Source organism: Chlorocebus sabaeus, chromosome 6 (assembly GCF_047675955.1).
Source record: "Chlorocebus sabaeus isolate Y175 chromosome 6, mChlSab1.0.hap1, whole genome shotgun sequence".
NCBI classification, from domain to species: domain Eukaryota; kingdom Metazoa; phylum Chordata; class Mammalia; order Primates; family Cercopithecidae; genus Chlorocebus; species Chlorocebus sabaeus.
This window is the reverse complement of record NC_132909.1, coordinates 57,761,761-57,883,656: the sequence shown is the minus strand read 5'-3', so window position 1 is coordinate 57,883,656 and position 121,896 is coordinate 57,761,761. Positions and strand designations below refer to the sequence as shown.

Sequence of the window (121,896 nt, the reverse complement as noted above, 5' to 3'; positions counted from 1 at the left end):
TACCTTACCACGGTGTTCAGCTTTCAGCCTGTCACCATGAAGGATTCGATGCATAGCCAAGCTCTGCTGCTAACAAGGAATTTCAGTTGTGAGCTGTTGGGAGTCTGCTGCTGAACCCAGGCAGGTGGTGTGTATGTATGTGCGTGCGTGTGTGTGTTCTTTCCAGAAAGGTTTCAGCCCCAAGTTTCCCCCATCCACCACAAATCATCACACTAAAAGGATTAAAAGAAAAAACAAGGCCGGGCGCGGTGGCTGGCCGGGCGCGATGGCTCAAGCCTGTAATCCCAGCACTTTGGGAGGCCGAGACGGGCGGATCAGGAGGTCAGGAGATCGAGACCATCTTGGCTAACATGGTGAAACCCTGTCTCTACTAAAAAATACAAAAAACTAGCTGGGCGAGGTGGCGGGCGCCTGTAGTCCCAGCTACTTGGGAGGCTGAGGCAGGAGAATGGCGTAAACCTGGGAGGCGGAGCTTGCAGTGAGCTGAGATCCGGCCACTGCACTCCAGCCTGGGCGACAGAGCGAGACTCCGTCTCAGAAAAAAAAAAAAAAAAAAAAAAAACGCCGGGCGCGGTGGCTCACGCCTGTAATCCCAGCACTTTGGGAGGCCGAGGCGGGCGGATCACAAGGTCAGGAGATCGAGACCATGGTGAAACCCCGTCTCTACTAAAAATAGAAAAAATTAGCCGGGCGCAGTGGCGGGCGCCTGTAGTCCCAGCTACTCGGGAGGCGGAGGCAGGAGAATGGCGTGAACCCGGGAGGCGGAGCTTGCAGTGAGCCGAGATTGCGCCACAGCACTCCAGCCTGGGCGACAGAGCGAGACTCCGTCTCAAAAAAAAAAAAAAAAAAAAAAAAAACAAAAAACAAGGCTGGCCCCAGTACTTTGGGAGGCAGATCACTTTGAGCTCAGGATTTTAAAAACTGCCTGGTCAAGACGGCAAGACACCGTCCCTATAAAAAATACAAAAACATTAGCTGGGCATGATGGCTTGTGCCTGTAGTCCCACTTACTTGGGAGGCTGAGGCCAGTGGATCACTTGAGCCATGGAAGCAGAGGTTGCAGTGAGCCGAGATCACACCACTGCACTCCAGCCTGGGTGACAGAGTGAAACCCTATGTCAAAAAAAAAAAAAAAAAGAAAAGAAAGAAAGAAAGAAAAAGAAAACAAGGCGGCCGGGCGCGGTGGCTCAAGCCTGTAATCCCAGCACTTTGGGAGGCCGAGACGGGCGGATCACGAGGTCAGGAGATCGAGACCATCCTGGCTAACACGGTGAAACCCCATCTCTACTAAAAAAAATACAAAAAACTAGCCGGGTGAGGTGGCGGGCGCCTGTAGTCCCAGCTACTCGGGAGGCTGAGGCAGGAGAATGGCGTGAACCCGGGAAGCGGAGCTTGCAGTGAGCTGAGATCCGGCCACTGCACTCCAGCCTGGGCGACAGAGCGAGACTCCGTCTCAAAAAAAAAAAAAAAAAAAGAAAACAAGGCTGGGCACAGTGGCTCTTGTAATCTCAACACTTCTCAACACTTTGGGAGGCCAAGGTGGGAGGATCACTTGAGCCCAGGAGGTCGAGGTTGCAGTAAGTTGTGATTATACCACTGCATTCCTGCCTGGGTGACAGAGGAGCAAATAGCAAATTATTCCACAGATCCCACTAATCATGACATGAAATCTGTCACCTAAAGGACAAGATTCGATCACACGAATATCAGATTTTTCTTTTTTTTTTTTTTTTTGAGACATGGTCTTGCTCTGTCGCCCAGGCTGGAATCCACCCACCTTGGCATCCAAAAGTGCTGGGATTACAGGTGTGGGCCACCGCACTCGGCCTTGTATGTTTTTTTAAGCCCACTTTTTTTTTTTAAGTGGAAATTTCCAAAGGATGGAGCAAGTGGATCAAGCAGGGCAGTCCATCCCTGCTGTTAGAAACGGAGCCCAGATGCCCCGCACATTGCCAACAGGGGCTCCCTGGGTGTCTTGGCTGTTGGGACAATGTGAGGAGGTCCTTGGCTTGTCATGGTTCTCAGGATGCAGAGTCTCAGGTAGAAAAGGAGGCGTCAGCCAGGTGAGGATCCAGCATGGAGGATGCTGCAGTTTGGGCCCGGGGGGTCAGACCAGGCCACACACGACAGCCAGAGCTGAGTCCCTGGAGACCGGTAGACCTTCCTAGACCAGCGAGGACAGGACTACCCTCATCAGGTGGCTGGGGCCATCCTCTTTGGGTCAGTCTGATCAGGGCATGGTGCCCAGGCAGCCCCAGCACCCCCGCAGTCCTTGAAGATGGCAGTACCCTTCTGCTGTGTCTTGTCTGTTGCCCCCCGGAAGCCCCTCCCACTCAGGAGCCCCAGGACTTAGAAGGAACCTCAGGCAGGTGACATGTTTCCATCTGGAATCGTTTAATGTGTCTACTTCTTCCACGCATCATTATAAAAGAATAAGAATCGACAAAAATATTTTCTTTCCATAATATGTAGAGGTGGTTTCTGTTTTTTTTTTTTTTTTTTTCTTTTCTTTTTACTTTTTTTTTGCCCGCCCCGGCAGAGCTCTTGGCGGGGAGGGAAAGGGAGGAGGAAATATAACCCTGAGGTGGGGATGGTTCAGCTCCCAACCCCGGAACCCCCGGTGTGTACGGGCCAGGCAGACACATGTGGCCAGGCGGCTGGGCTGGGGAGGGGACAGCCGCCACTGACCAGCAGAGCGTAGAAGTTCGGTGCGTTTCAGTGCCTGCCTGAAAGCTTGGGGACAGGAGGGCTGTTCACAGGTGGTGCCCCCTGTGGGCCCTGGCTGCTCCTCATGTGGGGCCCGCATGACCCTCTGCTCCGGCTTGGGAAGAAATGGAGCCTACCAGGTGCTGGGTTGCAACCCCGCTGCCCGGTGTGGACCCCGAGTCTCGATTTAGGCACCCCTTGCTTTCTGTCTTTTGTTTTTTATTTATTGTGAGATGGAGTTTCGCTTTTGTTGCCCAGGCTGGAGTGCAATGACGCAATCTCGGCTCACCGCAACCTCAGCCTTCTAGGTTCCAGCGATTCTCCTGCCTCAGCCTCCCGAGTAGCTGGGATTACAGGCGTGAGCCACCACGCCCGGCTAATTTTTTGTATTTTTAGTAGAGACAGGGTTTCCCCATGTTGGTCAGGCTGGTCTTGAACTCCCGACCTCAGGTGATCCGCCCGCCTCAGCCTCCCAAAGTGCTGGGATTACAGACGTGAGCCACCGCGCCCGGCCTGTCTTTTAAATAATTATGAAAAATATCCCCTCAAACAAAACACAAACATGAAGTGGGGAAGGCTGGCGGGGGGGACAGGCAATTGCATGCTTGGGTGCTGGGGACGGTGGCTGGCCGGGCCAGGGGACGGAGAGGTCACAGGGAGCCCCGGGCGGAGGGCAGCCCGCTCCTCTGAGTCTCTTCTGGCCTCTCCAGTGCCCATCAGTGTGTGACCTCCTCCTCCCAGAAGTTGGGGAGAGGAGGGGCTGGCCTGAGACCACCATCTCTCTATCTTGGCAACCAAGAAGCAGCGGACATAAAACCCAGGAGCATTTTAAAAAGGATAAAAGGCGTCGGGGCGGTGAAGGCAGCGGCTCCTTGGAGCTGGCCAGCGCGGGGCGGGACAAGGTGCCTCATTGGGGCCCGCGGGCCACTCAGTCCCTTCTGCCTGGTCCCCGCGGAGGCTGCAGCCACTTGTGCTGTGATGTGGCGGCTCCCGGCGGGCAGGCTCAGAGGTATTCCTGTAGAAAGTGCAGCAACGTGACTTCATAGTGCTCGCCCGACTCGGGGCAGCGAATACTGTGTCTCTCGTTGGGGTAGATCTGCGGGAAGACAGGAGGCAGGGCTGGGGGACGTGGCTGGACCCCCCCTCGTCCTAGGCTCCTCCCTTATTCTGGCTCAGGGCATCCAGGAGTGCCCAGGTGCTCTGAGGCCCACGGATCTGGGTTTGAATCCCACCTCGGCTGTTGACCTGCAGTGTAACTCTAGGCCCCTCTCAAAAATGGGGTGAATCCGGACCTCACAGACTCTTTGGGAAGGTTTGGTAAGACAAAGTTTACAAACACCTTGCAGTGTGCGCTTGCACAGAGCAAAGATTTAGGAAGAAACCGTGTGCCTCTTTCCCCCAAACCTGCTGGCGGGCGAGCAACTCATCTCTGTGGAGGTGGCTGAGGCTTCAAGCCTCAGGAACATCTGTGCCCTGGTCTCGCGCCATTTCCACTTTCCAAAAGGCATGTGACTAGCTCTGGGCCTTAGGACAGCTGTCTCTGAGGATTTGTGAAGTGTTTTCTGGGTCCTCTTAGCACCCAAGGGGGGATCAAGCCAAGAGGCAGGCAGGGACACGGAACTCCCCAGGCTCCTGAGACCTGGCCCAGCCAACACCAGACCCGGGGGTGGATCCACACAGGGGGTGCAGGTCCTGCCTCTGGCCACGAAGGAGGGCTCTGGGGGCACTGATGGACAACCCCTATAGCTCCCCACTGCCCCCTAGGGGTTGGTAGGACCAAGGCATGAAAATAACCCCAGGTTCTCCACAAAGAACCTTGGGACTGGTTGGCAGCAGGGGCAGGTGGCCCATCTACACCACCTCCTGCCAGTGAGATGGGTTTCTGAACCATACCCTCCTCTCCAGGCTCCTGGTCCCCACCCGTGCCCATCACCCTGGGAATGCACCAAGCCACCCACTGGTTTCCCCTCCTCTACTCTTGCCTTCTTTAATCCATCCCTGGATGAATCACGAGTTTGATGACACCATCCCCAACCTAGACCTCTGCAAGGACTTGCCAGTCTGACATCAAGACCAGCTTCCAGGTCCTGCTGCCCCAGGCACCTCAAGGGCCCACTCCTTCCCCAGCCCAGGCACTGGCACTCCCTGGGGCAGACTCTACTGCCCTTGCCACCAGCCATATGTGCATGTTGTGCCCAGGCCTTTATGCCACTCTGGGTCCCAGCTGCCTGGTTACTTTTTCCTCTTGGCCTAAGAGGGCAGAGAGAGGGTCTGTCTGGTTCCCCAGTGAGCTTCCAGACCAAGCCCAGCATGTGACAAATGTGATTTGTGCACAAAGAGGGCCTGGGGCCGCCAGCCACCTGGTCCAGATGTTTTGGGGTCTTTGAAACAGAAGGTGAAGTGCACTCTATCTGTCCCACACAATGCCATGTGCCCACCCCACGGCCTGTCTCATCTCACGTTCCACTTCCTGTGGGGAGGCAGCGAGACAGGACCCTGGGCCCACCCTGCGTGCCGAATGCTTTGCTTTTTCTTTTTTTTGGAGATGAAGTCTCGCTCTGCCGCCCAGGCTGGAGTGCAGTGGCGCGATCTCGGCTTGCTGCAACCTCTGCCTCCCAGGTTCAAGCGATTCTCCTGTCTCAGCCTCCAGAGTAGCTGGGACTACAGGCGTGCGCCACCACACTCGACTAATTTTTGTATTTTTAGTAGCGATGGGGTTTTGCCATGTTGGCCAGGCTGGTCTCAAACTCCTGGCCTCAAGTGATCCACCCGCCTTGGCCTCCCAAAGTGCTGGAATTACAGGCGTGAACCACCACGCCCGGCCTGAATGCTTTGCTGACAGACTTTGGCCCGAGCAGCCTCCGAGGAGGCCGAGTTATCATGTCCGTTTCAAAGCCGCAGAAACGAGGTGTAAGAGTAAATGCTATCCCAGCTGCCTGGCCCCTGGGAGGGCAGTGGGCTCCGGTCTCAGGCTGGGAAGAGACATCTGAAGTTCTATTCCAGCCCCGCCTGACATCACCCCCGGGGCTGCTTGGGATGTAGGGTGTTGGTGGAGGGTGCTGCCAAGAGATCAGCTCATCACGCCACAAGGCGGCTCTGCCTCCCTCCTGCTCTGCGGCCCCATTTCCCGACTCTGTTGAAAGGCAACAGGGCGCTCCCCACCGGACAGAGCACGCCGAGGCGCCCAGGAAGCAGAAATTGTCTGCAGTCCACAGGTATAATAAAACCTGGCCCTCTTGCTTCCAAGATACCTCCCGAATCTCCTGCCGGAACAACTATGGACCACGTCCCACTGTCCCCCACAGGCCGTCCACAAAGCAGCCAGAGAAATGTGGGTCAAACGGCAAGCCGCCCCACTCTATACTCTGCTCACAGGGCCGGGACACCTCCCATCACCCTCCGATGGAAATCCAGCCGAAGCCCAACCCCCACCGAGGCCCCGCCCCTCTACAGCAGAAGCCCCACCCTCCTCACTGAGGCCCCCCATCTCTACAGCAGAAGCCCCACCCTCCTTACCACTGAGGCCCTGTTCCCCGACCGAGCCCCACCCTCTTCACTACAGAGGCCCTTCCTCACACCGAGCCCAACCATTTACTGCAGAAGCCCCACCCACCACAACACTGAGGCCCCGTCCCTCTGCAGAAGCCCCACCCTCCTCGCCAGAGGCCCCGCCCATAACCCATGCCCACCCCTTAGCGCAGAAGCCCCGCCCACCTAGACTGAGCTCTACGTTGCCGCCAAGGATCCATCCACTCCCCCTACTCTCCTGCTGCTCGGTCCCCCAAGCCTGGCTGGCTCCACTCACTCTTAACACCCTTCACTGCTGCCTTCTCAAGGAATGCTTGGCCCCAGCCCCTTAGTAAGGAGCCTACTAGGGCCTTCAGCACCCAGCGGTTTCTTCTACGCAATTTTTCAGTTTCAAATAAAGACCGTCTGTGGGGCAATTTCGGTAAGGGTTCCTCCGTCCATTACGCCCGGAGCAGGGGTGGGTGTGGCAGCCCCCGACCCCAAGCTCCCAGCACCGAAGGCAGGCGGAACCGTGAGCTGTCAAGACAGGACTGATCCATCAATGGCCCCGGGAGCTGGGAGGGCGGGGGCATGGGGCAGTGGGGTGGGGGGCTGGGAGCCCCAGATCCCCAAGGGAACCCCTGATCACAGTGGGAAGCCACCCCGCCCCGCCCCCCACTTCCAGGGCTCTGTCGGCTCGGGGAGGGGCCGAAGCCCCCAAGAGCCACCCACCTGGAGCTGGTAAGGTTTCCCTGCTCGGATCAGTTGGGAGACGAGGAAGTTTGTATGGAAAAAGTGCACGTTTTCATCCAGGAAGCCATGGAGGATGAGCAGGCGGTTGGGCCTGGTAAACAGAGGGGTAAGGGTCTGAGGCCAGGGATTGTCTGCGGGGTAGGAAGGGAACTGATCACAAGGTCAGGAGTTTGAGACCAGCCTGGCCAACATGGTGAAACCCCGTCTCTACTAAAAATATATTTAAAAAAAATTAGCCGGGTATGGTGGCAGGTGCCTGAAATCCCAGCTACTTGGGAGGCTCAGGCAGGAGAACTGCTTGAGACTGGGAGGCAGAGGTTGCAGTATGCTGAGATCGCACCACTGCACTCCAGCCTGGCCAACAGATCGAGACTGCGTCTCCAAAAAAAAAAAAAAAAAAAAGAGATTCAGTAGCAATACATGCCTGTAGTCCAGCTACTGGGTTGGCTGAGGTGGGAGGATCTCTTGAGCCCAGGAGGTGGAGGCTACAGTGAGCTATGATCATATCACTTTCACTCCAGCCTGGGTGACAGAACAAGACCCCATCTCTAAATTAAATTAAAAAAACAAAATAAAAATAAAACCCCAGGTCGGGTGCAGTGCCTCATGCCTGTAATCCCAGTACTTTGGGAGGCCAAGCTGGGTAGATTGCTTGAGTCCAGGTGTTTGAGACCAGTTTGGGCAACATGGCAAAACCTTGTCTCTACAAAAATATTTAAAAGTTAGCCAGGCGTGGTGGTGCACACCTGTGGTCCAGCTGCGCCTAAGGCAGGAGGATCACCTGAACCCTGGGAGGGTGCAGTGAGCTATGATTAAAAAAAAAAAAAAAAAATGCTGGGCACGGTGGCTCACACCTGTAATCCCAGCACTTTGGGAGGCCAAGGCAGGTGGATCACTTGAGGCCAGGAGTTCAAGACCAGCCTGGGCAACATGGTGAAACCCCATTTCTACTAAAGATACAAAAATTAGCTGGGTGTGGTGGTGCACGCCTGTAATTCCAGCTACTCAGGAAGCTGAGGCACGAGAATTGCTTGAACCCGGGAGGTGGAGGTTGCAGTGAGCTGAGATTAAGCCATTGCACTCCAGCCCAAACGACAGAGTGAGACTCTCTCAACAAAACAAAACAAAAACCCACCTAGGTCTGCTGCTCTCTGTGGTCTGGAGTGTGGCCTCACCAGAATCGGCTGCCCTAGCCCTTCCTGTCCGATATGGGAGCCAGTGGCCACACGTTGCTGTTGAAATTCCAGTTTACATTCATCCAAATTAACTGAACTTATAAACCCATTGAGACAGAGCGCAGATTGGTGGCTGTCCCAGGACAGGGGGTGACTGCTAAGGAATGGGAGCAGGGTCTGACGCCGGAGTACTGGAAAGGTTCTGGAGCCAGGGAGCGGCCACACAACACTGCAAATGCACCGAGGGTTGCTTTCAGGTGACTTTTAGGTTCCGTGAACTTCACCACAATAAATTATTATTATTTTTTGAGACAGAGTCTCGCTCTGTTGCCCAGGCTGGAGTGCAGTGGTGTGATCTCAGCTCACTGCGACCTTACCCCTTCCAGGTTCAAGTGATTCTCCTGCCTCGGCCTCCTGAGTAGCTGGGATTACACGTGTGTGTCACCAAACCTGGCTAATTTTTATACTTTTAGTAGAGATGGGTTTTCACCGTGTTGGTTAGGCTGGTCTTGAATTCCTGACCTCAAGCGATCCACCCACCTCAGCCTCCCAAAGTGCTGGGATTACAGATGCGAGCCACTGTGCCTGGCCTATTGTTATTATTATTGTTTTTGAGACAGTTTCTCTGTCGCCCAGGCTGGAGTGCAGTGGCGTGATGTTGGCTCACTACACACTCCACCTGCCAGGTTCAAGCAATTCTCCTGCCTCAGCCTTCCAAGTAGCTGGCATTACAGGCATGTGCCACCATGCCTGGCTAATTTTTTTTTTTTTTTTGAGACGGAGTCTCGCTCTGCCGCCCAGGCTGGAGTGCAGTGGCCGGATCTCAGCTCACTGCAAGCTCCGCCTCCCAGGTTTACGCCATTCTCCTGCCTCGGCCTCCCAAGTAGCTGGGACTACAGGCGCCCGCCACCTCGCCCGGCTAGTTTTTTTTTTGTATTTTTTAGTAGAGACGGGGTTTCACCGTGTTACCCAGGATGGTCTCGATCTCCTGACCTCGTGATCCACCCGTCTCGGCCTCCCAAAGTGCTGGGATTACAGGCTTAAGCCACCGCACCCGGCTAATTTTTTATATTTTTTTGTAGAGCTGGGGTTTCACCATGTTGGCCAGGCTGGTCTTGAACTCCTACCTTAAGCGATCCTCCTGCCTTGGCCTTCCAAACTACCTAGGCAGATTTTTTTTTTTTTTTGAGTCGGAGTCTTGCTCTGTTGCCCAGGCTGGAGTGCAGTGGCACTATCTTGGCTCACTGCATGCTCCGCCTCCCGGGTTCATGCCATCCTCCTGCCTCATCCTACTGTATAGCCGGGACTACAGGTGCCCACCACTACACCTAGCTAATTTTTTGTATTTTTAATAGAGATGGGGTTTCATTGTGTTAGCCAGGATGGTCTCGATCTCCTGACCTCGTGATCCACCCGCCTTGGCCTCCCAAAGTGTTGGGATTACAGGTGTGAGCCACCGCGCCTGGCCCATGCCCAGGCAGATTTTTAACCCTCCAGGTGACTGCGCGGGACTCCAGGGAACATGTTCTGGAGACGTGCCAGAAAATGGGAACACTGTTTGCTCTCCATCAGAGAATAAGACCCATGTTAAAAGCACAAAATGGGACATCTGAGCTGGTCCCTGGCCCTGTGGACATCTATGTCCAGAAGCACAAGACAGAGGCTGTGACGGGGCCCCGTGCAGGATGCAGCGCAGGGGAGTGGGGGACGCCTGCCTGTGAAAAGCAGTGACTCGAATTCCCTCATCTTCCCCAGGGCAGGGCTGGGAGCCTCCTTCCCCAGACAAGCATCCCCAGGTGCCCCTTCCTGCAAGGTGCAGTGACAAGAGAGGGTGGGCAGGAGGGGACTGTGAGGCACATGCAGGCAGACGCTACCACAGGAGCACAGGGCAGAGGTGGGAGCATGGCCTGAGGCTCCCGGGCTGGGGCTGGCTGGGGCAGGAGGGCACCCTGATGGAGACAGCAGGTGCCGGGGTGCAGAAGCCCCAGGGAGGACCGCAGGGCGGGGCAGCGGCCTTACTCGTTAGGCAGCTTCTCCACGTGCAGGGCCACGGAACCCGCCTCATAGCCATGCTGGTTGTTCTCGGGGACGTCCATGTAGCGCTCAGTGTACCCTGTGTCGTAGGCCATCCAGACAGTGACTGGGGCGCCCGCGATGGCCACCTGAGGGACACAGCAGACAGATGGGGGCAGAGGGAGAGAGAGAGAAACAGGCGTCGGGTCCTAGAGCCAGCATCAGCCGCTGTCCCGGGGCCGCCCTGGAGCCCGTGAGGAGCGTTCATGCACACAGGACTGGTAATGGAGGGGCCCTCAGACCGCGTGGCCCCTGTGGACGGTGCGTGGCTCGGGGTTGGGCAGGGTGCCACAGGCGGGCAGATGCGGCCCCTCCCCGCCGCCGCAGAGGGCCGGGTCCCACTGCCCGTCTGCCTCCTCCTCCTCCTCATCGCCGCCGCCCCGCAGTGCCCTGACTGCCGCCGGCCTGGGGCCCCCCCGCCGCTCTGCACACCATGCCCCACCTCTGCCCATCCGAGGCCGGGGTCCCGGGCTCAGCCTCCCACAGAGAGCTGCTGGCGGGGTTTTGTGCAGCCGGATGCCATCCTGCGGTCGGCGGTGGCGGGCAATGAGGAGGGGGGCTCGGCCCCGTGGGGCTGCTGCGGGGAGAAACAGCCACGTGGCAAGGCCCCTGCCGAGGCGCCTCCCCGGGGGGTGGGCTCCGGGTGGCGCGGGCGGTGGGCAAACGCGGCGTAGTTGGGGAAGGGGGCGGGGAGGGGCGCGGCTGAGGCCGGCCAGGGGTGGGACTCACCTTGAACACCTGGGGCTTGTGGATTAGCCCCATGAGCGAGAGGAAGCCCCCGTAGGACCAGCCATGGATGGCAACTCGGCTCAGGTCGATGAAGCCATACTTCTCCGCCACGAACTGCAGGCCCTCCACCTGGTCCTCGATCTCCACCTGGCCCTGAGGGATGAAGCCGGGCACCTCTCAGTGGCCTCTTCCCGGTGTGCCCCTCCCCTGCAGTGACACCTCTGCTCCTTTCAGGGCATCTCTCCTTGTTGGATGAAAAGTGGCTCACTGGAAACCCCCTGTCCCTCCAGGCCCTGCCAACCTTGCCCGCTATCTGGGGGTGGCTGGACAGATCCAGCAGCCACCCTGCTCTGCCACCTCCCAGGTGAGTGGCTCTGGGGGCCACGTCCCCTCTCAGGGCCTCAGTTTGCCCATCCCTAATACAGGGACATTAACAGGAAGAGGACCCATTTTCCAGAGGGCATGAGGAAGAAAAAGACAGGGGTGCCCAGGCATGTGCAGGGGCACAAAGAATGGCTGGTGCCGTCACCGTCGTCACTACCAGCCACATCCCCACCACCGCCACTGCCACGGTTTCAATGCTGGTGTCCCCTCTGAAGTCCGTGCTGAGATCCCCACTGCGGCCTTTAAGTGACTGAGTCATGGGGCCCACTCATGTGAATGGGATGAGGGGCCCTTATAAACGGGCCTGATGGAGGGAGGGCACGCCTTTTCCGCCCCTCGCAACCCCTCTGCCGTGTAGGAGGCAGCACAGGGCCCCTCTGGAAGGTGTGCCAACCAAGCGTCCTCCTGGGAACAGAGCAGCCCTCCCAGACACAGCCCTGCCTTGGCCTTGGACTTCCCAGCCTCCAGAACTGAGAGGGACTTTCATTCTTTATAAATCCCCAGGCTGTGGGGGTTTGTTCCAGCAGCGCAAAGCGGCTGAGATGGTCGCCATCACCACCGTCGTCATCACCACTGTCGGCACAACTTCCACGGCCACTGGCCCTGGCCAGCCCCGCCCTGGGGGACTTCCTGCGGACCCGGCCCCGCCTGCAGTGTCTAGCTGCATCTAGGTTGCAGCCTCTTGGGTTCTGTGTGCTCAGGCACCAGGCAGGATGGACGGATGCCACTGTCCCTGCAGGGCACAGCCCAGAGCTGAGCAGCAAAGCATACGTCCCCTTTTGTTGTAAAAGGTCGTCTCATTGAGCCTGTGTCACCCCAGCCATAAGTGCCCTTCTGCAGGGGGCATTCCAGAGCCCCCCCACACCCCACACCCACACGGCCCAGGGCTCCCTTCCCAAGAGCGGAAGGACCCAGAGCAACAGGGAGGAGTTATTACCATTTGGTTTTTCAGGGCCCCTTCGAACCGAAGCCCCCGCTGACAGGAGCCCCTGCCGTCAATCACGACCACGGCGTAGCCCAGGGAGGCCAGCGTGTTGAGCCGCAAGTACTTGATGCCTTTGAAGGAGTTATTCACCAGCTGCACCTGTGGGGAGGTGAGGGGCAGCAGTACAGCAGGAGATGCCGGGCAGGACGGGCTGAGCAGGGGAGATGCCGGCAGGCTGGGGACTGGGCTGGGCCAGGCGGGGGCCTTAGAGCCTAATGAAGGCACCTGTGCCCTGGAGGCTCTGGATGGACACCTGGGAGTGACAAGGCGCGAGGGGCCCACACTCGGGACCCTGCTTGGGAGAAGGGAAGGCCGCTGTCAGGCTCCTTCTCAGCTGGGCCACTGCCCCAGTCCTGCCTGGAACCACCACTCTGGCACGATGGACAGTGGGGTGGCTCACTCTCAGGTGGGGCCACCTGGGCGCTGCGGGGTGCTGAGCAGTCACTCTGGGCCAGGAGAACTCCCAGTGGTGATGAACCACAAAGTCCCCAGACATCACCCCGTATCCTCTGGGGGAACAGAGCTGCTCTGGGTAAGATGTGCGCCTGAGATGGTCCACCTGCCAATCTGCTGCCTGCTCCTGGCCCCTGCTCCAGGTATTGCGCCCAGGGCCCATGGCCACCTCTATACCAACCTGGAGACTAGGGGGCTTCCCAGAGGAACAGGGGAGTCAGCAGGTGGAGGGGTAAGGGGAGGTCATCCGGGCAGGGTGGGGAGCATGCAAACGGGCACAGAGGCAGAAGAGTGAGGGGTTCCGAGGACCCTGTGTAGTCAGGGCAGGCGGGATGGGCTGGAGCACCAGGCAGGTGGCCAGGGAGCCTCCTCCGGTTGACCCTTCTATGGCTGGCGCTTGAGTAGGGATGGGGAGTCCTCAGGTGGATGGTGGGGTGGGGGCCTTGGGGAGCAGGTGTGCACCCACCTGGGGGCCTCCATATACAAAGAGGACGGTGGGGTGCTTCTTCCCTGGCTGCAAGGCGTGGGGCTTGTAGATCATGCCATAGAGCCGCACGTCTGAGCGCGTGTGGAAGTGGAAGATCTCTGGAGGCACGTAATCCGGGGGGCAGCCTGCGGGAGACAGGGTGGCTATCTGGCTGCCCGGGGAAGCCACATCTGGCCGACACGCTTGTTCTCCTGCCCACCCCAAGCCTCGGAGGGTGGACCAAAGCACCTCCTCTTTTCCTGGGCTTCCCGAGAGTTGATAATTGAAAAAAAAAACATTTTTTAAAATTAAAATAAGATTTGTACAGTTTTTGTAGAGATGGGGTCTCATCTCCCTGTTGCCCAAGCTGGTCTCAACTTCCTGGCCTCAAGCGATCCTCCCACCTCGGCTTCCTGAGTAGGGTCACTGCTATTTTTGCAAAGCAACAGTGGTTGTCCAATTAGGATGGTGGGGGTTTTTCGTTTTTTTTTTTTTTTTTTTTTTTTAAATTTTTAAAAATTTTTATGTTTTTTCTCTTTATTTATTTATTTTTTGAGACAGAGTCTGTTGCCAGGCTGGAGTACAGGTGGCGTGATCTCAGCTCACTGTAACCTCTGCCTCCCGGGTTCAAGCGATTCTTCTGCCTCAGCCTCCCGAGTAGCTGGGATTACAGGCACACGCCACCATGCCCGGCTAATTTTTTTGTATTTTTAGTAGAGATGGGGTTTCACCATGTTGGCCAGGATGGTCTCGATCTCTTGACCTCGTGATCCACCCGCCTCAGCCTCCCGAAGTGCTAGGATTACAGGTGTGAGCCACAATGCCTGGCCCTCTTTTTCTTTTTTTTTTCAAGACAAAGTCTTGTGATCTTGGCTCACTGCAACCTCCACCTCCTGGGTTCAAGCGATTCTCCTGCCTCAGCCTCCTGAGTAGGTAGGATTATAGGTGCATGGCACCACACCCGGCTAATTTTTTTGTATTTTTAGTAGAGAGAGGGTTTTACCATGTTGGCCTAACTTGTCTCGAATTGCTTTTTTTTTTTTTTTTTTTTTTGTTGATGTTGTTGTTGAGACGGATTCTCATTCTGTCACCCAGGCTGGAGTGCAGTGGCGTGATCTCAGCTCACTGCAACCTGCACCTTCCGGGTTTGAGCAATTCTCCTGCCTCAGCTTCTCCAATAGCTGGGATTACACATGCTCGCCACCATGCTTGGCTAATTTTTGTATTTTAGTAGAGATGGGTTGGTCTCTACTAAATTGGCCAGGTTGGTCTCGAAATCCTGTCCTTAGGTGATCCACCCACCTTGGTCTCCCAAAGTGCTGGGATTATAGACGTGAGCCACCACAGCCAGCCATCGAACTCCTGACCTCAGGTGACCTGCCCACCTTGGCCTCCCAAAGTGCTGGGATTACAGGCGTGAGGCACTGCACCTGGCCCAGTTTTTTCTTTAAATAAATGTATGTAGATAAATTTTGGTGGGGCAATTTATAGGAAGATGAGTAAAGGGTACTACAGGTCTACGTGTAGCAGAAGTTTACTGTGGAGGGCCAGATAGCAAATATATTGGGCTCTGGGAACTGGGCATGGCAGGGCATACACTCTGTGCTGTGTCTCTGTGTCATCTGTTGCAGTAGCGCTATGTGGCCACAGACCACACAGAGGGACTGCACGTGGCTGGATTTGACAGCAGTCGGCCTGCTCCTAGTGCAAGCAGTCTTCAAACGTAGTACAGATTGGGAGTTTCGGGAAACAGTGCCTCGATCCTCAGGGCACTGGGGTTCTGGTTTCTGCCCCCACTGCTAGGCTGGGTGCCCTGCTGAGCCCCTTCCCCTCCTTGGCCCCCATCTCTTCATCTGAAGCCAGGGCCCCAGCTCCTGGCCGTGTCGGTGTGGACAGGAGGGGGAGGACTGGGCTGTGGAGGGAGGCCTGGGATCTGTTTCTGCTCAGGGGGTGAGGGCATCACAAAATGCTTTCCAGCCCACATAATACCCGGCATATGCTGGAAACTCGTTGTGTCTAGAATGTTCTGGAAGCCCACCAACACAGCAGAGACAGGCCAGGGTGGATTGTCCTTGTACTGAGTGATGCCTGGGAGCCTGGCAGTGTGCTGACCCACTGGTTTTCATCCTGCACTCTGTATATACAGTTTCGTTGATAAAGAAACACTTCATAGTGATACGTTGATGTGTGTGACGGAGCCAGCACTGGAACCCGGAGTCACCAATGCAGGGTCCTGGCCAACCTCCAGGTTCTGGGCAAGGTGTCAGGTTGCCTCATTTCCTGAGGCCCCACTGTGACTGACCCTTTGCTCCTTTTCCTGATAAAGGCTTCAGAGTGTTGACTCTGAGCAGGTGCTGCTGTAAGCGGCAGTCTCTGGGCCCGGGACACCGTAAAGGGCCCTCTGTGTGCTGCTGTGGCCAGGACTCCAGGGTTCTGGAGAAGGTGAAGTGGAAAGCCTGATAACCACGGCGGGTTTCAAAGCAGTGTGGGTGGACTCTGGCATCCCGGCCACCCCTGTATGGAACGCCACTGTTCAAAATGTTTTTTGGTTTTTTTTGAGATGGAGTCTCACTCTGTCGCCCAGGCTGGAGTGTGGTGGAGTGATCTCAGCTCACCGCAACCTCTGCCTCCCGGGTTCATGCCATTCTCCTGCCTCAGCCTCCTGAGTAGTTGAGACTACAGGCGCCCGCCACCACGCCCGGCTAACTTTTTGTATTTCTAATAGAGATGAGGTTTCACCATGTTAGCCAGGATGGTCTCAATCTCCTAACCTCGTGATCCGCCCGCCTCAGCCTCCCAAAGTGCTGGGATTACAGGCGTGAGCCACTGCGCCTGGCCCAAAATGTTTTTAATTTTTAATTTTTCTAAGAGTCAGGGTCTTGCTCTGTTGCCCAGGCTGGAGTGCAGTGGTACAATCACAGCTCACTGCAGCCTCCAACTTCTGGGCTCAAACGATCCCCCCACCTCAATCTCCTGAGTAGCTAGGACTACGGGTGCACACTACTACACCCAGCTAATTTTTAACAGTTTTGTAGACGGGGGTCTTGCTGTGTTGCTCAGGCTGGTCTCAAACTCCTAGGCTCAAGCAATCCTCCTGCCTTGGCCTCAAAAGCACTGGGATTACAGGCAGGAGCCACTGCGCTGGCTGATGAAAATGTTTACTTGTCACCTGCCCACTACCCTGGGAGCTCCCAGTGACAGGGTCTGTGTCTCACTGGTTACTGTTTTGGCAGGGGGCTGGCACGGAGCTGCATCCCTGCCGGGTTCTGTGCAGGGCAGCCCTTTACTGCAGCTCGGACCAGGACTGTCTCAGACGGCAGGGGCTGCTGCTTATGTCCTATGACAAGTTCCCGATGCCTGAGAGGGGCCTGGGTGCTGTGCGAGGCCAAGCAGGCCGGCTCCAGGCCTCTGCCTCTTCCCGCAGCATGGGGCCCTTGTCCCGTTTTACAGCTGGGGGAGCAGAGGCTCCCGTGGGGTGGGGCAGGGGCTACTCACTGGCTGCTTCCATCATGCTGGCCCAGAAGCGGGGCTGCTTGTGCAGGGGGTCGTCGTCGGGGCCGCTCAGCTTGTAGACGTGCACGCAGGGTGGCGTGCTCACACTGCTGTAGTGGCTGACGAACATGTCGAAGTTCTGGGGGTGGAATGCGGCGATGAGCTCCCCGGGACGCTGCCACCCCCTTTCCACTGGGTGCCGACCGCAAATCCCGGGCAGCTTCCCTCCCGCCCGCCCCCATCCTGTCATGAAACCTCAAAGCTCCACCCACTGCTGCAAGGTGGGCACCACTGCTGTCGCCCCATTCTGCAGAGCAGGAAACTGAGGCCAGGAGGAGTCTGTCCCCTGGCCAGGGGCCCGTGGACAGTCACCAACACCCTGGATCTGCTGAGGGCTTTGCCACTGCCCAGGCCTGCACACTTGCTGGTTCCACAGCTGGCAAACTGCAGCCGACTCATGCCCTGGACTAGGGGTGGCCCTCTGCATGGCCACCACCAGACATTCTAGAATGTTCTGAGAGGCTAAGGGCCATATCCCACTGCACACAGAGCGGCAGGGCCCAGGCTCAGTGGACAGGCACTGGGGGGCTCCACCACTTACTAGCCTGGGGGTGGCAGTGGGCAATTCACTCCCTTCCTTGCCTTACCCAGGAGGCAGGGGTAGGCACCACTTGCCCCAAGGCAGCTATGAGAATGCAAAACCATGAGAGTGGCCCTGAGTGCTATGCCCGGCCATCAGGGACTGCTCTGGCTGGGAGCTGTTGGACAGGCACAGGGCAGTGCTGTGAGGCTGGGCGGTACCCACCTGGCTCATGGAGCAGCTGTGGGAGAAGCCGGGCGTGGTGAGGCGCACGATCTCCCCGGCCGCCTCATAGCTGACCACGTAGAGGTGGTGCTCCAGCGGCGTGTCCTTGGTGCCCTGGAAGTACACCAGCTTGGTCTCCTCGTTGACCCAGATCTGCAGGGGGACAGGAGGTCCTCGTGATGCATCCCAGATGCCCCTGGGCCCACGCCCCTCTCCATGCCCCACAGGAGTGGGTCCCATGTTCCTCGGACTGGGTACGCACGCTGTTCTCTCCCAAGTCTGCTTTAGGGCTGGAGATGAACCGTCCCTGAAAGATGCCCTTATCTGGCCCCGAGGGCTGGGAGCAGCCCCTGGTCGAGCTGGGAACTGCGCATCCTCAGGTGGGACCTGGGGCCTGAACTCCACCCCCAGGCGACTCTCTCTGGGCTTGAATTGGGAGGGCCTGCCAAGCCAGGTGGGAAGGCCAGGGAGGGCACCGTGCCCAAGACAGAGGCTCAGGGGAACCCAGCAGTCCCCAGCCTGGTCAGCCATTCCTCTAACCCAGGTGCTTGGGTTCAGAAGTGGCAAGGCCCTGCCTTTCTGTGGGAAGCCCTAGTAGTGGCATCTCCTGGAGGAGCAGGAGGACAGCCTGCACTGCGTGGAGCAGCGGGGCCCCTCCTTCACCTGCGCTGGGACACTAATGGCCTGGAAACAACTGCTGCTGCCCGGGAGCGAGCAGGCTTTGGCTGATGCCTGGGAAGGAGCCAGGAGGCCTCAGAGCCCTGAGGGAGGAGAGGGCATCGCCCCGTGCCCAGGGCCTGAGAGGCCGGTGGAGGCAGCTGGAGCCTGGGGTGACTAGGGACCCCAGGACGTGAAGAAACTGAGGGTAAGTGGTCTCCCGGGACAGCGGGGCACGGGCTTGCAGTGCGGGGAGCATTGTACCCCACAACGGGGCAGCGGGACGCATGGCCCCAGAAGGCCTGCAGAGGACACGCTTCCTCTTTCATGATTTCTAAAAGGCTTCCAATGTTTTCCTTAATTTCAGGGTGAAAGGATAAAGCACATGAATGGCACAACATTCAAGAGGAGACGGGGAGGTGATGAAATGATTGGCTTGTGTGTACGGTAGACACTGCTGAGGCCTGCAAAGTGCTGTCAAGCAGGGTCCTCACAGGTCTGTGTGCCTGTGCACGCACGTGAGTGTGTGTGTGCATGTGTGTGAGAACGAGTATGTGTGTGAGTCTATGTGTGTGCATGTGTGTGAGAATGTGTGTGTGTAAAACACACGTGTGGAGCAGGGGAAAGCTGCAAGAGACCCTGGTACCTTGGAGCCGTGCCTCGCCAAAACCTCCCATTCACCGCTGGTCAGAGCAATCTCTTCCTTAATAGGGCACTTAAATTCATCTGGAAGGAAAGAAAGAAGGGAGGTGAAGGGGCCTGGGAGGTGATGCAGGCACCCAGGCCAAATTCCACCCAAGGAGACTCGCCATGGAGCCACTGAAACCCTGGGTTGCCGTGAACTCAAGACACCAGCACAGGCCACTGCGTCAGACCTGCCAGACAGGAGAGGAGGCCTGCGGGGCCTGTTCCTGACATGTGGATGGCAGGCCCGGTGTTTCCCACGAGAAACCAGGAGGCCCCTGGCTCACTACTGTAATCCCAGCACTTTGGGAGGCCGAGGCAGGAGGATTGCTTGAGGTCAGGAGTTTGAGACCAGCCTGGGCAACATAGTGAGACCCTGTCTCTCCAAAAATAAAAATAAAAATTAGTCAGGCATGGTGACGTGTGTGCTGTGGTCCAAGCTACTTGGGAGATTGAGCTGGGAGGACTGCTTGAGCCCAGGAGGTTGAGGCTGTGGTGAGCTATGATCACACCACTGCCACTCCAGCCTGGGTGACAGAGCAAGAACCCGTCTCAAAAAAAAAAAAAAAAAAAAAAAAAACGAAGAGAAACCAGGAGTCTGGATTTTCATTGGAATTTCCCAATTTTAGAACCCTCCAAAGGCCACATGACATGTGTGTGCGGCACAGGGGTGGGGGGTGGGAGGTGGAGCCAACTGGGCCTATGACCTCTTAGGACACATCAGGACTTTGTAGAACCAGACTTTTCTTTCTTTTTTAAAGACAAAGTCTTGCTCTTGTCGCCCAGGCTGGAGTGCAATGGCGCAATTTCGGCTCACTGCAACCTCCGTCTCCTGGGTTCAAGTGATTCTCCTGCCTCAGCCTCCCAAGTAGCTGGGATTATAGGCGCCTGCCACCATGCCCAGCTAGACTTTGTATTTTTAGTAGAGACGGGGTTTCACCATGTTGGTCAAGCTGGTCTCCAACTCCTGACCTCAGGTGATCTACCTGCCTCAGCCTCCCAAATTGCTGGGATTACAGGCATGAGCCACTGCGCCTGGCCGACTTTTTTAGGGGAGCGAGGGGGTAGAGACAGGGTCTAACTATGTTGCCCAGGCTGGCCTTAAACTCCTGGGCTCAAGCGATCCTCCCACCTCAGCCTCCCAAAGCGCTGGGATTCCAGGTGTGAGCCACGACCCCGGCTGGAACAAGACGCTGGTGAAAGCTAGGGCTAGAGACCAGGGCTCTGCTGGTTTTATTACTGTTTTTTGTGGGGGTAAGAGGGTTGATCTCACGTTTGAATTTTCACCAGGTAAAGAATGACAGTGCGGGGCGTATCATGGCATGCAGCAGAAACACACTGAGACGGTTTGTAACTGAGGGCTCACTGTCCTTTCTTAACCTTTTAGGTCTAAACAAGCTGTTGGAAACGTGTCTGTCAGGAGGGACGAACAGCACGGGAGGATAGACATGGTTTCCCTGACGTAAAGGTCTGGGTACGGTTACTTGTAGCATCGGGACCTGGGGAGGACAGGGGTTCCCACCCAGCCCCAAGACCCAGGCTCCTGCCTGCGTCCTGATGTGTTCCTTCTGATGCAACGTCACTTGGGGTCACCTCCTTGCCATGCACCTGCCGTCTAGGAGATGCATGGTGTGTGCTGGGGGCTGAGCAGGGTGCTGGGAAATCTGGTGTGCCCACCTCACAGGCCAGGGGTCCCTGGTGACACTGCAGCAGCCTGGAGGGTCTGTGCCCCTGGAAAGTGGCAGCTGTGGCTGGCTCTACTTGAGACCACATTTGAAACATGAGTGCTCGGGCCAGCCCATTTTCCCATAGGGGGCAAAACGAGCATGTACATGAAATCCCAATGCCAGGTGGTGGTGGCTAAGCCAGACAGACAGAAAGCAAAACACCAATGAGCCGAAGACAGCTCCCCTTCAAGATGCTCAGCCAGTCTGCACTGGCTGCATCCCACCCAGGAGGACCCTGATGCTGGCCTGAGGCAGTTGTCACTCCTCGGTCCACATTGTACTCAGCTCTGCGGCAGCCTACGGCATCGCCCATCCCTGGCTCATTCGCCCCTCAGCTCCTGCACTCCCGGACGCCTCGCTCCCTGGGGTCTCTGTCCCCTGTGTTGGGGGACGCCTTGGCTGCTGTGTGGGCTCTGCCCTCAGAGGGCACCGGACCACATCTAGGGACATCTGTGGTTGTCACAACTGGAGGTGCTCCTGGCATGGAGTGGGTGGAGGCCAAGGACGCCGCTCGGTGCACAGGAAGGCCCCACCCCAGAGAACCACCCGGCCCTGGTGTCCATGGTGTCCCTGTTCTAACCTGGAAGAGCCCGGGCCCGGCTCCTGGACCACCCCGCCTCTCTATCCAGACGTGACCTTTGGGAGCTCTGTCCTGTCCCAGGACAGAGTCGACAGCATTCGTCAGGCTCTGCTCACCTTCCCTGGGGCTGAAGGGCTCACTCCAGTCGTAGCCCTGGGATTTTAAAACGGCGGTGACTTTGTACAAATGGCAGAAGCCAGTCTTGCACTCATTGGCGCGGAGAAAGCAGAGCTCGTCCTCTCCCTCTGATTGGGGGAAGGGATAGAAGATGTCATGAACCTGTCCGGAAAGGGGAAAGAAGATGCGTCAGAAGATGTGGGTGGCTGGGCATGGTGGCTCACACCAGTAATCCCGGTAGTTTGGGAGGCTGGGGCAAGAGACTTGCTTGAGCCCAGGAGTTTGAGAGATCAGCCTGGACAACATAGTAAGACTCCACCTCTAAAAATAAATAAATAAATTAGCCAGGCATTGTGGTGCAGGCTTGTAGTCCTAGCTACTCAGGAGGCTGAGGCGGGAGGATCACTTAAGCCCAGGAGGTCGAGGCTGCAGCGAGCTATGACCGTACCACTGCACTCCAGTCTGGACAACAGAGCAACCCTGTCTCTAATTAGGAAAAAATAAAATTAAAATAAAAAGCCAGACGCAATGGCTCACACCTGTAATCCCAGCACTTTGGGAGGCTGAGGCAGGTGGATCACAAGGGCAGGAGAGCGAGACCATCCTGGCTAACACGGTGAAACTCCATCTCTACTAAAAATACAAAAAATTAGCTGGGCGTGGTGGCACACGCCTGTAATCCCAGCTACTCGGTAGGCTGAGACAGGATAATTGTGAGACAGGATAATTGCTTGAACCCGGGGGGAGGCGGAGGTTGCAGTGAGCTGAGACTGTGCCACTGCACTCCAGCCTGGGTGACAGAGCGAGACTATCTCAAAAAAAAAAAAAAAAAAAAAGATGAGGGGAGAGGCTCCAATAGCTGCCAGACTCACCACCTCCGCAGACCCTCTTCCCTGCCAGCCAGGGATGGCCAAGGCCTGAGCTCACTTCTCCAAATAAGGGCAAACCCCACCCGTCATTGGCACTCAGCCTTCTGGGACGTAGAGGTGGGGGCAGTGTGACTTCAGGGCCCAGGCAGACCAGACACACAGCTAGCGCTTGTCCCGCTTACATTGATCCAGACGTTGGTGACCTCCTCGTACACCACATACGGCTGGACGTTCCTGGGGATGGCTCTGGCAGAGGCTAGCCGCTGCTCCTCATTCTCTGTGCTTGGGATGAACAGGGCCGGGGGGAGGAGGACGAGCTGGAGCCACTGCTGGGGACGGTCCAGGAACATGGCCCAGGCACTGAGGGGGAAGATGGATGGGAAGATGGGAGGGAAGCCGGGAGCCTCAGTCCTGCAGAGAGAAGCTGGGGACGCAGCGTCCAAACCCGTGTGGAATTAGGGCTGGGCCTCCTGCGCTGGCTTCACCTGCACTTGGCCAAGTAACCCCACAGCACCCACAAGCTTCCTTCCTGGAACATGCTTAGGGGAGGACAGGATGGGTGATGAGACTCCATGATCCAAGTGTTCTGGAAACAATGGCCTCTCCGCTTTTAGAGGTGGAAACGAGGAGAAACTGTAATAGTTTCTCCTCTTCACTGACTCCTCGGCCCACAGTTGCTATCCTTTATTTCATAGCTTGCTTTATTTTATTTATTTGTTTGTTTAATTTTTTGAGACAGAGTTTCACTCTTGTCCAGGCTGAAGTGTAGTGGCACAATCTGGGCTCACTGCAACCTCCACATTCGCGGTTCAAGCGATTCTCCTGCCTCAGCCTCCTGCGTATCTGGGATTATAGGTGCCTGCCACCACACCTGGCTATTTTTTGTATTTTTAGTAGAGACGGGGTTTCACCATGTTGCCCAGGCTGGTCTCGAACTCCTGAACTCAGATGATATGCCAGCCCCAGCCTCCTAAAGTGCTGGGTTTACAGATGTGAGCCACTGCACCTGGCCTAAATGAACAATTTTTAAACTTGAATTTATTTTAAGAGGAGATGTCAGAATTCTACGTGGAAAAGCACCACCTCCACACAAAGAGAGAACAACGAAAACCAAACCAAAGGGAAGCATCACAGGGATGTAAAATACTAACTAGAGCGCGTGCTGGGGCTCAGGCCTGCAATCCAAGCACTTTAAGAGGCTGAGGTGGGTGGATCGCTTGAGCCCAGAAGTCCAAGACTCACATGGGCGACATGCAAGACCTTGTCTCTACAAAAAAAAAAAAAAAAAAAGTCCAGGCACAGTGGCTCACGCCTATAATCCCAGCACTTTGGGAAGCTGAGGTGGGCAGATCACAAGGTCAAGAGTTCGAGACCGTCCTGGTCAACATGGCTGAAACGCCGTCCCTACTAAAAATACAAAAATTAGTTGGGCATGGTGGTACGTGCCTGTAATCCCAGCTACTCGGGAGGCTGAGGCAGGAAAATTGCTTGAACCTGGGAGTCAGAGGTTGCAGTGAGCCAAGATTGCGCCGTTGCACTCCAGCCTGGCGACAAAGCAAGACTCCATCTCCAAAAAAAAAAAAAAAAAAAATTAAAATATTAGCCGGGCGTGGTGACTTACACCCACAGTCCTAGCAAACGTACATATGGAAGCAGCACATAATAGAATTCATTGTTAACATTCCATTGGAAGGCCGGGCGTGGTGGCTCACGCCTGTAATCCCAGCACTTTGGGAGGCCAAGGCAGGCGGATCACAAGGTCAGGAGATCGAGACTATCCTGGCTAACACGGTGAGACCCTGTCTCTACTAAAAATATAAAAATTTAGCCGGGCATGGTGGCGGGCGCCTGTGGTCCCAGCTACTCGGGAGGCTGAGGCAGGAGAATGGCGTGAACCCGGGAAACAGAGCTTGCAGTGAGCCGAGATCGAGCCACTGCACTCCAGCCTCGGTGACAGAGCGAGACTCCATCTCAAAAAAAACACAAAAAACAATAACAACAAAAAAATTATTAGCCAGGCATGGTGGCTCTGGCCTGTGACCCTAAGTTCTCAGGAGGCTGAGGTCGGGGGAATGCTTGAGCCTAGGAGTTCAGGGGTGCAGTGAGCTATGATTGTGCCACTACCCTTCAGCCTGGGCCATAGAGCAAGACCCCATTTTTACACAAAATATAAAAGGAAAGGAGGCCTAGCAAGTGTGTAGGGCAGGGGAAGCAGTTTTTCTGTGAAACAGGCCCGGATACGAAATACTTTCAGCTTGGTGGGTCATAGTTTCTATCACAGCTACTCAATTCTGCCACTGACGGTCTGCAAACAAGTGGGCGTGGCTGTGTGCCAACACAACTTTATGCATGGACGCTGAGATGTGAATTTCACATCACTTCCATGTGTGATAAAATCTGCTGTGGATCCCCTCCCTTCTGCCCCCAATCATTTAAAAGCATAAATGCCACGGCAGAGGTGGGCCAATCACCTAAGGCCAGGGGTTCAAGACCAGCCTGGTCAACATGGTGAAACTCTGTCTCTACTAAAAATACAAAAATCAGCCGGGCGTGGTGGCGGGCGCCTGTAGTCACAGCTACTCGGGAGGCTGAGGCAGGAGAATCTCTTGAATCCAGGAGACGACAGTTGCAGTGAACCGAGATTGCACCACTGCACTCCAGCCTGGGCAATAGAGTGAGACTTCATCTCAAATAATAATAATAATAAATAAATAAATAAAAGCATAACTGCCGGCCAGGCACTGTCTCACACCTGTAATCCCAGCACTTTGGGAGGCCAAGGCGGGTAGATCACGAGGTCAGATCGAGACCATCCTGGCTAACACAGTGAAACCCCCGTCTCTACTAAAAATAAAAAAAATTAGCCGGGCGTGGTGGCAGGCGCCTGTAGTCCCAGCTACTCAGGAGGCTGAGGCAGGAGAATGGCATGAACCTGGGAGGCGGAGCTTGCAGTGACTGAGATTGCGCCACTGCACTCCAGCCTGGGCGACAGAGCAAGACTCCATCTCGGGGCAGCGGGGGAAGCGTAACTGCCATTTTGAGCTCATGGGATGTATAAAAACAGGCAGACAGCCGGGCGCGGTGGCTCTCACCTGTAATCCCAGCACTTTGGGAGGCCGAGATGGGTGGATCACGAGGTCAAGAGTTCAAGACCAGCCTGGCCAAGATGCTGAAACCCCATCTCTACTAAAAATACAAAAATTAGCCAGGCGTGGTGGCAGGCGCCTGTAATCCCAGCTACTTGGGAGGCTGAGGCAGAAGAATTGCTTGAACTCAGGCGGCAGAGGTTGCAGTGAGCCGAGATCACGCCACTGCACTCCAGCCTGGGTGACAGAGCAAGTCTCCGTCTCAAAAAAAAAAAAAAAAAAAACAAAACAGGCAGAGGCTGAATTTTGCCCACTGGGGTTTGGGGCCCCCGTTTAGGGAAGCGGTAGAGTTTTCTCCTCGACAAGGGTGGGAGGCTGGGGAGTGAGTACAGGGGAGCACCTCTACTTTGTGACTGAGTTTTTCTGAGTCTGAGGTCTGGAAACACCTGAAATCCCCTCTGTAGGTCTCCTCCACACTCTGGGTAACTGGATCAGCGTGTCCTAGTGGTACTAACACTGGGACTCATAAGTCCAGTGTGTCATCCTCAGACTGGCTGAGGTCAGGAAGGCCCTTTGGACACTGGGCTGAGGCCTGTCCTGGCAGTGGCACTGCGGAAAGACATGTGAGCAGATGGAAGGAATGGCACGAAAGGCCAGGAGGCAGATTCAGTGGCTGCTCAGGGTCCAGGGCCCCGCAGGTGAATTCCTCAGGTTCCAGCCGGAGACACTCACTATTTGCCATCCCGGGTCCACCCGGCCCTGGCGATGTACTCCACCTTCGGGAACAGCGAGCTGAAGGGTTGCACCAGCTCCTTCTCCTGGGTCGAGACAATCTGAAGGGAAACAGGTGTGGGTCATGCCCTGGCCTGCCTGGCGCTGCTCGGAGGAGGCGGCCACTGCGCAGGGTCCCGTCATGTTCCCCCCAGATTCATATGATGGAGTCTCAGCCTCCAGAACCCCAGAACGCGACCTTCTTTGGAAATGGGGCCACTGGAGATGTGCTGAGTTAAGACAAGGTTGTGCGGACAAGGGTGGGGCCTGATCCAGCATGACTGCTATCCTTACAGGGGGACACGTGGACATAGACACACAGAGGGAGGCCGTTTGGAGAAGAGAATCGGGAAGCAACGGCCACCAAGAAGCCATGGAGAAGGAGCCCCCTGCCAGCACCTTGGTGTTGGACATTGTCAATTTCAACTGAGTTCCCAGTCTGTGGTCCTTTGTCATGGCCTGAACAAACGACTACACCCAACCGGGGCAGGTGGGCTGGGCGAGCCAATGGCGGTACCCCAGTGGGTGCCTGGACCCCAAGGCTCTGGTCTGGGCTATCCCTTAGAGCCAGGTGGCTCTGGGCAAGCACAGTCCCCAGACCCAGGGCTTCCCCATGTTAAACGGGGCTGGCACAGCGTGTCCAGGGTATTGAGAGACAGGAGACCTGGGGCTTCCTCGAACCTAAATGGGGCTGACATGGGATCTCCAGGGGATCTAGAGAAAGGGGACCTAGGGCTTCCTTGTGCCTAAACGGGGCTGGCACGGCATCTCTGGGGGATCGAAGGGAGAAACGGCAGCAGGGCCTCCAGCTCTACCACTTGAGTGGGTCACCAGTCCCACATCTCCAAGCCGCCTTGTTTGATTGGCGTCACCCAAGTCCACCTAAGGACTCTGCACGTCTGAGAGTGCAAGGAGCCACTAAAACAGTCTGGCGGGGCCAGGTGCAGTGGCTCACACCTATAATCCCAGCGGTTTGGGAGGCCGAGGCAGGTGGATCACTTGAGGTCAGGAGTTCGAGACCAGCCTGGGGAACATGGCAAGACCCCATCTCTACAAAACCCACAATTAGTTAGGTGTGGTGGTGCATGCCTGTAGTCCCAGCTACTCAGAGGCTGAGGCGAGAGGATTGCCTTGAGCCTGGGAGGTTGAGGCTGCAGTGGGTCATGATTGCACCAGTCTACTCCAGCCTAGATGACAGTGAGACCCTGTCTCAAAAAACAAGAACAAACAAGCAGAGCAAAAGCCCAGCCTGGAGGGAGGTTTCAGGTGGATCACTGGCAAGGCCACTCAGACTGACCGCCTCAAATCCGCCAGAATGCTCTGTCAAGAATGCAAAAGAGGTTTGGAGAGGGCCTAACCAGGTCAAAAAGCACCCACAACCCTCCAAATTATGAAAACAGGTACGTTTTATCTTACATGCTTCCCCAAAACATTGTATCATTTTTGCAAAAGTGCACAAGGGCCTCCTTGGTTTGTCCTGGCCTCCCATCCTCTGGTGTAGGGGAAAGGAGGGATTCCCTGGACGCCTGTGTCCCCATCGTCATCTCGTCTCCTCTACCCCAGCCTCTTTGGTCCAGGGCTCCGTCTGTGAGTTCTCCAATGTGATGTTACTTAACATCCTGACACCTTTCTGGGTCTTAGGGGATTTGCAACTTCCGAGAGAATGGATCAGTGTAGGGCTATTGGGGGTCCCCAGGGAGGTCAGGGACGTGAGAGAAGGGAGGGATATGCTGGGCTGGAGCGGGTGGCTGGGGAGGCGGGCCGAGGGAGATGTGGTCACTGGTATGATCTGCTGGTGACCGTCTCGCTGAGGGGTGATGACGCCTTTTGCTGCCTGATGGCGCCTCCAGAGTGTGGGGTCCTTTGAGATGACCCCCAGGTGATGAGGACCCTGTGTGCTGGATCTGACGAGGTTGGGGGGATGGGGACCCAGATCACTCTCCTCCCCACAGTAGCTGATGGGTCCAGTGAACTGATCCCTGAGGATCTGCCCAAAATGCTGGAGGAAACACCCCATCTGAAGCTGGGGTCCCCCAGCCATTTGCCCTGCAGAGTTCTCTGTTCTAGAAACTTGGAGAGAGGGCAGCTCTGGATCCACACATCACCCCCTCCTGGGGGAGCCTGGGAGAACCTGCCACGACTGTCCTCGAAGGACCCCTGCCCAGCACTCGTTCCTTACCGCAGGGAGGCCAGCTCGCCACGCCACATTCCCGGCCCTGGCCCAGAGACACGCAGGGAAGGCCCATGGCTAGGCGGGCCAGGCAGCAGGGCTAGGGCCTCGGGTGTGTCCCCGCAAGGGAAGTGAGTGACCTGCCCATCCGCCCAGCTGCCTACCCGGCCTTTCCCTGCGTCATCTGGAAGATTCTCTAGGATGCACCAGGCCCCCTTACCTTGCCCTGGCTGTCGGTCTGGAACTCGGCCAGTTTCAAGGCGATCTTGGGATTCTTGCTGCCTGCAAAAACCGAAGTGAGGTGAACGCCAGGCAGGTGTCATCTGTGCGTGCCGAGAACCGGCGTGGGGGGCCTGGGCTGCAGGGTGACGTCCACAGAGAGGTGTACAATTGGTGTGGGGGAGGCAGGAGAAGTCGGGTGTCCCACGGTCTGTCTGCAGGCACACTGTCCCGCTGGTACAGGCATGATGCCCCTCAGGCGGGGACCTTCTAAGATTTTGGGCCTGGATCACATTCCCGACAGCGAGGTGACATTCGGCTTTCTCATTTAAGAACCCAGGCCACACCCTGTGCTGAGAGCTGGGGCTTGTGGGAGCCGCAGACACCAGGAAGATGCCATCCCTGCCTTGGGAGAGCTCCAGAGCAGACGGCGAGGCCCGAGCATCACAGTGAAACCAGTGACAACGTGACGAGTGGGGTGTGTCCCGTGCAAAACGAGGGAGCCGTGTGACAGCCAGACCTGCGCCCTTGGGAGGCCAATGGCGACAGAATAAGGGACCCAAGAGGCTTCTGAAGAGTGGGACTTAGTTTAGGCTCCAAAAGAGGGTGCAGGCCCTAGCAGAGCGGAGAATGCTTAATTTTTTTGGCCAGACCTACAAGAAACTCAACTCCAGCCCTCGTGGCTCTGGCCCCCAGGGCAGGTGACATCTCTGAGCCTCAGTTTTCTCATCTGTCAAACAAGGGGGAAGAGACTGACTTAGCTCATTTGCAGTGGGAGTTGGAAAGACCCCACAGGAAGCTTCCATCTAGCATGGCACAGAGCAGGCACTTGCGGGGTACGGGCAAGAACGATGATCTTATATAGTCCCACGGGGGTTGCAAACCCAAGGCCTGAATGTGGAATCTGGGCTGCATGTGTGTTCTGTTTGGCTCCAGAGATATTTTTAAATAATTGGAAAGAGGTTTAAGAATTGGGAGTGGCCGGGCATGGTGGCTCACGTCTGCAATCTCAGCACTTTGGGACACTGAGGCGAGAGGACCACTTGAGGCCAGGAGTTCGAAACCAGCCTGGGCAACATAGCAAGACTCTGTCTCTACAAAAAATTTAAATATTGGCTGGGCATGGTGGCACACACCTGTAGTCCCAGCTACCTGGGAGGCAGAGGTGGGAGGATCACTTGAGCCCAGGAATTTGAGGCTGCAGTGAGCTGTGATTGTACCACTGTACTCCTGCCTGAGCCACAAGGTGAAACCTTATCTCAAAAACAAACAAACAAACAAACACCACTACAGTGTGAGGGTCAAATCCAGCCTGCCTTCTGTTTTTGTATGGCTAAAAATCCTTCTTTCGCTCTGAGATGGTTAAGAAAATGAACAAATAAAACAAGAGGGACATTTTGGGCCCGGCGTGGTGGCTCAAGCCTGTAATCCCAGCACTTTGGGAGGCCGAGACGGGTGGATCACGAGGTCAGGAGATCAAGACCATCCTGGCGAACATGGTGAAACCCCGTCTCTACTAAAAAATACAAAAAACTAGCCGGGCGAGGTGGCGGGCGCCTGTAGTCCCAGCTACTCGGGAGGCTGAGGCAGGAGAATGGCGTGAACCCGGGAGGCGGAGCTTGCAGTGAGCTGCGATCCGGCCACTGCACTCCAGCCTGGGCGACAGAGCGAGACTCCGACTCAAAAAAAAAAAAAAAGAGGAACATTTTGGCTAATGTGAAAATCGTATGTATCTCAAGGTGAGTTATTTGCAATCCAAACTTCAGTCAAGTTTTCTTGGCATGCGGCCACACCCATTCCTGCACGTGCCGCTTTTGTGCTCCAGCAGCAGGGTGATACAGTTGCAAGAGAGCCTAGCCTGCCTTGGCCTGGCCCTAGAAGCCTGAGACACCTGTCCCCTTGCCCCTTCCAGAGACGGCTTGCTGACCTCTGAGCAATGTGATCAGGAGGCCATGGTAAGCCAGGAGAAAGGGGCGTCCCCTGCAGGGCAGAAGCCTTCCCCCTACATGGCCACAGATGCCCAGAGCACACTTGTGCAGCTCAGAGGGCCTGGGGGACAGTGCACCTCACCAGTCATGCCCCAGGGGCCTCAGATCCCCGGCCTGGCGGCCTGGCCCCTCACATGTACCGAGCACTCACCTGTCCTGGGGTACCGATACGAATCCGTCTTCCTTTCTTCTAGTGCAGGAGAAGGGACGTGAATGACCTCCACCTCGGACTCATCGACTTCCTCGTATAGGATTCGCAGCGTCTTGAGGCCCTCTGAACCTTGGTAGGGGTGGGCAAACTGAGGATGCCGGCGGCGGAGTCCCTGCCATCAGCCCACCCTCTTCTGCAGCACCAGGGCCTGACGCTGGGCACCGTGGGCTCTGAAACCAGAACCCCGGCTCTGCCATTCGCTAGATCGTATGCCAGTCCCAACTCTCTGGGCTTTGGTTTCCTCCCCTGTGCAGTGGGAAGCAGAGCAAGGCTATTCCCAGCATGAACTGGCATGGGAAGTGGCCACGTGGGGTGTAACGGGCTAAACTGTGTCCCCTTTTAGGGCAACGGCGATGTCTACAGTCATTAAGGAACTCTCTAGGTGTTGGTATTGACAGACCACGGAGGTGGTTTGAAGTAAAAGCAGTAAGGGGCAGGAAGGACACAGACTGTGACTCCAGGAGGAAAAGCACGCCTGGGAGCATGTTGAAAAATGGAAGGTACCTACCTTCCCAGGAGGCTGTGGGGCACCACCAGTACCCAGTGAAGCGGTCAAACTCTTCCTGTATGACGAAGGTGGCCACGCCCGCAGACTTGGGGTCGTCCAGGACGTTGGATAAACCTAGGGGGAGGGACGGAGAGCATCAACAAGGGGTGAGCAGCCTGCTAACATTGGGGATGGCCAGGGGCTCCAGGAGAGCATGAGAGAGAGGGAGAGAGAAGGAAGGAGAAGGAGGGAGGGAGGGAGACGTATGGAGAGGGAGGGAGAGCTCGAGCCGACTGTTTTCAAGCAGGGCTGCTCCACCTCACACTGCGGACACTGGGGTTCTCTTGGTCTCTAGGGTGGGGCCGTCCAGGGCACAGCAGGGTGCTGAGCAGTGTCCTGGCCTCCACTCACTCCATGGCAGGCCAGGGGCACCCCTGCCCAAGTGTGCCATCTAAAAACGTCTCTGGACATCGCTGAGCGCCCAGGTTTGGAAAAGTGGGGCCGGGCTTATGGGACGGAGAGGCAGCGATCAGTGACTTGAAACCAGGACAAGGAAGGATGGGGTCACTTCTGGTGAGCAGGGGAGTGGACAGAACACACAGGAAGCAGGTGAGATGTGGCCTTGCCTTGATGGGGCCGGACAGGCAGAGTGGAGGGGAAGGTGTGCAGGGGCAGAAATGCCCAGGAGCACCTGGCAGAGCACCGTGGCTAGGCCGATGCCTGCTGAAGAAAACCACAGAGCGGCCGGGCGCGGTGGCTCATGCCTGTAATCCCAGGACCTTGGGAGGCCGAGGCGGGTGGATCATTTGAGGTCAGGAGCTCAAGAGCCGCCTGGCCAACATGAGGAAACCCCATCACAACTAAAAAATACAAAAAAAAAAAAAATTAGCCAGGCGTGGTGGCGGGCACCTGTAATCCCAGCTACTTGGGAGGCTGAGGCAGGAGAATCGCTTGAACCCAAGAGGCAGAGGTTGCAGCGAGCCGAGATCACACCACTGCACTCTGCCTGGGCAAGAGCACTCCGCCTGAGACTCTCTCAAAAAAAAAAAAAAAAAGAAAACTACAGACCTCCTGGGAGACGTGGCAGGCCACAGAAGGTATGCACGGGAGGGTGGCTTGTGAGGGGTGCATGCAGGAAGACCCTGGCTGTGGGGACAACGGGGCCTTCTGGAAGCTGGTCAGGTAGCTATGGTGGCCATGCACAGGAGGGGCTGGCCCCACCTTGGTGGCAGAAGGTCAGCCGCCGCTCCTCGCCTGTCTCAATGTTGGCCACCCACAGGTCGCTGTTGTTGATGAAGGAGAAGAAGGCAGGGTCGGCAGGGCAGATTTTGGGGTCCATCCGGGGCCCTGAGCATTGGGTCTTGATTTCCAGCGGTTTCATAGGGGACACCTGAGGACAGAGACACCCAGCTCAGGGGGAGGGACCCGCCACACCGCCCCTGCACGCGGCCAGGGCCAGGGCTCACCATGAAGCCGTTCTTGCCGCCATCTCGGCAGTGGAAGAGGCTGTTGCTGGCCTGGAAGAGGAAGAGGCCGCTCTCGCTGTGGAAGTCGTAGGAGGTGATGCCGAAGACTCCCAGGCGCTTCCGCTCCCTCAGCAGCTCCTCCTCCCGAGAGTAGACCCCGTGGTGGGGTGTGGCCTGGAAACATACAGATGATGGGGGCAGCGTCAGCGGGCAAAGAGGATCCCCCACTGGTCAGGGCAGAGATCCTTGGGCTGGGGCATTCCCAAGGAATCTGGCTTTGGGCCTCGCCAGACAGAACTTCTTGCTGGAGCCCCTGACCCAGTGGGTAGCCAAAGATTGCCAGCAAACCTGGCCCTGCAGGACTGGCTGAGTGTCCTAGGAGGTGGCGGGGGAGACTCTGGGGCCAGAAGCCTCCTCACTTCCTAAGCTCCCTCCCCACAGACCCTCTGCACGGCAGATGGGGGCCCCTGGGATGGGCTGTCCCCTGCCTCACACCACCAGAGTGCTCTCTCTGGGTCCCTAGTGCCAATCTTACGGACTCCCCACCCTCCTACCCTGTTCACAATCCCTTCCCATCAAGAGCTTTCAATTTTGTAATCCCAGCACTTTGGGAAGCCAAGGTGGGCGGATCCAGAGGTCAGGAGTTCGAGACCAGCCTGGCCAATATGGTGAAACCCCATATCTACTAGAAATACAAAAATTAGCCAGGTGTGGGTGGCACGTGCCTGTAGTCTCAGCTACTCAGGAGGCTGAGGCAGAAGAATCGCTTGAACCTGGGAGGCAGAGGCTGCAGTGAGCCGAGATTGCACCACTGCACTACAGCCTGAGTGACAGAGCGAGACTTTGTCTCAAAAAACAAACAAACAAACAAAAAAGCAGAATCTAAAGCAAAATTACCCCCTACACTCTGTGGAAAGTAGTGTAAATATGAGGACATTGGCTTGGGGACGCAGAGACAGGCCAAAGTGAGGGCCAGTGAACCAGTGGTGGAGAAAGTGGGAGTGCCAGGATCTCAGAGAGACCGTTAGATATCATTATTGTTACACTGTTATGTTTATGTTGTTACTATGTTATAATGTTATATTATTTTATTGTTATATTGTTACTATTTTAGAGACTGGGATTCGCTGTCTCCCAGGCTGGAGTGCAATGGTGAGATCATGGCTCACTGTACCCTTGCACTCCCGGGTTCAAGCGATCCTCCCATCTCAGCCTGCCAATTAGCTGGAACTACAAGGCGAGTGCCATCAGGCCTGGCTAATTTTATTTTTTGTAGAGACAGGGTCTTGCTGTGTTTCCCAGTCTGGTCTCAAATTCTTGGGCTCAAGCAATCCTCTTGCCTCGGCCTCCCAATCATCAAACACAAAAACACGCCAATGCAAAAGGCATTTTTCCTCCCTCAACCATCCCCAGAGAGCCAACACTGGATGAGATTCATAATTAACCAGTCTCTCCAAAACGGCCTCAAGCCAGGTTAATTCCCAGTCTATGGTGATGCGGTTAAAAGGAACAGATGCTTTTGGTAAGAGTTTCTCTGTCGCTTGAGTACAGGTGGTCGTGGGAAGGAGGGAAGGCTCACCCGCCACAGTCCACAGGACGGAGGGTTTGCGAAAACCCACAGCTGGTGGGGAAGAGAGGTGACTGAAGGTGTGTATGGCCTGTGGGGCTGGCCTTTTGCCCACCTCCTCGCCCACGGTAGGGCCCACGCCCAACAGCACAGCTCACCTGGAAATGATCCAGCATCTGCTTCCAGGACAGGAGCAGCAGAGCCTCTTTCCGGACCTTCTTGGGAATCTCAGAGTAGAGGAGGGAGTTCTCTCGGCTGCCATATGGCATCCCTAAGGGGAGAAAGGAAACACCCAGAACGGGTACCCTGGCTCAGGATGGGGAGATGCCCTCAGCCACGATGCTGACTCCCTGCGCTGGGCCCAGCTGGTTCCCTCTGCTTCTAGAACATTCTGCCAGGCCGCTGGCAGGAAAGCCCTCCCGGGAAAGCTATGGATCCTGGGTTTGCGTATGTAGGCAGTAGGGTCTTCCACCTGAGATACGTCTGATGAATCTTATGGCCCAAATTACCAAAGAAACAGCACACAAGAGGCTGGGCACAGTAGCTCTCGTCTGTAATCTCAGCACTTTGGGAGGCCGAGGCAAGAGGACTGCCTGAGCCCAGGAGTTTGAGACCAGCCTGGGCAACACAGCAAGACCCCGTTTCCAAAAAAAGAATAAAATAAAATAAAACAGACAGAAGAAAAAAAGAAAAAGAAATTGCACACAAGAGAACAACAAGGGCAGTCAGGAACAAATATCCACCTCTCAACAGGTTGGGTTCAGCTCTCCAAGGCCCTTCTTTATCAAGGCTTTTGCAGACGACAAGAATTAAATTAATGTAGGATTAGAGGGAGGGCAAAACCATCAAAAAGGAATAAGGGCCAGGCAACATGGCTCACGCCTGTAATCCCAGCACTTTGGGAGGCCAAGTCAGGCAGATGACTTGAGGTCAGGAGTTCGAGACCAGCCTGGGCAACATGGTGAAACCTTGTCTCTACTAAAAACACAAAAATGCGCCAGGCATGGTGGCACATGCCTGTAGTCCCAGCTACTCAGGAGGCTGAGGCAGGAGAATCGCTTGAACCCGGGCGGCAGAGGTTACAGTGAGCCGAGATTGCGGCACTACAGTCCAGCCTGGGTGACAGAGCAAGATTGTCACAAAAAAAGGGAATGGGGAAGTGTGCACCTGGTCCAGTATTTCCCAACCTCACCCCTAATCACATTTGGGCCTGGACCATACTCTGGGGTGTGGCCGTCCTGGGCACTGCGGGGCTCTGAGCAGCATCCCCGTCCTCCACCCACTTCATGCCAGGGGCACCCCACAGTCGTGACAACCACACATATCCCCAGGTATCTCCCAGTGTCCCTTGCAAGGGCAGAATCACCCCCGACCTCAAACCACTGATTTAATCAAAGCTTCTGTAGAAAATGACGGTAGTGAGAGCTGCCAAGTGAGGGTTTTGGGTGGATTACATGAGTTAAGCAACGTAAAGCTCTTGGCACAATGCGCGTGACCCTCTGTGAAATCAGCGTATTTCGTCAGTAGGACATGGCTTTCCACGTACGCGTGTCTCTGCGCTTGGGACAGGTCTTACTGGGGAACGCGTGATCAGGTTCTTAGTGGCAAATAAAATAACTGTGTATTTTCCAAATGCTCACATCTTAGATTTGCTGGATGACGGGATCATTGTCATTAGAAAAGGGAATGGCAGAAGCAGGATGGTAATCCCTGGGAAGCTTCGGTTTCTCTCCATACAACGCCACTGAAAAACCAGGACAAGGCTCCTCCAAGCATAAAGCGGTCCAGTGGCCCACAAACATGACATGGCTAATGACGCGTCACAGACAGCATGGAGCCCTGGCCCCTCCTTGCTCTATTTTCAACCCTGAGTTTCTCCAGGAGGAAGCCTTGGATTGGTGCTGTCCTGTCCTCTTTTCAGGACCTCCTCATACTTGTCTTTGTTTTTTTTTTTTTTTTTTTTTTGAGACAGATTCTTGCTCTGTTGCCCAGGCTGGAGTGCAATGGCACGATCTTGGCTCACTGCAGCCTCTACCTCCCAGGTTCAAGCGATTCTCCTGCCTCAGCCTCCTGAGTAGCTGGGATTACAGGCATCCGCCACCACGCTGGCTTATTGTGTTTTTTTTTTTTTTTTTCAAGACAGAGTCTTGCTCTGTCACCCAGGCTGGAGTGCAGCGGCGTGATCTCAGCTCACTGCAACCTCTGCTTCCTGGGTTCACGCCATTCTCCTGCCTCAGCCTCCCGAGTAGCTGGGACTACAGTCGCCCACTGCCACGCCCGGCTAATTTTTTGTATCTTTTTTTTTTTTTTTTTTGAGATGGAGTCTGGCTCTGTCGCCCGGACTGGAGTGCAGTGGCCAGATCTCAGCTCACTGCAAGCTCCGCCTCCTGGGTTTACGCCATTCTCCTGCCTCAGCCTCCCAAGTAGCTGGGACTACAGGCGCCCGCCACCTCGCCCGGCTAGTTTTTTGTATTTTTTAGTAGAGACAGGGTTTCACCGTGTTAGCCAGGGGGGTCTCGATCTCCTGACCTCATGATCCGCCCGTCTCGGCCTCCCAAAGTGCTGGGATTACAGGCTTGAGCCACCGCGCCCGGCCGTATCTTTTTTTTTTAAGAGACGGGGTTTCACTGTGTTAGCCAGAATGGTCTCGATCTCCTGACCTTGTGATCCACCCGCCTCGGCCTCCCAAAGTGCTGGGATTACAGGCTTGAGCCACCCGGCCTATTTTTTGTATTTTTAGTAGAGATGGGGTTTCACCATGTTGGCCAGGCTGGTCTAAACTCCTGACCTCAGGTGATCCGCCTGCCTCGGCTTCCCAAAGTGCTGGGATAACAGGCGTGAGCCACCACACCCGACCCTCGCTTGCTTTTAAGAGAACAGGAAGGCCACAAGCTCACCGCCTCCAGGATTAGTGCTTAATAAATAATATCTGTGCCATTTTTATTTCTTGTTATAGGCAGCCGCAGGGTCCTCCAGTTTCCCCCTGCTTTCTTTCTGTGTCCTGACTGAAAAATCACAGAGTGCCCTGACCTCTGTGGCCCAGCCAGTTGCAGGTTTTTCCCTGCAGGCTTGAACCAGAGCCTAGAACATTCCCAGGCACCGATAAATACCGAAAGGCAGCCCCGGCCCTGAGCCAAAATCGTTAAACCCTCACATAAACTCTATACCCTGAGACCGCTGCCGAGGATACACCTGAATATAGAATGTACCTTTTCTCTGACGCCCACTGCAAGGACACTGAAGCCCACCCTGCACCGAAGGCCCCTAGGAAATGCTTTGGACTCATCCCCCTGGTATTTAGGGTTCCTTTCTTTGGAATCCCAACCAGCCCCATCTGGGGATGGCTCAGGGCACTTCCTTGTGGGAACTCCTCTGCCGCTGCCTTTGGGGTAACTGTAGCTGCGGGTTCAGTGGGATGAAATAGAACCTTCTCACTATTCACAACAGCAAAGACACAGAATCAGCCTAAATCCATCAACGGTAGACTGGATAAAGAAAATGTAGTACATGTGGCTGGGCGCGGTGGCTCACGCCTGTCATCCCAGCACTTTGGGAGGCCAAGGCGGGCCGATCACGAAGTCAGGAGATCGAGACCATCCTGGCTAACACGGTGAAACCCCGTCTCTACTAAAAATACAAAAAAATTAGCCGGGCGTGGTGGCGGATGCCTGTAGTCCCAGCTACTCCAGAGGCTGAGGCAGGAGAATGGTGTGAACCCAGGAGGCGGAGCTTGCAGTGAGCCAAGATCACGCCACTGCACTCCAGCCTGGGCAACAGAGTGAGACTCCATCTCAAAAAAAAAATAAATAAAAAAAAAAGAAAGAAAATGTAGTACATATATACCAGGGAGTATTATGCAGCCATAAAAAAGAATGAGATCATGTCCTTTGCAGGGACATAGATGGAGCAGGAGACAATTATCCTTAGAAAACTAATGCAGGAACAGGAAACCAATGCAGGAACAGAAAACCAAATACCACATGTTCTCACTTTAAAAGTGGGAGTTAAATGATGAGAACACATGGACACATGGAGCAGAACAGACACTGGGGCCTACTGGAGGGTGGAGGGTGGAGGGGGAGAAGCAGACAAAAGAACTATTGGGTACTAGGCTTAGTACCTGGGTGATGAAATAATCTGTACAATAAACCCCTGTGACACAAATTTACCTGTGTAACAAACCTGCACATGTACCCTTGAACCTAAAAGTTTGTTTTTTTGAGACAGAGTCTTGCACTGTCGCCCAGACTGGAGTGCAATGGCGCGATCTCGGCTCACTGCAACCTCCACCTTCTGGGTTCATGCGATTCTCCTGCCTCAGCCTCCCGAGCACCTGGGATTACAGGCACACACCACCATACCCGACTAATTTTTTGTATTTTTAGTAGAGACAGGGTTTCACTGTTAGCCAGACTGGTCTTGAAATCCTGACCTCGTGATCCACCTGCCTCGGCCTCCCAAAGTGCTGGGATTACAGGCGTGAACCACCGTGCCCAGCCAATTTTTATTTTTATTTGGTTTTTTGGGATGGAGTCTCACTGGAGTGCAGTGGCACGATCCCAGCTCACTGCAAGCTTCGCCTCCCGGGTTCACGCCCTTCTCCTGCCTCAGCCTCCCAAGTAGCTGGGACTACAAGCGCCTGCCACCATGCCCAGCTGATTTTTTGTATTTTTTAGTAGAGACGGGGTTTCACCATGTTAGCCAGGATGGGTTTTTTGGTTTTTTGTTTTTTTTAAAGAAAGAAACAGCAACTTCTAGTTGTGGCAAGGAACACAGGTTTCCCACACGTGATGAAGCATGCTTGTGAAGTACAGTAGTGACGGAAGGATATACTTAAAGAAAAAGATTAGATTAACAGGGTTCCTTTTAAAGTGTATTTATGAAAAATGCAAAGTTCAGTGAGATGTGTGTGGGAAGGAGAAAAATCGTGTGGAGAGTCAGAGGTGAGCAAAAGAACCCAAGTGCAGGAAACACGACTCAATCTCTCAGAGCCCTTGAGGCTGCTGGGACCCTGACCGTCCGGCCGCCCATGGGGATGAGAGTCGAGTGATGTGTGATTTCGTTCGTGTGAAATGTCTAGAATAGGCCAATCCACAGAGATAGGAAGTGGGTTCATGGTTGCCCAGGGCTGGGGAAAGATGGTTGACGGGGATGGGGTTGCTTTTTGGGGTGAGGGAATGTTCTGGAAGTAGACAATGGTGATGGCTGCACAACTCTGTGAATGCACAACTAAAAGCCACTGAGTTTCACACCTTCAAAAATGAAACTGTGTAATGTGAATTACATCTAAATTTTCAAAAAGCACCCTGGGCCAACAGGAGGGGTGGGAGGGATGGGAGGGCCTGGGCAACTGGTCCACAGGGACTCTGCGGGAGAGCGAGAGCTTTCCAAACAGGAAGTCAAACCCACAGACTTGCCAAGGACGCCAGGGCCACCTCCCTCCAGGCTGATTAATCAATGATCACCAAATGGCCCCTGCCAGCACATTCCTCGGGCGAGCTGCTGCTGGCCGCACCATGATGGTGACAACCGGCCTTTGAGGCAAGGCCTGGAGGTGACTGCCAAGAGCTGTGGATTTCTGATGCCCCATCCCTCCTCGGACCTCCCTCACCAGCTCTGCCCCTGCAAACACGCCTGCTGCCAACCTGTCACCCACCCACACCCCGGCGACCCAGGCCTGCGCAAACACCGTTTCCCGTCACTGCACGCTGTGGCCTCAGGTGGCTGGCCTGGTGGGGGATTGTGATCCACAAAGGGCTGGGCTGTCCCCTGGGTCTTGGCCTGGGACGCCGGGAGACAGGAATTCTTGCTTTCCCTTCCAAGGGAGTTCCAGAGCTGTCTGGAACCCTGCGGCCTCCTCTAGCCACAGAAGTCACCGTTTGCAGTGGGGAGAGGCCGGTCCGCATGGGGCAGGAGCGGGGTTGGGAGCGTTTCCCAATGCTGCAGCCTGAGGCCTGGAACCTGAGCCAGCCCCAGCCCTTCTTCCCGGCAGCAGGAACTGCATGTCCCCCTGCTGCTCCTGCTAGCCTGACGCTGGGGGCTTCATCATGTGGATCTGAAAGAGGCCTTCCGGAGGGGCCCAGTGATTAGCTCCACATGCCCCACAGCAAACATGGTGCCTGCTGAGGACACGGGTCCCCAGAGGGAGCAGAGGGGACAGGTCCCATGCTTTGAGCAGCAGGCCAGGCCTGGCCTTGGAGTCTGGATGCTGGGCTAGTGCTAAGAAGTGTTATTATTACTCAGAGGCTGTGGGGAGGCCTGCCCCGAGAACCTGGATGTGACGTGAGCTCAGCGCTGCCCATGACAGTGTTAAGTGACAGACTGGAGTAGGTGAAGGGTGAATGTCACCCAGAAACGGGCAGTCTGGTTTCTGAGCTGCTCTACGTACGTTCTGGGGTTTCTGCCAAGTTCATGCCCACTGGGGTGGGCCCCCAGTACCTCCCGGGTATTGTGAGGACCTGCCCGTCCGAGCCCCAGACACGCACAAGCCACAGGCGACCCGACGACCTCATCTATGCCGAGTCAATATGATTCTTTGTCCCGGAAATTTGGAGAAAGTTCCTCCGATTCTGCTGGTGGCTAGAACCTGAGGCACGGAATCCCAGGGGCCGTGGAGGGTTGTAGAAGACAGGTGGGCAGCCAGGTTGGGTGGACCCATGGAGACGCACACACGGGAGGATGCCTGGCTTCTGGAAGGCTCCGGTTCTAAGGTGCTGCTTCCTGAGGTCCAACAAGCTTTCTGCTCTTGGATTCCATGGGATGCCCCTCTACTTTTACTCCAGGGGTACTTCATGGCTTAGACGAGCTTGGAGAGTTTCTGTACCTTTTAGCAGCTCGGTGGAGATTTGAATGACGGCCCTGATAGAGAGGTGTCCGCACCCTGGGGCTTGGGTGTGGAGGCTACGTTACACAGAGAGACAAGCCTGTGCAGCTGGGATTAAGTGAAGGCTCTTGAGCTGAGGAGATGATCCTGGATTACCCAAGTGAGCCAGATGGCATCATGAGTCCTTATCAGAGGGAGGTAGGCCAGGCACGGTGGCTCACTCCTGTAATCTCAGCACTTTGGGAGGCTGAGGCAGGCGGATCACCTGAGGTCAGGAGTTTGAGATCAGCCTGGCCAACATGGAGAAACCCCGCTTCTACTAAAAATACAAAAATTAGCTAGGTGTGGTGGCAGGCACCTGTAATTCCAGCTACTCGTGAGGCTGAGGCAGGAGAATCACTTGAACCCAGGAGAGGTAGAAGTTGCAGTGAGCTGAGATCGCGCCATTGCACTCCAGCCTGGGTGACAGAGCGAGACTCCATCTCAAAAAAAAACAAAAAAAAAAAAAAAAAAAAGGCAGAGGGGAATTTCAGACAGAAGAGGAGTAGGAGAAGGAGGCTGTGTGACCATCAAGGCAAGAGGTTCCAATGTTGTGGCCACAAGCCAAGAGATGCCGGCTGCGACCAGAAGCTGGAAGAGGCCAGGACTGGTACGTTGATCTTGAATTTCTGCCCTCTAGAACTGTGAGAGAATCACTTTCACAATGGCAGCCACAGAAAACTCCTCCAAACACCCTGACCAGGAGAGCAACCCCAACGGGAGCAAGTGGCCATGGATGCCACGGGATAAAAAAGAGGCAATGGCCCATGGCAGCCTTGGTCTGGACACTTGCCGTCATAACAGCCAACCTCTCTCAGGTAACTGAAACTCAAGCCATTTCAGTCCGATTTCTCCCAGACTAGAGTTGGCCAGCATTCTTAAAGGCCCAGACAGCCTGGGTACAGAGGCTCACGCCTGAAACCCTAGCATTTTGGGAGGCTGAGGCAAAAGGATTGCTTGAGCCTAGGGGTTTGAGACCAGCCTGGGCAACATGGCAAAACCTCGTCTCTACAAAAAACTGTCTGGGCATGGTGGCACGTGCCTTTAGTCCCAGCTACCTGGAGGGCTGAGGTTGGGAGGATCATCTGAGCCAGGGAGTTCCAGGCTGCAGTGAGCTGTGATTACACCACTGCACTCCAGCCTAGGCAATGGAGTGAGACCTCATCTCTAAAAAAAATAAAAAATAAAAGACAGTAAATGTTTCTGGCCACGTGGGCCATATGATCTCTGCTGCGGTGACTCTCCCGCTGTAGCTTGAGAACAGCCAAAGTTGTCAGGAAACTAATGGGGACCAGGAAAACCTGACTTCTGAAGAAGGCTGTCGCCTGCCGACCCATTCTGGATGATTCTTCCTTTTAAATTCTTTGTTTGCCAAACCGCCATCTGACGCCCACACCGGCCTGTCTGTGGAGAGGGACTGCGCTGACAGGGGAAAGAGGACAGCCACCTGGTGTCCACCTCGGTCACTGTCGTTAGCACGTGGTCAGCCACAGGCAGAGGATGACAGCCGTTCACTGGTTCCAATGCTGGCTGGGGCCGCAGCACATGCGAGCCTGGGCTCAGAGGCTGAAGGCCCCACCCTGAGTCCCATGGATGAGCGCAGCAGCCTGGACAAGGATCCTAGTGCCACCCCACCCCCAAGGAACACTTGGCGATGTCTGAGGACGTGGCTGCTCCTGGCATGGAGTGGGTGGAGGTCAGGAACACTGCTCAGGACCCTGCAGTGGCCACACGGCCCCACCCCAGAGAACGATCTGGCTCCAGTGTCCGTGGTGCCAAGCGAGAGAGACGCTGCCTGTGGTGCCCAGCCATGTGTCACGCTGCTTTCAAAGACACAGGCCTGGCTGATCTCTCCAAGGTGTCCTTCCTCCCAGCTCTTAAGGCCTCTAGGTGCAGTGGGCACCATCTGGATATCCGCTGCCCAACTCATGGGAGCCGGGCCCACCGTGGCTGCAGAGGCTGCTGGAGAACATGCAGCCTAACCCGCGCCCTGAAGGCGTTTGTGGTGCAGAGGAGCCCAGTCCCATGAGGCACTGCAGACGCTGTAGAACGAGCTGCATGCAGGCACATGCCCAGAGGAGGAAGTGTTGATCCAGGGCCTGCAGCAGGGGCTGCAAGCGTGTGGCAAGTTGCCCCTGTGCTGTCACCAGCAGCAGACCAGCTTCCGCCATCCAGGAGGCTTTCCTGGAGCCTCAGGATCCTTCCTGATGCGCTTCCGTGGTAAGCTCCCACCGGAGTTACTCCCAACTCCCTCTAGGAATGGTTCAGTCCAGTCCTGTTTGTCATGAGCCCCACCCAGCCTGGACCAGGTGGCTGGGAAGTGACTCAGGGGGTGGACCCAGCTGACTAGCACTGGAAACAATCTCCGGGCTCGGAGCCACAGGGCCAGCTTAAGCCACGGCATCCTGGCCACACAGAGGAGCGGGGCTGCCCTGTGCATGGCTCCCTGCACGGCTGATCCTCCGGGGACCTCCCCACCCACCCTGGGCAGCCCTTCCCTGTAGTCAGAGCCGTCTGTGGCTGAGCCTTGAAGAACAGCACGCCCAGGGTCCGGCCATCCGAGCACATCTTCTGACTCCTGCAGACCTCTGGGAACAGAGAGGACCAGGGCACCGTGGTCCCAGATGCTGTCCCCGCCCAGGCGGCCTGCAGGGCCCAGCTTACCCAGATAGTAGAGGCGGTGGGAGTGGGGCCCAGACTCATCCGTCTTCTGCACAAACTGGAAGTCGTGGGGCGCCTTGTTAACAATGAGGCCTGAGTACTTGCGGCTGCCGTGGATGATGCTCCGGAGCCCGTCCCAAGAGTGCTTCTGCACCTGGAAGCGGGCGGCCGGGTCATCCGTGGCGGCTGCATCACCTCGGTCGGCTGTTGGGGTCCCGGTGGTGGCCATCCTCTCAGCTCCCTCGGAATTCAGCGAGAAGCTGTGGGGAGGAAGCAAAGACCCTGAGAAAGGAGAACTGCTTTACCTACGAGCTGCTCCAACACTGCCCCTTGTGAGGCACTCAGGCTCTTCCGGATGAGCCCACCCCTGCCGCTTCCCACTCCCTAAACCCTTCTTGGGTTGGTTCACCTCCACCTCTCTCCATGTCACCAATGCTGCTAAGATTCAAGCCACCATCACCTCTCCAATGAATGATTTTTAAAAACTTTCTTCTTTTTTGGAGATGGGGGTCTCAACTATGTTCCCCAGGCTGGTCTCAAACTCCTGGCCACAAGCAATCCTCCTGCGTCAGCCTCCCAAGTGGCTGGGATGACAGGTGTGAGCCACCATGCTGGGCTTCGGCTGAATGACTGAAACCACCTCCCACCAGGATGTTCCACATCCACTGCCAAGACCCCATGGCTTAAAACCCTTCCTGGTTTTCCACAGTCCCCGGGATAAGAAGCAGTCCTCGCCACACCTCAAGGCCCTCGCTGACCCCTGCCAAGCCCTTGAATCTCATCCTCCTTACTCCCGTGCCCCAGCCAAACCAGCCTTCACTCAGCTCCTCAAACAGGCCGAGTTCCTTTCCACCACAGGGCCTCTGCACATGCTGGCCCTCTTGCTCGGAGTGTATTTTTCCTCACTTTACTTAACTTCACATATATATATATGCTTTGTTTTTTTTTTTTTTTTGAGACAGAGTCTTACTCTGTTGCCTAGGCTGGAGTGCAGTGGCATGATCTCGGATCACTGCAGCCTCTGCCTCTCAGGTTCAAGTGATTCTCCTGCCTCAGCCTCCCAAGTAGCTGAGATTACAGGCGCCTGCCACCACGCCCAGCTGATATTTTTGTATTTTTAGTAGAGACGGGGTTTCACTATGTTGGTCAGGCTGCTCTCGAACTCCTGACCTCAAGTGATCCACCTCCCTCAGCTTCCCAAAGTGTTGGGATTACAGGCGTGAGCCACTGCACCCGGCCTGCTTGACCAACTTCTAATCAGACCTCAGCTTAAGTACTTGGCAGGCCCTCAGAAGCCTCGCACAACCATCCAGGCCGAAGCTGGTCCTCCTGCTCACCTTTCACACGCCACCTGGCTGCCCCCCTCCCTCCACCGTCATCATAGCAGTTATTTGTGGGACCCCTGTCTCCCCCACATCTGTCCCATTCACAGCTGTGCTCCCAGAACCTTAGCTGGTGGCTGGCACACGGCAGGCATCTCGCGGAGCACTGTGGAATGACTCTCTCTCACCGGGCCCGCGGGGAGACACGCTGGGTCTCGGGAGAGGCCCGGGCGTGAAGGAATGAAAAGCCATCCTGGTCACCTGTGCTGTTGGCTTGCTGTCCAGCCAGGGAGACGTCTGGCCTTCACTGGAATTTCCAGAGCCTCGCGATGGGGGAGGTGCAGGTGACAGGGTGAATGGCACACACTTCCCCAAAGAACATCCCACTCGCTCCTCCCACTCAGGACCCTCTGGATCTGCAAAGCAGCCACCACGAGCAGCCGCTGCAGTGTCACAGCTCCCGCCACCCCACTCCCGCCCTCACCTGACTGGACTGGCCAGGCAAATATTTGTTTTACAGAAGTCTAAACATGGCCGCAGTGACCCAGTTCTGCAAGAGCCAGTGGTCTGGAAGGGGTGGCACCGGGGCCGGTCTCACTTCCCTTTGTGGGCTCCGAATGACTGCCGACCGTGCCAGAAGCCCTGTCCTCTGGGACCAACAGCTTGGCTTGGGGAAGTCACTGCTCGCTCGGAGGAAGTGGGAAAACCCAAGGGAGTGGACAGCAGGGACCGGGTGTGAGAGAAGTAAAGGGCAGAGACGAGTGGGCCGCCTTGACTCTGCGGCGTGCCAGTTCCGGAAAGACTCTGCCTCATGCCAAGGGGAGTCCCCACAGGCTGACCAATCCAAGAGAAAGAGCCCCAGCCTGCTCTGAGAGGGAAGAGGAGAAAGAGCTGCAAGGACGTCAATGAGTGCCTTTGGAAGATCAGGACCTGCAATTGTCACCTCACTTGGGCTTGTGACAGCCCATTCTACAGGTGGGGAAACTGAGGCTGGGAGGGCATCGAAGCTTGCTCCCAATCAGAGCCGAGTGAATGAGCAAAGGGGGTTCGAAGGAGGCGGCCCGGCCCCCAGCCTCCCACTGAGATGCTGTGTGACAAGCCCAGCAAATGCAGCAGGAAAAGCCACAGTGCAGCCCCGAGAACTTCCCATGCCGTGCTGTGAGACACCCGTGTCTGTGGGAACCCAGAGAGCTTCCCATGCAGTGCTCTGCGAGACACCCGTGTCCTGTGGGAAGGTCCTGGAAGCCAAGGAGAGTAGAAGCCACCTCAGTATGGGACATATGAAAGGCTCATGGGGCGGGGGGCCCCTTGGGAAGGGGGCTTCTGGGTATCACGGCTGTGGGCTGATTTCTGGAGGCTCCTCTCCAACTCGACCCCAAAGAAATGACAGGGGAAAATGCTTCCCTTGTTTCCTCCTACTCCATCCAGGCAGGGCCAGCGTGTCCTGCCCTCCAGCCAGGAGGAGCACAGTTTGTTAGTTCAGCTCCTCCTGAGATGGAACTAAAGACACGAACCAAAGGATATCAGCACTTACAGGGCTCTCAGGTCACCAGGATGTCCTTGCCCACTGCAGAGCTGCAGTTCCCCTCTAGGGCAGTGGGGAGCCACGAGCGGTGTTAGGCAGGGGCTGGGACCAGGACCGCCTGAGCATTCAAGAACCCACTCTGTCCCGAGCACTGCTGGCAACAAGCCCAGAAAACTGAGCCCGGGGAGCTCCTCTGAGCGGCCTAAGCACCCCTCTAAGCTGCGCTGCCCCAATTCAAGCCTGGCTCATGGCAGCAAAGAAAAGATATGACCTTCAGAGCTCCCAAAGCGGCCACCCGTGAGCAGAAAGTCTGGAAGCACCTACAGAACCGTGTGGCTTATTTCCACGGCAAAGAACAATAAAAATGATCTTGCCTCTGATCACCACAGACAGCCCAAGAAGCAAAAATTCGATCCCGGAGATGAGAAACGAAATGAGACATCGTGAGAAACTTCCAGGAATCTTCTGGATGTGGCTAGACTCTTTAGCTTGAGCTTCCAGACAGGCCGAGGCTTGGTGCTGGAGCCTGGCCCTCTGCTCACCTCTCTTCTACCCGGAGGCACGGCCCGGACTGCAGAGAGGCTGGTGAAAGAGCGAGGCAGCGAGCGCGGGCGAGCCTGTGACTGGCTTTCTCCACCCAGCGCCACCCTGTGCTGCGGTTCAGGGGAGTCAAGAGTTTACACAGCTGCAGAGATGAAAGCGGATTCCAGGCCACTAACTCAAGTCTACCTACTCCTTTCTTCAGCCAATCAGCTGGGTGCCTCTGCGGCCTGTGACGCCACCAGCAAACAGCTCTAGACCTTCTGGCACGGTCTCTGTCAAGGCTGGGTGGCAGATCTGTGATCTGCTTTTTAAATTTTTCATTTTTTTTTTTTTAAGAGACGGGGTCTTGCTATGTTGCTCAGGCTGGTCTCAAACTCCTGGGCTCCAGCGATCCTGCCACCTCAGTCTAGCAAATAGCTGGGATGAGACGGGTGCAAGCCACCGTGCCCAGCTCCAAAGCTCTGTGATCTGTGTGTCTGAGACGGTGCTTTGGTGGCGAGCAGGGGCGCGGGAGTAGTCAGAGATGGGGGAAGTATTCGGACACCCAGAAGGAACTGTAGATTCAGTGCTGACTGCGGTTCTGAGTTCGGGCCGACCACAAGGTGATAAGGCAGAAAGAAAGGCGGGAGCCCCTGGCTGGCGTGGGGCAAGGGGCATATGGGGTGGTGAGGACAGGGTCCTACCCACGCACTAGATGGGGAAATGCCTCAAGGTGGACTTTAGGCAGTTGGCCTGGGCCAGGCAAGTGCTCCTGCAAGTGGGGGCTGCTGGGGAAACAGCATGTCATCCTCTGTTGTACCAAACTGCCCCCAGCACCGCCTGGGCCTTTAGCTTTGATGAGCAACCTTTACAGAGTCACCCAGCAGCCTGTGCCCAGGTGGGACATTAGTGTGTGCAGATAAGGGAAGGGACACAGATCCCCTTCAGTAACTGACCCCTAAGGCATGTGCCCACCAGACACTGGAACCGCCGGGTTTTAGAGCCCACAGCTGGGCCAATCACAGCCCTTCACACCGTCCCCGTCTTTCCCGGTCCATTCTTCAGTTCCCTTCCTGACTGAGCATGCTCCATTAAAGCAAACAAGCCTAAGAGTATTAGAAAATTGAGGCCAGGCACTTTGGGAGGCCGAGGAGGGTGGTCAGGTGATCGAGACCATCCTGGCTAATGTGGTGAAATCCCGTCTCTACTAAAAATACAGAAATTAGCTGGGTGTGGCAGCACACGCCTGTAGTCCCAGCTACTTGGGAGGCTGAGGCAGGAGAATCGCTTGAACCCAGGAGGTGGAGGTTGCAGTGCACCGAGACCACACCACTGCACTCCAGCCTGGGTGACAGAACGAGACTCCATCTCAAATAAATAAATAAATAAATAAATAAATAAATAAATAAATAAAAATGGGCTCAGTCAGGTTGAATGGCCTGTCCAACGTCACCCAGCGAGGAAGGGGAGTGGAACCCCAGTCTCTTGGAGCCCCAAACCCACATCCTTACAGTGAGATCAGTGGTTCTCACTCAGGAGTGAGTCTGCCCCCAGTAAAACTTGGCGATGTCTGGAGACATGTGTGGTTGTCTCAACTGAGGGGAGTGCCTGGCACGAAGTGGGTGGAGGCCAGGGACGCTGCTCAGCATCCTGAAGTGCCTGGGACGGCCCCACCCCAGAGAACATTCCAGCCCCAATGTCCACAGTGCTGAGGGGGAGACCCCACACTAGGCCATGCTGCCTCCTCGCTCGAAATAACCAGAACAGCCTTGGGGACCTGCTGGGAAATCCAGGGGAGAGGGAAAGAAGGGGCCTTCCAGATCTCAGACTGTTGGGGAATTCCGGAAGCTGGGCCACATCTCCACTGATCAGGGCCTCCAAAGCCAGCCTCACCTTCTCCAACTTCCGGTGTTCTCCTTGTCCAGGCGCAGCTTCTTAACCTTCCGCATTAACCGCTCAGCTGACCTCAGGAGGGCAGGGGTGCCTGCGGGCAAGCAGGAGGAGAGACCAAAGGGCTGCAACCCCAGCAGGTGGGGGGTGGGCGCTCCTGCCCCCCTTTGTCCCCTCCCCATTTCCCCAGGCAGTCCTCCAAGCCTCCGGGAGCACCCTGAGGCCAAGGGCATTCTGAAGAGACGATGCTTCAGGCTCTGCCCTGAAATGCAGGAGGTGCTGGGCATTTGCCAGAGACCGGCATCTTTCTCAACAGGAGGTTCCTTTCAAGGTGTGAAGTCCCTGGGAGTTTCAAGTGACTCCAGGGACAGCACACCAGGGCACTTGCTGGAAACAGAAGAATCCCAAATTCCTCACTGTGGCCGCTCCCTGATGGCCCTGGTGACCTTGCCTACTCGCTTCGTCCTTGACCGTGACCTTTGGCCGTACTTGCCTCCTTCCTGTCCCTCAACACATCCGCTTGCTCCTAGCACACGGCTTCTGCACGACGCACCCCTTGGCCTGAGATACCAGTTCCCTGCTTTTGATATGACTTGCTCCTTCTTGCCCTGCGGCTCCTGATACCACCTCTTCAGAGGTCATTCCTGAGCGCCCCATCTGAAGATGCTACCTAACTGTCCCCATCACCACACCCGGATGCTGACGCGATGGCCTGGACCATCATTCCGGTGGTCCCCTCCCCAGGGAGAGTGGCTCTCACCTGGGGGCGATTCGGCCCTCCAGGGGACACTGGACGATGTCTGGAGACATTTGTGGCTGTCACAACTTGGGGGTGCCCCTGGCATGGCGTGGGTGGAGCCCAGAGATGCTGCTTAGCACCCCACAGAGCCCAGGACGACCCACCCCAGAGAAGGATCCCACCTCAAATGTCACCAATACCAAACCGGAGACCCCTGCATCCATTACCTGGGGAGAAATTTGAGTTCAATGCCTACGTTCATATTAATACTGGAATAAACTTTCCATGGAACAAGCATTCTAAACGAGGGGGACCCCCCAGCTCCTGGGATTCACCTCCTCTCTCCTTCCCCACTCAGGGTGAGGATTTCAATGTCTGCAGCCTCCTGGGACCTTCGTAGGGCAGAGGATCATGGGACACAGTCTCTTGAGGATTCACGGAATCCCCTAACCCAGGGAGTCTCAACTGGGGATAACTGGCCCCCGCAGGGGACATTTTTGGTGATGGCGACTGGGACGGTGCGGGGAGGCATGTGGCTGGTGGAGGCCAGCGATGCTGCTCAACCCCTACAGTGCACAGGACAGCCCCCCTCCCACTCCTCTGCCAGGAAGGACCCAACCCTAAATATCAGTGGCAAGGCTGAGAAACCCTTCTGTGGGTGAGGGGCCACTCCTCACGGGAATGTCAGTTCCACAGGGCAGGTCACATCTATCCTGGTCCCAACAGATCGCCTGAGCCCAGACCATGCCTGGTCCCCGACAAACATTTCAGGTTGAATGAACAAGCTACTGTCCTTTCTTGGACGCTGTCTGAAGTCAAAGGGGCCCCTTGTTTGGCTGGTGCCCAACTACCTTCTCAGACAAGCCAGGTCCCATGATGGGCATTTGCCCAAAGGCGTAAAGAAGAGAGGGCCAGCTGGGTACAGGGGCTCACGCCTGGAATCCCAGCACGTTGGGGGGCTGAGGTGGGCAGATCACCTGAGGTCAGGAGTTCTAGGCCAGCCTGGCCAACATAGTGAAACCCCATCTCTACTAAAAATACAAAAATTATCCGGGTGTGGTGGTGCAAGCCTGTAATCCCAGCTACTCAGGAGGCTGACACAGAAGAATTACTTGAACTCAGAAGGTGGAAGTTGCAGTGAGCTGAGATTGCGCTACTGCACTCAAGCCTGGGTGACACAGCGAGGTTCTGTCTCAAAAACAAAAGAAGAGAGGGAAGCACATGGGGACAGGACTGAGATTGTAAGGGAAGAGGTTAAGCATAAAGTTACCATGAAAAATCACTGGCTGCAATCTCACTCCAGTGGTGAAAAGTGTGGGCTCTGGTCTCAGAGAGAAGGGTTCAAATCCCAGCTCTGCCACTTCTGGGGAAGTCCCGAACCTCTCTGAGCTTCCACTTCCCCAGCAAGAACATGGTACCACAGTATCTACGCCTGGGGCCACAGAAGGAATTAAATGAGACTGCACACATACAGCTTTTAAAACAGTGTCTGATGTAGCACAAACTAAATGACAGCTAGCACTGTCAACTAAACAAGCTACTCAAAACCACAGGAAAGGGCAAGACTCAAACTAAAGTCCTTTCAAAGGCAGAATCCACACCATTTACTGACCAGGTCAGGCAGTATAGGGGGATACAGGCACCCCTCCACCAAATCCTGCCGAAATCAGCACTCTCCCCTTCTCTCCTCAAAGCCTTCAGAAAGCTCCTTCCAGGGGCAGCTAGAGGGGGACAGGGGTGGAAAGAAAAGCCTCCAGCAGGCACACAAAAAGCTGCAGCCACTGCCCTGCGGAGGACAACCACCCAGGCCCATAAAAATCCATTTCCTGACAATCTCCACGTTCTAGAGCAGGCAAAGGAATCCCACCAGCCCACACCCCAGCTTTCCTGGCTGCCAAACCCCAGCACAACTGACCTTCTAAAGGGTCCAGAGAGCCTCCATTCCAGCTGCAGGCGTGGGACACAGACCTTTATAGGAGAAATGTGTCATGAAGGTGGCAGGTTAATGGAAGCACCGGTCAGCCATTCAGCCTCCCCCACTCCGGAGCTGCAGACTGCCAGGCCCGATTCTACCTGGCTACATTTTCTGCAGCATCCTCTGCATGCCCTGGACAGAATCTGGGAGAAAAGCCATCCCACGGGCCCCGATTCCCCCGGGACCCAGCAGAGGAATGCAGGGATTGGTGCCTACAGTCCACACCTCCTGGGCTTTAGTCCCAGCTCCTCGAAAGCAGGTTGGTTCTTGCCGGGGAGGCAAGTGACTTCCTCCTGGGGCCCCTGGGGAAGACTAGGTGGGGGCCAAGGGAATAGACCGCTTTTGATGGCTCAGAGGAGGTGTGCACAGGGAAGTGTCAGGGCTGGCCTAAGGCTGTGTGGGAAGAAGGTGGACGGCTGGATAGGCCTGAGAAGGGAGGCTGAGAGAAGGGGAATGGACCCTGTAGGCTGGACCCTTGGAAGACAGCTACGCTAACCACTACACCACCAACGCCTCGGCAGGAAAAAGAGTCTCTGGATGTCCTTAATAAAGGGATCAAGTAGGGTTGAGGATCAGGACTGGGTCGGGGGAGACCAAGCCTTGGGGAGAAGGTTGGGGGAAGGAGTAAAGGGGTGAGGACAGGATGCAGGTCGAGGGGGGTGGCCTCTGTGCACACACAGCATTTGCATGGTGAGAGGGAGGAGATCGGGACCTCCAGAGCCTGCATGGAAGGGGAGAGGGTGTCAAGGTCTGCAGCAGCGAGGTCGTTCTTGGGTGCGGTCACCTCCGGAAGGGGTCAGAGCCTGGAGGCCTGGGCAGCAACGGGATGGGTGGGGAAGCCCGACAGGGAAAGGGAGAAACTGGGAGGTGGCCTGGCCAGCGCAGGAATCGGGAAGGGAAACAAGGTGGAAGGGGGCCTGGGGCGGAGGGGAAACGAGGCAGGGGGCTGGAGGGACCCGCAGACGGGTGCATGGAGGCCCCGGGGTGCGGGGACGCCAGGCGATGGCGAGGGCAGGGTCAGGGCCGAGGCGGGACCGGTCAATGGCGGGTTCAGGGTCGCGGCCGGGACGGGACGAGGTGCGCGAGCGCTACTCACCGGGACGTGGGGCGGCGGCCGGGCTGGGCAGGTCGTCCCGGGGCCAGCGGCGCCTCACGGTCGCGGCTCCATGCCCGGGACTGCGGCCCCGGAAGTGGCGGGCGCGGGGGACGACAGCGGCGGCGGACACCGGGGACCCGCCGGCTCAGGCACCTTTGACCCGGAAGTTGAGCGGCCCAGGCGGCGGCCTGGGATTGGACGCCACCAGGCACGTACCAAGGCGTCCGTGGCGCTTGGGGGGGAACCCCGCGGCCCGGCGCCGTTGGCCTAAGGTGCAGAACGCCCCATGAACGACATCTTCCGGTGGGGTAAAGAGAGACACCCCCGTGTGACTTGGTATCGTTCAGTCAAGCGCATGACCCTACTATTAAGGATATCCGGAGAAGCTGTTTGTTACCGTGGCGTTGGTGGTATAGTGGTTAGCATAGCTGCCTTCCAAGCAGTTGACCCGGGTTCGATTCCCGGCCAACGCAAAGCGTGCTGTTTTGCCACTTTGAAACTTTCATTTCACTTATTTTTGAGACCGAGTCTTGCACTGTCGCCCAGACTGGAGTGCAGTGGCGCGATCTCCGCTCACTGCAACCTCCACCTCCCAGGTTCAAGCGATTTTTCCTGCTGCAGCCTCCCAAGTAGCTGGGATTACAAACGTGCGTTACCACGCCCAGCTAATTTTTGTATTTTTAGTAGAGATGGGGTGGGGGGAGGGGCGGTTCACCATTTTGGCCAGGCTGGTCTCGAACTCCTGACCTCAGATGGTCCGCCCTCTTCGGCCTCCCAAAGCGCTGGAATTACAGGCGTGAGCCATCGCGCACGGAAAATTTTTTTAAATCCCATAAAAATTTCTAAAAGGCAGGAGGAAGGCGGAAGAGAAAGAATGGGATCACAATCCAGAACTTCTGTTTCGGTGTATTTCAAATAATATTACTTATCCGGTTAGGGAAAAGAGCTGATTTGTTTCCGCCCGGGATCGAACCGGGGACCTTTCGCGTGTGAGGCGAACGTGATGACCGCTACACTACAGAAACTGACAAGGGTTATGCTTCTTTGAACTCTCATATAGAGATGATGATGCAGAGCTAGTTACACTGTACCACTCCAAAGAAATACTGGCTGTGGTCAGCTAAAGCAATATCCATTCTTCCTGAATACCTGTTATTCCACTTGATACAGTAGAGATCCAAAGAAGGAAAATACGGAAGACAAAAAGAAATCCAATAAACACCCTTTCCAACACACACACACACACACACACACACACACACACGTTTATTACTTTATCATAAATCCACCTTGCATTAAAACAATGAAAGTCAAATGGCCCACAAAACCATCCGGGGTCAAATGAACCTTTTCTTGATTCATCTCATAGATAAAATCTATACTTCACATCACATTAGTTTCTGCAGATAGTCACCATTTTGCTTTAGATCAAACTACTTTTTCGTTTTGTTTTGTTTTTTAAGAGAGAGTCTCATTCTGTCCCCAGACTGGAGTGCAGTGGTACGTAGGATCATCCCTCCCTGCAGCCTCCACCTCCTGGGCTCAAGCGATCCTCCCACCTCAGCCTCCTGGGTAGCTTGGATCACAGGTGTGGACCACCACGCCTGGGTAAATTTTTTAAAATGCGTTTGGTAGAGACGGTGCCTTATAGCTGGGACTACAGGCATGTGCAATCACGCCCAGCTAAATTTTTTTTTTTTTTTTTTTTTTTTTTTGAGACGGAGTCTTGCTCTGTCGCCCAGGCTGGAGCGCAGTGGCCGGATCTCGGCTCACTGCAAGCTCCGCCTCCCAGGTCTACGCCATTCTCCTGCCTCAGCCTCCCAAGTAGCTGGGACTACAGGCGCCCGCCACCTCGCCCGGCTAGTTTTTTGTATTGTTTTTTGGTAGAGACGGGGTTTCAGCGTGTTAGCCAGGCTGGTCTCGATCTCCTGACCTCGTGATCCGCCCGTCTCGGCCTCCCAAAGTGCTGGGATTACAGGCTTGAGCCACCGCGCCCGGCCAATTTTGTATTTTTTTAATGGAGACTAGAGGGCCTACACTATGTGGCCCAGGCTGGTCTCCAACTCCTGACCTCAACGTGATTCGCCTGCCTGCAGCCTCCCAAAGTGCAGGGATTACAGGCATGAGCCACCGCGCCCGACCCCAGCTACGCTGTAAAAGAGCTTTCTGAAAAAGAAAAACTGCGTGCATGTGTTTACACGCTAAATGCAGGAAATTTAGGAGGGAAAACAAAAAACAAGCCAGATACAGAAGATAATTTAAATGTAATTAAAATGGCTTTTCATCTCACCACCCAGAGCGTATTACACGTTAAAGCAATCGGGTTTCTCTTTCTTGCCTTTCTCTCTCTCTTTTTTTTTTTTTTTCTTTTCTTTTCTTTTCTTTTTTTTTTTTTTTCTGAGACGAAGTCTGGCTCTGTCGCCCAGGCTGGAGTGCAGTGGCGCGATCTCGGCTCACTGCAAGCTCCGCCTCCCGGGTTCACGCCATTCTCCTGCCTCAGCCTCCCGAGTAGCTGGGACTACAGGCGCCTTCCACCATGCCTGGCTAATTTTTTGTATTTTTAGTAGAGACGGGGTTTCACCGTGTTAGCCAGGATGGTCTCGATCTCCCGACCTCGTGATCCGCCTGCCTCGGCCTCCCAAAGTGCTGAGATTACAGGCGTTAGCCACCGTGCCTAGCGTCCTTTCTCTCTTTCTTTCTCTCTTTTTCTTTACTTTTCTTTCTTTCTTTCTCTTTCTTTTTTCTATCTTTTTTTTTTTTTTTTTGAGATAGAGTTTGCTCCTGTTGCCCAGGCTGGAGTGCAGTGGCACAATCTCAGCTCACTACAACCTCCGCCTCCCGGGTTCAAGCGATTCTCCTGCCTCAGCCTACCAAGTACCTGGGATTACAGGCACCCGCCACCACGCCCACCTAATTTTCTATTTTAACTAAAGACGGGGTTTCGCCATGTTGGTGAGGCTGGTCTCGAACTCCTGACCTCAAGAGATCCGCCCGCCTCAGTCTCCCGGACTGCTGGGATTACAAGTGTGAGCCACCGCTCCCGGCCTCTTTATTTTCTTAAAGAGACAGTAGAAGGGGTAGGGAGATGAAGGCAAGAATTTAGGATCAGACTGTTGTAAAATTCCACACACCCCCACTCCTGCGGGACTGGGATTAGGATGAGGAGGTGCAAAAATTAAGGAGGTGCCAAAAAACTCAATAATCAAGATAAATAATATTTCAATACATTTTTTTTTCTTTCTCTCTCTCTGTGTTATCTAGGCTGGAGTACAGTGGCACAGTCTTGACTTACTGCAACCTCCACCTCCCAGGTTCAAGTTATTCTCGTGCCTCAGCCTCCCTAGTAGCTGGGATCACAGACATGAGCCACTTGCCAGGCTAATTTTTGTATTTTTCGTAGAGACGGGATTCCACCATATTGGCCAGGCTGGTCTTGAACTTCCGAGCTCAAGTGATCCGCCCGCCTTGGCCTCCGAAAGTGCTGGGATTACAGGTGTGAGCCACTGCGCCGAGCTCATGTTCCCTTTTAATAAGGACATCCATGATATTAGACTACAGCCCACCCTAATGATCTCATTTTAACTTCGTTGCCTTTGCAAAGACCTTATTTCTAAATAGGGTCATGTTCTTAGGTGTTCCGGGGGTTAGAATTCTGACTTACCTTTTGGGGGAGTGGGACACAAGAGAGGGATTAGCCATTGTTTGATGAATTGCAACTAATTAACCAATCCCCTATTGTCGGACTTTCAATTCTTCCCTCTTAACTAAGCAGCCAGGAAATCCTGGTTGCTACAATTTATCATAATGTTGCCTATTTACGTGTCTGTTTCTCCTTAGAGCAAAACCCACTGAATCTAATGAGATGTCCTCATTCTCCAGTTTCACTTTCTCTTCTCCAATTATTTTTTGTTTTGTTTTGAGACAGTCTCGCTCTGTCACCCAGGCTGGAGTGCAATGGGGCGATCTCGGCTCACTGCAACCTCTGCCTCCTGTGTTCAATGAATTCTGGTGCCTCAGCCTCCCGAGTAGCTGGGATTCCAGGCGTGCCACCATGCCCGGCTAATTTGTGTGTTTTTAGTAGAGATGGGTTTTTGCCATGTTGGCAAGGCAGGTCTCAAATTCATGACCTCAGGTGATCCACTGCCCTGGCCTCCCAAAGTACTGGGATTACAGGCATGAGCCACTGTCCCTGGCCTCCAGTTCTATTTTGAGCTAAGGTGACCATACAGCTGACTTTGGCTAGGATGGTCCCATCGTATGCCCCCACCCCTCAGTGCCCCCTTTCTTGCTCAAAAGTGTCTTGATTGACCAGGCATGGCGGCTCACGCCTGTAATCCCAACACTTTGGGAGGCCAAGGTCAGCGGATCACCTGAGGTCTGGAGTTTGAGACCTGCCTGACCAACAGGGCGAAAACCCATCTCTACAAAAATTGGCCCTGCATGGTGGTGTGTGCCTGTAATCCCAGCTATTTTGGAGGCTGAGGCTGGAGAATCTCTTGAACCCGGGAGGCAGAGGTTGCAGTGAGCCAAGATCACGCCATTGCACTCCAGCCTGGGCGACAGGGCGAGACACCATCTCAAAAAAAAAAAGTGTCCTAATTTTGACTATAAATTATAGGGTCACTCTGTCTTGAGCTTCAACATAGTCAGACTCCCGCATCCACCACTCCCCCAAAACTCTTCTCATTGATGACCCTTCTGCATCCGGTTCCAAGGTCGGTCTCTCCGTCCCAGTCCTCTCCATGGCATCTGATCCGCTTGATCCCTCCTGCCCCGGGGACCTCTGTCCTCAGACCATGCACTTCCCTCCCACCTGCCTGGGACATCCCTCCGTCTTCCCTCCTCTCCATTGCTGGCCAAGGGCTGGGTCCTCCAGCCTCCTCCCTCCTTCACCCACACCCCTCCCCAGCGGGCTCCAAACCTGGTCTACACCCAGCATTGCCCACAGTCCCGTCTCCAGCCCGAGTTTCCCTTGAAGTCCAGACTCTGTGTTCAGCAGCCCCTGATGTCTCCACGTGGGGGTCTCATGGGGTCTCACATTTATTGCAGTCACGTTGGTCCCAACTGGACCCCAAACCGTTCCTCCCATGTCCACCACCTAGGCTGAGGGCAGGTCCATCCTTCCAGGGACTCAGCCAGAACCTGGGAGTCACCCTGGGCCCCTACTCTCCCACCCATATCCAATCACTGAGCAAATTTGATTAACACAGCTTTCAAAATGCACCTAGATAGGCCAGGCGCAGTGGCTCACACCTGTAATCCCAGCACTATGGGAGGCCGAGGTGGGCAGATCACCTGAGGTCAGGAGCTCGAGACCAGCCTGACCAACATGGAGAAACCCCATCTCCACTAAAAATACATAGCTGGCCATGGTGGCACGTGCCTGTAATCCCAGCTACTCGGGAGGCTGACACAGGAGAACTGATTGAACTCAGGAGGCGGAGGTTGCGGTGAGCCAAGATTGCGCCATTGCACTCCAGACTGGGCAACAAGAGTGAAACTCTGTCTCAAAAAAACCCAAAAATGCACCTAGAACCTGATCACTGTTTTCCCACTCAGTGGCTGTTCCCTGGTCCAGCCTCCAGCATCGCTCACCTGGGCCAACAGTCATCCCTACCTGGACCCCAGTTCCCGCTCTCACCCTCCAGAGACTGTCTCCCCACCAGCAGCTACCAGAGGGTGCTTTTGAGCACCTGAGTCACGTCCCATCCCTCCTCTGCCCACAACCCTCCATGGCTCCTACCTCTCTCAGGGTCAAAGCCCAAGTCTTCTCCATGTCTCGCCAGGCCTGGCATGACCTGCCCCATCCCCTCCCTGCCCTCTCCTCTTCCCTTTCTCCCCCTTGCTCACTCTGCTCCTCCTCGCTGTTCCTCCAACACACCAGGTGCAGTCCTGCCACAGGGCCTTTGCACGGGCTATGCCCTCTGGTGGACCCAGGTATTTCCAAGGCTCACTCCATCTCTTCCTTCAAGGTTACCTCCTCAGAGGGCCCTTCCTGCCTGAGCCTGGCTAAGTGGTAGCCTGTCCTATCTGACCTTGGAACCCACAAACTTGGTTACCTATCATTTAAACATGTCCTTCCCGGCTGGTGCAGTGGCTCGCATCTGCAGTCCCAGTACTTTGGGAGACCGAGGGTGGCAGATAGCTTGAGGCCAGGAGTTCAAGACCAGCCTAACCAACACACTGAAACTCTGTCTCTACAAAAAAAAACAAAAAAAAAAAAAAAAAAAAAAAAAAAAATTGGCCGGGCATGGCGGTGCATGCCTGTAACCCCAGCTTCTTGGGAGGCTGAGGCAGAGAATCGCTTGAACCTGGGAGTGGGAGGTTGCAGTGAGCTGAGATCACACCAATACACTCCAGCCTGGGTGACAGAGCAAGACTCTGTCTCAAAAAAATAAAAATAGAGATGTGCTTCCAATGGCTTTTTAGTCTCTGAAATAATCACATTTGTAAATCTGTTTGCTAATTTCTCCTCCATTTCCCTAGCCAGGCTATGAGCTTCACTAACAGCATTTTTTGTTATTTGTTTTAGTCTATTTTGTTTCCTGTTGTGTCAGTAAGTCTCAGTAAACATTTGTTGAAATTATGAACAAATGCACAGCCAGAGGAGAGAAAAGGCCTGGGAGTTGGAGATGGTGATGGTAGGGGGCGAACCTGGGAGAACGCGTTACCTCCCCCAGAAACGCCACCAAGGCCTGAGAACTCACTAACCTGCCAAAAACCAACCAACCAACCAACCAAACCAAACACTCCTTTAAAACTGTCTCTTGGGGCCAGCCGCTGCAGCTCACGCCTATAATCCCAGCACTTTGGGAAGCCAAGGTGGGCGGATCACTTGAGGTGAGGAATTTGAAACCCACCTGGCCAACCTGGTAAAACCCCCTCGTCTATCAAAAATATGCAAATTAGTTACGCGTGGTGGCGCACGCCTGTAGTCCCAGCTACTTGGGAGGCTGAGGCAGGAGAACTGCTTGAACCGGGGAGGCGGAGGTTGCAGTGAGCCTAGATGGCGCCGCCCACACTGCAGCGTGGACTACAGTGTGAGACTCTGTCTCAAAATAAAATAAATCAAATAAAATGGTTTCTTGAGTCCTTCAAGCCCCCTCAGGGCAGCCAGCATGCTAGGTGACTCCTGGCAAGTTGCACCACTCCGAGTGCATATTTGCCTGCCTGAAGTCAGGTAGATGTTACAGGGGTGGCTATAACGTCACAGAGATGGCTTGCTTAAAAGGAGCAACAGGCCGGGCGCGGTGGCTCACGCCTGTAATCCCAGCACTTTGGGAGGCCGAGGCGGGTGGATCACCTGAGGTCGGGAGTTCAAGACCAGCCTGACCAACATGGAGAAACGCCGTCTCTACTAGAAATACAAAATTAGCCAGGGTGGTGGCGCATGCCTGTAATCCCAGCTACTCGGGAGGCTGAGGCAGGAGAATCGCTTGAACCCAGGAGGCGGAGGTTGCGGTGAGCTGAGATGGCGCCATTGCACTCCAGCCTGGGCAAAAAGAGCGAAACTCCGTCTCAAGAAAAAAAAAAGAAAAAAAAAGGAGCAATAGTGCAATAGTTCCATCTTTCCACTAGGTGTCAGCAGAAGCACAGCTGGCCTCACTCGGTGTCTCTCCACCCCTACCCCGCTAGCCGCCCCCACCCCACCACCCCATCCTCTCCATCTCCACTCCTGGCCCCAGACCTCAGCATCTCAAAGTCAGGCACTTCCCTCGCTCAGTACACACGTTTGTATTTGCAGACAAATTCCTGTCCCCAGGCAGGCCGTCGCAGCTGGCACGGTTGGTGGCCTGTCCTGCCTGGTGTCCGACCACACTAGGAAACTTCAGCAAGGACTGCAGAGAAGAGGAAAAAGGAATAAAAAAAAGCAAAGTACCTAGATCCTGGGTGCGGTGGCTCACGCCTGTAATCCTAACACTTTGGGAAGCTGAGGCGGGTGGATCGCTTGAAGTCAAGAGTTCGAGACCAGCCTGGCTAATACGGCGAAACCCTGTCTCCATTAAATTACAAAATTAGCTGGGTGTGGTGGCACGCGCCTATAGTCCCAGCTACTTGGGAGGCTGAGGCAGGAGAATCACTTGAACCTGGGAGGCTGAAGTTACAGTGAGCCAAGATCGTGCCACTGCACTCCAGCCTGGGTGACAAGAGTGAGACTCCATCTCAAAAAAGAAGGAAAGTACGTAGGGATTCAACGTTTCCAGCCAGGAAACGTTTCATACAAATGTTTATGTTCAAGAATAACTTTGCATGGAATAGTGGAAATCTGTGTTGAAAATTGTTCTAAGAAAATGTCACTTTTTGCCTGGGTATAGTGGCTTTGGGAAGCTGAGAAGGGAGGACCGCTTGAGCCCAGGAGTTCAAGACCAGCCTGCATAACATAGTGAGACCCCCGGCCGGGCGCGGTGGCTCAAGCCTGTAATCCCAGCACTTTGGGAGGCCGAGACGGGCGGATCACGAGGTCAGGAGATCGAGACCATCCTGGTTAATACAGTGAAACCTCGTCTCTACTAAAAAATACAAAAAAATAGCCGGGTGAGGTGGCGGGCGCCTGTAGTCCCAGCTATAGGGAGGCTGAGGCAGGAGAATGGCACAAACCCGGGAGACGGAGCTTGCAGTGAGCTGCGATCCGGCCACTGCACTCCAGCCTGGGTGAAAGCGCGAGACTCCCTCTCAAAAAAAAAAAAAAAAAAAAAAAAACATAGTGAGACCCCCATCTCAGCAAAAAAAAAAAAAAAAAAAAAAAAACTTAGCAGGACACGGTGGTGGTAAGTGTCTATAGTTCCCGCTACACAGGAGGCTTAGGCGGGAGGATTGAGTCTGGGAGTTTGAGGCTGAAATGAGCCGTAAGTGTACCACTGCTTTCCAGCCTGGGCAACAGAGTTAGATCCTATAGAAGGAAAGAAAGAAAAAGAGAAGGAGAGAGAGAGAGAGAAAGGGAAAGAAAGGGAGAGAAAGGGAAAGAAAGAGAGAGAGAGAAAGAAAGAGAGAGAAAGAGAAAGAGAGAAAGGGAAAGAAAGGGAGAGAGAAGGCCGGGCGCAATGGCTCACGCCTGTAATCCCAGCACTTTAGGAGGCCAAGACGGGCGGATCACAAGGTCAGGAGATCGAGACCATCCTAACTAACATGGTGAAACCCCGTCTCTACTAAAAATACAAAAAATTAGCCGAGCGTGGTGGCAGGCGCCTGTAGTCCCAGCTACTTGGGAGGCTGAGGCAGGAGAATGGTGTGAACCTGGGAGGCGGAGCTTGCAGTAAGCCAAGATCAGGCCACTGCACTGCAGTCTGGGCAACAGAGCGAGACTCCGTCTCAAAAAAAAAAAAAAAATAGAGAGAAAGGGAAAGAAAGAGAGAGAAAGGGAAAGAGAGGGAGAGGAAGGAAGGAAGGAAGGAAAGAATGGTCACACTTTAAACTCATTTAGTTCCCCCAACAACCCCATTATACAGGGGCTATCCAGAATCATCCTTGCCCTTTGAATGGGTGAGAAGACGGAGGGACAGGGAGGTTTATTTAACCTGCTTAAGGAGTGACAGAGAGGTTAAGTAACTCACCAAAGGTCACCCACATCACCAGTAGCAGAACTGGGATTCAAAGCCAAGTGGTCTGGCTCCAAAGTCCATGGTACGAGATGAGACTGCATTCAATGTAGATGAATTTCAAGGTAATCAAAGTAATTAAAAATAAAATAAGATATAGGCCGGGTGCGGTGGCTCAAGCCTGTAATCCCAGCACTTTGGGAGGCCAAGACAGGCGGATCACGAGGTCAGGAGATTAAGACCATCCTGGTTAACACGGTGAAACCCCGTCTCTACTAAAAAATACAAAAAAAAAAAAAAAAAAAAAAAAAAACTAGCCGGGCAAGGTGGCGGGCGCCTGTAGTCCCAGCTACTCAGGAGGCTGAGGCAGGAGAATGGTGTAAACCCGGAAGGTGGAGCTTGCAGTGAGCTGAGATCCAGCCATTGCACTCCAGCCTGGGTGACAGAGCGAGACTCCATCTCAAAAAATAAAATAAAATAAAAAAGTAAGACATAATAAAAGACCATTGAATTGAACCAGCCAGTAGAAGAACCAGCCTGGACCTTAAAGTGTCATGGGGCTGGGCACGGTGGCTCATACCTGTAATCCTGGTACTTTGGGAGGCTGAGGAGGGAGGATCGCTTGAGGCCAGGAGTTTAAGACCAGCCTGGGCAACAGGGTAAGACCCTGTCACTACCAAAAATACAAAAATTAGCCGGGCATCGGGGTATGTACCTGTAGTCCCAGCTACTCAGGAGGCTGAGGTGGGAGGACCGCTTAAGTCCAGGCGGCCGAGACTGCAGTGAGCTGTGATTGCACACTACTGCACTCCAGCCTGGGTGACAGAGTGAGACCCTATCTCAAAAAAATAAAGTGAGGGACTAGTTGCCCGTCATTGGTGGCTCACACCTGTAATCCCAGCACTTTGGGAGGCTGAGGCAGGCGGATCACCTGAGGCCAAGAGTTCAAGACCAGCCTGGTCAACATGGTGAAACTCCATCTCTAAATACAAAAATTAGGCGGACGTGGTAGCGCACGCCTGTAGTCCCAGCTACTCAGGAGGCTGAGGTAGGAGAATCGCTTGAACCTGGGACGTGGAGGTTGCAGTGAGCCAAGATCACACCACTGCACTCCAGCCTGGGTAACAGAGCGAGATGCTGTCTCAAAAATAAATAAATAAATAAATAAATAAATAAATAAATAAATGAAACAAAGAAAGAGAGAGAGAAACAGAGAGAGAGAGAGAGAAAGAGAACGAAAGGGAGGAGAGAGGGAGAGAAAGAAATAGAGAGAAAGAGAGTGATTCCAGAAACCATCTCACTCACTTCTCCACCTCCCTGACCCCTTCAACAGTAGTGTTTCAACTGAGTGGAATGTTTGCCTTTGGGAAAAAAAAACAACTTTTAAATTAAATTAGCCGGGCAAGGTGGCTCACACCTGTAATCCCAGCACTTTGGGAGGCCAAGGCGGGCGGATCACCTGAGGTTGGGAGTTCAAGACCAGCCTGACCAACATGGAGAAAGCCCGTCTCTACTAAAAACACAAAATTAGCTGGGCCTGGTGGTGCACGCCTGTAATTCCAGCTACTCAGGAGGCTGAGGCAGGAGAATCACTTGAACCCAGGAGGTGGAGGTTGCAGTGAGCCAAGATCGCACCATTGCACTCCAGCCTGGGCAACAAGAGCAAAACTCCGTCTCAAAAAAAAAAAAAAAAATTAAATATTTATATTTCTTCCCTCCGCATTATAGCTACAATAATCTCATTTATTCTCAATGCCACAGTGGCAATTCTTCAATGGATCAGCCAGGGAGGTCTGAAGTACCTGGGAACCCTTTATTGTACGACATCTTTGCAATTTTCATTGATTTCTGAAATGATGCCTTTTGTCTGCAGCCCCTGCCAACACAGTCCCCTAAGATTACTGCCATTTGAGGGTCTTTAAATCTATCATTAATGGCATTATAACAACTACACTTAACAGCAGATGACATTTCTCAAAGCCCCCCAAGCACTAAAGAATTTAATCTGGCCAGGCACGGTGGCTCACGCCTGTAATCCCAGCATTTTGGGAGGCTGAAGCAGGCGGATCATGAGGTCAGGAGATCAAGACCATCCTGGCTAACACGGTGAAACCCCGTCTCTACTGAAAATACAAAAATTAACCGGGTGTGGTGGCGAGCACCTGTAGTCCCAGCTACTCAGGAGGCTGAGGCAGGAGAATGGCGTGAACCCAGGAGGCAGAGCTTGCAGTGAGCTGAGATCGCGCCACTGCACTCCAGCCTAGGTGACAGAGCAAGACTCCGTCTCAAAAAAGAAAAATTGGCGGGTGCAGTGGCCAGTGCCTGTAATCCCAGCTACTCGGGAAGCCAAGGCAGGAGAATCGCTTGAACCCAGGAGGCAGAGGTTGCGGTGATCTGAGATCATGCTACTGCTCTCCAGCCTGGGCGACAGAGCTAGACTCTATCTATGGTGAAGTGGGCTTGTTATTTTTGTCATGGGGATGAAAGCAGCAGAGACTTTAGAAGCTGAAGGGGCATGAAAGGAGGCTGGGATTTTCCTCCCTCCCTCCCTCCTTCTCTCCTTCCTTCTCTCTGTACCTCTCACCAGCCTGCAGTTCAAGCCCACTTCACATCGTTCAGGGATATTCTTAGCTCTGCAAAATCAAACAGCCACCCACCTGAAGGCTACATGGAGGGAGAGATGGGACATGGAAGGTGGAGGTACATGAAGATGCTCTCCTATCCCCCTGTGTCTATCCCCCACCAACACACAGACAGAGAATCTGCTGGAATTTCCCCTGCACTGGATCTCTCTCTTGGGTGGGGTGAACTCACCTGGACAGCGACGTGAGATCCCTCTACAAAAAGTATAAAGATTAGCTGGGTATGGTGGTGTGTGCCTGGCAGGGTTCAATGCTATGCCCATTTCCTAGAAGGCAAAACTGAGACTCAGAGGGCAGGGCTGTTCTATTCTTTCCTTCCTTCCCCTGGCTGGGGGAAGGGAGGGCTCCCCAGAGGAGAGGGGAGCTGGGTGGCAGGGGTGGGAGTGGGAGAGATAGCTGATTAGGGGTCGTTTATTAGCTGTAATTGCTGTCTCCTGGGCTGAATTAAACGAAATTACAGCCCCTGGCCCTTCAGAACGATGAGCTCTCCGCATTGTCTGTGAAAGCAATCCAACGGCAGAGGGGAGTGGAGAGGGGGATGGGGTGGTGCCTCTTGACAATAGAGCCCCCGAATTAGCCAGGCAGGGAGGCGGGGAAGCTGCAGCCTGACCTCCCCCCACCGTAAAGGGCTGTCAGAGTCTCAATGAATTCAGTTCCACAAAGGCTAATTAAAGATAACAGGGGGCCCAGTGGGCTGGGACAGGGGATGAGAGGAGAGGGGGGAGGGGGACCACGTGAACCAGGGTAGGGTGGTGCCAGCTAGGGGTGCCCAGGTCTACAGAGATCTGTGTGGAGAGACATGCTGTGGGGGCATCGTGGACCCCCCAAATATCAAAGGCAGTGGGGTTCTATTCCTCCTCACACCTGCCACCTGCCCCCCATGCCTAAGTAGAAAGATGGGGTTGCTCTGGAAGAGCAAGAGCGCCCCCCAGGAGAAGAAGAGAGTGGGACCCACCCAGCAAGCACTCCTCCTACCCCTCCCGTGGCCTTTGGCTGGTGCTCCTTGGTCAACAAGCATCAGCTGTTCTGTCCCTCTCTTAGCCACTGCTCTCGGGGGCCACTTCCAGCAGCATCCTGAGGGAGGGCCAGCCACGCCTCTTGGAAGTCCTCCAGGATTGCCTAAGGCCTCACCACGGAGATTCTCCAATTCCCAGGCACCCTCCCTTCCCAATCTCCTCTCTAACCCCATCCCCATCTTCCAGGAACTCCCCCTCCTCTTTGAGCCCCACCTCCAGACCTCCTCCCTTTCTTATCCCTCCCTCCCTCCCTCCCTTCCTTCCTTCCTTCCTTCCTTCCTTCCTTCCTTCCTTCCTTCCTTCCTTCCTTCCTTCCTTCCTTCTTCCTTCCTTCCTTCCTTCCTTTCTTTCCTTTCTTTCCTTTCTTTTGAGACGAAGTCCCACTCTGTCTCCGGGCTGATGTGCAGTGGTACGGTTTTGGCTCACTGCAACCTCTGCCTACCGGGTTCAAGTGATTCTCCTACCTCAGCCTCCTGAGTAGCTGCAATTACAGGCACCTGCCACCACCACCACACCTGGCTAATTTTTACATTTTTAGTACAGAAGACGGTTTCACAATGTTGGCCAGGCTGGTCTCAAACTCCTGACCTCAAGTGATCCACCTGCCTCGGCCTCCCAAGGTGCTGGGATTACAGGCATGAGCCACCGTGCCCAGCATGCCCAGATAATTTTTAAACTTTTAGTAGAGACTGGCCGGGCACGGTGGCTCACGCCTGTAATCCCAGCACTTTGGGAGGCCGAGATGGGTGGATCGCGAGGTCAGGAGATCGAGACCATCTGGCTAACACGGTGAAACCCCGTCTCTACTAAAAATACAAAAAATTAGCCAGGCGTGGTGGCGGGCGCCTGTAGTCCCAGCTACTCGGGAGGCTGAGGCAGGAGAATGGCGTGAACCCGGGAGGTAGAGCTTGCACTGAGCCAAGATCGCGCCACTGCACTCCAGCCTGGGCGACAGAGTGAGACTCTGTCTCAAAAATAAATAAATAAATAAATAAATAAATTTTTAGTAGCGACTGGTGTCTCACTTTGTTGCCCAGGCTGAGCTAGAACTCCTGGCCTCAAGCAATCCTCCTGCCTCACCTCTCAAAGCATGGGGATTACAGGCATGAGCCATCTTGCCTGGCCCGTTTAACATTTTTAAAACACATTTTTAACTGTCATCCTTACCATTGACAATCACTAGAAATTAGCAGCCACTCGTAATTCCACTCCCCACTGGAAACTTTTTGTTGGAAATCCTTTTAGATTAGAAAAAGAAAAGAGAAGAAAAGTGTGTTGCATCTCTGTGTGTGGGATGTTCGAGTCCTGATTTGAATGAATGAACCAATTTTATAAAAAATGTCTATGGGCCCTGTCAGGCTATTTGATCCTATTAGAGGATTACTGCAAATGTGGTGATGATATTGGGATTACATATTTGTAGAAGAGTCCTTCTCTGGGCCAGGTGCGGTGGCTCATGCCTGTAATCCCACCACTTTGGGAGGCCGAGGCAGGAGGATCACTTGAGGTCAGAAATTCGAGACCAGGCTGGCCATCATGGTGAAACTCAATAATTTTTTTTTTTTTTTTTTGAGACAGAGATTAACTCTTGTTGCCCAGGCTGGAATGCAATGACTCGATCTCGACTCACTGCAACCTCCGCCTCCTGGGTTCAAGGGATTCTCTTGCCTCAGCCTCCCGAGTAGCTGGGATGACAGGCATGCGCCACCACGCCCGGCTAATTTTGTATTTTTAAGAGAGATGGGCTTTCACCATGTTGGCCAGGCTGGTCTTGAACTCCTGACCTCAAATGATCCACCCATCTCGGCTTCCCAAAGTGCTGGGATTACAGGCGTGAGCCACTGCACCCGGCCATGAAACCCCATTTCTACTAAAAATACAAAAATTAGCTGGGCATGGTGGTACGCGCCTGCAATTCCAGCTACTCAGGAGGCTGAGGCAGGAGAATCACTTGAACCCAGGAGGCAGAGGTTGCAGTGAGCCGAGATTGCGACACTGCACTCCAGCCTGGGTGATAGAGCAAGATCTGCCCCCCCCCCCAAAAAAAATAGCTGGGCATACAGGTGGCCTATGCCTGTAGTCTTAGCTACTCAGGAGGCTGAGGCAGGAGAATCACTTGAACCCAGGAGGCAGAGGTTGCAGTGAGCCGAGGTCACACCACTGCACTCTAGCCTGGGTGACAGAGTGAGACTCCATCACAAACAAACAAACAAACAAACAAAACCTCTGAACCCCAAAGCTTGGTGGAGCTTCCTGATTGGTGAACATACTGATGTTCTTTTAGGAGAAGGGGCACACCCTAATGCCACAAGAAGAGGACATGGGGCCGGGCACGGTGGCTCACACCTATAATCCCAGCACTTTGGGAGGCTGAGGCGGGAGGATCACTTGAGCTCAGGTGTTCAAGACCAGCCTGACCAACATGGCGAAACCCTGTCTCTACTAAAAATACAAAAATTAGCTAGGTGTGATGGCGGGCGCCTGTAGTCCAAGCTACTCTGGAGGCTGAGGCAGGAGAACCCCTTGAACCTGTGAGGCGGAGGCTGCTATGAGTCAAAATCACGCCTCTGCACTCCAGCCTGGGCAACAGAGAGAGACTCCATCTCAAAAAAGTAAAAATAATAATAATAAAAAGGCATAGAAGCTCTTCTGGGGACCCTCTCAGATTTTGTCCTGTGTGTCTCTTTGTTTGGCTTTCTGACTTGTTTTCTCACTTTTTAAAATGATTTTAGAGACATGATCTCACTCTGTTGCCCAGGCTGGAGTGAAGTGGTGAGATCATAACTCACTCTAGTCTTGACCTCCTGGGCTCAAGAGATCCTCCTGCCTCACACTCCTGAGTAGCTGCGGCTACAGGTGCATGCTACCATCGCTGGCTAATGTTTTTATTTTATTTTATTTTTTTGAGATGGAGTCTCGCTCTGTTGCCCAGGCTGGAGTGCAGTGGCTGGATCTCAGCTCACTGCAAGCTCCGCCTCCCGGGTTTACACCATTCTCCTGCCTCAGCCTCCCGAGTAGCTGGGACTACAGGCGCCCGCCACCTCGCCTGGCTAGTTTTTTTGTGTTTTTTAGTAGAGACGGGGTTTCACCGTGTTCGCCAGGATGGCCTCGATCTCCTGACCTCGTGATCCATGCGTCTTGGCCTCCCAAAGTGCTGGGATTACAGGCTTGAGCCACCGCGCCCGGCCAATTTTTTTATTTTTTGCAGAGATGGGGTCTCACTATGTTGCCCAGGGTGGTCTTGAACTCCTGAGCTCAAGGTATCTTCATTTTTCAGCCTCCCAAAGTGCTAGGATTGCAGGCGGGAACCACTGTGCCTGGCCTCTGACTTGAGGAGTTTTTTATTTGTTTTTTGTTTTTGAGACAGAGTCTCACTCTGTCACCCGGGCTGGAGTGCAGTGGTGCGATCTCGGCTCACTGCAACCTCCGCCTCCCAGGTTCAAGTGATTCTCCTGCCTCAGCCTCCTGAGTAGCTGGGATTACAGGCACGTGCCACCACGCCCAGCTAATTTTTTGTATTTTTAGAAGAGACAGGGTTTCACCGTGTTAGCCAGAATGGTCTCAATCTCCTGACCTTGTGATCTGCCCGCATCGGCCTCCCAAAGTGCTGGGGTTACAGGCATGAGCCACCGTGCCCGGCCTGACTTGTGTTTTGAATTAGAAAAATCCTTTCTGAGACAGGGTCTTACTCTGTTGCCCAAGCTGGAGTGCAGTGATGCAATCATGGTTCACTGCAGCCTCAACCTCCCAGGTTCAAGTGATCCTCCTGCCTCAACCTCCCAAGTACCTGGGACTACAGGTGCCCATTACCACAGACAGCTAAGTTTCTTTTTTCTTTTTCTTGTTTTTTGAGACGGAGTCCCACTTTGTCACCCAGGCTGGAGTGCAGTGGTGCAATCTCAGCTCACTGCAAACTCTGCCTCCCGGGTTCACGCCATTCTCCTGCCTCAGCCTCCCGAGTAGCTGGGACTACAGGCACCTGCCACCACGCCCGGCTAATTTTTTGTATTTTTAGTAGAGACTGGGTTTCACCATGTTAGCCAGGATGGTCTCGATCTCCTCACCTTGAGATCCTCCTGCCTCAACCTCCCAAAGTGCTGGGATTACAGGCGTGAGCCACCGCGCCTGGCCAGTTTCATATTTTTTTAAGAGGCGGAGTTTCGCTACATTGCCCAGGCTGGTCTCAAATTCCTGAGTTCAGTCCTCCTGCCTCGGCCTCCCAAAGTCCTGGGATTACAGGCATGACCCATTGCTCCTGGTGACGATGACAGTCTTGTTAGGGACTATGCCCATAACTTGGGTCTGCCATAACCCCAGGAGGTTAATGTCAGAATTGCATTGTAGAGCCTGGGCAATGTGGCAAAATTCTGTCTTTAGAAAACATCAAAAAATTGGCCGGGCACAGGGGCTCATGCCTGTAACACCAACACTCTGAGAGGCCGAGGTGGACAGATCACCTGAGGGCACGAGTTTGAGACCAGCCTGGCCAACATGGTGAAACCCCGTCTCTACTAAATATACAAAAATTAGCCGGGTGTGGTGGTAAGCATCTGTAGTTCCAGCTACTCTGGAGGCTGATTCAGGAGAATCGCTTGAACCTGAGAGGTAGAGGTTGCAGTGAGCCAAGACCATGCCATTGTGCTCCAGCTTGGGCAACAGAGCAAGACTCTGTCTCAAAAATAAATAAATAAGTAAATAAAATAAAAAAGGAAAAGAAAAGAATGTATTTTATCCCCCAGGCTGGAGTGCAGTGGCGTGATCTCAGCTCACTGCAACCTCCCCCTCCGAGTTCAAGTCATTCTCCTGCCTCAGCCTCCAGAGTAGCTGGGATTACAGACACCCACCACCATGCCCGGCTAATTTTTTTTTTTTTTTTTGAGACGGAGTCTTGCTCTGCCGCCCAGGCTGGAGTGCAGTGGCCGGATCTCAGCTCACTGCAAGCTCCGCCTCCCGGGTTCCCGCCATTCTCCTGTCTCAGCCTCCCGAGTAGCTGGGACTACAGGCGCCGCCACCTCGCCCGGCTGGTGTTTTGTATTTTTTAGTAGAGACGGGGTTTCACTGTGTTAGCCAGGATGGTCTCGATCTCCTGACCTCGTGATCCGCCCGTCTCGGCCTCCCAAAGTGCTGGGATTACAGGCTTGAGCCACCGCGCCCGGCCGATGCCCGGCTAATTTTTGTATTGTTAGTAGAGACAGGGTTTCGCCACGTTGGCCAGGCTGATCAAGAATATATTCCATTTGTTATATATTATATATAACATATATACTATGTAGAATATTAGCTATTCTATAATGTATAGTAATATGTATCTAGTGTCTATCATATAATACATATATATCCACACCAAGAGTGTATCTTGGGCTGAGCGCAGTGGCTCGTGCCCTTAATCCCAGCACTTTGGGAGGCCGAGGTGGGCGGATCATGAGGTCAGGAGATCGAGACCATCCTGGCTAACACGGTGAAACCCCGTCTCTACTAAAAAATATATAAAAAATTAGCTGGGTGTGGTGGCGGGCGCCTGTAGTCCCAGCTACTTGGGAGGCTGAGGCAGGAGAATGGCGTGAGCTTGGGAAGCGGAGCTTGCAGTGAGCAGAGATCATGACACTGCACTCCAGCCTGGGCGACAGAGTGAGACTCCGTCTCAAAAAAAAAAAAAAAAAAAAAAAGAGAGTGTATCTTTTATTTTTTATTTTTGTGACAGGGTCTTGCTCTGTTGCCCAGGCTAGATTGCAGTGGCACAATCATAGCTCACTACAACCTTGACCTCCTGAGCTCACACCATCCTCCTGCCTCAGCCTCCTGAGTAACTGGGACCGCAGGTGTAGGCCACCACACCAGGCTAATTTTTATATATTTTGTAGAGACAGAGTCTTGCTGTGTTGCCCAGGCTGGCCTTGAACTCCTGGGCTCAAGCAATCTGCCTCCCTTGGCCTCCCAAAGGGCTGGGATGACAGGCGTGAGCCACCACGCCGGGCCTCTGTGTGCCTCTGTGTTGTGTGTGAAGCCCGGTTTGCTGGAATGTTCTGGAGTTACAACTGTTCCAGCCTGACCGTGTGTGGGAGTGGGAGCTTGTATTATGATCTGCGCCTCTGTGACTGTGTTTCATGGCTACATCAGTGTGCATGTGGAAGCATGTGTGTGGGTGTGTTCGTGGGCATGTGAAGGTCCGTCTGTGTCCCGTGTATGGTTGTACTTGTAACCCTGTGTGTGTGTCTGTGTGTGTGTGGACCCGTGACCATCTGAAAGTGTTCAGCCGAGCTTGTGGCTGGGGTGTGTCGGATCTCTGTGCTCTGAATCCTGTCCTGAGGCTGTTGCACGTGGCCTTGGGAGTCCTCCAGAGAGACAGTCATGCTCCACGGCCACGTGTGTGTGTGTGTGTGTGTGTGTGTGTGTGTGTGTGTGACTCTGGGCACATGCCCGTGTGACCCTGCAGGGCTGTGTCCAGGGGACCTAGGGGGACAGGAGAGAGCTTGGGGGCTGTCTGAGCAGTAGGGGGTGTTTGTGATTTTCAGTGTGTGTGGCCGTAGGGTGACTCCAAGTGGCAGGTGCATGTGCATTTCGAAGAAGCCCCTGGGGTCCAGCCTCCCCCAGCCCCCAGCCAGCCCAGCGCATGTTCCCAGGACACACCCAGGCCTGAAGAGCTCATAAGTGGAGATGAGCCCCCGCCAGCCTTGCAGTCCTCCATTCCCTCTCCTCCTCTCCTTTCCTCCCTCTTTCTCCCCCCCTCTCCTTCCCCTTTCTCCCCTCCTCTCCCCCTTGGTCCCTTCTCCCTGCCGAGTACATGGGGAGAAGCAGCCTCTGCCATCAGCTGGAACAGGCTTAAGTGGCCCATTTCCTGGGAGGCTGGGCGGCCTCACCAGCCATTAGGGTAATGAGCCACATGCTGTCCCCCATCCAGCACCCTGGTAACCAAGGAGGGGGGCATCGCTGCCTCCGCAGGGCTATGTTTTCCTCCTCCTGGCAAGGATAGGGATGGGGAGCGGGCAGGGAGGGCCCTGCAGACACAGACCAAGGCCAGAGGGGAGGGGTACAGCAGAGATTCACATACAGGTCGGTTGGAGGCAGGAAGGGAACAAGGGACAGAGAGGAGAGGGAGAGACAGAGCCAGAGATAGACTGAGAGCTAAAAGGGGGTGGAGACAGAGGTAGACAGACCAATGGCCAGGCAAGCAGGAAGACAGGGAAAAGATGTTTGGAGGGTGAGGGAGAGAAACGGGCAGAGAGACAGACAGGAAAAGAACCAGACAGGTGCAGACTCACTGATCACCAGGGAGATGGCCAGGGACAACCGAGGCAGGGAGAGAGACAGGGAGGTGGCAGGGGCAGGCAGGAGGGAGACAGAGACAGAGAGAGAATCCAAAAGAGAGACAGAGAGAGAGATAAAAAAGAGACAGAGGTATGGTGACTCATGTCTACAATCCCACACTTTGGGAGGCCAAGGAGGATGGACCATTTGAGCCTAGGAGTTTGAGACCAGCCTGGGCAACACAGGGAGACCCTGCTTCTACAAAAAATTTTAAAAAGTAGTCAGGGCCGGGCATGGTGGCTCACACCTGTAGTCCCAGCACCTTGGGAGGCCAAGGCAGGAGGATTACCTGAGATCGGGAGTTTGAGACCAGCCTGGCCAACATGGTGAAACCCTGTCTCTACTAAAAACACAAAAAGTAGCCGGGCATGGTGGTGCGTGCCTGTAATCCCACCTACTTGGGAGGCTGAGGCAGGAGAATTGTTTGAATCTGGGAGGCAGAGGTTGCAGTGAGCCGAGATCACACCACTGCACTCCAGCCTGTGCGACAGAGCGAGACTCCATCTCAAAAAAACAAAGCAGTCAGGCGTGGTGGTGCGCGCCTGTAGTCCCAGCTACTCGGGAGGCTGAGGCTGTAGGATTGCTGGAGTCTGAGAGTTTGAGGCTGCAGTGAGCTGTGATAACACCACTGCACTCCAGTCCTAAACGCAGCCTTCCCTAACGGATACATCTTTGGTTTCTGCGATCTCACTGTTTCTACCACAAACAAGCAGAGATTTTGCATCATCTGATACAATATGCTATATCATGACTGTAGGTATATCTACATCTGGGAGAATTGGGGTAATTTTTGTGCCCCAGCACTCTGTCTAGATCAGCCACTAGGTACCCTCCACCCAGAAATTCAGAGTGTGAGTTAAGGGCTTGACAGAGTCATGATCCGGCTAGGTACAGTGGCTCACACCTGTAATCCCAGCATTTGGGAGGCTGAGGTGGGCAGATCACCTGAGGTCAAGCATTCAAGACCAGCCTGCAGCCAGGTGCGGTGGCTCATGCCTATAATCTCAGCACTTTGGGAGGCCGAGGCAGGTGGATCATGGGGTCAAGAGATCACAACCATCCTGGCCAACATGGTGAAACCCTGTGTCTACTAAAAATACAAAAAAAAAAAAAAAAAATTAGCTGGGCGTGGTGGTGCATGCCTGTAGTCCCAGCTACTCAGGAGGCTGAGGCAGAAGAATCACTTGAACCCAGGAGGCGGAGGTTGTAGTGAGCCGAGATCACACCACTGCACTTCAGCCTGGCGACAGAGCGAGACTCTGTCTCAAAAAAAAAAAAAAGGTCGGGCGTGGTGGCTCACGTCTATAATCCCAGCACTTTGGGAGGCCGAGGCAGGCAGATCACGAGGTCAGGAGATCGAGACCATCCTAACTCGTTGAAACCCCGTCTCTACAAAAAATTAGCCGGGTGTGATGGTGGGTGCCTGAAGTCCCAGCTACTCAGGAGGCTGAGGCAGGAGAATGGCGTGAACCCAGGAGGTGGAGCTTGCAGTGAACCGAGACCGTGTCACTGAACTCCAGCCTGGGCGACAGAGCGAGACTCCGTCTCAAAAAAAAAGAAAAAAAAAGAAAAGAAAAAGAAACCAGCCTGGCCAGCATCGTGAAACCCCATCTCTACTAAAAATACAAAAATCAGCTGGGCGTGGTGGCAGGCGCCTGTAATCTCAGCTACTTGGGAGGCTAAGACAGGACAATTGCTTGAACCCAGGAGGCGGAGGTTGCAGTGAACCAAGGTCGTGCCACTGCTCTCCAGCCTAGGCAACAAAAGCAGGACTCTGAAAGAAAAGAAGAAGAAAAAAAAAAAGAGTCACGGTCCATGTTACAGTGGGTCTGGTATGTTTATACGTCAGCACAGCAAAGCCACACTGTGACCGACATATTTGGATACAAATGCCATCCTCCTTGCAGGGAAGTACAACATTGCACCCCTCCTTTTCTCTCCAACCCTTCTCACAGCTTGGTCTTCCCAGGCCCAGTGACATCTCAAGGCTCTGTCTCTCGACGATCTCGCAGATGACTCATTTTTTTGTTCCTGTTCTAGCAGCAATCCTGCACACAGAGAAATAGCCTCCCATTCCCTCCCACGCCTGTCCCTCCTCTCTGCCCTCACTCCAGCCTCCTGATTTCAGTTTTCTTTGGATATATTCCCAGAAGTGAGACTGCCGGATCATATGGTAATTACAGTTTTAACTTCTTGAGGGAGAAATCTCCTTACCATTTCCCATAATGGCTATCACAATTTCCATTTCACCAACAGAGCAAAAGTGTTCCCTTTTCTCCACATCCTCACCAATGTTTGTGATGTCTTGTCTTTTTGATAATAGCACTCTAACGGGTATAAGGTGGTGTGACCTTGAGACTTTTTTTTTTTTTTGAGATGGAGTCTCACTCTGTCACCGAGGCTGGAGTGCAGTGGCATGATCTCAACTCACTGCAACCTCCACCTCCTGGGTTCAAGCGATTCTCCCGCCTCAGCCTCCCCAGTAGCTGGGACTATAGGCACGAGACACCATGCCCAGCTAATTTTTGTATTTTTAGTAGAGATGGGGTTTCACCATCTTGGCCAGGCTGGTCTTGAACTCCTGACCTTGTTATCCACCCACCTCGGCCTCCCAAAGTGCTGGGATTACAGGTGTGAGACACCGTGCCTGGCCTAATTTTTGTATTTTTAGTAGAAATGGGGTTTCACCATGTTGGCCAGGCTGGTCTCAAACTCCTGACCTCAAGTGATCTGCTGCATCAGCCTCCCAAAGCAGGGAGATTACAAGTGTGAGCCATTGCGTGCCTGCCTCGACCCCCTTTTTTGAGACAGGGTCTCACTCTGACACTCAGGCTGGAGTACAATGGCATGATCTTAGCTCATTGCAACGTCGAACTCCCAGGCTCAGGTGATCCTCCCCACTCAGCGTCCCAGTTTGCTGGGACTGCAGGCACGTGCCACCACGCCTAGCTACTTTTTTTGTTTTTGTTTTTTTTTTTTTTTTTAGAGATGAGGTTTCGCCATGTTGCCCAGGCTGGTCTCAAACTCCTGGGCTCAAGCAATCCTTCTCCCTTGGCCCCCGAGAGTGCCGGGATTACAGGCATGAGCTACTGCACCTGGCCAAATGACCACCCCTTTGAAGTAATTTGTTTCTAAAAATGGTTGCAATTGTTTCCATCCTTTTTTTTTTTTTTTTTTTTTTTTTGGAGACAGAGTCTCGCTGTGTCACCCAGGCTGGAGTGCAGCGGTATGATCTCGGGTCACCGCAACCTCCGCCTCCCAGGGTCAAGTGATTCTTCTGCCTCAGCCTCCCAAGTAGCTGGGACAATTGGCGTCTGCCACTACACCTGGCTAATGTTTGTATTTTTACTAGCCTTAAAGCATAAGCAGGCTTGGATGGCTTCAACCAACTGGATATCGTGGAAGTGGTGCTGTGGGATTTCCAAGGCTAGATCGGAAAAGATCAGCAGCTTCTTGTTTACTGGACACTGGTTTTCAGAGCTCAGAGGCACCCGGCGTGGTGGCTCACGCCTGTAATCCTAACACTTTGGGAGGCTGAGGTGGGTGGATCATGAGGTCAGGAGTTCAAGACCAGCCTGGCCAAATTGGTGACATCCCATCTCTACTAAAAATACAAAAATTAGCTGGGCATTTGGCCGGGCGCAGTGTTTCATGCCTATAATCCCAACACTGTGGGAGTCCGAGGCAGGCAGATCACGAGGTCAGGAGATCGAGACCATCCTGGCTATCACAGTGAAACTCATCTCTACTAAAAATACAAAAAATTAGCCAGGCGTGGTGGTGGGCACCTGTAGTCCCAGCTACCCGGGAGGCTGAGGCAGGAGAATGGAGTGAACCTGGGAGGCGGAGCTTGCAGTGAGCCGAGATTGCACCACTGCACTGCGGTCTGGGCAACAGAGCAAGACTCCGTCTAAAAAAAAAAAAAAATTAGTTGGGCATGGTGGCAGGTGCCTGTAATCCCAGCTACTTGGGAGGGTGAGGCAGAGAATTGCTTGAACCTGGGAAGTGGAGGTTGCAGTGAGCTGAGATGGTGCCACTGCACTCCAGCCTGGGCAACAGAGCAAGACTCCATCTCAAAACAAAAACAACAAAAACAAAACAAACGAACAAAATGCAGAGCTCAGAGGCTCAGACCTCCTCAGACCCTTTTCCCTACAGCCTCTCCACCTCCTGGCCAGCCTGACTACTGTCTCTCCTCTCCTTGTCCTCATGTCTCTGTCTCTGGTGGGATTTTGGACTCGTTTCTCTCTGAGGTGGATTTCCGTGGTTCTTCTGGTGCCTTCTGTCTGGGGGTCAGGCTCAAGCTCTCTCTGGGTCTTTCCCTGTCTCTGTCTCTGCGTTTCTCTGTGTCTCTGGTTGTTTCTGTTTGCTTTGGGGTCTTTTGCTCTGTGTCTCTGACTCTCTCTGTCTCCGTCTCTCTCTGTTTCTTTGTTGTTGTTCTTTTGAGATGGAGTCTCGCTCTGTCGCCCAGGCTGGAGTGCAGTGGTACGATCTTGGTTCACTGCAACCTCTGCCTCCCAGGTTCAAGCGATTCTACTGCCTCAGCCTCCCGAGTAGCTATGATTACAGGCATGCACCACCACATCCAGCTAATTTTTGTGTTTTTAGTAGAGGTGGGGTTTCACCATGTTGGCCAGGCTGTTCTTGAACTCCTGGCCTTAAGTGATCCTCCCATCTCAGCCTTTCAAAGTGCTGGGACTACAGGAGTGAGCCACTACTCCTGGCCTGGGGTCTCTTACTCTGTGTCTCTGACTCTCTGTCTCTGTCTCTCTCTGCATCTTTGTATCTCTGTTCCATCTCTCTCTCTAGATCTCTCCATCTCTGTCCCTGTCTCTCTCCATCTCTCTGTCTCTCTGCATCTCTCTGTTTCTGTCTCCATCTCTCTACATTTTTTGTCTCTGCCTCTGTCCATCTCTGTTTCTGTCTTTCTGAGTGTTTAGTGTTGCCTCTGTCTCTCTCTGTGTTTTCGTTTCTCTTTTTCTCTCTATCTCTCTGTGGGTGTCTCTCTGTGTCTCTCTCTGTATCTCTAACTTTCTGTATGTTCAGTCTTGCCTCTGTCTGCCCTCTGCTCCACCTGGCGCTCTCTCTGCATCTCTGAGCATCTGTCTCCCTCCTCACTCCCACACTCCTTCAAACTCTGGACCCCTGGGCCTTGAGGAGAACCCCCGACGGTGGCAGATATTCAGACAACCAGACACCCATGAGCTACTCTGCCCCTAACTCCCCAGACTGCCCCAAGAGATTCGATGCCACTGACTTTTTTGCTGCACCTCGGTTAAATTTCCTCCCTTCCACCGGTGAAGCCCACACGTTTCCCAATGCAGCCTGAATCCTGGGCTGCACTACACATTCCCAGCCTACTCCTGGGTCACCAGACGCCCAACTGCACAATGCACCCCTGCACCTGCCTGGGTCTGCCGGCCCGAGTCCCGCCCCTCCCCAACACAGCGCTGGGGTGGCCATCTCCACCTGGGACACTTGGGGGCATCGATCCGAGTTCTCAGTGAAAGTCTTATTTTAAAAACCCTCAGTGATTTGTCTAGATTCTTCCGTTTTCTCCTGCTTGTTTTGAGAACACACACACACACACACACAATGTGTGAAATTCGTATTTCTTTTTCTCATCTCCAGATTTTTAAAAACTTTCTATTTTAAAAATAATGATAGGCTCTACAGGAAGTTGCAAAAATAGCATAGCCAGCCCCTGTACCCTTCACCCCGCTTCCCCCCGGAGTAGCGTCTTACGTAACTCAAATAATTCTCAAAGCCAGAAGCGGCTGTGGGCACCACACCTACTCCCTGAATGGCAGAGCTCCGTTTCCAGATTTTTCACATTAAGCTTCCCTCTTGCACACAGCCCTGAGTACGTTAAGCTTCCCTCTTGCACACACCCCTGAGTATGTGTACACACACTTTTGGAGTCACACACCGCACCTGACCCACACTCACAGAGTCACACGCCTACATCCAAGCACACGAGTTGCTCACACACAGTGACACACACCACATGGGTACAGGCAGATTCACATACCTACAGAGGCCAGGTACAGTAGCTCATGCCTGTAATCCCAGCATTTTGGGAGGCCAAGGTAGGAGGATCACTTGAGCCAGGAGTTTGAAACCAGCCTGGGCAACATGGAAAGACCCCATCTCTAAAAAAAAAAAGAAAAGAAAGAAAAAAATAAAAAGAAAGCCGGTAGAGTGATGGTGGCTCACACCTATAATCCCAGCACTTTGGGAGGCTGAGGCTGATATGGGTGGATCACTGGAGGTCAGGAGTTTGAGACCAGCCTGGATAACATAGGGAGACTCCATGTCTACAAAAAAAATTAAAAATTAGCTGGGCATGGTGGTGCATATCTATAGTCCTAGCTCCCCAGGAGGCTGAGGTGAGAGGATCTATTGAACCCAGGAGGTTGAGGCTGCAGTCTGCAGTGAGCCATGATCATGCCACTGTACTCCAGCCTGGGTGACAGAGTGAGACCCTGTCTTTTTTAAAAAAAAAAAAAAAAAAAGGCCGGGCACGGTGGCTCACGCCTGTAATCCCAACACTTTGAGAGGCCGAGGCAGGCGGATTGCCTGAGCTCAGGAGTTCGCGACCAGCCTGGGTAACAAGGTGAAACCCTGTCTCTACTAAAATACAAAAAAAAAAAAAAAAAAAAGAAAAGAAAAACATTAGCCAGGCGTGGCAGCATGTGCCTATAGTCCCAGTTACTTGGGAGGCTGAAGCAGGAGAATCACTTGAATCTGGGAGGCAGAGGTTGCAGTGAGCCGAGATTGCACCGCTGCACTCCAGCCTAGGCAGCGACAGAGTGAGACGCCGTCTCAAGGTTAAAAAAAAAAGAAAAAGGTGGAGTGTCGTGCTTCACACCTGTCATCTCAGCACTTTGGGAGGCTGTGGTGGGTAGATCACTGGAGGAGGCCAGGAGTTCGAGACCAGCCTGGCCAACATAGAGAAACCCTGTCTCTACTAAAAATACAAAAAAATTAGCCAGGCATGGTGGTGCATACATGTGGTCCCAGCTACTCGGGAGGCTGAGGCAGGAGGATCACTTGAATCCGGGAGGCAGAGGCTGCAGTGAGCCGAGATGGCACCACTGCACTCTAGCCCGGTGGCAGAGCTGGACCCTGTCTCAAAAAACCCCACAAAAGCAAAAAAAAAACCAAAAACAAAACAAAACAAAACAAAAAAACTATAGTAAAGGGCAGGACACGGTCACCCCACGGATGCACACACACACAGCTAATCATATGGTGCATGGAAATGAACACTGTCGTGCACACACACGCATCACATCCATGCACAGAAGCACACATGGGGTTGCAATGCAGATTCAAACAGCTACACAAATATGCATGCACACACAGTCACACTCATGCACGCACACACACAAACACATGCGCCCCCCACATCTACACTCACAGTCACTCACACGCGCACGGGCGCGCGCGCACACACACACACACACACACACACTGCCTTGCTAGTACCATAACCTGTGCTGGAAAATCTGCACAGAGAATTACAAATGTCATCTGTGCCCCCGCCCCCAAGCCGTGTTAGTCACCATGGTTTCTGGAGGATGCTGTCTGTATTTGGCAGTCTCTGTCTCTCTCTCTCTCTCTCTCTCTCTCTCTCTCTGTGTGTGTGTGTGTGCGCGTGTGTGTGTAGAAAAAATTTGCTGCCTTGGTATAAGTTTGTCCAGCTTTGGATCTAACAGACATAGAATATACTCAATGTTCTGGAAGGGAAGATTAATGCAGCTGTACCACAGCCTGCAGTGGTCAGTTGTACAATGCCCTCCCCAGCTCTGTCCTTATTCTAGTGTAAGAGAAATAAGATGGGGGAAGATGGGGCTCAGCACTGGTCTCCCAGGCTCCAAAGCTTGTGCTGGGGCCATGAGGCCACCCTGCCCCCTCACCCCTGCCTGTCCCTCTGAAGAACCCTGGACACTGAGTTCTTTCTTGGGTCCAGCCTCTCACCTGTCCCCCCCCCCCTTTTTTTTTTTTTTTTTTTTTGAGACAGGGACTTGCTCTGTCGCCCAGGCTGGAGTGCAATGGCATGATCACAGCTCACTGCAGCCTCCACCTCCCAGCTTCAAGCGATTGTCCTGCCTCAGCCTCCCGAGTAGCTGGGATTACAGGTGTGCGCCACCATGCCTGGCTAATTTTTGTAATTTTAGTAGAGACAGGGTTTTGCTATGTTGGCCAGGCTGGACTCGAACTCCTGACCTCAGGTGATCCACCCACTTTGGCCTCCCAAAGTGCTGGGATTACAGGCATGAACCACTGCATCTGGCCTCAACACATAATTTTACTTCTTGTCTTTTTCGTATTACATGAGTACACATTCCCGGTAAATAATTTATTTTATTTTATTTTATTTTTTGAGACGGAGTCTGGCTCTGTCGCCCAGGGTGGAGTACAGTGGCCAGATCTCGGCTCACTGCAAGCTCCGCCTCCTGGGTTTACGCCATTCTCCTGCCTCAGCCTCCCAGTAGCTGGGACTACAGGCGCCCGCCACCTTGCCCGGCTAGTTTTTTGTATTTTTTAGTAGAGACGGGGTTTCACCGTGTTAGCCAGGATGGTCTCGATCTGCTGACCTTGTGATCCGCCCGTCTCGGCCTCCCAAAGTGCTGGGATTACAGGCTTGAGCCACCATGCCCAGCCCAATAATTTTTTTAAATTTAAATTTATATAGTTTTTTGAGATAAGTCTTGCTCTGTCTCTGGGAGCCACCTTGCCCAGCCTCAAAAAGTGGGTTTAAATTTTTTTTTTTTTTTCCATTTTCAGAAATAAGGCCTCACTCTGTCACCCTGGCTGGACTGCAGTGGCATGATCATAGCTTACTGCAGCCTCGGACTCCTGGGTTTAAGTGATCCTTCTGCCTCAGCCTCCCAAAATGCTGTGATTACCAGGCTCAGCAATAACTATTTGTTGAATGAAAACGAATTAGACTGCTGGGCGAGGCAGCTCACGCCTGTAATCTCAGCATGGTGGGAGGCCAAGGCGGGTGGATCACCTGAGGTCAGGAGTTTGAGACCAGCCTGGCCAACATGGTGAAACCCCTTCTCTACTAAAATCATAAAAATTAGCTGGGCATGATGGTATGTGTCTGTAATTCCAGCTACTCAGGAGTCTGAGGTGGGAGAATTGCTTGAACCCGGAAAGCAGAGGCTGCTGTGAGCTGAGATCATACCACCGTACTCTGCCTGGGCCACAAACCAAGACTCTGAAAAAAAAAGAAAAAAAAAGAAAGGAAAGAAAGAACGGATGGAAGGAAGGAAGGAAGGAGAAGAAAGAAAGAAAGGAAAGAAAGAAAAAGAAAGGAAGGAAGGAAGGAAGGAAGGAAGGAAGGAAGGAAGGAAGGAGGAAAGAAAGAAAGAAAGAAAGGAAGGAAGGGAGGAAATGAGTGAGGCCAGGCACGGTGGCTAATGCCTGTAATCCCAGTACTTTGGGAGGCTGTGGTGGGTGGATCACTTGAGGTTGGGAGTTCAAGACCAGCCTGACCAACGTGGAGAAACCTCGTCTCTACTAAAAATACAAAATTAGCTGGGTGTGGTGGCTCATGTTTGTAATACCAGCTACTCAGGAGGCTGAGGCAGGAGAATCGCTTGAACCCAGGAGGCGGAGCTTGCAGTGAGCCAAGATCGTGTCACTACACTCCAGCCTGGGCGACAGAGCAAGACTCTGTCCAAAAAAAAAAAGAAAAGAAATAAAATGAATTAGACCACTGAACAAACCCAAACCAAAAGATCATCTACAAACCCTGTCTCCTGACAAACGATCCTGGGGAGGGCACAGTCTCTACCCACCCACCAGTTGACTACCCCTGGTGCAGACACCTTGAACCAAACTCCTGTTTTTCAGCCCACGAATTGGCATCACAGGTGAGCTGCCAGACTCGGTAAGGGCCATGAGGGACACAGGGCTTATCAGGCTCCATCCTGATCAACCAGGCCCCGTCCTGATCAACCAGGCCTCGTCCTGATCAACCAGGCCTCATTTCCAGGCCCCACACCTGCTCAGGGCCGGCAGCAGCTGAGCAGAGCTGAAACCTGAGCCCTTGTTCTCACAGCTGGTAACAGAGGTACCCAGAGGCCGGGCGCGGTGGCTCAAGCCTGTAATCCCAGCACTTTGGGAGGCCGAGACGGGTGGATCACGAGGTCAGGAGATCGAGACCATCCTGGCTAATACGGTGAAACCCTGTCTCTACTAAAAATACAAAAAACTAGCCGGGTGAGTTGGCGGGCGCCTGTAATCCCAGCTACTCGGGAGGCTGAGGCAGGAGAATGGCATGAACCCGGGAGGCAGAGCTTGCAGTGAGCTGAGATCCGGCCACTGCACTCCAGCCTGGGCGACAGAGCGAGACTCCGTCTCAAAAAAAAAAAAAAAAAAAAAAAAAACAACAGAGGTACCCAGACCTGTGCAGACACAGCTGATGAACCAGGAACAGTCCCCGGGAAGCCCCAGCAGCCCCAGAGGCTGGTGGCGTGTCTGGCCACAATTTGGGAAATATTACACTTGTGGGACCAGAGACCTTGAGCTCAAAGGGGCTTAGGATTGCAGCTTGAGACGGGGCATGGTGGCTCACACCTGTAATCCACTTTGGGAGGCCGAGGCAGGCAGATCACTTGAGGTCAAGAGTACGAGACCAGCTTGGCCAACATGGTGAAACCCCATCTCTACTAAAAATACAAAAACTAGTCTGGCATGGTGGCATGTGCCTATAATCCCCCTACTTGGGAGGCTGAAGCAGGGGAGTCACTTATACTCAGGAGGTAGAGGTTTCAGTGAGCTGTGATCCCGCCACTGCACTCCAGCCTGGGTGGTAGAGTGAGATTTTGTCTCAAAAAGAAAAAAGGCCAGGCGTGCTGGCTCACGCCTGGAATCCTAGCACTTTGGGAGGTCAAGGCGGGTGGATCACGAGGTCAGGAGATCAAGGCCATTCTGGCTAACGTGGTGAAACTCTGCCTCTACTAAAAATACAAAAAATTTGCCAGGTGTGGTGGCGCGTGCCTGTAGTCCCAGCTACTTGGGAGGCTGAGGCAGAAGAATCACTTGAACTCAGGAGGTGGAGGCTGCGGTGAGCCGACATTGAACCACTGCACTCCAGTCTGGGTGGCAGAGCGAGACACCGTCTCAAAAAAAATGGTTGGGCATGGTGGCTCATGCCTGTGGTCCCAGTACTTTGGGAGGCTGAGGCAGGTGGATCACCTGAGGTCAGGAGTTCGAGACTTAGGGGAGGTTAAGTCCCCAAATTGGGCCTTAGCAGGGGAGGGCTTTTTACTTTGCCCAGGAGAGAATTCAGGGCAAGCTGGTGTTAGCAACCATATATATTTTTTGAAACGGATTCTCATTCTGTCTCCCAGGCTGGAGTGCAGTGGCGTGATCTTGGCTCACTGCAACCTCCGCCTCCCGGGTTCAAGCAATTCTCCTGCCTCAGCCTGTTGAGTAGCTGGGATTACAGGCACACACTGCCATGCCCGGCTACTTTTTTTTGTTTGTTTGAGATGGAGTTTTGCTCTTGTCGCCCAGGCTGGAGTGCAACGGTGAGCTCTCGGCTCACCGCAACCTCCGCCTCCCAGGGTCAAGCGATTATCTTGCCTTAGCCTCCCGAGGAGCTGGGATTACAGACACATGCCACCACGCCCAGCTAATTTTGTATTTTTAGTAGAGACAAGGTTTCTCCATGTTGGTCAGGCAGGTCTTGAACTCCCAACCTCAGGTGAGCCGCCTGCCGCAGCCTCCCAAAGTTCAGGGATTACAGGCATGAGCCACAGTGCCTGGCCTCATTTTTGTATTTCTAGTAGAGATGGGTTTTTGTCATGCTGGTCAGACTGGTCTCGAACTCCTGATTTCAAGTAATCTACTCACCTTGACCTCCCAAAGTGCTGGGATTACAGGCGTGAACCGCCGTACCTGACTGTGGTGTTAGCAATCTTAATTGCAGCGGCAGTATAAGCAGCTGCAGAAGTCCTGCTCCTTGCAGAACAGGGCTACTCCATAGGCAGTAAACTCAGAGCAGCAGCCCAGAGGCAGTTCTGCAGGCATATTGAGATCCACTTTTAATTATATGCAAATTAAGGGGCAGATTATGCAGACATTTCTAGAAGAAGGGCGGTAACTTTTGGGTTGATGGGTTGTTGCAATGGAAAGGGATGATAACGTCTGGGTGTTGCCATGGCAATGGTAAACTGATATTGGTACACAGGTGGGGAAGTACTTTCTGCCTGTGACTGTGTTAAGCACAGACACCAGACCTCAATCAGGTCCAGTGTCTGAGCCCACCTATGGAGTCAAGAGCCTTGCCTCCTATTTCAATAGTCTTTAATGCTTATGGAGGTTGTGAGAATTCAGTGAGTCAACAAATGGTGAGATTGGTGAATACTGAACGCACAATAAATAAAGTTAACTCTTTTTTTTTTTTTTTTTTGAGATGGAGTATCGCTGTCTCCCAGGCTGGAGTGCAGTGAGAGGTGCGATCTCTGCTCACTGCAAGCTCCGCCTCCCAGGTTCACGCCATTCTCCTGCCTCAGTCTCCCGAGCTGGGACTACAGGCACTCGCCACCATGCCCAGGTGCTTTTTTGTACTTTTAGTAGAGACAGGGTTTCACCGTGTTAGCCAGGATGGTCTCAATCTCCTGACCTCATGATCCGCCCTCCTCGGCCTCCCAAAGTGCTGGGATTACAGGCGTGAGCCACCACGCCCAGCCAACTGTGTGTTTTAAAAAATTGCTTAGGCCGGGCATGGTGGCTCACACTTGTAATCCCAGCACCCTGGGAGGTCGAGGTGGGCAGATCACCTAAGGTCAAGAGTTCGAGACCAGCCTGGCCAACATGGTGAGACCCCCCCCCCACTGTCTCTCATAAAAATACAAAAATTAGCCGGGTGTGGTGGTGCGTGCCTGTAGTCCCAGCTACTGGGGAGGCTGAGGCAGGAGAATTGAGTGAACCCAGGAGGTAGAGGTACCCAAACCAGAGTGCAGGGTCATGATCATAGCTCAATGCAGCCCCGAATTCATGGGCTCAAGTGATCCTCCTGAGTAGCTAGGACTACAGGTGAACACCACCACGCCTGGCTCATTTTAAAATGTTTTGTAGAGACAGGGTCTCACTATGTTGCCCAGGTTGGTCTTGAACTCCTGGGCTCAAGGGATCCGCCCTCCTCAGCCTCCCAAAGCACTGAGATCACAGGCCGGAGCCACTGTGCCCAGCCTCAGTATGCAATTCTTTTTTTTTTTTTTTTTTTTTGAGACAGTCTCAATCTGTCTCAATCTGCCCAGGCTGGAGTGCAGTGGCACTATCTTGGCTCAATGCAGCTTCCACCTTCCAGGTTCAAGCTATTCTTCTGCCTCAGCCTCCCAAGTAGCTGGGACTACAGGTGCATGTCACCATATCTGGCTAATTTTTATATTTTTACTAGAGACGGGGTTTCACCATGTTGGCCAGGCTGGTCTCGGACTCCTGACCTCAGGTGATCCACCTGCCTTGGCCTCCCAAAGTACTGGGATTACAGGTGTGAGTCACTGGAATGAGACCTGGCTGAGACTTCCTCCCTCCCTCCCTCCCTCCCTCCCTCCCTTCCTTCCTTCCCTCCCTCCCTCCGTCCCTCCCTCCTTCCTTCCCTCCCTCCCTCCCTCCTTCTTTCCTTCCTTCCTTTCTTCCTTCCTTCCTTCCTTCCCTCCCTCCCTCCCTCCCTCCTTCCTTCCTTCCCTCCTTTGCAGTTTCTCTCTTGTTGCCCAGGCTGGAGTGCAATGGCATGATCTCAGCTCACAACAACCCCCGCCTCCCGGGTTCAAGTGATTCTCCAGCCTCAGCCTCCTGAGGAGCTGGGATTACAGGCATGTGCCACCACACTTGGCTAATTTTGCATCTTTAGTAGAGATGTGGTTTCTTCATGTTGGTTAGGCTGGTCTCGAACTCCTGACCTCAGGTGATCCACCCACCTCGGCCTCCCAAAGTGCTGGGATTACAGGCATGAGCCACCATGCCCAGCCGACCACTGTTTCTTCTTTTTTTTGAGACAGAGTCTTGCTCTGTCGCCCAGGCTGGAGTGCAGTGGCACAATCTCGGCTCACTGCAACCTCCGCCTCCTGGATGCACGCCATTCTACTGCCTCAGCCTCCCAAGTAGCTGGGACTATAGGCGCTCACCACTACGCCCGGCTAATTTTTTGTATTCTTTAGTAGAGATGGTGTTTCACTGTGTTAGCCAGGATGGTCTCAATCTCCTGCCCTCATGATCCACCCGCCTTGGCCTCCCAAAGTGCTGGGATTACAGGTGTGAGCCACTGCACCCGGCCGACCCTGTTTCTTAAAAAGCAAAACAAAACAACAACAACAACAACAAAACTGGGACCATTGGCTCATGCTTGTAATCCCGGCACTTTGGGTAGCTGAGGCAGGCGGATCAGTTGAGGTCAGGAGTTTGAGACCAGGCTGGACAACGTGGTGAAATCCTGTCTCTACTAAAAATACAAAAATTAGCCAGGCGTGGTAGCACACACTTGTAGTCCCAGCTCCTTGGGGGACTGAGGCAGGAGAATTGGTTGAACCCCGTAGGCAGAGGTTGCGGTTAGCCTAGATTGTGCCACTGCACTCCAGCATGGGCAACAGAGTGAGACTCTGTCTCAAAAAAAAAAAAAATAATAATAATAATTTTTTTTTTGTTTTTTTTGTTTTTGTTTTTGTTTTTTTTTTTTTTTGAGACGGAGTCTCGCTTTGTCGCCCAGGCTGGAGTGCAGTGGCGCGATCTCGGCTCACTGCAAGCTCCGCCTCCCGGGTTTACGCCATTCTCCGGCCTCAGCCTCCGAGTAGCTGGGACTACAGGAGCCCGCCACCTCGCCCGGCTAATTTTTTGTATTTCTTAGTAGAGACGGGGTTTCACCATGTTAGCCAGGATGATCTCCATCTCCTGACCTCGTGATCCACCCGTCTCGGCCTCCCAAAGTGCTGGGATTACAGGCTTGAGCCACCGCGCCCGGCAAAAAAAAAAAAAATTTTACAAAAGAATCTCTTCAAATGTCACACAGGCACACTGAAGGCAACACATGTTCCCAGACCACAAAGGAAAAGAGCTGTAAAGAACGTGATGGTGACAGGTGGTGAAGTGTGCATATGGATTATATATTGGATAATAACATCAAGTCAACGTGAAATTTCATGAATTCATTGTATCTTCGTTATTATGTAAGGGAACAGACTTGTTCTGAGAGGTGCCCAGTCCCTTCCGGGCTCATTAACAATAAACAGGTGTACATATTAAAATGTTCACAATGGCTGATGTGAGGAAAGACGGTACCTGAGAGGTCATCGTAGTCTTCTTGCAACTTTTGATATTCTTTCCAAAATAAAAAGTTTTAAAAAAATACATCTGAGTAGGGATGAAAAAATTAGAAAATAGGGCCGGGTGCAGTGGCTCACGCCTGTAATCCCAGCACTTTGGGAGGGTGAGGTAGGCGGATCACTTGAGGTCAGGAGTTCAAGACCAGCCTGACCAACACGGCAAAACCCTGTCTCTACTAAAAATACAAAAATTGGCTAGGCGTTGTGGTTCATGCCTGTAATCCCAGCACTTTGGGAGGTCGAGGCTGGCAGATCGCTTGAGGTCAGGAGTTTGAGACCAGCCTGGCCAATGCAGTGAAACCCTGTGTCTACTAAAAATACAAAAATTAGCGGGGTGTGGTGGTGAGCACTTGAAATCTCAGCTAGTCGGGAAACTGAGGCAGGAGAATCGCTTGAACCGGGGAGGCGAAGTTTGCATTAAGTCAAGATTGCATCACTGCACTCCAGCCTGGGCGACAGAGCAAGACTCCGTTTCAAAAAAAAAAAAGTAAAAAAAAGTGTGGTGGAGGAGAATAAATTCTGATTCACACTACAACATGGATGAACCTTGAGGACATCATGCTAAGAGAAAGAAACCAGTGTTAGGAGACAAATGCATCATTCCAGTTGCATGAGTTCCCTAGAACCGGCAAATTTATAAAGACAGAAAGTAGGTTGGAGGTTAGCAGGGGCTGGGGAAATGGGGAGTTTTTGCATAATGGCTACAGAGTTTCGTTTAGGAGGCTGGAAAGATTCTGGAGATGATGATGGTGATGGTGGCAACGGTGAATGCACTTAATGCCACTGAGCTGTTCACCTAAAAAGGATTAAAGTCAGGTGTGGTGGTATGTGCCTGTAGCCCCAGCTACTCGGGAAGCTGAGGTGGGACCACTGCTTGAACCTGAAAGTTTGAGGCTGCAGGGAGCTGTGATCAAGCCACTGCACTCCAGCATGGGGGACAGAATGAGACCATATCTCAAAGAAACCCAAAAAGTTAAAATGGCAAATTTCATGTGATACAATCATGCATTAATCATTAATGGAAATACATGGGAATCTGAGGCGGGAGAATCGCTTGAACCCGCGAGGTGGAGGTTGCAGTGAGCCAAGATCGCGCCACTGCGCTCTAGCCTGGGTGATGGAGTGACACACTGTTTAAAAAAAAAAAAAAAAAAAGGAAATACATTCAGCGAGATGTGTCATTAGGCAATTTCATCGTTGTGTGAACATCATAGAGTGTGCCCACACACACCTAGATGGCACAGCCTACCGCACACCTAGGCTGTATGATACAGTCTATTGCTCCCAGCTTACAAACCTGCACAGCATGGAGCTGCGCTGAACCCTGCAGGCAACTGTAACCCGATGGTAAGTACTTGTGTATCTAAACATATCTAAGCATAGAAAAGGTGCAGGAAAAATATTGTATAAACGATTAAAAAGTTTATTAAAAAGCATGAGTGGTGGCTCACGCTTGTGATCCCAGCACTTAGGGAGTCTGAAGTGGGTGGATCCCTGAGGTCAGGAGCTCGAGACCAGCCTGGCCAACATGGTGAAACCCCATCTCTACTAAAAATACAAAAATTCACCAGGCGTGGTGGTGGGTGCCTGTAATCCCAGCTACTTGGCAGGCTGAGGCAGGAGAATTGCTTGAACCCGGGAGGTGGCGATCATAGTGAGCCAAGATGGTGCCACTGCACTCCAGCCTGGGCCAGAACAAGACTCCGTCTAAAAAGAAAAAAAAAATGTTATTGAACAACCATCATGATTGCAGTCTGTCATTGACTGAAATGTTGTTATGTAATGCTTAATGGTACATGTTTTATTACAATGAACACACATAGAGTAATGAGATGTCATTTTCATGCTCAGGTTGTAAGACACTGTAACTTCTATCTTGTTAGCAGGATGTATTACCCTCCCAGTTTTCAGACTTTAACAAAGCAATCCATCATGTTGAAGAGACCCCTATGTGAGTCAGCAAGTGACTCTTTTCCCTTTCCAATCTTTTTTTCTTTTCTTTTAGAGATGGGATCTTGCTATGTTGCCCTGGCTGGGCTGAAGTGGCTATTCACAAGCGCAATCACAGTGCACTACAGCCTCAAATTCCTAGCCTCAAGCAATCCTCATGCCTCAGCCTCCAGAGTAGCTGGGCCTACAGGCACTTAACACCTCATCTGGCATCCCCCAGGTCAGATCTTTGGATGAGACCCCAGCCTTGGCTAACACCTTGATGAAAACCTGTGGAAGGTTCTAAGGCAGGTAAGAGACAGAAACAGTGAGATAATGAATATGATTATTTTAAGCCATTAAGAGTTGAGGGGCCAGGTAAGGTGGCTCATGCCTGTAATCTGAGCACTCTGGGAGGCCGAAATGTGTGGATCACTTGAGCCCAAAGGTTCGAGACCAGCCTGGGCAACATAGGAAAACCCCATCTCTACAAAAGTTTTAAAAACTAGCTGGGCATGGTGATGCACACCTTTAGTCCCAGCTAGTCTGGAGGCTGAGGTGGGAGGATCGCTAAGCCCAGGACACAGAGTTTGCAGTGGGCCCTCATCTTGCCACTGCACTCCACGCTGGGTGACAGAGGGAGACCCTGTCTCAACAACAACAACAACAAAAGATTTGGGGCTATTTGTTACACAGCAATAGATAACTAATACACTTGTGTGTGTGTGTATGTGTGTGTGGTTTTTTGTTGTTGTTGTTTGGTTGGTTGGTTTTGAGACCAAGTCTTGCTCTATCACCCAGTCTCTGGAGTACGGTGGCACGATCTAGGCTCACTGAAACCTCCCCCAACCGGGTTCAAGAAACTCTTCTGCCTCAGCCTCCCGAGTAGCTAGGACTACAGGTGCACCCCACCATGCCTGGCTAATTTTTGTTTTGGTTTGTTTGTTTTTTTGAGACAGAGTCTCACTCTATCACCCAGGCGGGAGTGCAGTGGTGCAATCTCAGCTCTCTGCAAGCTCTGCCTCCCAGGTTCATGCCATTCTCCTGCCTCAGCCTCCTGAGTAGCTGGGACTACAGGCGCCCACCACTATGCCCGGATAATTTTTTTTTTTTTTTTTTTTTTTTAGTAGAGATGGGGTTTCACCATGTTAGCCAGGATGGTCTCGATCTCCTGACCTTGTGATCCACCTGCCTCGGCCTCCTAAAGCGCTGGGATTACAGACATGAGCCATCGTGCCCAGCCTAATTTTTGTATTTTTAATAGAGACGGGGTTTCACCATATTGGCCAGGCTGGTCTCAAACTCCTGACCTCGTGATCTGCATGCCTTGGCCTCCCAAACTGTTGGGGTTACAGGCGTGAGCCACTGCACCCCGCCCACTATTGTTTTTTATCATTATTATTAGAGGAAGTTTCATAAAGTGAATGAATATATGGGCTTTTGTAGCCAATCCTAGAGGGTGGGAGTCCCTCCCTACCTCCTAGCTTGTACTGGCCCCATTGGGAGCCTCAGTTTTCTCATCTGTAAAAGGGAAATAACAATGCCTGCTTCTGGGGTATAAAAAGGATGAGATGCAAATAAAACGTTTAGCTCAGGCTCTGCTCGTAGGGAGTGGTCAGGTACAGGGGCCGTGGTGATGATGATAGCTGGGGGGACACGGACTGTCTCCTGTCTTGTCTGGTGACATCCCCTTCCGAACAGAGACTTGGAGCCTGCAGGAGTTTCAGCAACTGTTTGTTGATGCTGCAAGATCTCTGTGCCCCTGTCGTGTTTGTCAGTCTGTCCTTCAGCGTGCCTTGCTCTCTGTGCTCCATGGCCCTGTTCGTGATCATCGGTGTCCTGTCCACCCACGTGGATGTCCTGTCACGTCCGTGGGGGGCTCGGAGCGACTGAGCTGTGGGGGCCGGGGACTGGGAGCGGGAGCTGAGGGAGGGAGGGAAGGAGGGAGGCAGGGAGGCAGCGCTTGCCTGGCCCTCGTGATCCCCCCTCCTCGTCTCTTACCGAGGACCCTCAGAGCAGCCACTTCTCCAGGCACTCGGCAGACAGAACGCGCGTAGGCGTTGCCCTGGCAACGCCGCGATGCCCAGCAACAAGTCCGCGGCGTGTGTCACGTGCTCGGCGCGGACCAATCCGAGGGCCCGCCGGGAAGCAGGTCAGCCTGGGCCAAAGTCCGCCTCCTCCCTCTCGGCGAGAGGCTCCCAGCTAATTACCGTAATTGCAGTGGGAGAGCTGCCGGGTGTGCGGAGGCTGGGGCTGGGGGCTGGGCAGACCCTGAGGAGCTGAGCGGGGAGGGCTGGAAAACAGGACTCTCTCCTCCAACAGCCTTGCCGCTGCCTCCAACGCCACCATCGAAGCGCTCATTAGGCGCCTACTGTGTGCACCTGCTGTTGGAGGGGGTGGGGTTGGAGTGTTTCCAGTGGGGTGGGGAACCCTAGCCTCCAGCCTGGGTAAACCTAGATTTGGGGGCTCGGGGAACAGATTTGACTCTTAAGACTCGGGGTCTCATAGAAACTGTCCAATCGCCGTTGGCTGTATTGAACCAACCCCTCCCTCCCCCATCCCGATGGGTCATGGTTTCCTCCTGCACAAAAATACAAAAAGTTTAACTCTTGAAGGGAGTGTATTAAAATATTTGTCTCTGGGTGGACAGAGTTCACATCCCGTCTCTGCCATTTACTGCTGTGTGACTCCAGGTGAGTCCCTTAACCTCTCTGAGCCCTCCACTCCTCATCAGTTAAAAATAACAAATAGGAACGGGCACGGTGGCTCACGCCTGTAATCTCAGCACTTTGGGAGGCCGAGGTGGGCAGATCACCTGAGGTCGGGAGTTGGAGACCAGCCTGGCCAACATGGTGAAACCCCATCTCTACTAAAAGTACAAAAATTACCCGGGCCCTGTGGCAGGCACCTGTCGTCCCAGCTACTCGGGAGGCTGAGGCAGGAGAATCGCTTGAACCTGGGAGGTGGAGGTTGCAGTGAGCTGTGATTGCATCATTGTGCTCCAGCCTGGGTGACAGAGCCAGACTCCCTCTTGTATTATTGAGAGAATGTGTGTGAAGTGTACAGCAAGTATTTAATAAACAGCAGCTAATGATCAACGTGGTCCCAGCTCTCAGTTAGGAGCTGTGAGGCCTTCCAAGTGTCATTGAATGGCACTGAGCCCCCATCGTTTCCATAGATAAGGTGAAGGAGTGGGAGAAGTGGCCTCGTGTCAGATTCCCTGCCACTATACTTTGTTTCCTACACAATGTTCTCTGGGTTGTTTTTGTTTCTAATTATTAATAGCTCAAGGCCAGGTACAGTGACTCTCACCTGTAATCCCAGCACTTTGGGAGACCTGACGGAGGCAGGAGGATCTCTTGAGGTCAGGAGTTCAACACCACCCTGGGTTTCAGAGTGAGGTTCAAGCGATTCCCCTGACTCAACCTCCTGAGTAGCTTGGATTACAGGCGCGTGCCACCTGTATTTTGTATTTTTAGTAGAGACGGGGTTTCACCATGTTTGCCAGGCTGGTCTCAAACTCCTGACCTCAGGTGATCCTCCCACCTTGGCCTCTCAAAGTGCTGAGATTACAGGCTTGAGCCACCGCACCCGGCCTAGCTGATCTCTTAACCCCTTTCCAGTTCTTTGCTTTGTTTTTTCTTTTGTCAACAAACATTAATTGAGCACCTAGTGTGTACCAGGCTCTACTGTGCGTCTGAGTCCTCAGTCTCGCTGTGCTGAAATCAGGGTCCAGCTGAGCCGGACTGCAGGGCAGCTTCGAGGAATAAATGAGATCCTTCGGTCATTCAATGAATTTCAGGCATTGGGAAATACAGTGCCAATAGTGGTGACTATGGCATTGACCATAGGAAGTGGCCCAGGACCTCAGGGGACAGTAGGGCACATCTGGTCATCGTTCAGTTTCGCCAGTGCTGGTCTCCTCCTCCAGGTCTTTCCTCCTGCTCGCTGTTCCATCTTTCCCAGAAGACTTTCCCCTGAGCAGGCCTTCTCCTCACCTGCTCCAGGAACAGCAGGAGCAAAGATACAAATGAGAGAGCCTCTGAGAGGCTCCCCTGGGTGCACCCCCCTCCACCACCATGGCTGCCAGGTATTGTCTTCCTATCTGCTCCCCTCTTAGGAGGGCAGTCACCAGAAGGCAGTTGCAGAGGAGGACTGTACTTGGAAGTTGTTTTTGTTGTTGTAGTAGTTGTTGTTTTTGAGACAGGGTCTTGCTCTGTTGCCCAGTCTGGGATGCAGTGGCACGATAATAGCTCACTGCAGCCTCGACCTCCTGAGCTTAAGCCATCCTCCTGCCTCAGCCTCCAGGGTAGCTCGGACCACAGGCGCATGCCACTATGCCCAGCTAATTTTTGCATTTTTTTGTAGAGGCAGGGTCTCGCTATGTTGCTTAGGCTGGTCTCAAACTCCTGGCCTCAAATGATCCTCCAGTCTTGGCCTCCCAGATTGCTGAGATTACAGGTGTAATCCACCATGCCTGGCCCAGAATTTTGTTCATATGCATTTTTCAGGAGCCTCTGCAAACTAAGAAGGGAGAATACAGCTTTCATGCGAGGGCCTCCCAGGACTCAGGGCTGGAGAACAAACCAGGTCTGCAGGAACTTGGCTTGACTCTGCAGCCCAAGAGCCACCTTTTTGGAGGCTGGGGGTCTGGTCCCACTTCAGACAGGAACCAACCACAGAATCCAGCTGAAAGTGGGGACTCTGGTCTCAAAAGGCAGCTCTCTGCGTCTCTGCTGTGTGAACTGGGGCAAGTGTCTCAACTCTCCGCTTGCTTCTGCTCCTGGGAAATGGTGCGAATAAGCACCAGGCTTGGAAAGCTAATGTGAGGATGAGATGAAGAGAAGAGCCAGTTTTTAATAAATGGTAGCTGGCACTATCATTTACATAGACTGGGGACTGATTGGAAGGAAGCCGTGACGGCCACGGAACCAACAGAAAGCTAGAAAATCGCTTTTAAGAACAGGCAGATGCCAAGAGAAGAGCCATAGAAGGGAGCAGCAAGACGGCGGAGAAATATCAAACCTAGCCCCAGACAGCCTCCGTCTTTCAGTATGACTACGGGCTAGCAATCCGACCTCTGTCTTCTTCCCTTTTCCCTATCTTTCAAACAGGAACAAAACAACAGGTCCTGGCTCCCTGGAGGATGAGGGTGTGAGTTGGAACAGATACTTTGGAAAGGTTTCAGAAGGTTCCAGAAGGTTCTGGAAGGTCCAGATCTGGAACTCATCATATCATTGACAAATACCTATTGGGAATCAATATTTTCAGGACATTGTGCTTCACGTTAGGGCTGCCAGAAAGTATTAAGCCAAGAAAAGAAACATTAAAGAAGGGGATAGGAAAGCTGGATTCTAGTCCTGCCTGGGCCTCTGACGTGCTGCTTGAGCTCTCTGGGCCTCAAGGAATTGAAAAGTAGAGGGGCTCTATAATAGGAAGGCCACCCTTCAGAGCCCTTCTCTGCCCCCTGCTTGCTGGGTGTCCCTGGGGAAAATGTCTCCACCTCTCTGGGACTCAGTTTCCACATCAGAACACTGAGATTCAGTGACTGTACTGCAGGGCAGCTTTAAGGAGTAACTTAGATCATTCAGTCACTCAATGAATTTCAGGCATTGGGAAATACAGTGCCAATTAAAATGCACGACCTGGCTCTCTATGGTCTATAAAGTGCTTAGTACATAGTGAGTGACAGACAATGAGCACCAACATTGGGCCATCATCATCACCCGTAAAGTGCTCGGCACAAAATAGGTGCTCAATAAACCCTAGTTCATAATACTGCAGTAGTTCCAGGACCGACATTGCAAGATTCTCTCCTCTCCCACTGTGTTCGAAGCATTAACGTGCCAGGAAGCGGGAACTGAGACCTTCATTAGGGATTCCCTGGGTGGCCTCAGGTGGGGAGGGTGACCTGCGTGTGGTCCTGTTTTCGTGCCCTGCCTCTTCTGGGTAAACGCCTCTGCTAATCTCCCCTTGCCCGGGCTGCGGGTCAGGTTTCGGGGCCCCAGGCAGATGTTGTCCAGAGTAGCCCTGTTTCCTTAATCCTCAGGGCTCCAGAAATTGTCCTTAGAAGAAAGAACAACAGACCCGCTGAGGTCACCATCTGTGCAGTCTTGATTTGTAAATGCTCATGAGGGTGGCAGAAAACAGGTCTCTATAGTAACGGCTGAGGAAGGGGCTGCCTGTGCTTGCGTGTGTGCATGTGTCTGTGTGTGCACACGCACACACGGGGAGGAGGAATCGTCCAAGACCCTTATTCCTAGACTTTTCTTTTCTACCCTGATGAGCTATTAATTAATACTCATTGCTGGCTTGTTATTCCAGAGATAATTAGCTACTGTTCCTAACTGGAGTCGTGGGGACATTTTCTAAAGAGATTCGTTTGCCTCTGCCCACCCACACCTGTCTATCTCCTGGGACACAAGGAAATGTTACAGAACACAGAGACCCAGAGAGGAGAAAAACTGAACAAAGGGGTCTCTCCGGGAAGCTCAGATTCTCAGCGAATAGACAAGGGCAGAGCCTGAATGACCAAGGACCCAGTGCACAGAAAGTTATTATAAAAACGTCAGCTATAGCTGGGCACGGTGGCTCATGCCTGTAATCCCAACGCTTTGGGAGGCCAAGGCAGGAGGATCACTTGAGGTCAGGAGTTCGAGACCAGCCTGGCCAATGTGGTGAAACCCCACCTCTACTAAAATACAATCGCTCTGGAAAAGTTTGACGGTTTCTTATAAAGTTAAATATACACTTCCCATATGACCCAGCCGTCGCACTCCTAGGTGTTACCCTAGAGATGTGAAAATTTATCACCCACATGAAAGCCTGCATGAAAATATTTATAGCAGCTTTATTCCTAATAATCTCCAAACACAGATGTTCCAGAACCTAATGTCCTTGGACTGATGAATGGCTAAACAGGCCATAGTTCATCCACATGGTGGAATACTACTTAATAATAAAAAGGAGCTAACTCCAGGTTCACACAGTAGCATGAATGGATCTCCAGTGTGTTCTACTGAGGGAAGGAAGCCAGGCTGGGCACGGTGGCTTACGCCTGTAATCCCAGCAATTTGGGAGGCCAAGGTGGGCAGATTGCTTGAGGTCAGGTTGACCAGCCTGGCCAACATAGTGAAAATCCATCTCTACTAAAAATACAAAATTTAGCCAAGTGTGGTGGCGGGTGCCTGTAATCCCAGCTACTTGGGAGGCTGAGGCAGGAGAATCACTTGAAACCGGAAGACAGAGGTTGCAGTGAGTTGAGATCGTGCCACTGCACTCCAGCGTGGGTGACAGAGTGAGATTCCAACTCAAAAATAAAATAAAATAAAATAAAACAAAATAGTAAGATAAAAAATAAAAATAAAAAGTAGCAAATGTACATGTGGGCAGAGAATGTACACACTTATATATGCGTGTGCTTCTGGAAGGGCACAGGAAATGGAATGAACAATTGATAAGAGATTAAACCTTGGGGTTAACAGACGGGGGTCCCCATCCCAACTCCCACACCCTCTCCCTGTGGTCCTTCCGCAAGCCCCTTCCCCTCTCTAGCCATCTATAAAACGTGCATATCAGCCAGGCATGATAGCTCATGCCTGGAATTTCAGCACTTTGGGAGGCCGAGGTGGGAGGATCACAGAACCCAGGAGTTCAAGACCAACCTGGGCAACATAGGGCAACCCTATCTCTACAAATAACTTTTAAAATTAGCTGGGCATGGTGGTACACACCTGTAGCCCCAGCTATTCAGGAAGCTGAAGTAGGAGGATTGCCTGAGCCAGGAGGCAGAGACTGCAGTGAACCATGATTGCACTACTGCACTCCAGCCTGGGTCACAGAGTGAGACCTTGTCTCAAAAAAAAAAAAAAAAAAAAAAAAAAGAAGTCTTTCTTTCTTTTTTATTTTTTAATTTTTTTTTTGAGATGAAGTCTCGCTCTGTTGCCCAGGCTGGAGTGCAGTGGCGCGATCTCGGCTCACTGCAACCTCCTTCTTCCAGGTTCAGCCATTCTCCTGCCTTAGCCTCCCAAGTAGCTGGGATTACAAGCATCTGCCACCACATCCAGCTAATTTTTTGTATTTTTAGTAGAGACGGGGTTTCACCATGTTGGCCAGGCTGGTCTTGATATCCTGACCTTGTGATTTGCCCACCTCAGCCTCCCAAAGTGCTGGGATTACAGGCATGAGCCACCACACCCAGCCAAAAAGCCTGCCTTCCTCTCTCTCTCTCTCTCTCTCTCTCTCTCTCTCTCTCTCTCTCTCTCTCTCACTCAGTGTGTATTTTGAGATGGAGTTTTGTTCTTGTCGCCCAGGCTGGAGTGCAATGGCACAATCTCGGCTCATTGCAACCTCCAACTCCTGGGTTCAAGTGATTCTCCTGCCTCAGCCTCCTGAGTAGCTGGGACTACAGGCATGCACCACCATGCCCAACTAATTTTTGTATTTTTAGTAGAGATGGGGTTTCAACATGTTGCCCAGTCTGGTCTCAAACTCCTGACCTCAGGTCATCCACTTGCCTGGGCCTCCGAAAGTGCTGGGATTACCGGCACCCTGCTAAAAAGAACTGACTTTCTTTCTTTCCTTCTTTCTTTCCTTCCTTCTTTTTTTTTTCTTTTCTTTTTTTTTTTTTTTTTGAGACAGAGTCTCGCTCTGTCACCCGGGCTGGAGTGCAGTGGCCAGATCTCAGCGCACTGCAAGCTCCGCCTCCCGGGTTCCCGCCATTCTCCTGCCTCAGCCTCCCGAGTAGCTGGGACTACAGGCGCCCACCACCTCGCCCGGCTAGTTTTTGTATTTTTTTTTTAGTAGAGACGGGGTTTCACCGTGTTAGCCAGGATGGTCTCGATCTCCTGACCTCATGATCCACCCGTCTCGGCCTCCCAAAGTGCTGGGATTACAGGCTTGAGCCACCATGCCCGGCCTTTTTTTTCTTTTCTTTCTTTTTTTTTTTTTTTTTTTGGAGACAGAGTCTTGCTCTGTCGCCCAGGCTGGAGTGCAGTGGCATGATCTCCCCTCACTGCAAGCTCCGCTTCCCGGGTTCACGCCATTCTCCTGCCTCAGCCTCCCGTGTAGCTGGGACTACAGGCGCCCGCCACCGCACCCAGCTAATTTTTTTTGTATTTTTAGTAGAGACGGGGTTTCACCATGTTAGCCAGCATGGTCTTGATCTCCTGACCTTGTGATCTGCCCGTCTCGGCCTCCCAAAGTGCTGGGATTAGAGGCTTGAGCCACTGCTCCTGGCCCTCTTCCTTCCTTCCTTCCTTCCTTCCTTCCTTCCTTCCTTCCTTCCTTCCTTCCTTCCTTCCTTTCTTCCTTCCTTCCTTCCTTCCTTCCTCTCCTTCCTCTCCTTCTTCTTCTTCTTCTTCCTCCTCCTCTTCCTCTTCTTCTTCTTCTTTTTTTTTTTTTTTTTTTTACAGAGTTTTGCTCTTGTTGCCTAGGCTGGAGTATAGTGGCACAACCTTGGCTCACCGCAACCCCCGCCTCTGGGGTTCAGGCAATTATCCTGCCTCAGCTTCCCAAATAGCTGGGATTAGAGGCATGTGCCACCACGCCAGCTGATTTTGTATTTTTAGTAGTCGGGGTTTCTCCATGTTGGTCACACTGGTCTCAAACTCCCAACTTCAGGTGATCCACCCGCCTCTACCTCCCAAAGTGCTGGAATTATAGGCAGGAGCCACCATTTCTGGCCCTTTTTAAAAAATTAATTAATTAATTAATTTTTATACAAGATCTCACTCTGTCACCCAGGCTAGAGTGCAGTGGCACGATCTCGGCTTACTGTAACCTCTGCCTCCCGGGTTCAAGCGATTCTCCTGCCTCAGCCTCCATAGTAGCTAGGACCACAGGCGCCCACCACCGCACTCAGCTGATTTATATACATACGTATATATATATATATATATATTTTTTTTTGAAACGGAGTCTTGCTCTGTCGCCTAGGCTGGAGTGCAGTGGCCGGATCTCAGCTCACTGCAAGCTCTGCCTCCTGGATTTATGCCATTCTCCTGCCTCAGCCTCCCGAGTAGCTGGGACTACAGGTGCCCGCCACCTCGCCCGGCTAGTTTTTTGTATTTTTTTTTTTTAAGTAGAGATAGGTTTTCACCGTGTTAGCCAGGATGGTCTCGATCTCCTGACCTCGTGATCCGCCCGTCTCGGCCTCCCAAAGTGCTGGGATTACAGGCTTGAGCCACTGTGCCCGGCCAATATTTTTAATAGAGACAGGGTTTCACCATTTGGCCAGGCTGGTCTCAAACTCCTGACCTCAGGTCATCCACCTGCTTCGGCCTCCCAAAGTGCTGGAATTACAGGGGTGAGCCAACGTGCCTGGCCAGGATCTATCTTATCGGGCTGCCCTGAGGTCTTCAGAACACACATCAGGTGAAATGTTTGGCACTGACCCTGGCACAGAGTAAAAGCTTAGGGATGGGGGGAGAGAGAGGGTGGCAGGTTTTCCTGTGCAACCTAAGGAACTTCACTTTGGTCCTGGCCTGAATGATCAGGTCCTGTCCAGCTGTCCCCAGATTTATATCCTAACTGTCCCCTCTACGCTTGCTCACCCTCCAGGGCCTGTTCTTTCCCCCACCCCCAGCAGGGCCTTTACACTAACTGTTCCTTCAGCCCAATACCCATACCAGCATGTGAGCAGAGTTTTCGTATCTTTACCCTCCGTTAAGACAAGGTTGTTTGCTGAATTCATGTATGTATCTCCAGTGCCTAGTACAACAAAAGTTTGTTGAGCAAATACATGGGTGGAATAGATCAGGAAAGAATAACAGTTGTGTCATTACAAAACTTACCATAAACAGACACGATTGCTAGTGCCATGCCAAGCCATGTTGGGACCTTAGGCAAAAGGAAAAGTCAGAAAGGCTGGTTCTGCCTTTATTGACATTTTTGATATTTTGTTCATTGTGGATTTTGGCATACATTTTGATTTCTGAAAACATAGCACTGATTTTTTTGTTTTTTTGAGACAGAGTCTTGCTCTGTCACCTAGGCTGGAGTGCAGTGGTGCAATCATAGCTCACTGCAGCCTCGACCTCCTGGCCTCAAGTGATCCTCTCACCTCAGCCTCCCAAGTAGCTGGAACCACAGGTGCCATTCTCTCTCTCTCTCTCTCTCTCTCTCTCTCTCTCTCTCTCTCTCCCCCCCCTCTGACCCCCCTCTCTCTCTCCTCCCCCTCTCTCTCAGAAACGGGGTCTCACTGTGTTGCCCAGGCTCATCTTGAACTCCTCAAGTGATCCTCCCACCTTGGCCTCCCGAAGTGCTCAATGGCATGAGCCGTTGCACCTGGTCTGAAATACTATTTATCTTGATTATTGAGTTTTTTGGTGTTCCTTTAAATTTTGCACCTGAGGCCAGTGCCTCACTCAAGTCATTAGCGCCTGCCCTGATTGTTTCCAACATGCAATCCACACCATATCATTAATTCCTCATCAAACACTCTACTATTACCACTTTACAGTTGCAAAAAGTGAGGCACAACTGTGCCCAATGTCCCAAATGAAAGAGAAGAAAAATCTGAATTTGAACCCCAGCTTCTTCGTTTTTTGGTTCAGAGCCTGCCCAGTATAGCACTACAATAAGCTGAATTTTGTAAGTTGGGTTTTGAGTCAAGGAATCAAAAGCTTCAGGCTTAAGTCCCATCTCTGCCCCAGAGTCTTCTGAGTCCTCCATTTTCACAGACGTCAGTTGCCCTAGGTGGAACTGGACTTTAATATTCTCAACATCCCTTATTTTTCCCAAAACAGTTTACCAGCTTTTTCTTTCCTGAACCAGGAGCAATCGCAAAAATTGGGAATGCGAAGAAACAGGTACCAGCCAGGACACCTGAACCAACTTGGAGCTCAGGAACCCAGGAGGGGATTGGAGAGAGTGCGGAGACTCCGTGGTCCACAATGAATGCTCCTTCCCCATCCAAAAAAAAAAAAAAAAAAAAAAAAAAAAAAAAAAATCCCCTAGCCCAGTTTTTGGGCAGATGCCAGACTTTTATTCTGAAGCGTGGGCCACAACCTATGAGGTAATCTTTGGAGCTTCATTCTGAGGTGGAATCCCATTGGCCAGTTGTGGGAAGCCCCTCCCAGGATTCCTGGCGCTCCGCCTTCCCAGAAGCCTATAAAAGCGCAGGTCCCCGCCTCGGCAGCCACGGGACACCTGAATCTGCCAACAAGACTGGAAGCAGGTGAGGCACACAGAGGGGGAAGCCCGCAGCTGCGTGGGAGGAGGGGTGGTCTGAGGGACATGGGATGCCGGGAATTAGACTGGTTTGCAGGTCGGCGCATGGACATTTTCCCAGGAACGGACAGAGACGGCGAAGTTTGACGGTCTGGAAAGCAGGATCAGTGGGGCTGACTGCTTGGGAGGTAAGTTCTGGGGACGTGGTACAGGGTGAGGAGCAGGTATCAGTGTTAGTTGCGACCTCTCCGTGTCTCCCCCTCCCAATGCCATTCTGAAGCGCCCCAGGAAGAAGCTAGGAGGGGAAATAAATTGAATGGGGGTGGGGTTTCCCAAGAATCGGAGGAACCGAGAACGAAGAGGGGTGGGGGAACCGGGAAAGAGAGAGAGGAAAATTAAGTTTTCTTCAGCACGAGGGACAGCTCTCCCCCGACCGAAGGAGGAGAATGCTATTTATTTCAGCACCACGTATCCGGACAGCGCCTCTCGGGGGTTCCAAGGAGAGAACCGCGATCTGTTTCAGCACCGGGGCTCAGGACAGTTCCCAGCGGGCTCCGTTTCGGCGCCAGAATCCTGGACAGCTCCCCCAGGTAACGGGAGAGCCCTTTGACCCTGATTTTGCAGGAGGAGGACGAGAGAGGGTGGTGTGAGGTGCCTGGCATTTCTGGAGACGTGCCCCTCACGTAATGGATCTCTAAACAAAGTACTTTCCAGATAAGCACACACAGAAGTCTGCAATTTTCTTTTTTTTTTTTTTTCGAGACGGAGTCTTGCTCTGTCGCCCAGGCTGGAATGCAGTGGCACGATCTCGGCTCACTGCAACCTCTGCCTCCCGGGTTCAAGGAATTCTCCTGCCTCGCACTCCTGAGTATCTGGGATTACAGGTACCGCCACCACTCCTGGCTAATTTTTGTATTCTTAGTAGAGACGGGGTTTCACCATATTGGCCAGGCTGATCTCAAACTCTTGACCTCGTGATCTGCCCGCCTCAGCCTCCCAAAGTGTTGGGATTATAGAAGTGAGTCACCGCACCTGACTCAAGTCCAGAATTTTCAACTGGTAAGATGCCTCACTGGGGTAACAGGTGCCTGCTAAGATGACATTATGGTGTCCCTTCCAGACTTCAGTGAGGAATCTTGTGCCAAGCATTGTACATACAGCATATCATGCCATCTTCAACCCTAGGATATGGCTGTTACTGTGCCCACGTGACACTTGGGGAACCCAAGGCCCTGAAAAAGGCAGAAAAATAACCCACGCAGGGACTCTCAGCCCACAAGTGAAGCTGTAAGTCAACCCCATCCGTCCAACTCTAAATCCCACATCTCTGACGTGCCTGGGTGGGAGTTGGGCCCTTGGAGATCAGACCCTGCCTCTCTCCAGGAGAACCGGGAATGGAAAACAGGGAGGCAGCACAGAGGCAGGAAGCCCAGGTGTCACAGCTTGGCTCAGGTGAGAAGGAGGAGCTGGGCAGGGATGTCAGACATGGGGAAGGGGGTGGTGAAGAAGATTAGAGTGGCTCTGGTCTAGTGCTGTGTGGAAGACTAGTGATTTTGTTGTTCTGATGTGCTACGACAACAAGTCACAGCCGGCCTCATAGCGCAGACTCCCTTCGACCTTCACCTTAAATGGGCTGGCCCGTGGGGGAGAACCGGGGAGGTCGGGGAGGAATCGCTTCCACTTGGAGTGGGGGCTGGCTCACTCCAGGGGATACAGACACAGGCAAGGGAGGGAAGCAAACAAGGACATACATCCTGTGCTCATACAGCCATGCACCATGTATGGAGTTGGTCACATCACTCGAACGCCCCCATAAGCCTGGAGATAGAAAATACCTGACTCTAAACCCAAGACCTCTAACCACCTCATGGCGCTTTCCTGGGGGACTCAATGAGGGAATGGCATTTAAAGCCCTCCATAGACCAGGGTTCTCAGGGTACTTTTCTATTAAAAAAAAATTTTGTTTTGGCTGGTCGTGGTGGCTCATGCCTGTAATCCCAGCACTTTGGGAGGCTGAGGCAGGTGAACCACTTGAGGCCAGGAATTCAAGACCAGCCTGGACAACATGGTGAAACTCCATTTCTCCTAAAAATATAAAAATTGAGCGTTGTGGATCACACCTGTAGTCCCAGCTACTCGGGAGGCTGAGGCATAAGAATCCCTTGAACTCAGGAGGCAGAGGCTGCATGACCAAGTTTGCACCACTACACTCCAGCCTGGGCAACAGAGAGAGATTCTGTCTCAAAAAACTTTTTTTTTTTTTTTTTTTTGTGAAGACATGGTCTCCTGCCTCAGCCTCTCAAAGCGCCAGGATTACAGGTGTGAGCCACCGAACCCAGCCTAAGGGTACTTTTCAATAAAAGTTCCAGAAGCGGGCTGGGTGTGGGAGCTCACACCTGTAATCCTAACATTCTGGGAGGATGAGATGGGAGGATTGTTTGAGCACAGGAGTTTGAGACCAGCCTTGGCAATATATTGAGACCCCGTCTCTACAAAAAATGTTTTGTTTTTTTTGTTTTGTTTTGTTTTTGTTTTGTTTTTAATTGGCTGGGTGAGGTGACACACACCTGTAGTCCCAGCTACTTGGGAGGTGGGAGGAACACTTGAGCCTGGGAGGTCAAGGCTGCAGTGAGCCGTGACTGCACCGCTGCACTCCAGACTGGGCAACAGAACCACACTCTCTATCAAAAAAAATAATAACAAAGTTTCAGAAAAGATTATTTTCCTGTCTGCTACCCATCAGTGTCATGGGCCAATCATAGGACAAGTGTGAACTTGTGCCCGGTGGTGACTTATGACATCATAAAGGCTCACCTCTTTTGCCAGGTGTGATGGCTCACACTTGTAATCCCAGCACTTTGGGAGGCCAAGGTGGGAGAATAGCTTGAGCTCAGGAGTTCGAGACCAGCCTGGGCAACATAGCAAGACCTCATCTCAATAAAAAGTAAATAATAAATAAATAAAAAAGACTCACCCCCAATTCTCTGCAACACCCTAATCGAGTGACAAACTCCACATGGTACCTGTTCTCCAGCCTCAGGGCTTTTGCCTTTGCTGTTCCTGCAGCTTGGAATGTACTCTCCCCACCTCCACCCAGAGCTCCCCACAACTGACCCTGCCTTCTTCTGCAAGCTCCGTTTCATTAAGGGAAATGATCCTTATTGCCTCACCACTGCCCACGTGAAGTCTGTGTTGACATTCTCATAGACCTAGGATATTGTGTCTGCAGCACATAGTCCAGTTATTTTCATGTTATCTACTGACAGGTCTATTTGTCTCTCTGTTACACCGTGAGCTCCGTGAGGACAGAAACAATGTTTGTATTTTCACTGCTGTGTCCCCAGTGCCTGGTCCAGGGCCCGGCACACAGCAGGCGTACAATAAGCATGTGTTGAATCAATAAAGGCATCAAAGAATAAACCAATACATCCATCAATAAATGAATGAATGGCCTCAGCAAACCCAGGAAGATCCTTCTTCTAGGTCTCCCCCAGAGAGATACCAGAGAGCGACGGTTGCTGCAGGTGTTTATTGGGGAAGCATAATTGAATTTGTGGACACTTAAGGGCCGGCCAGCCAACTCATAGCCCCAAGAGAGAGAGCCAGGCTCATTTAATTAGCAATTACAAGGCATTGATTCCTTATTCGCTCTGGCAACCCTTGTCTCCTTCCTCAGCCCCAAACAAATGAAATCTTTCTCTCTCTCCCAGGAGTACTGCCTCAGTGGGTCTATTAACAAGCAGAGAAAATGAGATTAGAAGACACCTAAATGCCAGAGGCACTTTATGAATGGGCTGAGCAGAGGGAGGTTCAATGTCTGGGTTAGGTCTAATTGTGGGAGTTTTCCTGGTCTATTTAGAATTGCCCCCTGGGAATGCAAGGTCTTTCAGAAAGGAAAAGGCACACAGATATTGCCTTTTGGGGTCCTCAGTGGAGGAGGGCATTCTACTATGGGTGTCTCCCAATCACCACAAATTAATCATTTCAAACTGAACACTCAATCTTCTCAGCCCCGAGCTTCCTCCCCCAATATGCCCATGAATATGACAAAATCCTCCTACATGCCCAAGACCCTCCTCTCCTCATCCACTCCCCGTGGTCCCCAAGATGAGTCACTGTGCTCAAATCCATCCTCTCTCCTCCAGCCCTCTGCCTCCATGACTTCCACCTCCCTGCACGTCCCCATCTCCTCACTGTCTCCCCTCCCAGCATACACACACATGCAGCCTGTTCATTCTCTACATGCAGCGAGAGGACTTTCCAGAACACACATCTGACCAAGTTCCACTCCTGCCTGTCACACTTCCAAGAGCCCTACTGACTGCAGAATAACATTCAAATATCTGGTCGGGAGTGGTGACCACTTTGGGAGGCCAAGGCGGGTGGATCACTTGCACAGGACCACAGACGTGGGCCACCACACCCAGCTAATTTTTATATTTTTTATTTTTAATTTTATATTTTTAGTAGAGATGGAGTTTCAGCATGTTGGCCAGGCTGGTCTTGAACTCCTGACCTCAAGTGATCCACCCGCCTCAGCCTCCCAAAGTGCTGGGATTACAGGCATGAGTCACCGCACCGGCCTAATTTTTTTTCAGAGTCTCCCTCTGTTGCCGAGGCTGGAGTACAGTGGCACCATCTCGGTTCACTGCAACCTCTGCCTCCTGGTTTCAAGCGATTCTCTTGGCTCAGCCTCTCGAGCAGCTGGGATTATAGGCATGCACCACCACACCCAGCTAATTTTTGTATTTTTAGTAGAGGTGGGGGTCCTGCCGTTTTGGCACAGTTGGTCTTGAACTCCTAACCTCAAGTGATCCGCCCACCTCGGCTTCCCAAAGTGCTGGGATTACAGGCATGAGCCACTGTGCCTGGCCCTTATCCTTCTTCCTTCCTTCCTTCCTTCCTTCCTTCCTTCCTTCCTTCCTTCCTTCCTTCCTTCCTTCCTTCCTTCCTTCCTTCTCTCTCTCTCTCTCTCTCTCTCTCTCTCTCTCTCTCTCTCTCTCTCTCTCTCTCTTTCTTTCTTTCTTTCTGACAGAGTTTTGCTCTTGGTAGCCCAGGCTGGAGTGCAATGGCATGATCTCAGCTCACCACAACCTCCACCTCCCGGGTTCAAGTGATTCTCCTGCCCCAGCCTCCCGAGTAGCTGGGATTAAAGGTATGCACCACCACGCCCGGTTAATTTTGTATTTTTAGTAGAGACAGGGTTTCTCTATGTTGGTCAGGCTGCTCGTGAACTCCTGACCTCAGGTGATCTGCTCACCTCGGCCTCCCAAAGGGCTGGGATTATAGACGTGAGCCACCGCAGCCGGTCGGCCCTTATTGATTCTTATTAAAGCCACACTCACCTTTTATTTCCCCCAAAAGACCCCTGGGAGCCCTCAGTTTTTCCTGGCAGTTTCATCTTCGTACCCTCCTCCTCCTCACACACATGCCTAGCTCAGTGCTGGCATCCAGTATTCACTTTGGGTATAAATGCTTGTGCCTGAACCCATCACCTTCATCAGACACAGAATCCTGGAGGCCACACACCCCTGTAAAGATGAGCCATCGGCCGGGCGCGGTGGCTCACGCCTGTAATCCCAGCACTTTGGGAGGCCGAGACGGGCGGATCACGAGGTCAGGAGATCGAGACCATCTTGGCTAACACGGTGAAACCCCGTCTCTACTAAAAAAATACAAAAAAACTAGCCAGGCGAGGTGGCGGGCGCCTGTAGTCCCAGCTACTCGGGAGGCTGAGGCAGGAGAATGGCGTGAACCCGGGAGGCAGAGCTTGCAGTGAGCTGAGATCCAGCCACTGCGCTCCAGCCTGGGCGACAGAGAGAGACTCAGTCTCAAAAAAAAAAAAAAAAAAAGAAGATGATCCATCACCCATGGAGGCCTCACCAACTTACCACCTTCTCCCAGCCACCCCCAAGGACCCAACTTGCAGCTGCCTACCCAATGGCTTTAGAAACTAAAAAAGGTGAATGAGTTTCCATCCCTGACCTCCTGGGCTTTGCTGTTATGGCTGGTTAACTTGACGGAAGAACACATTATACTTCATTTTGTGCCGTTGTCTTGTTGGAAAAAAAAGTGGCAGCTGGGTGCAGTGGTGCACATTGTAGTCACAGCCACTTAGGAAGAGAATTGCTTGAGCACAGGAGTCAGAGGCTACACTGAGCTATGATCGCCCCCCGACACTCGAACCTGAGCAACAGAGCAAGACTCTCTTAAAAAAAATATGAGAGCCCGCGTGCAGTGGCTCACGCCTGTAATCCCAGCACTTTGGGAGGCCGAGGCAGGCAGATCACGATGTCAGGAGATCAAGACCATCCTGGCTAACACGATGAAACCCTGTCTCTACTAAAAATACAAAAAATAGCCGGGCATGGTAGCGGGCGTCTGTAGTCCCAGCTACTCTAGAGGCTGAGGCAGGAGAATGGCGTGAACCCAGGAGGTGGAGCTTGCAGTGAGCCGAGATCGCACCACGGCACTCCAGCCTGGGCGACAGAGCAAGATTCTTGTCTCAAAAAAAAATAAAAATAAAAATATGTGAGAGAGGCTGGGCACGATGGCTCATGCCTGTAATCCCAGCACTTTGGAAGGCCAAGGCAGGTGGATTGCTTGAGCTCAGGAGTCAGGACCAACCTGGCCAACATGGTGAAACCCTGTCTTTACCAAACATACAAAAACAAAACAAAACAAAACAAAAATTGTCAAACATGGTGTCACAAGCCTGTAGTCCCAGCTTCTAAGGAGGCTGAGGTGAGAGGATCGCCTGAGCTTGGGAGGCAGAGGTTGCAGTGAGCCAAGATTGCACCACTGCACTCCAGCCTGGGTGACAGAGTGAGACCCCAACTCAAAAAAAAAAAAAATTAAAAAGCCGGGTGTGTTGGCTCATGCCTATAATCCCAGCACACTTTGGGAGGCCGAGGCAGGCAGATCACTAGGTCAAGAGATTGAGACCATCCTGGCTAACACGGTGAAACCCCATCTCTACTAAAAATGCAAAAAAAAAAAAAAAAAAAAAAAAAAAATTAGCTGGCTGTGGTGGTGTGAGCCTGTAGTCCCAGCTACTCGGGAGGCTGAGGCGGGAGAATTGCTTGAACCCAGGAGGCAGAGGTTGCACTGAGCTGAGATCGCACCACTGTACTCCAGCCTGGGCGATAGAGCAAGACTCCGTCTCGAAAAAAAAAAAAAGTGAGAGAGATCCCCTTCTACTCCGGCCATAGAGCAATTAAATTATGATTGTAATCACCCAGAGTTAAGTGTCAGATTCCACAGGTTAGCCAGGTGCAATGTCTCATGTCCTGTCATCCCAGTTGCCCAGGAGGCTGAGGTGGGAAGATGGCTTGAGGCCAGGAGTTTGAGACCAGTTTGAGTCTTACTATGTTGCTCACAACCCTCTCTTAAAAAAGAAAGAGGAGGCTGGGTATGGTGGCTCATGCCTGTAATCCCAGCACTTTGGGAGGCCAAGGCGGGTGGATCACCTGAGGTTGGGAGTTTGAGACCAGCCTGGCCAACATAGTGAAACCTGGATCTATTAAAAATACAAAAATAAAGGCCGGGTGCGGTGGCTCATGCCCGTTATCCTAGCACTTTGGGAGGCCGATGAAACCTTGTCTCTACTAAAAATATAAAAAATTAGCCGGGCATGGTGGCAGGCGCCTGTGGTCCCAGCTGCTGTGGAGACTGAGGCAGAAGAATGGCGTAAACCCAGGAGATGGAGCTTGCAGTGAGCTGAGACGGCGCCACTGCACTCCAGCCTGGGCGACAGAGCGAGACTCCGTCTCAAAAAAAAAAAAAAAAAAAAAAAAAAAAAAATATATATATATATATATATATATATATATACACAAAAATTAGCCAAGCATGGTGGCACACACCTGTAATCCCAGCTACTTGAGAGGCTGCGGTGGGAGGATTGCTTGAACCAGGAAGGCAGAAGTTACAGTGAGCCAAGATTGTGCCCCTGCACCCCGGCCTGAGCAACAGCGAGACTCCGCTTCAAAAAAAAAAAAAAAGCAGTTACTCCTCATTCTTCTTCCCACACTCCAGCCCCTGGCAATTATTTATCTGATTTCTGTCTCTCTGGATTGGCCTGTTCCGGACATGTTATAGAAATGGGATCACACATTGTGTAGCCTTTTGTGTCTGGCTTCTCTCACCTGAGCCTGACGTCCTCAAGGTTCTTGCTGTAGCCTGTGTTAGAGCCTCATTGTTTTTCATGGCTGAGTCATATTTCTGTTGCATGGATATACCACATTTTCCTTATTCAGACGCTGTTTTCATGGCTTTAGACACATGATCTCCTGCGAGGTTGGTAGTCTTATTGCACCCTGTTTTGCAGGAGAGGAAACTGAGGCCCAGAGAGGTCAAGCAAGCTGCTTGAGGTTGCACAGCTGCTGGTGGTGTAGCCAGGATTCCAATCCAGGCAGTTTCATCTAGGGTCTGCAAGTTGAACCCCTACCTTCTACCCCTCTAACAGTTTAGTATTCAGAGACAATGTAGCAATTATTATCATTTTTTTAAAGATGGAGTCTCACTCTGTCGCCCAGGCTGGAGTGCAATGGTGTCATCTCGGCCCACTGCAACTTCTGCCACCCGGGTTCAAGCGATTATCCTGCCTCAGCCTCCCGAGTAGCTGGGATTACAGGCACCCATCATCAGGCTCGGCTAATTTTTGTATTTTTAGTAGAGACGAGGTTTCACCATGTTGACCAGGCTGGTCTTGAACTGCTGACCTCGAGTGATCTGCCTGCCTTGGCCTCCCAAAGTTCTGGGATTATGGGCGTGAACCACCATGCCCAGCCCAATCCAGGCAGTTTGATGCACAGTCTGCAAGTTGAACCCCTACCTTCCACCCCTCTAACAGTTTGGTATTCAGAGACAATGTGACAATTATAATGTATCTCTCTGTCATTTTCCCAGGAAAGGATGCCAAGACGCAGACAGGAGCTTGTGGCAGTCACCCAGCGAATCGTCCCCAGCTAGGGCTGGAACTGAAGACTCAGGCTTCGGGAGGAGTCAGTTCAGAAACCTTGAGGGTCTTCTCTGACGCCTGCTTGGCTCCCTTGCATATGTTTTGGAGAAGTTTTTTGTAGGGAGGCAAGTGAGGGACGAGGGCAGAACTAAAACGCTGCAATATTCAAGGGCTCAAACGGTGGTTGCCTCCCACCAGGGAGGGCAGGGGGCTGCCAGAGAGAACCTTGATTATTTCCTGCACCTTAATGGGTCCTTCCTAAGAGAGTGGCTTTGGTTTCCATGACAACAAGCCGGCAGCATCAGAGCAAGATGGTGGAGTCTCCTCCCCCGACCCACATCTGGTTCTGGAATCTCTAACCCTGTCATTCCAAATCGCAGGAATCCAGTTGTGGCTCAGCCCAAGACCAGAGTGGGCAGCCGGGCAGTGGACAGCGCTCCTTCTCTGTGGCCTGGCAGGCAGGAGGACCTCTGGCCCTGCCCCACACGGGTAAGGAAGAGATGAATGGACAGACATAGCGTATGCTGGGCCTGGCACAGTGGCTTACGCCTGTAATCCCAACACTTTGGAAGGCTGAGGCAGGCGGATCACTTGAGGCCAAGAGTTTGAGACCAGCCTGGCCAACATGGTGAAACACCATCTCTACTAAAAATACAAAAACGGCCGGGCGCGGTGGCTCAAGCCTGTAATCCCAGCACTTTGGGAGGCCGAGACGGGCGGATCACGAGGTCAGGAGATCGAGACCATCCTGGCTAACACGTTGAAACCCCGTCTCTACTAAAAAAAAATACAAAAAACTAGCTGGGCGACGTGGCGGGCGCCTGTAGTCCTAGCTACTCCGGAGGCTGAGGCAGGAGAATGGCGTGAACCCGGGAGGCGGAGCTTGCAGTGAGCTGAGATCCGGCCACTGCACTCCAGCCTGGGCGACAGAGCGAGACTCCGTCTCAAAAAAAAAAAAAAAAAAAAAAAAACTAGCCAGGTATGATGGCACGTGACTGTAATCCCAGCTACTTGAGAGGCTGAGGCAGGAGAATGGCTTGAATCTGGGAGGTGGAGGTTGCAGTGAGCTGAGATTGTGCTATTGCACTCCAGCCTGGGCAACAAGAGTGAAACTCTGTCTCGAGGAAAAAAAAAAAAAAAAAAGCTACAGCCAAGAAGGGAGCAGTGGGTCACGCCTGTAATCCCAGCACTTTGGGAAGCCAAGGACGGATGTTTGCTTGAGGCCAGGAGTTCAAGATCAGCCTGGGCAACATGGCAAGACCATGTCTCATCAATAAGTAAATGAATAAAAAATTAGTTGGGTGTGGTGGCACATGCCTGTTGTCCTACTTGGGAGGCTGAGGAAGGAGGATTGTTTGAGCCCTGGAGCAGGAGGCTGCTGTGAGCCATCATTGTGCCACTGCACTCCAGCCTGGGTGACAGAACAAGCCCCTGTCTCAAAATAACAGCAACCAAACAAACAAGCAAAACAAAACAAGACAAAAAAACTCTACAGCTAACAGCACACTTAAGTGTACAAGACTGAATACTTTCCCCCTAGAATGGGACTAAGACAGAGACGTCCAGCTCTGGCCCCCAGGCTGGAGTGCAGGGGTGTGATCTCAGCTCACTGCAACCTCCATCTCCTGGGTTCAAGCAATTATCACGCCCTAGCCTCCCATGTAGCTGGAATTACAGGCGTGCACCACCACACCTAGCTAATTATTGGCGGGTAATTTTAGTAGAGACAAGGTTTCGACATGTTGGTCAGGCTGGTCTCAAACTCCTGGCCTCAAGTGATCCACCCGCCTCAGTTTTCCAAAGTGCTGGGATAACAGATGTGAGCCACTGTGTCCAGCCGACTCTCATATTTTCTTCCTTTTCTTCTTTTCTTTTTTGAGACAAAGTCTCACTCTGTTGCCCAGACTTAAGTGCAGTGGCGCTATCTGGGCTCACTGCAACCTCCGCCTCCTGGGTTCAAGTGATTCCCATGCCTCAGGCTCCCGAGTAGCTGGGATTACAGGTGCCCACCACCACGCCTGGCTACGTTTTGTATTTTAGTAGAGATGGGGTTTTACCATGTTGGCCAGGCTGGTCTCAAGCTCCTGACTTCAGGTGATCCACCTGTCTCAACCTCCCAAAGTGCTGGAATTACAGGCAAGAGCCACCGCGCCCAGCTGCCACTTCTATTCAATATTGTATTGGAAGTTCTAGCCAGAGTATAAGAAAAAACAAAAAGTAGGCCCAGCGCGGTGGCTCACGCCTGTAATCCCAGCACTTTGGGAGGCCAAGGTGGGAGGATCACGAGGTCAGGAGATCGAGACCATCCTGGCTAACACGGTGAAACCCCGTCTCTACTAAAAATACAAAAAAATTAACCGTACACGGTAGTCCCAGCTACTAGGGAGGCTGAGGCAGGAGAATGGCATGAACCCGGGAGGCAGAGCTTGCAGTGAGCCGAGATCCCACCACTGCACTACAGCCTGGGTGACAGAGCAAGACTCCGTCTCAAAAAAAAAAGAAAAAGGAAAAAACAAAGAGTAAAGGCATCCACATTGCAAAGAAGTAAAATTGTGTTTACTCATGGGTCCTGTGGTTGTCTATGTAGAAAATCTTACAGAATCTACAAAAGGTTGCAGGCTCCAAGAACAATATAAAACATTAATTATATTTCTATATACTAGTAACAATCTTTCAGAAACTGAAATTAGGCTGGGCGCGGTGACTCATGCCTGTAATCCCAGCACTTTGGGAGGCCGAAGTGGATGGATCACGAGGTCAGTAGATCGAGACCATCCTGGCTAACGCGGTGAAACCCTGTCTCTACTAAAAATACAAAAAATTAGCCAGGCGTGGTGGCAGGCGCCTGTAGTCCCAGCTACTAGGGAGACTGAGGCAGGAGAATCACTTGAATCGAGGAGGCGGAGGTTGCAGTGAGCTGAGATCACGCCACTGCACTCCAACCTGGGCGACAGAGCAAGACTCCATCTCAAAAAAATAAAATTAATAATAATAAGAAGAAGAAGAAGAAGAAGAAGAAAATCCACAAACATCTGTTTTATTGTGAAGATCCGATTCTCTCCCTTGAAAGTGGGCTAGATTTGGCAAATACGATGTGGCAGAGGTGACCCTGTGACTTCTAAGGCTGCGTAATAAGAGGTGATACTATACAGCTGCTGCCTGTTTCTCTCTCTGGGTGCTTGCTCCTGGGACCCAGCAGCCATCTTGTAAGGAAGCTCAAGCTACAATGAGGAGTTCCCACCGGCAGTCCCAGTTGAGGTCCTTCAAGATGACTCCAACCTCAGCCTCCTTACGACTTGAACCACATAAGAACTGCCTCCAGTGAGAACTGTCTAGCAAAGTCCACTCTCAGAACCATGACAAGTAATAATAAGAGGTTGTTGTTTATGTCACTAACCTTGAGGTTGTTTGTTAAGTCAACTTACATATCTAGAGCAATCTGGAGCATTTCTTTCTTCCAAAGCTCTACCTAAAAAAAAAATCCCTGTCCAGGCTGGGTGTGGTGGCTCACGCCTGTAATCCCAGCACTTTGGGAGGCCGAGGTGGGTGGATCACAAAGCAGGAGATCAAAACCATCCTGGCTAACACAATGAAACCTCGTCTCTATTAAAAATATATAAAATTAGCTGGGTGTGGTGGCGGACGCCTGTAGTCCCAACTACTCGGGAGGCTGAGGCTGGAGAATGGTGTGAACCTGGGAGATGGAGCTTGCAGTGAGCCGAGATTGTGCCACTGCACTCCAGCCTGGGCGACAGAGCAAGACTCCATCTCAAAAAAAAAAAAAAAAAAAAAAAATCCCGGTCCATATGTCCATATTCAAAGACTAGCCTCGTCCAAGAAGTATCTCCCAGCTTCCTCCTTCCCTCTCCAGTCAGATACAATTCATTCATTCTCCAGCTCCCGCATCCCCAACCACACAGTCTAACTTGAGTTATTCTCCTCCCATCAGACTCTGGGCTCTTGAGAACATCTGCTTGTTTACTGCTATATAACCAGGATCCAGCACACAGCCCAGCACAGAGCAGGTGCTAAGAATATAAATAAATGTGGCTGAATGTATAAATGAATGAAGAAATGAAACAAAGATACATACTAATGCCTTCAGGCTGTGCTACATTATATAAATCTATCTAGTCCCTTCAGGGAGTGGGAGACACACTGAGACTGTTTCTTAGAAACTAAACCATGTCATATTTTCCCAATGAACAGACAGTTCCCCGGAGAGGAAACAGACATTGTAAACAAACTCTTGGGGAACTGTGTGATTTGGTTAGTAATTATAGACAGGCAAATTAAAGCTACCAGCTAGCACGTGGCACGATTCCAGTTACTATTACTGCACCACAGATGACCTCAAAATGTTCAGGCTTAAAACAATCATCATGGCTGGGTGGAGTGGCTCACGCTTGTAATCCCAGCACTTTGGGAGGTCGAGGTGGGCGGCTTGCTTGAGCTCAGGAGTTCGAGACCAGCCTGGGCAACATAGTGAAACACTGTCTCTACACAAAAATACAAAAATTAGCTGGGCATGGTGGCACAGGCCTGTAGTCCCAGGTACTTGGAAGGCTGAGGTGGGAGAATCGCTTGAACCTGGGAGGCAGAGGTTGCACTGAGCTGAGATTGCACCACTGCACTCCAGCCTGGGTAACAGAGACAGACCCTGTCTTTTTTTTTTTTTTTAAATCATTTTCTTATATGTTATGGATTCTGTAGGTCAGGAATTTGGGGCAGGGCTCCACTGGGAAGGTAGCCATTTGCCCAAGCCAAGGAGAGAGGACTCAAGATAAATCACTCTTGCCCATATCTTTCTTTTTTAAAAAAATTATTATTATACTTTAAGTTCTAGGGTACATGTGCACAACGTGCAGGTTTGTTACATATGTATACATGTGCCATGTTGGTGTGCTGCACCCATCAACTCGTCAGCACCCATCAACTCATCATTTACATCAGTTATAACTCCCAATGCCATCCCTCCCTCCTCCCCCCTCTTTCTTTTTTTTAAGTCAGGGTCTTGCTCTGTCACCCAGGCTGGAGTGCAGTGGTACAATCATAGCTCACTGCAGCCTCGATCTCCTTGGGTCAAGATCCTCCCACCTCAGCCTCTCAAGGAGCTGGGATCACAGGTGTACATCACTGTACCTGGCTAACTTTTTAAATTTTTTCATAGAGACGGGGTCTCGCTACATTGCCCACCCTAGTCTTGACCTCCTGGACTCAAGCAATCTTCTCATATCAGCCTCTCAAGAAGGTGGGACTGCAGGCGTGCCCTACCATACTCAGATCATTCTGCCCATATCTTGATCTTGAACTTCTAGGCTCCAGAAATGTGGAAAAATTACTTTCTGGTGTTTAAGCCACTCAACCTGTGATATTTAGCTAACTAAAACACTTACTCCTCTTCTTTTTCCTTTTCTTTTCTTTCTTTCTTTTCTTTTCTTTTTTTTTTTTTTTTTCAGATGGAATCTTGCTCTGTGGCCCAGGCTGAAGTGCAGTGGCATGATCTTGGCTCATTGCAACCTCTGCCTCCTGGGTTCAAGCAATTATCCTGTCTCAACCTCCTGAGTAGCTGGGACTGCAGGCACGCACCACCATGCCCAGCTAATTTTTGTATTTTTAGTAGAGACGGGGTTTCACCATGTTGGCCAGGGTGGTCTTGATCTCTTGATCTTGTGATCTGCCTGCCTCGGCCTCCCAAAGTGCTGTGATTACAGGCACGTGCCACCATGCACAGCTGATTTTTGTATTTTTAGTAGAGATGGGGTTTCACCATGTTGGCCAGGGTGGTCTCGAACTCCTGACCTTGTTATCCACCCGCCTTGGCCTCCCAATCTCGGCTGGGATTACAGGCGTGAGCCACCGCGCCCAGCCGAGACCAGTGTTCTCAGTGAAGTAACTCAGTAATGAAAAACCAAATACTGTGTATTCTCACTTATAAGTGGGAGCAAAGCTATGGGTTTGCAAAGGCATACAGAGTAATATAATGGGTGGGACACAGTGACTCACACCCGGAATTGCAGCACTTTGGGAGAAGGAGGGAGGACCATTTGAGCTCAGGAGTTTGAGACCAGCCTGGGTAATGTAGCAAGGCCCCACATCTAAAAAAAAAATTAGGCCGGGCGTGGTGGCTCACACCTGTAATCCCAGCACTTTGGGAGGCCGAGGCAGGTGGATTCCGAGGTCAGGAGATCGAGACCATCCTGGCTAACATGGTGAAACCCCGTCTCTACTAAAAGTACAAAAAAAATTAGCTGGGCGTGGTGGCAAGCACCTGTAGTCTCAGCTACTTGGGAGGCTGAGGCAGGAGAATGGTGTGAACCCGGGAGGTGGAGCTTGCAGTGAACTGAGATCGCGCTACGTCACTCTAGCCTGGGCGATAGAGTGAGACTCCATTTCAAAAAAAAAAAAAAAAAATTAAAAAATTAGCTGGGTGTTGTGGCACATGCCTCTAGTCCCAGCTACTCAGGAGGCTGAGGCGGGAGGGTCACTTGAGCTCAGGAATTCAAGCCTGCAGTGAGCTATGATTGCACCACTGCACTCCAGCCTGGACAACAGAGCAAGATCTTATCTCAAAAAATAAAAAATAAATAAATAAAATGGTATAATGGACAGTGGAACTCAGAAGTGGGGAGAGAGTGGAGAGTGAGGGATAAAAAGCTACACACTGGGGCCAGACACTGTGGCTCACACCTGTAATCCCAGCACTTTGGGAGGCGGAGGTGGGTAGATCACCTGAGGTCAGGAGTTTGAGACCAGCCTGGCCAACATGGTGAAACCCTGTCTCTACTCAAAATACAAAAATTAGCCAGGCATGGTGGCAGGTGCCTGTAATCACAGCTACTTGGGAGGCTGAGGCAGGAGAATCACTTGAGCCCAGCAGCTGGAGGTTGCAGTGAGCTGAGATTGCGCGACTGCACTCCAGCCTGGGCAACAGAGCAAGACACTGCCTCAAAAAAGAAAAAAAAAGAGGCCGGGCGCGGTGGCTCAAGCCTGTAATCCCAGCACTTTGGGAGGCTGAGACGGGCGGATCACGAGGTCAGGAGATCGAGACCATCCTGGCTAACACGGTGAAACCCCGTCTCTACTAAAAAATACAAAAAAATAGCCGGGCGAGGTGGTGGCGCCTGTAGTCCCAGCTACTCGGGAGGCTGAGGCAGGAGAATGGCGGGAACCCGGGAGGCGGAGCTTGCAGTGAGCTGAGATCCGGCCACTGCACTCCAGCCTGGGCGACAGAGCGAGACTCCGTCTCAGAAAAAAAAAAAAAAAAGAAAAAGAAAAAAAAGAAAGAAAGAAAGAAAAGAAAAAAAAGCAGAACAAGAAAACTTCATATTGGGTACAACGTACTGTATTTGGGTGATCTATGCACTAAAACCTCATGCTTCACCACTATCCAATTCATCCATGTCACCAAAAACAACTTGTGCTCCAAAAGCTATTGAAATTTTTTAAATGTTTTTTTAAGGGTCCGTTTTGTTTTATTTTGCTCCCTGGTCTAGCTCAGCTCAGGAATCAGTGCAGACACGCAATATCCTCTCAGTAAATATTTATGGAATAAATAAATCTGTCTCATCTTTCTTTGGCATTGCTATGATGGGGTCTATTTTGTCTTTTTCTCTATCCGAGTGTTTAAAATATTTTTTCATTAGAAAAAAAAAAAACGGAAGGCACCTTAGGATGAAAGCACCCCCCGCTCCCGACCCCCAGTGGGGTTTGGCACGTCCCTCGCTGTCCCCGTCACCTCCCTAGCCCGTGCAGGTGGCCTGGCCGTGGCTCTGCACGGGCAGTCGCGTTTAGGCGGCGCTGCAGCTAATGACACCCCGCTGTGTGTGCCTGGCTGGCCGCCCGAGATGTGCCTGTGCATGGCATGGGGACGTTTGCAAGCCTGGAGCCTGGCGCGGGGGCGTGTAGCGGGAGAACAGGCACGCAGATGGCAGAGGGGCTGCGGCGGAGACGCTCGCCTGGCGTGGGCCACAGTCACGACCTGATCGTAGCCCCCACTGTGTCTCTTCATAGTTGCATCCTTGGAAACCGGCGGGGCTGCAGGAAAAGATTTAAAAATCAGATGAAAGAAAAGAAAGCAGCGGAGACCTCCAGAATGCGCCAGCGCCGCAGAGCTGTAGTCAGGGTGGTTCTGTGGTTAAAATGTGCTTCCTGGGGTGATGCCTTTATTCATTCCACAGATATTTATTATTATTATTATTATTATTATTATTGTTATTTATGTATTTTCATTTTTTCTTTTATTTTATTTTATTATTTTATTTTTTTTTGAGACGGAGTCTCCCTCTGTCGCCCAGGCTGGAGTGCAGTGGTGCAATCTCGGCTCACCATAACCTCTGCCTCCCAGGTTCAAGTGATTCTTGTGCCTCAGCCTCCCAGGTAGCTGGGATTACAGGCATGCACCACCACACCTGGTTAATTTTTGTATTTTTAGTAGAGACGGGGTTTCTCCATGTTGGTCAGGCTGGTCTCAAACTCCTGACCTCAGGTGATCCACCCGCTTCAGCCTCCCAAATTGCTGGGATTACAGACATGAGCCACTGTACCCGGCTTCCACAGATATTTATTGAGCACCTACTCTGTTCTAGAAATGGGAACACAGCAGTGAACACAACACAGAAGAGTCCCTGAACAAACATTCCCAAATATGTAAATTATACAGCAGGCTAGGTTAGACAGTGATGTACACTATGGGGGCAAAAATAGGCTGAAAGGATCCTTCCACCTCAGCCTCCCAAAATGCTGGGATTATAGGTGTGAGCCACCGTGCTCAGCTTTAATTTTCAATATTGGCCATGATTAACAATTGGTCAGAAAAAAAAAAATCCTGAAAATTTAACCATCAGCTCTTGTGAGCCAGTTTACACCAACATACCAACATACGCACACTCTGGAGAGGCAAATTGTTTTGTTTTTTTGAGACGGGGTCTCTCTGTCACCCAAGCTGGAGTTCACTGGCATGATCTTGGCTCACTGCAACTTCCCAGGGAGTTGGAGGGAGAGAGGAGGTTGGAGGGAGGAGGTTTGCTGGTCTTTAGCATTTACCCATTTCCCGTGGTGTAAATACTCAGGCCAAGAATGATTTCCAGCTACCACCAAGGAGCCATAGAACAGGGTATGGGGGGCGGACGCGGTGGCCCACACCTGTAATCCCAGCACTTTGGGAGGCTGAGGCGGGTGGAACACAAGGTCAAGAGATAGAGATCATCCTGGCCAACATGGTGAAATCCCATCTCTACTAAAAATACAAAAATTAATGGTGTGGTGGTGGGTGTCTGTAATCGCAGCTACTCAGGAGGCTGAGGCAGGAGAATCGTTTTTTTTTTTTTTTTTTTTGAGACGGAGTCTGGCTCTGTCGCCCAGGCTGGAGTGCAGTGGCCGGATCTCAGCTCACTGCAAGCTCCGCCTCCCGGGTTTACGCCATTCTCCTACCTCAGCCTCCCGAGTAGCTGGGACTACAGGCGCCCGCCACCACGCCCGGCTAGTTTTTTTTTTTTTTTTGTATTTTTTAGTAGAGACGGGGTTTCACCGTGTTAGCCAGGATGGTCTCGATCTCCTGACCTCGTGATCCGCCCATCTCGGCCTCTCAAAGTGCTGGGATTACAGGCTTGAGCCACCGCGCCCGGCCCAGGAGAATCGTTTGAACCTGGGAGGCGGAGGCTGAAGTGAGCCGAGATCACACCACTGCACTCCAGCCTGGCAACACAGCAAGACCCCATCTCAACAAACAAACAAACAAAAAAGAACAGGATAGTCAGAAGGAACGTGCGGGAGTACCCCAGCACACAGTATCCCAGTACCACTGGGCAGGTGCAGTGGACTTAAATAACCCAGGAAACAGAGAACAGAGGAGGACACAGTAACAAAAACAGTGAATTTGTGAGCATTTGTTATTTGTCACCTTTGTTTTTTTGTTGTTGTTGTTGTGTTTTGGGTTGTTTTTTTTTTTGAGAGAGAGTCTCTCTCTGTCGCCCAGGCTGGAGTTCAGTGGTGCCATTTTGGCTCACCACAACCTCCACTTTCCCAGTTCCAGCCATTCTCCTGCCTCAGCCTCCAGAGTAGCTGGGAATGCAGGCACCTGCCACCATGCCCAGCTAATTTTTGTATTTTTAGTAGAGACAGGGTTTCGCCATGTTGACCAGGCGAGTCTTGAACTCCTGACCTCAGGTGATCGATCCATCTGCCTCAGGCTCCCAAAGTGCTGGGATTACAGGAGTGAGCTACCATGCTTGGCCTACAAAGCACTTTTTAAATTTTTTATTTATTATT

General features: G+C 52.7%; 2 protein-coding genes, 1 long non-coding RNA gene, 2 other non-coding genes and 1 pseudogene across 9 annotated transcripts; 4 read left to right on the top strand and 2 right to left on the bottom strand.

The window, feature by feature from the left end:
- Positions 1–2,370: 2,370 nt before the first annotated feature.
- Positions 2,371–52,888, bottom strand: DPP9 (dipeptidyl peptidase 9). Of its 4 annotated transcripts, XR_005239074.2 has the most exons (23): positions 52,720–52,888; positions 51,564–51,616; positions 48,913–49,003; positions 43,654–43,910; positions 34,286–34,398; positions 32,561–32,734; positions 32,316–32,484; positions 31,116–31,229; positions 30,548–30,676; positions 28,410–28,471; positions 25,981–26,081; positions 22,345–22,522; positions 21,293–21,455; positions 18,832–18,911; positions 17,529–17,681; positions 16,727–16,862; positions 13,232–13,377; positions 12,265–12,411; positions 10,944–11,096; positions 10,657–10,791; positions 10,161–10,303; positions 6,946–7,057; positions 2,371–3,802 (listed from the first exon to the last, which is right to left on the bottom strand). XR_005239074.2 is itself a non-coding variant. In XM_037994536.2 (22 exons), exons 3-22 carry the CDS (start codon positions 48,966–48,968, stop codon positions 3,710–3,712), a joined length of 2,679 nt encoding a protein of 892 aa, XP_037850464.2. In that variant the 5' UTR covers positions 48,969–49,003; positions 51,564–51,616; positions 52,720–52,888; the 3' UTR covers positions 2,371–3,709. The 4 variants fall into 4 exon arrangements, 3 of the variants coding, with proteins under 3 accessions (XP_037850464.2, XP_037850463.2, XP_072873180.1); XM_037994536.2 differs by lacking the exon at positions 10,657–10,791; XM_037994535.2 differs by lacking the exons at positions 6,946–7,057; positions 10,657–10,791.
- Positions 12,447–13,225, top strand: LOC103233726 (uncharacterized; annotated as a pseudogene).
- Positions 52,889–53,120: 232 nt separating the features above from the next.
- Positions 53,121–53,192, top strand: TRNAG-UCC (transfer RNA glycine (anticodon UCC)). The gene has a single exon. It is a non-coding gene; the product is annotated as a tRNA-Gly (tRNA).
- Positions 53,193–53,671: 479 nt separating this feature from the next.
- On the bottom strand, positions 53,672–53,744 carry TRNAV-CAC (transfer RNA valine (anticodon CAC)). The gene has a single exon. It is a non-coding gene; the product is annotated as a tRNA-Val (tRNA).
- Positions 53,745–102,678: 48,934 nt separating this feature from the next.
- On the top strand, positions 102,679–106,045 carry LOC103233728 (putative uncharacterized protein encoded by MIR7-3HG). Its single transcript, XM_037994358.2, is given in 4 exon segments — positions 102,679–102,824; positions 102,827–102,853; positions 103,128–103,255; positions 105,732–106,045. Coding segments are annotated over 4 exon segments (384 nt in total). The 5' UTR covers positions 102,679–102,736; the 3' UTR covers positions 105,873–106,045.
- Positions 103,440–105,709, top strand: LOC140711925 (uncharacterized). Of its 2 annotated transcripts, XR_012093264.1 has the most exons (5): positions 103,452–103,549; positions 103,658–103,724; positions 103,851–103,952; positions 104,049–104,117; positions 105,492–105,709. It is a non-coding gene; the product is annotated as an uncharacterized lncRNA (long non-coding RNA). The 2 variants fall into 2 exon arrangements; XR_012093265.1 differs by lacking the exon at positions 103,658–103,724 and having other exon boundaries at positions 103,440–103,549; positions 103,786–103,952.
- Positions 106,046–121,896: the final 15,851 nt, after the last annotated feature.

Coding starts and splice junctions, on each gene's coding strand:
- DPP9 (XM_037994535.2), bottom strand. CDS start 48,968: ATGCGGAAGGTTAAGAAGCTGCGCCTGGACAAGGAGAACACCGGAAGT. Junction 34,399..43,653: donor CCACCGCCTCTACTATCTGG/GTAAGCTGGGCC, acceptor TTCTCCCCTTAG/GGATGCCATATGGCAGCCGA. Junction 31,230..32,315: donor GCTGACCTTCTGCCACCAAG/GTGGGGCCAGCC, acceptor CCCTCCCCCTAG/GTTTATCCAACGTCCTGGAC.